Below are 141,775 nucleotides of genomic sequence, written 5' to 3'. Positions count from 1 at the left end.
AGGTTCAAATTGACGAGAATGTGTGAATTTGATTTGATTGTATTTATTATATATAGGCGAATGTTACAAGGACAAACCATATCATGTGGACAATGGGCGATGATTTCCAGTATCAATATGCAGAGTCTTGGTTCAAGCAAATGGATAAATTAATTCACTATGTTAATAAGGTAGAGCTTTATTTTATATTTATACTTCATATGCTGCTAATTTTTTTTAAACACGAGTTGATTTGTATCTTGCTGAGTTTTAATACATGTTTCCTTGTGTTTAATGTTCAGGATGGAAGAGTGAATGCCTTGTATTCTACTCCATCTATTTATACCAATGCCAAAAACGCGGCAAATCAATTGTGGCCACTGAAAACCGATGACTACTTCCCGTGAGGATCTTCCGTTGTTTTGCTTGCAATGAAGCTTGCGATTTGTTAACTATTTATGTTATGCACACATTTCTGATGATTTCTTATAGGTATGCTGATGGACCATATGCATATTGGACAGGCTATTTCACTAGCCGCCCGGGCTTAAAGCGATATGTTAGATTCCTAAGTGGATATTATTTGGTACGATTTTGAGTGAAATTTTTTTGTTTGCACTCAAGCATTCTTAATAAGTCCATGACATTTGAAATCTCCAACATTTGATGCAGGCCATGCGTCAACTTGAACTTTTCGCTGGAAAACGATCGACTGTATACAATACTTTGGACCTTGCAGATGCTCTAGGAATCGCACAGCACCATGATGCCGTCTCTGGAACAGCCAAACAACATACAACTGATGACTATGCAAAACGGTTGGCTATTGGAGCCTCTAAGGTCAGGAACTTGAACTTCTCTGGAGTTAAATTTTTTGACCTTATGTTATGTGTTTGGCATTTGTTTATTAATTTTTTAAAAGTGCTTGTTATGCCTTGCAGGCTGAAGCAGCTGTTAGCTCTTCTTTGGCATATCTTGTTAGTAAGCAATCTGGCGATCAAAGTTCAGCAGTTGCATCGGCATTCTCCCAGGTAGTTTTTCAAAATAATTAAAGGAGAAAGAAAAAAACATGAAAAATGTTGAAGTAGATCCTATCATTGTTCTTAAATTTTCCAACTTTACTGGATTTTGGCAGTGTCAATTACTCAATATCAGTTACTGCCCTCCAACTGAAGACAATATTCCAGAAACTAAAGATTTGGTAATATTTTTATAATAGTTTGTTGAGCATAAATTTACGGTGGTTCGATTTCATGTGACATGTTAATGATTTGTACCCAGGTAGTGGTGCTGTATAACCCTCTTGGATGGAATCGTACTGATATCGTCAGGATACCAGTAAGAATATATACTTTTCTCATGACATCATCAAATACAACATTTCCAATATCATGCTGAAGGCGAGATCATTTGCATCAGGTTAATGAAGCTAATCTTGTGGTTAAAGATTCATCTGGAAACAACCTTGAAGTACAATACGTGGATGTGGACAGCGTTACAACAGATTTAAGAAGCTTTTATGTGAAGGCCTATTTGGGATTGTCTCCGAAAAAAGCCCCAAAATATTGGCTTCTATTTCAAGTGTCAGTACCTCCACTTGGTTGGAGCACATACTTCATTTCTAAGGCAACTGGAAAAAGTAAGTTCCAAATGTTCTATGTGAGAGTCACTGATTTTTATCAGCGTATTTTGATCTTTATTTGATAATTTTCAGTACTTAATATGATTTATTGATGTTTCCACTTGATAGGTACTAGGAGAAAGGGAGAACTCTCACGCCTCAACAATAAGAAGGGTGAGAACATTGAGATTGGACCTGGAAAGTTAAAGATGTCCTTTTCTTCAACCTCTGGACTACTCGAAAGGATATATAATTCCAAAACTGGAGTAAGAAACTTTTCATGTTCTTACACCTCAAAAAAAATTTCACAATGTTGTTATGAACTTATGATTTTTGTGTCTGGCTGAGTATACATAACGTTTACTTCATATGCAAGGAATCATTTTAGTTCTATAGACTCCAATGCAAATCAAGTTGTTCAAGACATAGTTTTGTCACTTAGGTTTAAATTTTTGTTTAACATGAAGACACATTTCTAAGTGAGTAGGAGAGAAAATGACATGATTTTTAAATTTCTCAGGTAAATATACCAATTCAGCAAAACTACCTTTGGTATGCCTCTAGTGACGGTGATATTCTTGATTCTCAGGTGAGTAGTTTCCTTGTACGTATCATTCTAAGAACAAATTTAAATATTATAGTGTATGCTTCAATCGTGTGATTTCTTATGTAGGCATCTGGTGCATATATATTCCGCCCAAATGTATCCTCTCCAAATATTGTTTCAAGATCGGTAAGTTACTATCTTTAATCAGTTAACCTATGTCACTGGGTAGATATAATACGAAGTGAATATAGGTTCTCAAAAGACAATAAGAAATCGATAGAAAGCTCCAAATTACCTTAGGTTTTCTATTCTTCGCGTCCACTTTCATTCGGCTTTTACATTTATTATAGAATATTTTTATCTGTATAGACACATTTATGATTCATTTGATATGCAGGTGCCCCTCAAGGTAATCCGTGGACCACTAGTTGACGAGGTTCATCAGACATTTAGTTCTTGGATTTACCAGGTTAGTAACTTGTACGTTAAGCTACCAATTTAGACTACAAATTTGAGTGATTTAATATTGAAAATTTTCACATTAGTTACTAGTACTAATTAAATATACCTAAATAGCTTAAAATTTAATGGGACTGTTTACTTTTTATTAGGTTACTAGGCTGTACAAGGGCAAAGACCATGCGGAAATCGAATATACTGTAAGTCACCTTGTCTCGACGACCACTCTAATATCTTGATACTAGCCAAATAAAAACCTATTTGTAAAATAAAAAATAAAGTTCTGAAACAAATTTATGTATGAAGATTGGTCCGATTCCTAACGATGGAATTGGGAAAGAGGTAATCACAAGAATGACAACAGATATGGCCACAAACAAGGAGTTTTATACTGATTCTAATGGAAGAGATTTTCTGAAACGGGTAACACTCATACATTTGTCTTCTGTTTAATATGAAATCTTATGGGGATGAAGTATTTATATAACCTAAAAAAATGCCGATGCAGGTCCAAGATCATAGGGAAGATTGGCCACTTAATGTTACTCAGCCTGTAGCAGGAAACTACTATCCAGTAAAATTCTTTTACTGTAATAGTTTCGATTTTGTAGTCTTTGATTAAGTTAATATAATCATAGGGTGACATGAAAACTATATTATAAATTTATAATATTTGTCCCGCTCAATCTCAAAAATAACTAATTTTTTCTCACCAGCTCAATCTTGGGATTTATACCAAGGATAAGAAATCGGAATTCTCAGTCTTAGTTGATCGTGCCACCGGTGGATCCAGCATCAAAGATGGTGAGGTGGAATTGATGCTTCATAGGTATCTAACTAAGTTTTCATTCTCTATTTCATTCTTATTGTATCGCATACAATCTATTGACACTAAATACTACTCAAGGCGGCTTACCAATGACGATGGTAGAGGAGTAGGGGAGTCACTCAATGAAGTAGTTTGCACACAGGATATTAAAGTTAAATGTGAAGGACTAAGGGTATGGCAGTGTTACCAATTCGTTTATATTTCTATGCGTCCTCGTGTTTTCCTCTCTTCTGTCTCTGTATAGCTAATAGATTTCTTATCACCTTTTTTCCTGTCATATCTAATTTTACATAGGTAAGAGGAAATTACTATATCAGCATCGATAATGTTGGATCTGGTTCACACTGGCGTCGTACAACTGGTCAAGAAATTTACTCACCACTCTTATTGGCTTTCGCACACGAGGTTCGATAGACTTAATTTTTGGTACTTGATGGACTAATAATCACGGCTGTTTGACTAAGTGTTACATCTTATGAGATATTTAATTGAACAGAATGCAGAAAATTGGAAGTCTTCTCATTTGACCAAAGGAACTTTCATTGATCCAAATTACAGCTTGCCTCCTAATGTTGCGTTGATAACTCTCGAGGTAGATCAAATGGAGCTCATAAATGTTATAGCTCTTTTAACACTCTCTCACCCTCTCTCACTAACTTGAATGTTTTTCAGGAGTTGGATGGTGGAATCGTTCTTCTCCGGCTGGCACATCTATATGAGGTAAATATATGAAAATCATTATCATCCTCTTTGTATTTTCTCTTTTTCACGGCTCTATGTTGGTTGCAATATAATTCTCTTGTGTTTTCGATTTGGTTATTATAGCAAAGTGAAGATGCTCAATATTCAACTCTAGCCAAAGTTGAACTGAAAAAGTTGTTTGCCACAAAAACGGTACATATTCAACTTGTCTTTGTGATGCATATACTTTCTTAGACTAGTTTAATTTGGATTAAGTATTTTTTTTTCTTTAATGCAGATAAAGGAGTTGAAAGAGGTAAGTTTATCAGCTAACCAAGAGAAGTCAGAAATAAAGAAAATGACATGGAAGGTTGAAGGGGACAAAGGACAAGAACCTCAAGCAGTTAGGGGAGGTTCTGTGAGCACTTCAGATTTTATCGTCGAGCTTGGTCCTATGGAAATTCGTACTTTCTTGTTGAAGTTTTAAGAACTAGAGTCTCAAATCCACATTGATGTTTTTGATTTTAAGAAATAAACAAGTGTCTCTCTCTAATAAATTGGTGTGTTCTACATCTGATTGCAAAGAGCACAATAATATGTGAATTATACAAATAAAGTGTCCCATATTATCAAATAAAAGATTATTTGATTTTGTATTCATAAATTTGCTGGAATTCATGTGTTAAGCCATTCTTTCTTATGTTGATATTTTGTAAACTACCATACATTTATAATTGGCCGATATTTTTCACTTGCCTTCGCTACTAAAAAGTCTTATGTTTCTTGAAGTATACGTCCGTTCGGCAAAAATTGTTCGGAAGTACACTTTTAAACGACATAAAATTAGTGTTTTTTCTCGATGTAGACTATATAGGACAATCCTTTGTTAGCATCATCATATCCTATTCTCATTTTTGAGATGTCAAGTTTTCTCTCTTGTGAGTGAAAGAATGGTAGATTCCATCAGTTTAAAGTCAATTGGCTTTGTTAAATAAGCATCCATGCCCACTTCCAAACATTTGGCTTCATCACATGACATTGCATGAGCTGTAAGAGCAACAATTGGAATGTGGAATCCAGTTCCCACTTCTGATTTTCTTATTTCTTTTGTTGCTTCATATCCATCCATCTTTGGCATCTGCTTTGTTTCACAAACACAGTGTGAATCAGAAAATAAGCTGTATCTTATAAATAAGCACTATATGATTACTTTTTGTCTTGCAAGTGTTTTTGTTTAATTAAGTTGTAGTATATCCAAACATGGCCTAAATTTATTCAAAGGAAAGAATTTCATGTTTTACACACATACCTGACAATCCATTAGGATTAAGTCATATGAAGGGAAACTTAGAATCTCAGTTTCAGATGTTCTTGTGTTTCTACAATTTTCAACACCGATCGTGCCATTTAGGGCATCCACCGCCTGTTGCCCATCACCTACAGCAACAACAGTGGCTCCCATTTTTTCAAGCATTATCGTTGCAACCCTTTGAATTACTGCGGTATCTTCTGCAAGCAATATCCTCAGACCTTCAAGAGACTTATTTCCTTTTATAGCTTTACTTGAACCACTAACCTTATTTGTTTCGCTACCTTCAGAATCTTCACCTTTTGCTCTTGTTGAAATAAACGCTTCATTACCAAGACTACTATGTTCCATATATTCATCATGTAATCCTAATAAGCTGCTACTTTTTTGGTATATCGATGGTCGACTGAGTCTAACTACCTCTTTTATTTGCTTATCTCCATTGGCAGTACCAAGATTAGAACTACCAATTTCAGATATGTCAGAGCCATCTGAGCTTCCAACGTCACAATGAGCTGTATAATCAATCTCTAGACTCTCATGCAAATCACCTTCTTTCCCTGTGAGTCTCGAAGTAATCATATTTTGCTTTTGTGCCTCAACATTTCTTTCGTTTATGACAGCTTCCAAAATATGCACCATCTTTGCTTTGTAAAGAGGTTTGTTGACAGTTAGTATGCGCCCTTTCTTGCGAAGCTCCGTCTTTATGATTTTAGCCGAGTCATGGTTATGTAACCAAATGAATTTCGCTCTGCCGTAGTACTTGTGAAGGAAGTTAAGTTGTTCCTTCCATATATCTGTGCTCAAGTCAAGTAGATCAATATCAACAGCAATGACAAATGTCGGGTTTGTCAATTCCTGTATGCTCAGCAATTTGGATTTCAGAACCTCATGAGCTGGATAAGGTGCATCAAACTCGATATCATTATGATGAGCTGAAGTTCTTTCATGAAATAATTCTTTTAGAATTTGTGTTAATCCATTCCACTCAGATGCTTCCATAGTGACAACGCCGTTTGTCTGTAACCACTTAGACGTAATTAATCGACTCATGTTGCCATGTAGTGCAAGAAGTACCTGCATTGATTTGACACTTCTTATTTAAGGTTCTGCTTATTATCTTTGCAGTCAACTCAGTGAAGTGCCAGGGAGATTCTACTACTCACCACTAAGCCGTTGTTAGCAAAATCTACTTGACAGTGTTGCTCTGTGGTATCCACGGGTGCGTTGAGACGCAGGTATAATCGCATTAGTGTTCCTGGTCCCTCCTTTTTGACAATCTTGATTTCTCCACCCATCTTATTAACCTGTCACCAAAGAGTAATAAAGCGTGATTTTCATGCTCATGTTAACGTGCAACTGATATAAGCCTCGACTATTTACATGATGTAATTACGGTATGCGTATGCTCTTCACATATAAAATGGTCTTACTCACCAAGGATCTGACAATGCAAAGACCAAGACCAGTGCCTCCGTGCCTGAAACGAAAAAAAAGGTTTAAGGACTCCTTATATCTTAAATAAATGATTTTCAAAAGTCATTTTTAACTATTGGACAATGGTTTCAATTAATTTGAAAATTCAGTTACAATATCAGATAACAAGGTAGTGTTGATTTGGTAGCACCAAGGTAATTAATTACTCGCAGACGTACAGTCTAGTAGTTGATGGATCAGCTTGCTCAAAGCTTTCAAACACTGAATCCCATTTACTAGGGTCAATACCTACAAATGTCAAAAACTTGTGAAGAAAATCATTATGATTTAACCTTAAACTGTTTTTTCTTTTTCCACAAAAGGGACAGTTTTTTATGCTGTTTTTCTAGACTAGTATTTTCAGCTCATACCGCAACCCGTGTCATCGACTTCAAACCAAATTATCATTTTGTTATCACTATTAGAAGCCTTCTTTGCATGGTTTTCATGCTGCTTCGTCCTGGTCTTTGGGGAACACCCAAATTTCTTCGGCTCGAAATTTTCATTACCACCATAAAAATTCGAGTTTCCACACCATCCTCTCAGAATAATGTGTCCCGCTGTAAATCAACCAAAAGAGTTAGGATTAGTCTTCCATCAGAGTTTCAGTACTTCATTAATACCATTTGATAAATCTTTAATTTTTCAAGAAGTACACAAATGAATATTGACATGAACTTTACATAGAGTAAACTTGATTGAGTTGTTGATCAAATTTGCAAAAATTTGAACTACTCTAGCAGAATCTCCCCGAACTAGCTTTGGCATATCGTCTGTGGAAAATTAACCAGAAACTTTTAGAGGCTTACAATCACTAATCTTATGCAACAAAAAGTTAGATTCATACCAGAAAGGTCTAAAATAATTTCTACAGTGTGGTTAATACATTGCACCGAAAACATATCTACAAGCCCTTCAAGTTCCCTTCCCAAATCAAATTCGGCATCTTCTAAGACTAGTTTTCCCGATTCCACCTATGTGCTACAAGATATTAGAAGTCTTTTTTGGAATAAATCCAGATTTCCCACAACGGAAAAAAACCTTAGCTTATATCTCACCTTGCTTAGATCCAAGATGTTATTGAGTAAACGGAGTAACGTGGTTGAGCATTTTCTTATTTGAGTGACGGTTGCACATTGTTCATTTGTGAGATGATCATCAGACAAAAGAATGTCGAGTAATCCAATTACTGCTGCCATCGGTGTCCTCAGTTCATGACTGTAATGCATCCAAGAAAAATCTATGAAGAGTAAAAACCTTGTATTACTACATCTTAAGTAATGTTGTCTGTACAGACACTGAATCGAAAAAGCCAACCTCATATTTGCGAGAAATTGGCTTTTATAGTTGCTTGATGCCTCCGCCTTTCTTCTTGCTTCGAGATGACTGATTAATTCTGCTCTAAGGTTCATTTCCTTCGATACTCCATTTGTCAATATCAAAATGCAAAAACATCCAATGACGATAATACACAATGATGCAGATATTAGAATAACCAATGTTTTGAAGGCTCTTTCATCTGCCTGCCCCATGATATGCTTCCTCGGTAAGATTATCACGCCCACCTGCACAAAGGTTAGGCCAACCAAAATGTTTAAAAACATTATAAGAGCAAATATAAGGAACAAGTGAAGTGTCTTAAAATGTACCAGAGGAAGCCTGTTCAAGTTCAGGTAGAACGAATCAATATAATATTGCTGGCGACCTAGCATGGCATTCTCTACATGAACCTCGTGACTCGGAGGGAAATCGTTCCCGTAGGTTTTCTGTAGCCACTGAGCTCCTTCTCTTATTACTTCATTATCACAGTCAACAGCCATTTTTAGCTTAGGATTCTTTCTTGAATTTGTCAGTAGAGGATCATTCGTGGAAGTTGCGAGCAAATAGCCTTTTTGCGAGGTCAAATATATATGACCGCTGTGCTTATCAACTAGTTCCTTCATTAGCTGCCCTACACTATAAAGTGAAGTAGTGACTCCCACAACTGCAACAATGCTCTTATTAGAAGAATCCCAAACCGGCAATGCTGCTGAAAGTAAAGGTGAATCCGTAAACTTGTTCACAGAAACGTTCCACGAAGCTACACCGTCGGGTACTTGGGACAGGCCAGCTATACTTATAGAGTTTTCTGGTGCAATTTTTATTGCTTTTCCGATCTTCTCGCCGCTGCCAGGATCAAGCTGTTCTCGGTACCAAATCACAGACTTGTTGCTATGAACTTCTTCATCATTCGAAACTTCATCATCTGCTGCAAATGAATTGGTCTCATTATGTGCAAGATCAGTGTAAATGTAAAAAGTATTATTATCCTTCAAGTCTCTATGAAATGCCTGGACAAAACCGTTGTTGTATTTGACAGTAATCGAGTTGAGAGCTTTTCGACTAGCAAACAGCGCCCATGTTACAGCCCTCATGGACTCATACATCTGCCACAAATTGGAACAAAACAAATAAGTTTTAAAACAGCAATCTCGAATCAAAATAAAACAATTATAAAAACTCAACCTGAACTTGTTCTGCTTGATTGGCTAGGTTACTATGGCTTCTGATAACATACTCAGACAACTTAACTTGAGCAGCTGTGATTTCAGCAGTAGTGTTCAAAATGTTCCACATCCTCAAAATCGGACGTTGCAGAAGCTCGTAACGTAGGTCATAAGCAAGACTATTTAGAGACTTTGTTGTATAAATCTTTGTGAAATGCCATGTTAGGATAGTGAGTAGACCAATCAAGATAGCTAGCATAACCTATATAGACCAAAACAATGACTTATTATAGGTATTAGTCCAACAAAATTGATTCTTTATCTATCTTCACAATAAAGGGTCTATTCTAATTGTTATAATAAAAAATCCTGTACTAAAGTAAGAACATAAACATGCAAAAATTCAAAAATATAATCATCCAAGGAAAAATGAACTAACCATGATTGCTAGGCGAACGACAAAGACACTGTAATAGGATGAGAGACATTGAGTACTTGCAAACTGAAAGTCTTCTTCTTTCTCGACATCCCTATTGAATTTCCTTGTGCTGTTTGGTGTGATATTTTTATTCCAAGAAGTGGCAATACACAGAAAAAATCTATCAAAAACGTGCATGCACTTTGTAAACATGATAGGAGAATTTGAACATGCAGAAGTGGTTTGGTCTTTTCTCTTCTGACACTTGTAACTTACTGTTATGTTACTTGAAAGTTGTTATTATGAACTTATAAAGTACACAATCAACTTGTGTCTTTGAAAAATTTGTGTGATTTTATATAGATCCAGTGGAATTATTATTATATGGAGAATATGGTGGTAGAAAAAGTGATAGAGAATTGTGGTGTTTATTGAGGATGGCTTACATTTGCTACATTCCTTTTACTATGCTGGGGCCCTGGCTTGGGTTGGCCCAGTTGGAGGGTTGGCATGTTTTGAATCATACACTTGTGGCTAGTACTGTGGGATGGGAACAATGGAAAGAAAGCACAGCCAATAAAAGAAGCTTCCTATGTTATGGTTTGGATACTCTGAATTTTTGTGCTGTCTGTGGACCTAGACTGCTTTTCAATTATTATGATGCTGTTTCTGCCAATAAGCATTAGGATGTGCTTAAGATGCACCTGATTGGACAAGCTTTGGACTATGACATCCTTGAGTTGTGCATGAGATGAAGGGCAAGGAAGAGAGGATGTATAATTTTTTTTATAAGCAATTTGTGCATAGCAGGGTTCGATATTCGAACCTGAGACCTTAAAAGGAGCACACTCTCGAGACTCAAGTTTTCACCACTCAGCGACACATACGCTATCTTGCAATTTAAACATTATTTTCATATAAAACTTGTGAAAGCACATTACAACCAAAAATACCATTAAATCCTTCTATTCTACCTACAAACTTTTGACAGGTTATACAATTTAAATATTATGTAGAGAATTGCCACAACTTTTTTACATAAATGTATTTTATAATAATTCTCTTATTTTTAGTCATTTATATGTCTTTAAAAATTCCTTTCATATTAAATTTGAGCATTTCCAATAGCAAATGTTGTCACAGATTTATCAAAAATATAAATTAGTAAGTGGAATAATTTTTTAAACTAGACATAAAAAGTAAATAAATAAATTATTAGTAAAAAATATTTTTTTAAATATTTTTTAACATAAAAATAAAAACAATTATATTTTTTTTATATTACATTTGAACATTTTCATTAGTAAATATTGTCACAAATTCATCAAAATTATCAATTAGTATATGAAATAATTTTGTTTACACCGGAAAAAAATTATTAGTAAGAAAATATGACTTAATATATTTTTTAATCTTTTTTGAACATAATATAAAACAATTATAATTTACAAAATCATAATATTTTTCATACTTAACTTATTCACAATGTTTTTTTAAAATGAATCATTAATGAAGTGGTTGAAACATTTGATTCATACATAAAAATAAATTTCAATCATTAAAAAAAAAAAATATAGCACATTACGTATTTCTATTATATTAGACGATGTTTCGTGTCTGCTACCTCTTTCGATTAGAGAGAAATTTTTAGATCTCAACAAAATAACTGAGATGATGCGCTGAAGATGATGGTAGGCTATTTGGGAGTTGACCCAGAGAATGCCATAAAGGAGTTAAAAGCCACCCGAGAATGTCATGCTAGGTTTCGATTTCTATAGAGGATGTATACACAGCAACTCATGATGCAGAGTAGGATGCTAGTGATAACGAGCAGGTTGCGCAACATAAAGCATATGCTCTGAGAGCATACTTGTATTTGGTTGGCACGTCAATTTATTGTGGACAAGAGTGTCACTTATGTGGATGTCATCCACCTGCGATACTTCGATGACTTCAAGAAGATCTATGAGTACAATTGGAGGACCGCTTGTTTGGTTTATTTGCACTCAAAGTTATCTCAAGGTTGTTTGAGGAAGACCAAACAGGTGACGGGCATCATCACACTATTGACAATAATATTTATGCATCTTTTAGTGTTTGTGTGTCATTTGCATAACACTTTTGCAATGCCATTAGTAATGATTCATTTGTTCAATTTTTAGGCTTGGATCCTCCAACACTTCCCGCGCATATTCGACTGGTCATATATTCCGACATACACTACGGATATGCCACGTGCTTTTGCATTGTCCCGCTCAGAAGGAATCAGACGACAGATTCACACCAAGTGTATCTTGGCCGCTTAGTAGCAGAGGACATACATTTCCATTCTTATGTCACTCACCATGAGACGCTCCCCTTTGACGACATATCCTTATACTCTGAATAGTTGGCTTGTGATTCACGTCTGACGTATCCTCATCTGCCTGAGTGTATCCTTATCTTTGGTGTGAATACAGAGATGTATCTCCGGATCAATTTATTTTAAAAAAGGGTAATTTAATGAGAATGCATGGTGTGCACATTGAGTTGCTCCGGGGACACATCTCCGAAATAAAATTTTAAAAAAATCTTATATGTGACTAAATTTTTACGTTTTGAATGAAGCACATAATACATAGGAAGATGTATCTCCAAAATTTGAAAGACAATTTCAAATTTTCATAGGGTGGTTTTCAACCACTTATAATTTCCTAAATTAAAAATATTAAATATTAAAAACACTTTTAGTTATTGGCATATTTAGTGGTGGGCCAACCTATTTATAGATAAACTTACTTAGTGGGAAGTTTATTAGCCATAGATAAACTTATTTAGTGATAAATATATTTAGTGGTCTTTTTTAGACGTAGACTTATGAGTCTAGTAAAGACTTAGGAATAGATTAAAAATGTACATGTGTCTTATCTATAATGTACACATAATTAGTGCCCTATTAAACAATAGCTTAGTGGTATTTTTTAACTTGTGTTAAGTACTTAAGACGTTGCAATTTGTATAGCTCAATTTGTCACATCTTGAGATTATGTTTAGCTTTAGTTTATTTTAATGGATTATTTTGTTGTAAAAAAACCACCTAAAGTTCTTTTATATAAAAAATACCAGAAATTTCTTTAGTATTATCTAAGTTGCACAATTTTGAAAAGGTCATCTGCAAAATATCAAACAAATATTTTATATTCAATGTCACTTTAAGGTATTTACAGAAATTATTATAAATAAATGAGTGTAACTATTATTTACTCTTGATATATATTATAAATTCTTACCGTAAACTTGTGAGTGAGGTTTAGGGATGGGAATTTAGCTCATACACTATAGGTATCTGCAAAAATTGTTCATAATAGGTAGAGTAAAAATCTGCAAAATAAATATGGGTACGGGCACCACGAGTAATTACCCATTAAAATAAGCGAGTATGGGAGTGGGCACGGGTATCTTCCTATCCACCCCGCCCCATACCCACTATATATATATATATATATATATATATATATATATATATATATATATATATATATATATATATATATATATATATATATATATATATATATATATATATATATATATATATATATATATATATATATATATATATATATATAATATCATTTATATTATTATATAAAAATGCATATTTATCAAATTTTAAAAAATATATCGCTAATAAACTATTACACATTTTAATAAAAGTGTTTATTTATTTCTTAATTTAACAATAACATTCATAATTTTTTAAATATTGTTAAAAAAACATAAAATTATATGGTATTTTGTAATTAATCAATTTAATTTTACTACAAGCGCGGATAAACGGGTATGGATATTGAAGTATCCATAAGACACAGGTACGGATATGAACGTTGGTGTTCACGCAGGTATGGACTCGGGTACGGGGAGTTTTTTTAACCGCAGGTATGGACTCGGGTACGGGGAGTTTTTTTAACCGCAGATATGGGAACGGATATCATAGTATCCTGCCCATTGACATCTTTATGGATAATATATAGTATTAATTTGAAAGTCAAAATTGAAATAAAATAAAAACATAAAACAGTATTTATTTATTTTTTTTCATTAACCTGACACTCAATGCAAAAAGAGTGATTGTGTTAATAGATAGTAATCGGTATCATGATCTAATTCATAAAGTGAATTGAAAAATTGATCTAAAAATCTGTAAGAATTAGACAATAAAATTTTGAAATTATATTGGTTTAAGTAATTGTGAGTATCATAGAGGTGACAGTGCATGCAATATGTTAAACAAGAGATTTTTAGAGTTGTCATATGTAAAAAGTGATGATTTGATAACATGATGCAGTTAGCGACATTAATAGTCTCTAAATGAAGGAATCAACAAATGGACCATTTTTTATTACATTTAATAATTTTTGACGATATATTTGTAACTTCGCAAAAATTAAGACTATTATAATGGATGCTTGCACTTTCCATTTCCATGATCATTGATCAATTTGCCTACTCACTCCTAATTCATATCACAAATTTGAACAAGATATGTTAAGGTATCTGTATTAACTGATTATTGCACTGAATTAGAAATAAATAGTCCTCTAGAAAACATCTGTGTTCCAGCTCACTATTCCACATACAAACCTTTTGTGGTTTTCCTTTTCACGCCTGCATTAGAATATGAATTGAGAAACAGCCTCCACAGTCCACACTGTTTCATTTCCATTGCACGACTAAAAGAGGACTTGGTTAATTAAAAACTAAATCATCAAGATCATGCATAAATCTTGTTATTCAAACCAAAAACAAGTGGCACATTTATTTTATTTTTTGTGATCAAAACTCTACTAAAAGAGTACTCTTATTGTGCACATGTGTTTATAAAACTTGTGTGTCTCTCTCACTTTTACAAAAAAGAGAAAGCTAAGTTCGGGTAAATTAAGAATATCCAGATGTAGGATATGGACGCATAAAGGCATATTTTTCCCAACTTCACATAAGTAATACTAATTATTCCATAGTTGCAATTTGCAAATTACTGGGAATATATTATACAGATAGACACCAATTGTTTTAGATATAAGGACTAAACATTTTTCTTTCAGAGAATGGAAACAAAAACTAGAAGCGGATTTCATTAATTTCCAGCATTTGTCACAAAAACAGTGAGTGTAGTTCTTGCCGCGAAAGCAATAAATACAACTGCCGTAGATACACAAGTGTATGTATTGTGAAGAGAAACTATCAAACCATTGCATCAATGTTTCCACCTATAATTTTAATAATATATACAATACACTGTTTCTACCTGTCTAAGAGAAACCGTCGCCCATGGCAATGAATAACAGTGGCTCTGCGTCTTAATTGAAGAACTCATTCCTTAAATTACTTGGATTTTTTAGCCTTATAATCAGCAGCAACTTTAGCTGCAGATTTGGCCAAGGCGGTAGGTTTTAGCACACTTTTAGGATTGAAAGCCTGCCGAATCTTAAAAGCAGCCCATGCAGTCCCTACAGCATGACCAGCAGCATCTAGCCCTTCACTAGTTGCCTTGGCAGCTTCTTCTCCATATCTGTGGAATATATAAATAATGTCAAATTGACATATAGGGCTTTGATATTCCAATGTAAAGTTACATATAATATGATATGCCTTCATAATAGCATCACATTCAAATTCAGATATCTAATTTAATTTCATACTTCGTCCCATTGGCGTTACCTGTGATGAACAACCTCGGTTGTCACGGTGTTTGATGTTGACATAACATTTTTTCCTGCTACTTCAACAGCATCACACAGTTTGCCTATACATATAAAGAAAATATAATAAAAATGTAAAGTCGAAATTTAAAGTTTCTTATGACATTTTGAATAATAATAACGTAAAATCATCAGTAAAGTCATTAAATCAGCAGACTATATAGAGCTACTAAAGGATTGTGGCTTGTTGATCTTAAATAACAAATTGTTGTCCAAAACTACCTAAAGATGATACAGACCACCACCAACACTTGTTGATCCAAGTGACAAGAAGCTTCATTCCCCTTAACACAGAGAAGCTAAAAGAAAGAGACTTAACTTATTTCCTTTAAGTTTAATAAACAAGATCATCTTCGTTTCCGTATTTTCTTTCCATTGTTAAGATGGAAGATTTTTTTATTTCTTCATTTGCTAAGGATATTTGGCAAGAGATTTTCAAGTTTCTACCAACATTTAGCAATACATGCAAACCACGAGTCCTTAAATGACATGGAATAAGATAACTGACATACTGAATCCATCCAACGATGCAAGCACAACTTCGCCGGGTAGAAACTTGAAAAACTTCTGTCCTGCTTTTGAATTCGCCACTGAACTGGTGAAAAACCCAGAGACCTTCACAACTCCAGTGAGAACCCCAGTGGCAACACTCTCTGTCATTTTAGTCACTCTTTTAGCCCTACATGAAATTTAAGCCAAAGGACACCAATATCAGTTATATGTATCTGTTCATACTCACAGAAAAGTACAAATTATTGTAGTCACCTAAATAATACATAACATACTTTTAAATACATAATTTTGCTTCCAACTCTCTTTAACTAAATTAATTTTATTAAAGTAAAATTAAGTTGATCAACCAAACACGCACTTAAATTAAACTAGAAGAAATAAGTCCCCAAATCCTAGGCAGACGATGATTTTGCTAGGCTAGCCGCCAACACCAGGGTTCGAAACCTGATACTCATAATTGTGTGTGTGAGTTTCTAGTGATTATTACCAATAAAAAAGTAGAAGACATCATAATCAAGAGTCAGGAGTAACCTTTTGATTCGCCTTAATGTTTGGGGACTAATCTCGGCCTGTGAAGGAGGACCCATCCTCTTCTTCATGAACTCATTTCCCCATTTCAACCTATCAATGGTAACATCCCCACACCACAAAATCCCCTTAACCAATTGTCCAGAACCAGCTGCAATAAGCCTCGCAGCAGTTCCGTTGTAATCCTCCACATTAGGAGCCAATGTAGTCCAATAAGCAGCACATCTCTCCTCCATCAATTCCTTCTTCTCCTGCACTGTTTCCAATTCCGCTGGCGATATCTCCATCGCCACAGAAGCATCCAAAGCCTCCCCTTTCTTCTTCACCTTCTCCGACACTTCCTGAATAGAGAAACTGCTGCATTCCTTCAAAACCTCATCAAGCTCCTTCACCAAATCCTCCTGTCCTTTAGACGCAATCGTCAAACCGTAACTGAGCAAATCAAAATCGTCTCCTTTCCCTTTCCGGCTATCCTTCCTCCGGCTATGCTTTTTATTTTCCTCTTCATCCGAATCGCTCGAATCCGAATCCTCCTTTTCCTTCCGAACACGGAAACAAAAGAAATAATGTGAGTCGTCTACCTTCACAGCAGCCTCGTCCTTGGCAAGCGGCCATTGAATATCGTCTGCAACACGAGCGTAAACAGCGACGGTATTATCACCCTGCCGGAGACGAATAATGGTGAGATCACCGATTGCGAGCTCGACGCTGTATTGTTGGTCAATAAGATGGAGAATGGCGCCGGGAACTTTAATGAGGATATCCTCGCCGGCGATCGGTGGAGCGGAGGGACTTCTGTTATCTTGGAAAAGATCTTCGACGAGGTCGCCAACGTCGTGGTCGATTGTAGGGTAGAGAGAGGAAGAGGCTGTATTAGGGTTAGATGCTTCGGGGTTGGAAACTATGATTTCTGGGTATAGGGGAGTTTTGTGGTTAGGATTTTGGGAATCCATGGATGATTGTTCCTTTTCCATGAGGTTGTTGGTTTGTTAGTTACCAGAGAGAGAAAATGAAAAGAAGAAGGATGAAGGAAGAAACGGCATGTGGCGTTCAGGAAAAAGGAGAAGAAATGGCCATGGAAAATTCAAACGGGATTTAACTACCAACGATATTTCCCGCGTCAATATCGGTATCAATCACTCAAGGATCTTATTATTACTATTTGATTATATATATGGAATTTAACAATTTATTTATTTTAAAATGAACTTGTTAATTCACATATAAACTTTAATGTCGGTGATGAAATTTATATAAAAATAAATAAAATTGTAAGCAAAGAAATTTGATCATTTTCTCATTCACAAGGAATGATACTTTTTTCCATAAGAACTCCCACAGAGAGTGTAGTTCTAGTTGATAAAATTTATTCCAGGTTTTAATTGCAATTTGATAAAATTTGTTGTATGATGCAAGACCTAACTTAGAAGAGGAACACTAGATTAGGTGATCTATATGATAGGCTTTATATGTTCAACGGATCAACAAACATTCATTTGCTGCTCCTCAATAAAACATGTAGAAGCTTTGGAATTCAAGTTCGAGGCATCTTTGAACTTTAGATCTTCAACATTTATCTGGTTTTCTAAATTATAATTTCAATTTGAATAAGTTTGACTGTCGCAACATATGCCACTATTGAGAAAATAACAAGTAGTTATGGCAATGAATCAAACTAACTTGAAAATAGTTTGAAATTTGATTCAGAAATTAAATCGTTGAACTAGGTTCATGAAACAAATGAATTGAGTCTGAAGAACTGTTGGATGCACTTGCAGTTCAGATCATTTTGATGATAATTTTCGTGCGCCGGAAAGATTTTGGAAGGAGTGGGACCCCCTAACAGTAGTTGGCCAAGGTTGATGTGATCGGCATATAACAGCTGCCCCTAAACCCTTGATGATGTATAGGTAGACAGGGATTGATACTACAGCCTCAGATGTTGACCACCTCTTGATCACTTTAAGACATTTGAAGGAAAAATGTTTCGGTTTCTTTAGGAAATCGTTCATTTAATGCACCACGTTTCAACATCTTTTCAAAGGTATTATCATTACATTTCTTGAGAATCAAACCTCTTGAGTATTATGTTCGAGTGATTAAAGATGTTTGGTGAATCTTGTTTTCATGTTAGAATATAGTCTCCTTTAGAAGGATAGATGTCATTTTATTCTGAGTCATTCTTTTCAAGTCTAGCAGTCACCGTCTTCTTTAACGTTTCATTTTCCTACAACTGTAAAGTTAGTGCGATATGAGTAAGAAATTATAGAAAAGCGGTCACAAGTTCTTTAAGGATACTCCTTCTTCTTGAGTGGATCTTGTCTACTCTTCCACTGTATTTGCCTTTATATATCAGGTGGTCTTGACAATACTTTTATGGAAGTTGGTCTATCTTTCGATTGGGGAATCTTTAGTCCTTTTAAGGATGAAATAATATGTGACAAGAATGGCGCTTGACCGAATCTTGTTTATGAATGCACTTTTTCACCATAGGGCTTCGTCACTCCTTCATTGTCTTTGAAATAGAGGTTCTAAAACATTTGACCATCGCTCCTTTGCAATTCCATCTCACATGATGGCCATATATGAATGTTTATCAGTATTGGTGCAAGCAAAGAGCCTTTTGTGACCCTGTTCTTTCATCTATTCAGATTTAGCTGCAACCTATATGACGGTAGAGGATTAATCTACCTAAAACCAACCATTCATGGCCTTGGAACTCTTTTGGAGCTTCAGTCCTTTGAGGGCCTGTTTTTTCTAATAACATTTGTCAGCCTTAAAGCACATGCTATAATTTATTGCATATACGACGGGGATGGATGGCAGATGTTGTTCTCCAAGTAGTAGACCGAGGATCACTTTCTGCTGAAAAATCGTCTTTACGTATATAGGGAAAAAGATCTTCCTGATGAAGCTCGATACCAAAAGGGTCGGTTATTGAAGTTTATCAACAATTTGGCATACATCAGAGAAAGTGCTCTATTCTCTCTTTTTTTATGTACTGTTTCTATAGTACCTTGCAATGGAAAAGTATGTAAAAATATTTTTTTATTGAATGCGATGTTTTTGTTACTTGTTTAAGGTGTATTTGTATGATCTTGAGTGCATGGGTCCGAATCTTTGCAAACTTACGAGGTCTTCCCTCGAAATTAATTGGACGTCACTAGGATCATTTTCGACCAAAGGTCAGTTTCCCTACCAGATAAAAACCCAGTCAGAGGTAGACATGTGGACAACCCACCATGACATCTAGAGTAGCTGCCAGATGGAGTGGATCATGATTGCTTGTGTGATTTATAATATATCGGTGTATTTTCAAAACAAAACAAAAAAATAAATAAAAATTCATTGCCTAGGGTGAATCTGGAAGTGTATATTCATATTTCGCTACATATATGCATCTTCAAATTAATTTATGCCAAAATAATTATGCTTGAGTTAAGATGGATAGGTGCATATAGGTGAATACGAAAGTGCATCTCCAAACTAATTTCTGACAAAAAGAAAAATGAGACTTATTTACACATGTATTTTATGTGAAATGAGTGCGTCTGAAAATACCCTTCCAAACTGTATGGGCATTTTTATATTTCCATAGTGTTTTTCCACCACTAAGATGAGAAAAATAATTCCCAAGGCCTAATGCAAGATAAAATCCGTATGTTTACTAAATCTAAATCATATTCCACACAATATGTGCACGTCATGCACCCTAGCCAATGCACAATAAGTGAAAGTCGTGCACCCTAGCCAACGCCATGTTTTGGCCTTGATGTGGTGTTTTATTGTTTATGATTGTACCATTGGTGCGTGTATTAATTTCTATGCATAATCGAAGTAGATATCACGCTCTATATAATGGTATTAATATGTTTGTTGTTTTCAAAAACTTTTGTTGTCTAAATTGATGATGGAAAACTTTTGTATCATTACAATGTGTTACTTGATGATTTAAAAATAATTTTGTATGATCAAATTAAAAAATAAATAAATAAAAAACCTTGATATAGCAGTTGGAAATGTTCAATTTTTAAATTAACTGTAATAACATTGACCAACATTTCAATGGAATATTCTTTACCATAAAACAATGTATATGTATGTCCTTGCTTAATACCCTCGTGACAACGGGCTTTAATAACCTAATCAAGAGACATACATCTGTTCCAATAAGCTAGGGAGACTCATAACAGCAGTGCCAGTGAAGTAATGCCCCGACTAGAATCACCTTACCTAGTAGCAATATGACTGTCAAAGGAACAGATATAAAAAAACAAAATGCAAAATGACAGATTACTTCTTCTCCTCCTCATTTGGTCCCTCGTCATTCTTCTTCTGAGACTGATTGATAATACAAACATAATATCAGTACATGTACAATATGTACCAAAATCTAAATTGCCAGAAAATTGTAGCCCAGAATGTTAAGCACTGGGCAAAAATGTGATTGAATTGGAGATCAAAATTAATCCAGGTGAAGTAAAATTCAGTCGTGCCAACATTATGATTTTCTACGAAATTCTTTTCAAACCCAATAGTATTTTCCAATAAAAGACTTACCTCAGACTGATTTTGCATGGAAGCCAGCAAATCTTTGACAGATGGATCATTTGGGTCAACCCCAGGAAGCTGCGGAAACAAAGAATTATTACTTAGTGTGGTACACATAACATATCATAAATCATTCCACTAATCAGTATTGGCAGAAAAGGGGACATCTGCCATATAAACACATAACTTCGGCCTATGGCGGAGTCATGGCAGTTTTCAAAAAAAATCGCCACGCCATTCTGAGATGGCCGCCATTTAACAACACAGCCACTAATGCATTCAAAGAACAAACAAAGAGTTTGCTAGATTTATCAGACATACCGATGCAAGGATAGAAGAAACAAAGGACTGGTCCGCCAATAATCTACCCACTGTGTCGTTGGGGGGGTCTGATACTGACAATTGGAAAGCTACAGGCAATAACAGACAAGACATAAGTGAAAATAACTACCACTTCCCTGAAAAAACTTCAGAAATACAAACAGATTCTATCATGAGGACAACATCTCCCAGAAGAGGATGCAAAATTATTCATGATTAACAAATCCAAACCCTCAAAAAAGTATGAGTTGGCTGAGCATGATAAATTAAAGGATGCCATCTAGATCATGAAACAAATAAAACTGAGAAAAAAAACTAGATCATGAAACAAATAAAACTGAGAAAAAAAAAATTGTCTCCCTCTTGATTGAACCAAACTCAATATAACTTTTTCGTTATTTCAGACTGAGATCAATCTGATAAACTTATTATGGGTAGTTATTTTTCTTGATGAGGAGTTATGGGTAGTTATTTTTATTGATGTCAGTTGTGTGGATGCTATGGTTATGTGTGTTTCTGTTTTAGAATAAATAGAGAAAGGAAAAGAGAAACAAATTATGGTAGTTATTCGTTTTGGGTGGGAGAGACCAAGCTCTCTAATTCTTGGAGGGAGAGACCAAGACTCTCAAATTTCTTGGATTAGTTTATGTGTGTATTATGCATTCTCTAGTGTTTGTAATTATGTGTCTGTTGTAAACATATTCTACCATAAATAAAAGTCAGTTTCTACCATTAATGTGTATTTTGGTACCATTTTCTATCACAATGATCATGCAACATAATAAGAAAACACATCTCACATATTACAAGACTAAAATGACTTGAAAATATTCAGCCATTTCTAGATGATTAATGATTGAAAAACATTTTAAAAAATTCACCTCGAGCCAACTCAGGGTCATCTGTAGCTGCTTCAGACATATCTGCATCTCTTACATCATGGCTAACTGCAGGATCATCCATCGACATTGCAAGGGCCTGTTGTAGTAGAGCATTCTCATCGTCCTGTTTCCACATGAAAGCCGGTTCACACAGAACAAGTGTCAGACAGTTCACAAAAAGAGTACAACAGCATGATACAGTATGGAAATAATAAAACTGAATATTAAAACAAGATAACTGATTCAAAAGCAAAGCAGGTAGAATTAAAAAAAATGCAAGGTGTGTCTGTGTGTTATTTCAGCCCATGAAAAAGACACTATTCACTGCCTGCAATGTTGAGTCGCAATCAGAAAAGTAACATATTGCTAGAAAAAAGATTAATAAGTTCCCGTGTACCCATAGCAGTTACATTGTAACAATCAACCCCGCAAATAAGTATTTTATCTGTATATTTTAAACCATGTGAAGAAATACTGAGAATAATAAGTGCCCGAGTCATGATGGTGGTGAGTGTTAAGAATGAGTCTACCGTATACTTAAAAAATTGTTCTTAGACCCCGTATAGAGAGCAAAGGCCAAACAAACAAACAACAAAGATGGCTTAAATGACTAATTACACTAACCATCATGTCATTTGTCTTAGTCTCAACTTCAGAAGCTGCAGTACTGGTTTGCTCAGTCATAGTTGCATCCTGGGAAGTACCTTGCTGTTCGCCACCTTTCTCCTGTTTGGAAGCATCCTCTGCAGCCTTTTTCGCAGCTGCTTCCTGCCTAGCTCTCTCCTCTTCCATTGAAACTCTTAGAGCAAGAGCCAATTCAGGGTCCAAGTTTGGATCAACACCAAAATCATATCCAGATGCACCACCTGCAGATGCTGCTGCAGCAGCAGCTGCAAAACCACTTCCACCTTCTCCATCACCAGTAAAAATAGGTGTACTGCCACAACACAAGTTAAATAATTATTTTAGAAGCTTCTCATAGATAAAAAGATAATTCTATCAGAGATTACAGAGCAGGAAATATATTTTAGAAGGAGCATGAATAAGGTCTCTTCTAGAAAAAAAAATATGGAAGTGAGAAATCAAGGATAGAAAAGGGAAAAAAAACTAACACGACCAGGCTCCCAATGTATTTGCAAGTTAGAGAGAGACCCACGCTATTGAAGCATGTCTTAGTGCTAACCGGATTGATCAAATGAAAGATTTGACATTAAAAGGAATTTTGAAAACCCTAACGTGTTTATCAAGAAGGCATTTATGGCTATTTGGGAATCCAGTTAAGAACTGAGAAAAGAGTTTTTTTAAAAACACAGAAGTCCAAAGCCTCTCTGATAGGAGTAAAAAGAAGAAGGCAGAGCTGAGTAGAAACAGCTGATATATTGAATAAACAACTTCTCAAATACTCAAATTTCTACCAAACTGGAATCCCCCACTTAAATGGGAATGCTGAGTACAAAGGAAGAGAAAAGAAAATCAGACAAAACTGAACTTGCAAACCTTATAAGTACATCCGAAAGAGCATTTGGACCAGGTGGAACATGAACCATGTGGCTACTATCATTATTGTTTACCGCTGCAAGTAGTGCTTCAAGCTTCTCTGTCTTCCCCTCGTCATCTTCACCAAAGTTAACAACGTCAAGTGCTACACTATTCTTTTTCAACTTTCTTCCAATCATCTCCAACATTTTCCTCTCGTGCTTGACAGGACTAATAAAGCATTAAATAAGATAATGGGAAAGGAATCAGCAACAAATAAAATAAAATAAACTTCAAACAACGAATAAAACATAGTTGTTCATACCTTCCAGTAAAGACAATAATCCTTTGCTGCTGCTTCTTATTCTGCCTATGCTTAAGAGCCAACTGTGCCACCTGAATGCCAGCAGCTAGGTTCATCTCACCGCCTATATCTAGACCTAAGGAAGAAAAATGAATAAATTCTTTCATCAAAAGACGAATCCAATACAACATAAACTTGTCGCAGTTGCTCACTATTTACAAAAATGGATTACATGAAAGTTTAATCTTACTAATATCCCTGAAAGGGAGGAAAAAGCATACCATGCATACAAGCTAAGATTTTACCCAAATCACTGGTAGGAGTAGCCAAAACCCGAACGCCTTTCCCCGCCATAGTGAGAACTCCAACAGTATTTTCAGGATTAGACTGAAATTCATTAAACAAGAAAACAATTGAACACAGACGCAATTAATTACCTAAACCTCAAATTAAACCTAAAAACCAACTCTGAAATACAACAATTACACAGAATCGAAATCACATACAATACAAGTGTATTAATTAAGCAACGATTGGACTGACCTGAGTTTTAGCACCGCAAATGAGACTTACAGCGTCGGATTGGGCTTGAAATCGAGAAGGAGAGTAATCACCGTTACGCATCCATTCAGAGTTGTCGATACAGATCATCGTCGCCTATTGAAACCAAAGAATAACAATAAGATTAATTCAATGAAAAAGTGTAGCAGTAATAGCGAGAAACGGAAAACCTAATTGATCGAATGAGAAAGAGGAAAGTAGGGGGATTTTAGTGTGTCACGGTGAATCGTCGAAAATTGAAGGAAGAGGATTCGGAGCGGTTACCTCGAGCACCATTGTTGGAGATTTGGAGAAGTTCAGAAGCAAGATTTGGAAGCAGGATAGAAAACTTTTTTTCAGAGAGAGAGAGAGAGAGAGAAGAGGACTCAGGTACTTGCGAAGGAGGTTTTCTTCACTTGGGCTTTTTTATTGGAACGCCGAACACTATAATGCCAAAATAAAATCTTTTCTTTTTAATTATATTTTTTTTTTTGACAAGTTTAATTATATATATTTAAATCTTTAAAAAATTATTTTCAAAAATTTATAAAAATTGAAATTGGATTCAAATTATATTATCTATAATATCAGAAAATTGATGGTTGTGGAAAAGTCAAAAATATCCTTATTTGATTTTTTGCCAACACATTAAAATCGTGGTTTTTTTTGTCTTTGCACCATAAAGTTCTTAATTTTATTATTATAATAATACAACTCTTATACTTATCAAACTTATCAAATCTCCCTCCATTCTCTATTTTTTTTCTCTTTCATCACTTTCTCACTTCTTTCTTCTAAAAAATATCTATTATTGAAATATATTTTTATATACGAAAAATGATATTTATGATCGAAATACTTTTTAGTCAAAAATGATATACGAGAAAAATTTATTCAAAAAAATCTATTATTGATTTAAATATTTTTATATACGAAAATTTAATATTGATTCAAATATTTTTGTAAATTATACCTAAATAAAAATAATATTTGTATACGAAAAAAATCTATTATTTACGAAAAATGGTATTTATGATCCAAATATTTTTATTCAAAAATTATATACGGGAAAAAATCTACTATTGATCTAAATATTTTTATATACGAAATTTACTATTGATCCAAATATTTTTGTAAATGATACCTAAACAAAAATGAAGTTTATATACGGGAAAAAAATTATTATTGATATATATTTTTTATATACTAAAAATGGTATTTATGATCGGAATATTTCTTAGTCAAAAATGATATACGGAAAAAATTTATTCGAAAAATCTATTATTGATCTAAATATTTTTATATACGAGAATTTAATATTAATCCAAATATTTTTGTTAATGATACCTAAATAAAAATAATATTTGTATACGGAAAAAATATATTATTTATGAAAAATAGTATTTATGATCTAAATATTTTTTTTATTCAAAAATGATATACGGGAAAAAATCTACTATTGATCTAAATATTTTTACCTAGGAAATTTATTATTATTTATTATTGATCCAAATATTTTTGTAAATGATACGTAAACAAAAATGAAGTTTGTATACGGACAAAAAAAATCTATTATTGATCTATATATTTTTATATACGAAAATGTTAGTATTTATGATCCAAATATTTTTTATTCAAAAATGGGATAGGCCAAAAAATCTATTATTGATCTAAATATTTTTATATACGAAAATTTGGTATTGATCCAAATATTTTTGTAAATGACACATAAACAAAAATAATATTTGTATATGGAATAAAATCTATTATTTACAAAAAATGGTATTTATGATCCAAATATTTTTATTTCGAAATGGTATAGGGGAAAATAATATACTATTCATCTAAATATTTTTATATATGAAATTTACTATTGATCCAAATGTTTTTGTAAATGATACCTAAACAAAAATGAGATCTGTATACGAGAAAAAAATCTATTATTGATCTAAATATTTTTATATACAAGAAATGGTATTTATGATCAAATATTTTGATTCAAAAATGGTATACGAAAAAAAATCTATTATTGATCTAAATGTTTTTTTATACGAAAATTTAATATTGATCCAAATATTTTTGTAAATGATACCTAAATAAAAATAATATTTGTATTATTATTTACGAAAAATGTTATTTATGATCCAAATATTTTTTATTCAAAAATGGTTTACGGGAAAAAATATACTATTGATGTAAATATTTTTATATACGAAATTTACTATTGATCCAAATATTTTTGTAAACAGTACCTAAACAAAAATGAAGTGTGTATACGGAAAAAAATCTATTATTTACCTAAATATTTTTATATACGAGAAATGGTATTTATGATCAAATATTTTTTATCCAAAAATGGTATACGGGAAAAAATGTATTATTGATCTAAATATTTTAATATACGAAAATTTAATATTGATTCAAATATTTTTGTAAATGATACCTAAACAAAAATATTATTTTTATACGGAAAAAAATCTATTATTTATAAAAAATGGTATTTATGACCCAAAAAAATTTATTTAAAAATGATATACAGAAAAAAAAATTATTATTGATCTAAATAAATTTATATACAAAATTTACTATTGATCCAAATATTTTTGTAAATAATACCAAAACAAAAATGAAGTCTGTATACGGAAAAAAAATATATTATTGATCTAAATATTTTTATATACGTGAAATGTTATTTATAATTAAATATTTTTAATCCAAAAATGGTATACGGGAAAAAATTTATTATTGATCTAAATAATTTTATATACGAAATAATCAATTATTTATAATTTTTTTAAACATTTTTATTAAAGCTAATAAATGATGTATCTAAATTTGCGTAACCGAACGGAACCCGTGCGTATGCACGGGTTTGTTACTAGTTTATTTTTAAAATTACATAGAAAAATCGTGAAAATAGTAGCATTTAAATACCCAAAAAATAATAAATGAAATATAATAAGATGATATTGTTGATTTGATATTATTATGGTTAAATGTATCCTATAATCTTTTAAAATTAAATATTTTTGACAAAATAGGTTTTTAATGAAAAAATTGGCCTAGTTGACAAAATAGGTTTTTAAATATATCCTGTATCATTGTGCAATAAGATGTTCTTGCACGTATTTTGAACGAGTTGGTTTAATGTAGTAATATTAATTCAAATTTTATTATACCAACTTACTAATAACTTATTAAATCGTAATTAATTTTTCAACAAAAATAGTATTTTACTTTTCTGGTGGTTTGTTACGGTTTGTGTTTTCTTCTCTTTTGAGAAGTGAGTTCTTTTTCTGGTCTATTGGTCGAACAACATTGCTTTTACAAATAAGATTTTTCTTGGTAACTTGTTTTTCTGTCTCAAACCTATGATTTTAGAGGGGCTTTTGTACATGACGACGGCGACGATGAAGGGTTTTGCTATGATGTGGAGAACGACAGCGGAGACGTGAGGGAATTACCTTGGTGTTTCATAGGGAGGTTCTTATGTGATAGGTCGATCCATGTGAAATCAATGAAAGCTCGAATGGAGGTTCTTATGATTTAAAGGGGTCAAAATCAAGGAAGCAACGGATGGTCGATTCTTGTTTCAATTCACTCATCTCTAGGTTATTCAGAAAGTGCAAATCAAAAACATTCTGCTTTATCGTGTGGAATTCTGGGTGCAGATCCATAATCTCCCTGCTGGTCTTATGTTAGAGAAGGTTGGGAAAACGATGGCAAACTTTATTGGAAATTTTGTGGAATATGATAAGAATAACAATTCTGGATTTCGGTGACAGTACGTGCAACTGAGGGTCAAGATTGATGTTCGGCTACCTTTGAAAAAGCAAACCAGAGTTAAAAATAAGGGTGGAGAATGGTGCACAGTCAATTTTAAATGAGAAACTAAGCCTTTTTTGCTTTGTTTGCGGAATATTGGGGCATTCTAAACAGAGGTGCGAAATCCGCTTTGCTATGGATAAAGATCCCGGTGTCCGGGATGGTCGGCTTAGTTACGAGCAGAAAACAAGAGATTTAATGGTGGTCCTTCCTCAAGGTGGTTGAAATATGACAAATGGAGGGAGCATTATAAGAGAAAGTAATGTTATTTGAGCCCAGGCGAGTGAGACATTGTTTGCACAGATTTCTGGCAAACAATCTCTAGCCTCTTGTTTGAAGGTTACTTAGAGGATCGGCTACAAAATCCTATACTTCGTGTTAAGTTGGTAAAGGTTATGGTATTTGAGTTGTAGTGTTTGAATTGGTGAAACAAAGAAATGCAGGAAAACCAAAGTAGAATGAAATAACTAAACAAAATAAAATGAAAACTTATAAAAGATTAAACTGAAAAAATGTAAATTGCTTTAGACTTAAAGATGGATGCATGCATGCATGTCAGAAAATAGCTCATTTCTCTCTTGAATGCGGACACTTTGAATGTTTCTTTATAATGTAACAAATTGCAACCTTTGAAAATGAAAATTACATCTACTTATATAGACAAATAAAATATAATTGCTACTCTATTTCGACAAATCTTCGTCTGCCACGTCATTACCCATGCAGAAGTTCCTTTGGCCACTCTCCCACGTTCTCATAATTGCTCATCACGTCTTTCTCCAATAGTTAAGTCTTGAAAGAAAATTTACTAAGTATTTTGTTGTTCTCTCAGCCAACTTGGCTTTCCTTTGCAGACATTTTGGTTTGACTTAGTCCCTGACTATGACTCGTTTCCACCTCTTTGAATCTTCACTTGAACCTTGTCAGGCTTTTTAAGCCTTAGTCAAAAATTCCCAGCTAACAAATTGCCCCCCCCAAAGGGTCAGTTTTTGATTTCAACTTCGTTTAACTGAGAAACCGGAGTCTTTTGAATTTTCGATCAATCATCTATTCATAATCCCTTTTGTCATCATTACTACTTTTTGCGCTCCAATTTTTTAGGTTTTGCTATTCACGTCTCATGATTACCCTTACTCCCTAGGTCGTGGGTTTCCATTTCCCTACTATCAACTCTCCCACTTCCTAGTAATGGAACCGTTTTTTCTCTCCATGTAGCCATAATTGGTCTGACTCATCAGCACTTACTTCCTCTATAAATATCACGCTTCACTCTCTTATTAAAACTTCTTCTTCCTTGCTTACATTCTCTGTGTAATACGGTGGGAGAACTGACTTTTTTGAAATGTTGCGGATAGCAAGAGTCGCCACCGACTTTTATTTTATCCAATTTATAGAAAGGCTAAAAGAACAGAAAAAAAACCTTTTTAAAAGACTTTGAGTTCGGGGGGTAAGTTATACAAAGGGAAGGTGTAAGCACCCTTTGTATCCATGGTTATCCATGGGCTCTTAATTGCTTAGCTCACTTTGTTTTCAAAAATGTTTGAAGTGTAGTGTGTGAATAGGAAAAGACTTTGTTTAAGGACTTTAGCTTGTAAATAAGCGTAGCCTTGTTTTTGAAAGTATTTGAAAGGATAGTGTGAAAGAAAGATTTTTTGAATTTAAAAAGAGTAAGCAATCAGGAGCACCTACTCTAAGTTAGAAAAATTGTTCTTTTAGCTTTTCGGTTTGAAAAGGCTATCCATACCATGAGAGGGCAGGTATTCTTTTCATTGGATGTAAAGGGTCATCGAGGAAGTATCGTTCGCCATGAAACTGTCCCTATCATAAAGAGGTAGGTAGTCTTTAAGGAAGGATAAAATAGTCATTTAAGCAACAGGCGAGGATACCTTAGCAATGGGACAATCATCATTTACCGAGGCAACTTTGAGGTACAAGATCATTTACTGTTAAGGCAACTTCGAAGGGACTATGATCTTATGATGATGAACTGAGAGTAACATTTGTTTTGCTTAGGTATCCTCGGAATTGAGGGACTTGACTATTTTAGAATCGTAATTAAAAGGCAACGGGCGGCATAAGAAGGGTTACTCTAAAGGTGTGTGTGGGGCACAATCATGTGGTTAAGTTCAGATATTTATCTTATAGATAAGTGATTCTAATGTAATTCAAGGCTTGCACTCCCTAGGATTACTAACCACAACAATTAATATCATACAGAAGTTAAAGGCAGAGAATATAAATTCCTACGCTATTACAATAAACACCTGTGAGCAGAAAAATAAAGGCAAAAAAATAAAATCCTAAATCTATTACAATAAACACTTGCAGAGAAATAGAGGCAAAATAATAGAAACCCTAAGCTATTACAAGGCTTTGGGGCAGATACAATATAGAGGAAGAATTGGGCGCGAAAATAAAAATTAAAATATTACAAGCCACAAGGGCAAACAAAATTAAAAGGAAAAAAAGGTTTTGAAAATATTCAGGGTAAACCCTGATTTTTAAGAAAAGATTTAAATGAAATAAGGTAAGTAAATTAAAAATAAAAAGAAAAGGTTTTTGAAAATGTCAGGGTAAACCCTGATTTTTTAGGGAATGGGTTTTTATGAAAAACGACACTAAGTTAATGGACGACACCTACCTAAGACTCCTAGGTTTTAAATTAATCGGGGCTAGACAAACCCTAAAATTAATTATTGGTTATAAATCTAATTAATTACTAAACAATTAAATTAATTTACCTAATTTAAATTATTAACTAAATTGAATTAAAATAGGAAACCAAGTTTATTGATTAAAATAAATTTTAAAAATATTTCTTTTTTTAACGAAGAAAACATTAGAAACCAATTAATAAAATTAATTAAAAAAATATTAAAGGAACCTAGCGAAGAATCTGGTACTACTGGTTGGTGAGGATCCATTGTGTGTGTTCAGTCCTGTGTGTGTTGGATCGTACGCTAGAGGAGATCAGATGGTGGCGAGCGAAGGTCCAGCGTAGACTTGCGTGCGCTTAGGGGTACCGGATCTGGGCCCCTGTGTCACGCGCATGACCAATCAAACTGGAGAGAGGGAGTGCATATTTTGACTGTCGAATCATGCTTCATCTAATCGCCACGCAAGCGTTTGACTGAGCCAGGAAACTTCAAACCACCGCCCACGGCGGTTGTAGCCTTCTTCACCGACGAGAGGGTTTCACCCACCTGCAAGAATAAGCCAAACAAATGAAACAAAACCATCCTACCCCCCTAAATCGAGGGCTGCGAATTCGTTGGTGGTGTCAGTTTTTTCTAAAAGTGCCTGCAAGATCGAATACGAAGAGGGACATGAAACCATGACCAACAATGGTGAGGACTGGTTCTCACGTGGAATCTCCCATGTAATAGCCCAGACCTGTTCCAAATCATCTCACAAACTCATTGGCATGGTTAGTGCAGATAAAAATACACATAATAATGTAATACGAAATCAAAAATAAAACATGCATATGGGAATCATGATATGCAGTGTTCATGCATTCCTGGGCACCCTGCCGAATTCATTCTCACTCTTTACATGTTCAGGAGGTGATTTGGACGCTTTAATCTCGAAGGAGGTATCTACAAACCAAAGTTTCACGATGCCCTAGTTTTGAAAGATTTTGTGAACTTTAGGGTTACTTCCTGAAGTTGTCCTCTCCTCTCCTCGTTGGCTGCATGGTGATCTATATATATATATATATATATATATATATATATATATATATATATATATATATATATATATATATATATATGGTGATTTAGGGTTAATAAACTTGGAGAGCAAGCAAGGTAATTAGTGAGAAGAATATTGAGAAAATATTTGATTTTATTTGTATAAAATCTTGCTAATTTTGATTCAACCACATTCCAATCTTCTTTCCCACGTTCTCTTGAGCTTCGTGAATCAATTAGGATCTCAAAAAATCAATCCCATAATTTTGAATGATTTTATTTGATTTAATCATGAATTTATGTGAATAAATTCAAAAACAAAGGAAATAAAAACCATAGCATGTCATGAGATTATTTTATGGACCCCCTAGGTGATATTAGATTGAAACAAATATTGAAAAATTAATCTCTCAATCTTTTATCATTTATTCCTAATTTCATTTGATTTTATTTGAATTTAATTGATTTAATTCAAATAAAAATGAAATAAAATCAAGAAATAAAGGATAATTGGTTAATGGGCCAATTGTAAGCTTATAACCACGTGAGAAACCCAAAACCATAGGCCCAATACTCAAAACATGAATTTTGTCAATTATAGTTTCAAGCATTTCTCAAATTTCGCCCAACATGTGCAAGTCATAACTCATTCAATATTTGTCGTATGGAGATGATATAGGACTTTTTGGAAATCCCAAGATGTCCTCTACAAGCCACTTTGGAACATATTTTTCATTTGAGGATTCTATCATGAAGATATTGGTCTTGACAGAAAAACAGCTTTTTGCGAGCTTCTAGAAGGACCTGTAATGTTTTGCCTCATATCTCTCAAATGGTGCATTTTTTACCTTGGCTTTAGAGAGGCAAAGTTGTAGAGAATTGAATTTCCTTGAGAATGAGCTTTGGTTGGAGAATTTATGATAAAGTATGAGAGAGATATGATCGGTCAAAGTTCAGTTGACTTTTGGTTCAAAACCCTAATTTAGAAACTTGGACTTTTGAAGATTTCTGAGCTTTCCTTGATGAATCATGATCAAACCTTGATCAAATGATGAATGTGACTTCAAAATATTGATGTTGACCAAAATCCATATCTTTTGACTCGGGTGTCTGTTTGACACGGCGTTTATACCGTTGGGAAGCTAAAAATGATCTCTTTAAAATGATTATTATTTTGGGTTTTTAAATTCACATTTTTCTGCTAATACTTTATATTTCGCGTGTCAGTACTGTGTCTAATGCGATGTTGTGGTGATGATTGATGATGGAGTTGTTGGGATGATTATCCTATAATTTGCAGACTATATTGCGATGATGTGGTTGTTATTGGTCTGAAATAACAAGAATTATTGTTGAGAGCTTATCTTTGGAATTATATAAATTCGTGGTTGCATATTTGATGTCGCATGCATTCATTGTTAAAGGCTTATGCCTTGTTGTTGGTTGAGGGCTTATGCCCTGTTGTTGAAGGCTTATGCCTTGTTATTGCCCATTATCTGGCATTTTGAAGAGGGATTATGCCCTGTTGGTACCACATGCATGAACTTGAGTCAGTCCCATAACATGAAAGTATATGTTACACGAAGCCTTGATTCTAATGGTGTGTGTTGTTGTATGTGTGAATTGACGAAGATGATATGAACTGTTGGAGCATGATTTATAATAACTTATATGAGATATCTAATGTATAGTTACTATTATATAATTTATTATATTGTCATGATATATCACCCCTTCTATTTGAATGTTACCTCTACGTGGGTAACGCGCAGGTGACAAGGATCAGAGTAGCCGGGTATAGAGCGACGCCTAGTATTGCGTAGATTGAGTCGAGTTCTGCTCTGATACGTAACACCGAGGGGATGAAATCCTTTTGAAATCCTTTTTATTTATGATTTGTTTTTGGGAGTTTTAAGAGGTTATGAACTCTCTTTGATTATGTTGCAGTTGTTGGCACTTTCAGTTATTTTGAAGATGATACTTATTATGCATCGATTATTTCCCTTGCGTTAATAAAATGAAGTTTGAATAATAATTTGATTGTGATGTCGGTTCATCCAAACTAACGTGTTAGGTATCTTTGTTTAAATATATGAGCAAATTGTGATGAGTTGATGATGTAGCATCCCATTTAGTGTTGATTGAATTTATAATTACTCTGAGTTATTATTTAAATTACGAAGGGGGAATGAGGTGTTACACTTTGCAGATAGCCAAAGTTTTTATCCTTTTGGCAATCCAAATTCATGAGGGTTGACAAGTTTCTTTAGGAAAACTCTTGTTGGCCTCCCTATACCATAACTTAGGTTGTGCTACTTTAAAAATCAAACTCCTTCCGACTGCCAACAGATCACTAGCTTTGTCGGGACCCTTTTGGCTCTTGCAACATTTGTTGAATGCACCTTTAAGCACAAGTTTGGTTACCCTATGCCAGAAGTTATCACGCATTTGTCTGAACAAAGGCTCGTAAAAGGAGTGAGGCTCACATTGACCACTCTTCCAGAGAATCCCAATACGTATATTCTTATGAAGTACGTTAACATGTTTCTTGAAACCACAAACTTTATTTTAGCTATAGCTTTTTTTATGGATCAAAGTGTTGGTCCATCTTGGTTTAAAAACCCCTTTCTCGTAGTTCTCCAAAAGTTGTTGCACAATTGAATGTTGTATGGAGAGCATTTTTTACTCCTACCATTTTATCTTACAGAATCGACGTTGGTGTAAAAGGGTATGGTTTCATGAGTTATCAACCTAATCTGGTGGCTCGATAATTTGGTCTTAGCCAAATGCTACCCAAGTCTTTGTTCTCTCACCACCTTTACATTGTTTGGGTTGGTCGACAGCTGAAAGCTGACAACCATGTCGCCTGTCTAAAACTCCACGAAACCACCCAACTCTTAGAACTCCCATTGTTCCTATTTGAACAGTCTTTCTTTGTCACACAAGACTTCGACCATTGATAGTCTACCTATAAAAAACAATATCTTTATGCTCTAATTTTCCTCCAATGATTGATTGATGCTTTCAATGTTTTGGAAGCTAAACTTTCATCTAATGAACCAGTAGTAAATAATCCAGACGGAAATATCCCCACCCCAACTAATGAGGCTATCGAAGATGTCCAACCTATGAAGGTAACTTCTTTCTCCTGACTTTCACTTGTGTATCTTAAGTAAGCTTTTTCTAACTCCGACTCTCATCTTGCAGGGACAAAAACCCCCTCCGACTGACCAACAAAATCCCAAAGAAGAAAAAGGTTTCTAAACCCTCTCAACCACAGGTAACATGTATATATCCTTAATCACGCTTCCTCTTATGCTTTGTTTTCTCCATATTTCTACTGAAGTGTCGCCCCCAACCGATGAAAAATAAAATTCTGATGACAGTGCCAGTATTAAAATCTTTTCTTCTTCCACCGTTTCGCCAGTATTATTCCTTTGACCTCTGCAAGATCTAACGCAAATAATTTTACATCGACTACCAAAATTAACGACCCCAAAGATCCTCATATCCAACACACAATCCCAATGCCTTCGTCTCCACCAGAAACAAACTCTCCAAATCCTACTACTAAGGTACTATACATTTTTATCCTAAAAATTGCAAAAATTAGAGTATATGCCCACGAGCGCAAAATTCTGCGAAAATATGGGGAAAGCATATTAGAGGGTATAAGCCTAAAACCTCTGCTCGCCCTGCCAAGAAATATGGGAAAAACGGGCATGCTCGGCGAGTCGGGCTTTATTAGCCACCATTCCTCCATGGAACTCGTCATATCCATGAACATCACGACCGTCACATGTATCTGTTTGATTAGACACCTTTGGCTCAACATAATCGACACAACAACATCTGCCTCCTCATTATGATCTCTAGAGCGACCAACTATATATTTACTATGGCGCAGAGTACATGGTCCATGAGACTCTTCGATCATCCTACGATGAGAACCGGTGGGAGCTAGTCTACCCGTTCGAGTGGCCAAATAATTGTATATATCATCTCCGCCTGAACTCTCTACAACAACCCTAATAGGCTTGTCGATTAAATTGCAATAATTTTACCATCTCTTTTCTCTTGTTCTCAGTAAAAAAACAAAAAACAAAAATGACCTATTAAAATTTTAAAAAATTGGTGGCGCCCCTAAAAAATACCCCATTTTTAAAATAAAAAAAAAACAAGTACAAATATATCATTTATACTAGAAATTTGTAAAAATTTATCAAAAACCCAAATATTTGATATTGGGCTTTTTTTTTTTTACAAGAATTTTTTTTGTATTATACATCAAATGTTTGTATTATACAAAACATTGTGAAAATTTTGGTTAAAAAACCATATATTTCAACCTTGCTTTTTAAATTTTTTATTAAAATGCATCAAATAAATGCATTTATATCAGACATTACAAAAAATTCGGTAAAAATCCATATATTTGATTTTGGCCTTTTTAAATATCTAATATCAAATTCGGAAAAATTATAGGGCCCATTTGTTTTGACTTTTTTTAAAAATGATTTTTATAGTGTTACCAAATTTTGTGAAAATTTTTTTTACAAAGAAACTTTTTATAAAAGCTTCAAATTAAAAATCTGTTTGAATAGTTATTCTTAAAATGTGATTTTAGGTATTTCATCTATTTATGGGGAAAAAATTTGGATATCGAAATTTCAAAAAATCAGTTAATTTTGAAGCTATTTCAAATAGATTTCATAAAAATCATTTTTGAAATACAACTTTTTGAAAAAATTATGATTTTGACTAAGTTTTGGTCTTCAATTATGTATGTTTATGTTATAGGATGTCAAATTAAGTGTTTCATTTTAGAAAAAACGAATATAAAAAAATTTGTAATATTTTGAAAAACAGTTTTAGAAAATCTATTTTCAAAAATACAAAGAAAAAATCCATTTTTTTAAAGCTGAAACAAACTGGCCCATAATCATAAATAGTTTTAGCTTTTGATTTTTTTTGGTATATTGCCATAGGGTGCCAAGGATAACTTGTAGGGTGCCATATATAAAACTCCACCCTTAGTGCTAAGTAAACTCATTCTTAGTAGTAACAAAAATTTAGGATATAAGTCCCAAATATAGTACCCATAATATTAAAATACTACTCCCTCTGGTCCCATTTATAAGAAAAGATTCTCTTTTAAGATACATTGAATAAATAATGTATTTGGACCACATACTGTCTAGATACATTATTTATTCAATGTATCTAAAAATAGAATCTTTTCTTATAAATGAGACCGGAGGTAGTAATTATGAAGAGTAATTGATTTTCTATGCTATCCAGACAATAGATCCTACATTTACATTAACAACTTATCAGTCATTTCTGAATGAAAGTGAACGGAAGAACTATATGTCTCATTTGTATATCTCTGAGATTCTTTTAAGGCTTTCTGATTAAATTGAGATGCACATTTAGTCGTAATTGGTTTCAGTATTTGCTCTAAATTAAAATGAGCCTTACTAGCCATATCTAAACTTAATGGATCCATACTAAGCCAATAAGCTTTGCAAGAACCCCCTAGAAAAGTCATCAGTACTGGCAATCTATAATATAAGAAAATTAATTGTTGCGAAAAAGTCCAAAATATCCTTATTTGAGTTTTTGCCACCACATTAAAATTGTGGTTTTTTTGTCTTTGTACCATAAAGTTCTTAAGTTTATTATTAAAATAATACAACTCTTATATTATATCAAACTTATCAAATCTCTCTCTATTCTCTAATTTTTTTCTCTTTCATCACTTTCTCACTTCCTTCTTCCAAAAAATCTATCAATCTATAATTTAAGAAAATTAATGGTTGCGGAAAAGTCCAAAATACCCTTATTTGAGTTTTTGCCACCACATTAAAATTGTGGTTTTTTTGTCTTTGTACCATAAAGTTCTTAAGTTTATTATTAAAATAATACAACTCTTATATTATATCAAACTTATCAAATCTCTCTCTATTCTCTAATTTTTTTTCTCTTTCATCACTTTCTCACTTCCTTCTTCCAAAAAATCTATCAATTTATAATATAAGAAGATTAATGGTTGTGGAAAAATCCAAAATACCCTTATAAATGTAAATGATACCTAAACAAAAAGGAAGTCTGATTACGGGAAAAATCTATTATTGACCTAAATATTTTTATATACGAGAAATCTATAATATAAGAAAATTAATGGTTGCGGAAAAGTCCAAAATACCCTTATTTGAGTTTTTGCCACCACATTAAAATTGTGGTTTTTTTGTCTTTGTACCATAAAGTTCTTAAGTTTATTATTAAAATAATACAACTCTTATATTATATCAAACTTATCAAATCTCTCTCTATTCTCTAATTTTTTTCTCTTTTATCACTTTCTCACTTCCTTCTTCCAAAAAATCTATCAATTTATAATATAAGAAGATTAATGGTTGTGGAAAAATCCAAAATACCCTTATAAATGTAAATGATACCTAAACAAAAAGGAAGTCTGATTACGGGAAAAATCTATTATTGACCTAAATATTTTTATATACGAGAAATTGTATTTATGATCAAATATTTTTTTATAAAAAAATGGTATACGGGAAAAAATATATTATTGATCTAAATATTTTAATATACAAAAATCTAATATTTATCCAAATATTTTTGTAAATGATACCTAAACAAAATTAATATTTGTATACGGAAAAAATCTATTATTTACGAAAAATGGTATTGATGATCCAAATATTTTTTATTTAAAAATGGTATACGGGAAAAAATTTATTATTGATCTAAATATTTTTATATACGAAATTTACTATTGATCCAAATATTTTTGTAAATGATACCTAAACAAAAATGAAATCTGTATATGGGGAAAAAAATCTATTATTGATTTAAATATTTTTATATACGAGAAATGGTATTTATGATTAAATATTTTTAATCCAAAAATGGTATACGGGAAAAAGTCTATTATTGATCTAAATATTTTTATATATGAAATAATCAATTATTTATCTAATTTTTTTTCTTTCCTTTTTTAACATTTTTTTATAAATAAATGATGTATCCAAATTCGCATAATCGAGCAGAACCCGTGCGTATGCACGAGTTTGTTACTAGTTACACGCTATACTTTTAGAAGAGCTAAATTTCATACACGCTTAAAGGAAGCTAATGCAGTTACCCAACTAGAAATTCTCCTTCATATTGAGCACAGTCCTTCTAGTTCCATCCATAGTATAATTTTATACTGCTGAGTAAATAAAAAGGTAGGACAAGAGTTTTTGCAGCAAAACATCATGGACGCAACTATATGATTTTATTCCAATGAAAAAACATAAGAAAACACAGTGCTTAATTTAAAAACAATTAAAAAAAAACTCTTCAGATATATGTCTACATTACTCTATCTTGTGTACTCAAAAGAGCAACATCATACACCTCTTAGTAAGAGCAGCATAAAGTAACAGATCATTTAGCAAAACATAGGAAATGTGAAGTTAAAAAACTTTGAGTTGAAGATTGATGAAGATTTAAGAGTTATGTGGAATCCGTTTCATTGATACAAAACAAAAGGTCTAATCGAGATGGATGTGACAGTTGCGAGTTCTCTCAGCAATATTACCAAGATGTTGAAACATCCTGAATCATCTAGTAATGTTTAAGTTATGTTCATGTTATTTTCATGTTAAGTTATGTTAAGCAATGCCCATGTTAAGTTATGTTCATCTTGAAATAATGTAATGCTAATTTTCATCTAATTCATTGTTAAGATAAAATATCAATAATCTAAAAATAATTCATTACAAACCTAAAATAATAGCAATAATAATAAATAATGAACGAACTAATAAAATCTATATTGATCCACCACGGGCAATGTGTGTTATATGAGATAACCCTGCAAATACCTCACCATTTGGTTTTACCATACCCATGAGGTTATATAAAAGAAGTACTACCCTCTGTAGACACTGACGGTCAGTCATACCAGATAGAGGCGGTGACATATCATCTAAAGGTTCAGCATCATCTGCAAGCTAAACACGTGGGATGATACGAAGGTGTGATACTCTAAGGTACGACTCTAACTAACCATTCAAACAATACCTAGTGAAAGACACCTCCACTATATTCTCTCTAAAAGCAATGAAATTGTTGACAATGATAGACCTCAACCATCTATCAATGGCCTAGATGGAACATTGGGGACTAGTATATGAGTACTCTAAACATACCCAAACTAACGCAAACACCTATTAAGTAAATATATATCTAGCCACAAAACTCTTCCATCATAGATAACCCGAAAAAAGGTCAGTGTCATTGAACTCCTAATGCACTTTATGGTCTGCATAGGGTATCCATGTGACATGGTCGACGATTATAGCATCGACCCTCCGCCTATACTCCAGAAGACCGCCTGAATGAAAATGCTTGGAGCTCCATCTAGTGGCTCGTAGGAAGCCATCAGTGATATGACCTTCACCACACCTATCACAAATGGATGGGAAATGCTTGTATATCCAACACTGCACAATAAACACAAATTAGATAAACAAATTGTCTTTGATAAATAAGAACTTAATTAATAAAACATAATAAACATTCATATCTTAAATAGATTTATATAACCGGCAAGTTGTCTCATCTCAAAGATAGTCGCCTCTTCTTCAAAGGTGTGTCAGTCAAAGCTCGATCAAGTACACCTTCACGAACAAAGGCGAAGACAATGCCTTGTATGTTGGGATCCACCAAATTTCCTAAAATATCCTTACAAGCCTACTTGGTCGAAGTTGATATTATCATCATTCTAAAGATACGTTGTAAAAAAAATTATGCAGGTACAATGAAGCATGAAAGCTCGGATGATCACTATCTTGAAAGCCCTAAAGAAAGGGGCAAGAGCAAAAAGGAAACGTGGACTTTGGGACTGAAGAAGAGAGTCGGTCTAACATGCAAAACCAATGTCGATGAACAAAATCTTCTGAGCCAGATTCAATGATAAAATAAACACTCTAAAGGAAGAACAATAAAGGAAACAAAACACTCTCTTCGCAAATCACTAATAAAAAAGGTAAAGTAGCACTTCAAAATCTCTTTATACTTTGTCAGGCTTTGAGTTTATTTATCATTCAAACTCCACTTTTCACTCTCTTACTGACTTGTGTTTGAGACTCAATCTTGTAGGTAAACTCTCTCCTCCACTGTATCGAAAGTCGCAAACCACCGCAACAACTCGTGAATCCACTCTTTTTGATCAACTATAATTTTAGTAGGGAACAAAACTAAAAGTCTATTTCAATAAAACCTACACCTGTCTTAATTCAATTTCATTTACTGTTAATAGAATATTATTTTAAAACCTTTAGAAATTGTAACACGTATAATTTAAGTAACTTGGTTTACCCAGATACTAGTAATATTTTGCATTTATTAAATAGTTACAATTGTAAACATAGTTTGCCTTGCATTCAGTATGATTACACTTAAGCATCTAAAACGCACAAATTAATGAACCCACTGAAATTAAAGTAGTAAATACTAAAGTGTGGTCCATTGAAAGATACAATAGGGAACAATCATATGTAATTGAGCAGTGAGTAAAACTCCTATTTAGTGACATGTATCTTGACAGGAAATTCCTTTTTAACCCAATCCAAATAACCTCCACCCATGTTGGAGACATCCTTAAACCCCTGCCAATTCATATTTGTTGAATTCAATAAAAGTTTAAATGCTAGTCATACAATGATTAGATGAAGAGTGTATTGAAGTTGACATGAATTGACTTACTTCAGCCAGAAGATCAACAGTTGCATATACAGATCTCACTCCACTTTGGCAACCCTGAAATATAGATTTCATACAAATAATATAGATAGACATACACACTAACGGTACAAATATAATATGTCAAATTACTTCACTTTCTTGGTGCATTGAAAGCAACTAAGCAAGTTTTAATAATTAATAAAATATTATATTATAGTATATGATTGATGAGATGGTATTAGAATATGAGATGGTATAGTATACTATATTATATAGTAGAATTAAAAATGCACATGTGAATGTGTAAGATTGAAATTAAACTAGAATTTGAATAACCATACCACTATGAGATGATCTTCTTTCTTGCAAAGAGACAAAACCTCCTTCAAAAAATCTGGGTTCTTCACCCTCCCTGTGTTCCCAAAATCATGTGAATTTTTAATTATAAAAGTACTATAACTTTACTAAATAAAACAGGTTTTACCCTCGGGTGTATTAAACATGTATGCAATGTTAATGATCTTGTCTGAATCCACATGTCCTTTCTGAAACTCCTCCGCCGTTCTATAAATACATAAATTAGCATAAGAAAAAAATAAGTTCTAATACTGACAAAATTCCCAATGGCAAAAATCCAAAAAAAAAAAAAAACAAAGTTTTGAAAAAAAGATTGTTACCTGACATCAAGATAAACATGGGTGGTCTGGATGAGAGACTTGGCTGCAAGCACATCAACGGTGACAATCTCAGGTTCTGAGCTGCAAGTTCAAAAAAATATTAAGAAAATGAAATAAATTAAAAATAGTTACGATATGAATGGTTTAGATGATTGTGAAGTCTGAATTTCTAAAACAGTTAAAAATAAATAAAAAGTAGTTAATGGTGAATGAATGAAACCTTTGAATTTCAATAGAACCCATGAGAAAGAGGAGTGGTAGAGTAGATGAGAAAAGAAGTGAGGTGAATACAGATATATATATAATAATAAAAGAAAGGAAAAAAAAATAGTAAAATGAGAAATGATGACGATGATGATAATATATAGTTGTGAACCTGGACTGTAATAGGTTTATGGTACAATAATTTTGAGGATAAGTTGTGAATTGCGTGATGACTGATGAGTCAGATTGTTTGCGGAGTGAATCGGATTCCAGTTACATGGGAAGAAGTACACCAATGAATAATATAAATTTTTTGTCTTAAGAGTATAAGTGAAGAAATATGAAATTTGACGTGTAGAAAGTTTAGGACACAGGTTTAAGACAAATATTTCTACATTTAATTATTTAACAAATGTTTTATGAGTATAAGCTAGAATTTGTTATTAAAAAATAAAGAAGATCGTTTAGGTGATTCGAGAGGGTTTTTGGATTTTTGTTTTTAAAGTGGTAGTTTGTGGAATTAGCAGTTGACGTTTGTCGGACTATCTATTAAGATCGGTGGTTAGAATGCTCGTTCATGGCTTTGTGTTGGTATTAAATATAATATATATATATATATATATATATATATATATATATATATATATATATATATATATATATATATATATATATATATATATATATATATATATAACCTATATTTTATGTTTTAAATTAAATAAAGAAATGAATTCAATGTTATTTTCTTTTCAAATTTAATTTTTATCAGTGTTTCGTTTCGGAACCAAAACAAATGGTAAATGAGTTTTAGAACTTTTTTTTTACCGGTGTTTTGTTATTGGTGTTCCCCCAAAAGGTAATGTCTAAGTTCTTTCTTTTCCTTTCGCACTTGCTTACTTTATTAGGGTTTTTGGTAGGGAGAGCTATATGTTTTAGTTTTCTTTGCTTCATGCTTCAATAAATTTTATTGTCATAGACGACTTTTGGTGGGGTGCGAAGTTTGTCTTCGCATTTTTCTTGCGCTTTTCTTATGATTAATTCTTTTATGCATAGACAAGCTTCTTCTCAAGCAAATCCTTTAGTTGTTTCTTCAACTCACTCAACTCTATAGCATACATCCAATATGGAGCCATCAAAACAGGACTAGTACTAGGTACTAAATCTATGACGAACTCAACTTCACGCTCAGGAAAAACCCAAACTCAGTTAAAGAGGATTTTCTCCTTCAACTTCGAGGCGGGTTCAGGTGGGTATTGTTGTTACCGCGAAAAATAACAAAGTCGCCACTGAACATATTTATCCCATTAGGGGAATGTAAATGCCATCAAACCTCAAATGAGCAAGAACAAGGTCTCGCTACAAAGAAATGGATAAGGATGTCAGTTACGCGAGGGGAAGGTATTAGCACCCCTCACGTCTGTGATACTCCACATGATCAAGAAAACATGCATTCAAGTATTAACCTAAACAAGCAGTAGGCAACATGTTATCAACACAAACATGTGAGACATCAAAGCAAGTCCTAAACAATCAATATGAATAACAAGTATCTATACATGCAATAAACACAAGGAGTGAACATGGATCACCAAGATTGAACAAGTATCAATCATACAACAGACAAGTACCAAAAAACATGAACAAGTAGCATCAATAAGGAACAAGTACCCAAGAAGAAATGAATATGTAACAAATAACTTGAACAAGTATCAAGGAAGGTGGACAAGTATCACATAGATCTACCGAGCAACCAAAAGAAAGGTGAACATGTATCACAAGTATCAAAATATTTAGCAATCAACAAGACTTGTGTACAAGCAACACATACATTAATAATCTACCAAAGGAAGTGAACAAGCATTACAAGGTTTGGACAAGTATCAAAAGTGAGCATACATTCATGTAATCATGTTAATGAACAAGTAATTAAGCATTCGATAACCTACCACATATCTATCATGTGAAGGAACTCAATCAAATGAAGCTACAAGCAAGCTTAAGACAACATATCTTTCGAGTTAAACAATACTCAAACATGCTACAAGACTAACAACATAAAGGTAACATGTAAAGCTTAGGGATAAGGCATCATGATATGCATCTCAAATATATTACAAACATTAAGGCTCAATTTCCTATGGGTCATGCAATTGAGGTTTTGAGGACTCTCACTAGCACATTCAACAAGCATGAACACTACTAGTTCCCAAACATGAATATTAAATTCAAAACTTGGCATACAAGTAACACACAAGTCAAACATGATAAGCATCCTCACAAGTCATTAGCAAACTCACAAAGAAATCACCTTAAACAAGGTTCAAACATAAGAAACTTTCACAAGAATAAAGGTCCTCAATAAAATTGGCAAACATCCACACTTATTGGGACTTTCGCTTTTTTTTTATATCTATACCCATAAACATATGTAGGGAAGACAATTGTATCTATCTCCAGTGGGTACGTAAAAAAATTACCCACAACGGGTAGGGTAAATAATCCGTAAAGTGGGTACAGACATGGACACGAGTAATTACCCACAAAAATAAGCGGGTATGAACGCGAGTACGGGTACCTTAGTATCCACCCCGCCCCATACCTGCACCATATATATATTTTTATTTTTATTATTATGTATTATGCTTATAAATTTTATTAAATACATCATTATTAAACTTGTACGAAGTTTAATAAAATTGTTTGGTTATTTCTAAACTCAACAATAACATTCTTGATTTTTTTTAAATGTTGTTAAAATCTTAAAATGACATGATAAATCACCATTGATCGATAATTTTTTATTATAAATGCGGGTAAACGGGTACATGTATGAGTGCTTAGATGCCCAAAAGATATGAGTATTACTATAAATGTTGTCGGCCACACGGATACAGACTCTGATATTGAGATTTTTTCAAACCACAGATAAAGGGACGAGTACTATAATACCCTACCCTACCGAGACTAGGGGTGGCAAAACAGGCGGTGGTCCACCAAAGCCCACCTCGTAAAAACCCTCCGTCCGCCTAAGCTCGCCCCGCCAAATCCCGTTGGCCGCTAAAACCCGTCTCACCTATTCGTTAAGCTCGTCTCACCTTAAATCCGTCATTTTTAGTCAATTCTAGTGTTTCAAATTCTTGATGGTTTTATTTTATACATTTATTTGTAAATATATGCAATATATTTTTATGTACAATTTGTTTAAAAAATGCTTTATAAAAAATTGTTCGAAAAAATAAGTGAAAAATTTAATTGAAAGATTAAAAAGACTATTAATCTATTAAAAAATAAGAAAAAAATAATTTAAAAAATAGACAGAAAAACCCGCCGCCCGCCAACCTGTCACCTTAGCGGGGCGGACATGATTTTTATGTCCATTTTACTTGACGGACTTGTCTGCACCACTCGCTTTTTGGCAGACTTAAAGCGGGACGGACGCGGGAGTTGACGGACGACCCGTTTTAACAGCCCTGACCGAGCACACTGATTTAACACTATTTAAAAATTCATTTCCAAATATTAAACTAATATTGGTTTTTGTTTGCCTCCGCTGTAAAAACGAAAGTTTTTGAATGCTGTCGTTCACTGCGTTTTATCTCCCTGAACGAAAAACAAAAACACGTCGCTGCAACCATGGAACACCCTCAAGCAACCATGGAACACGGCGCTGCAACGGCGTCACTACCAGACGCTTTTCTCCACTTCTTAGAATCCAACGGAATCGACCCATCCATTTACACTTCAATTGATTCCACTCCACGATACATTCGGTAAATTCCACTTTCCACTCCTTACTCCTTCATTTTCTTAAATCCGTTTTTTGTTTTATTTTTACTTATTTTTTTGTTTTTAATTTGGGTGTGAAAGGTTGAAACCTGGTTTTGAAGATTGTATTGAAGATGTTGAATCAGAAGTTAAATGTAAACCCGAAAAATTGGAATGGTTGCTAGGGTTTTACACTCTTCCACCTCATATTCAAATTGCTAGCACTAAGGCATACCAAATTTAGTAGTGCAAAATGTGGTGAAAATCTGGTGCAAAATATGGTGAAAATAAGTATTATAATATAAAAATTTCGTGCACATTAGACAGCGCTTTAAAAGAGAAGCGCTGCCTAAAAGGTCTTTAAAAATTTTGTTCAGAAGCCTAAATGGGGCCTTTAACAGTGCTTTTAAGAAAAAAGCGCTGGCTAAAGTGGGCCTTTAGCAGCGCTTCTGGAAACAGCGCTGCCTAAAGGTGGCCTTTAGCAGCGCTTTTAAGAGGCTTTTTCTTAAAAATTGTTTCAAAAAAGCGCTGTCTAAAGGGGGTCGTTAGCAGCGCTTTTAGTATAAAAGCGCTGTCTAAAGGGGGCCTTTAACAGCGCTTTATAGGTAAAAGTGCTGGCTAAAGGGTGCCTTTAGCAGCGCTTTCAAGGTGAAAAAAGCGCTGCCTTTACCTACGGCAGCGGGGGAATAGACAGCGCTTTAAAGCGCTGCCTAAAGCCAAAAAAAGCGCTGTCTTTTTCCTTGTTTGGCGTAGTGCTCTCATCATTGTAAGTTGCAAATCCTAATTTAGGGTGAGAGAGGTTATTTGTTATTCTTGTAAACTTGTAATCTTGTTTTAAGAGAAAGTAAAAGAATAGCAGTTATAACCAATTCTTGTGTTCTTTATTCTTCCCTTGCATTATACTTTGTTTTTGGTATTGAATTCACAACAAATTGGTGCGGTGAGCGTGGAGAAGATGCCTTCAACAAAGTATGAGATCGAAAAGTTCACCAGAGTGAATGATTTCGGTCTGTGGCGCTTGAAGATGAAAGCCCTACTGGTTCAGCAGGGTTGCTTGTAAGCGTTGAAGGGGGAGGCAGCCATGAATGCAGAATTGACGGCAGCGGAGAAGACGAATATGATCGAGAAAGCACACAACGCAATTTTGTTGAGCCTTGATGATAAGGTTCTCCGGCAGGTATCAAAGGAGACGACGACATCAGGGTTATGGGTGAAACTTGAAAGTTTGTATATGACCAAATCGCTGGTAAATCGACTCTACCTGAAGCAAGCTTTGTATTCATTCAATATGATTGAAGACAAAGTGTTGTCTGAGCAGTTGGATATGTTCAACAAGCTGATTCTTGATCTTGAAAATATTGATGTGAAGATCGATGATGAAGATCAAGCGTTGTTACTATTGTGTTCTTTGCCTCGATCACGTGCTCACTTCAAATAAACTCTCTTGTATGGAAGGGAGTCCCTGACGTTTGAAGAAGTTCAATCAGCCTTGTATTCTAAGGACTTGAATGAACGAAAGGAGCATAAACCTTTGACTGTTGGTGAAGGTTTGGCCGTTAAAGGAAAATTCTTGCGAAAGGATGGTATGTTCGACAAGAAGAAGGGCAAAAGCCAGTCAAAGTCTTATAGTGGCGAAGCATCTGGTATTCGATGCTATCACTGTAAGAAGGAGGGTCACACGAGAAAGGTGTGCCCTGAACGCCTGAAAGATCATGGAGGTAAGGATAATGGCAATGCAGCCATTGTTCAAGATGATTTTGAATCATCTGATGTTCTTGTGGTTTCAAGCAGTGACTCGAGAAGAGAGTGGATTATGGATTCAGGTTGCACTTGACAAATGACTCCAAACAAAGACTTGTTCGAGGAATTATGTGATCAAGATGGTGGATCAGTATTGCTGGGAAACAACAAGGCTTGCAAAATTGCAGGTGTTGTATTTGTGAGATTCAAGCTTCATGAAGGGGTCGAAAGTATATGACAGCGCTTTTGAAAAGCGCTTTCGTAACTAAGGCTATATCAGCGCTTTTTAGGATAAAAGCGCTCTTGTACCCCACCCCCTATAGCAGCGCTTTTGAAAGCGCTTTCATATCCCCCTATAAGAGCGTTTTTGGAAAGCGCTTTCGTACCTATGCCTTTACCAACGCTTTTTGAAAGCGCTTTCGTAACCCCCCTATAAGAGCGCTTTTTTTGCGTGTTTTTTAATTTTGTTTTTAGAAAAACCTATACCAGCGCTTTTTCCTAAAAGCGCCTTCGTAGGGGTGCTGCTAAAAGACAAATTTGGCATAGTGAATCCACTCGTTTTGATCATCTATAATTTCAATAGGGAACAAAACTAAAAGTCTATTTCAATAAAACCTACACCCTGGAAAATGGAGAAACTGGTTACCTATCTTAATTAGTATATGTTAATAGAATTTTATTTTAAAACCTTAAGAAATTGTAACTTGGATTTACCCACATACTAGTAATATTTTGCATTTATTAAATAGTTACAATTGTAAACATAGTTTGCCTTGCATTCAGTATGATTACACTTAAGCATTTAAAAAGCACAACTTAATGATCCCACTGAAATTAAAGTAGTAAATACTAAAGTGTGGTCCATTGAAAGATACAATAGGGAACAATCATATGTAATTGAGCAGTGAGTAAAAGTCCTATTTGGTGACATGTATCTTGACAGGAAATTCCTTTTTAACCCAGTCCAGATAACCTCCACCCATGTTGGTCACATCCTTAAACCCCTGCCAATTCAATAAAAGTTACTAAAGTGCTAGTCATACAATGATTAGATGAAGAGTGTATATTGAAGTTGACATGAATTGACTTACTTCAGCCAGAAGATCAACAGTTGCATATACAGATCTCACTCCACTTTGGCAACCCTGAAATACAGATTTCATAAAATATAAAATGCATACGTGATGTGCAAGGTTGAAATTAAACTAGATTTTGATTAATCATACCACTATGAGATGATCTTCTTTCTTGCAAAGAGTCAAAACCTCCTTCAGAAAATCTGGATTCTTCACCCTCCCTGTGTTCCCAAAATCATGTGAATTTTTAATTATAAAAGTACTATAACTTTACTAAATAAAACAGGTTTTACCCTCGGGTGTATTAAACATGTATGCAATGTTAATGATCTTGTCTGAATCCACATGCCCTTTCTGAAACTCCTCCACCGTTCTATGAATAAATTAGCATAAGAAAAAAATACTTCAATATTGACAAAGTTCCCAATGGCAAAAATAAAAAAAAAATAAAGTTTTGAAAAAAAAAATTGTTACCTGACATCAAGATAAACATGGGTGGTCTGGATGAGAGACTTGGCTGCAAGCACATCAACGGTGACAATCTCAGGTTCTGAGCTGCAAGTTCAAAAAAAAAAATTAAGAAAATGAAATAAATTAAAAATACTAAGATATTGAATGTTTTAGATGATTGTGAAGTCTGAACTTCTAAACTAATTTAAAATAAATAAAAAGTAGTTAATGATGACTGAATGAAACCTTTGAATTTCAATAGAACCCATGAGAAAGAGGAGTGGTAGAGTAGATGAGAAAAGAAGTGAGGTGAATACAGATATATATATAATAATAAAAGAAAGGAAAAAAAAATAGTAAAATGAGAAATGATGACGATGATGATAATATATAGTTGTGAACCTGGACTGTAATAGGTTTATGGTACAATAATTTTGAGGATAAGTTGTGAATTGCGTGATGACTGACGAGTCAGATTGTTTGCGGAGTGAATCGGATTCCAGTTACATGGGAGGAAGTACACCAATCAACCACCTCTTATGTTATTATTATACACTAAAATCCATTATAGTTAGAATAAATATAAATTTTTTGTCTTAGGAATATAAGTGAAGAAATATGAAATTTGACGTGTAGAAAGTTTAGGACACAGGTTTAGACAAATATTTCTACATTTAATTATTTAACAAATGTTTTATGAGTATAAGCTAGAATTTGTTATTAAAAAATAAAGAAGATCGTTTAGGTGATTCGAGAGGGTTTTTGGATTTTTGTTTTTAAAGTGGTAGTTTGTGGAATTAGCGGTTGACGTTTGTCGGACTATCTATTAAGAACGGTGGTTAGAATGCTCGTTCATGGCTTTGTGTTGGTATTAAATATAAAAAAAAAAAAAATATATATATATATATATATATATATATATATATATATATATATATATATATATATATATATATAAAACCTATATTTTATGTTTTAAATTAAATAAAGAAATGAATTCAATGTTATTTTCTTTTCAAATTTAATTTTTATCAGTGTTTCGTTTCGGAACCAAAACAAATGGTAAATGAGTTTTAGAACTTTTTTTTTTTACCGGTGTTTTGTTATTGGTGTTCCCCCAAAAGGTAATGTCTAAGTTCTTTCTTTTCCTTTCGCACTTGCTTACTTTATTAGGGTTTTTGGTAGGGAGAGCTATATGTTTTAGTTTTCTTTGCTTCATGCTTCAATAAATTTTATTGTCATAGACGACTTTTGATGGGGTGCGAAGTTTGTCTTCGCATTTTTCTTGCGCTTTTCTTATGATTAATTCTTTTATGCATAGACAAGCTTCTTCTCAAGCAAATCCTTTAGTTGTTTCTTCAACTCACTCAACTCTATAGCATACATCCAATATGGAGCCATCGAAACAGGACTAGTACTAGGTACTAAATCTATGACGAACTCAACTTCACGCTCAGGAAAAACCCAAACTCAGTTAAAGAGGATTTTCTCCTTCAACTTCGAGGCGGGTTCAGGTGGGTATTGTTGTTACCGCGAAAAATAACAAAGTCGCCACTGAACATATTTATCCCATTAGGGGAATGTAAATGCCATCAAACCTCAAATGAGCAAGAACAAGGTCTCGCTACAAAGAAATGGATAAGGATGTCAGTTACGCGAGGGGAAGGTATTAGCACCCCTCACGTCTGTGATACTCCACATGATCAAGAAAACATGCATTCAAGTATTAACCTAAACAAGCAGTAGGCAACATGTTATCAACACAAACATGTGAGACATCAAAGCAAGTCCTAAACAATCAATATGAATAACAAGTATCTATACATGCAATAGACACAAGGAGTGAACATGGATCACCAAGATTGAACAAGTATCAATCATACAACAGACAAGTACCAAAAAACATGAACAAGTAGCATCAATAAGGAACAAGTACCCAAGAAGAAATGAATATGTAACAAATAACTTGAACAAGTATCAAGGAAGGTGGACAAGTATCACATAGATCTACCGAGCAACCAAAAGAAAGGTGAACATGTATCACAAGTATCAAAATATTTAGCAATCAACAAGACTTGTGTACAAGCAACACATACATTAATAATCTACCAAAGGAAGTGAACAAGCATTACAAGGTTTGGACAAGTATCAAAAGTGAGCATACATTCATGTAATCATGTTAATGAACAAGTAATTAAGCATTCGATAACCTACCACATATCTATCATGTGAAGGAACTCAATCAAATGAAGCTACAAGCAAGCTTAAGACAACATATCTTTCGAGTTAAACAATACTCAAACATGCTACAAGACTAACAACATAAAGGTAACATGTAAAGCTTAGGGATAAGGCATCATGATATGCATCTCAAAGATATTACAAACATTAAGGCTCAATTTCCTATGGGTCATGCAATTGAGGTTTTGAGGACTCTTACTAGCACATTCAACAAGCATGAACACTACTAGTTCCCAAACATGAATATTAAATTCAAAACTTGGCATACAAGTAACACACAAGTCAAACATGATAAGCATCCTCACAAGTCATTAGCAAACTCACAAAGAAATCACCTTAAACAAGGTTCAAACATAATAAACTTTCACAAGAATAAAGGTCCTCAATAAAATTGGCAAACATCCACACTTATTGGGACTTTCGCTTTTTTTTTTGATATCTATACCCATAAACATATGTACGGATGACAATTGTATCCATCCCCAACGGGTACGTACAAAAATTACCCACAACGGGTAGGATAAATAATCCGTAAAGTGGGTACAGACATGGACACGAGCAATTACCCACAACAATAAGCGGGTATGAACACGGGTACGGGTACCTTAGTATCCACCCTGCCCCATACCGGCACCATATATATTTATATATTTTTATTTTTGTTATTATGTATTATGCTTATAAATTTTATTAAATACATATCATTATTAAACTTGTACGAAGTTTAATAAAAATGTTTGGTTATTTCTAAACTCAACAATAACATTCGCGAATTTTTTTAAATGTTGTTAAAATCTTAAAATGACATGGTAAATTACCATTGATCGATAATTTTTTATTATAAATACGAGTAAACGTGTACATGTATGAGTACTTAGATGCCCTTAAGATATGAGTATTACTATAAATGTTGTCGGCCACACAGATATAGACTCTGATATGGAGATTTTTTCAAACCACGGATAAATGGACGAGTACTATAATACCCTACCCTACCGAGACTAGGGGTGGCAAAACAGTCGGTGGTCCACCGGGCCGACCCGCGCACCCGCTAAAAAATGGCGAGTTGGGTTGGGATTTTGGGCCCTCCGCCCATCAAAGCCCACCTCGTCAAAACCCTCCGCCCGCCTAAGCTCGCCCCGCCAAAGCTCGTCGGCCGCTAAAGCCCACCTCACCTATTCGTTAAGCTCGTCTCGCCTTAAATCCACCATTTTTTAGTTAATTCTAGTGATTCAAATTCTTGATGATTTTATTTTATACATTTATTTGTAAATATATGCAATATATTTTTAGGTAAAATTTGTTTAAAAGATGCTTTATAAATAATTGTTCAAAAAAATAAGTGAAAAATTTAATTGAAAGGTAAAAAAGACTATTAATCTATTAAAAAATAAGAGAAAAATAATTTAAAAAATAGGCGGAAAAGCCCGCCGCCCGCCAACCTGTCACCTTAGCGGGGCGGACTTGATTTTTATGTCCATTTTACTTGGCGGACTTACCCGCCCCACTCGCTTTTTGGCAGGCTTAAGGCGGGACTGACGCGGGACTGAGCGGACGACCCGTTTTGCCACCCTTAACTGAGATGCATCCCTAAACATAATGATGATTTAACACTATTTAAAAATTCATTTCCAAATCATACATAATAATAAAGCAAAATGAGTTTTTGGACAATTTTGACAAGTGTCATGCTCACATTAATTCTCATGTTTTATAAACTTTTTAAAATAGGAAATCTTTTAATTAAAAAATAATTACCTTTTTATTAATTATTTACATTAAATTTTTTATTTTATTTATTAATTGAAGGACACTGAGGAATTTTTGATACAAGTAAAAAATAATTGCCTTTTTAAATATAAGGATATGTGGAAAACCAAAAAATTGATAATATTCCAAAAAACTGTCAGTTTTTTGTTACAAGTCATTTTTCATCTTTATCTATTTCAAAATTGCATTGAAAAACGTAAATGCAAACTTTAGAATATCTCGCTTTATTGAATCGTTCACAATTCCCCTAATTTCTCTTTAAGTCACTCTGCTTTCCAACGTAAACAAAAGAAAAAAAACCGATAAAGCTTCTTCTCTCTCTGCATTTACCGAAAGAACTCAAACAATTCTCTCATTCCTCTCTCTCTCTCTCTCTCGATCGCTTTCTCCTCATGACAACACAATAACAAAACATTCAAGCATATGTTTCTTTTGCGATTTGCCATGCTAATAAACAACGATATAACAATATACCCTCACCCCATACGAAAATCTTAAGCCCCATATTCACTTATCAATCAAGATGATTACAAATTTATTGTAGCCTGCTTCTGGTACACAGGTAGCTGTGAAATTGAATTTTGTATTTATTATTTACTTTGAATCCTCTGCATAGTTGTGACCTTCTATATCACAAAGGAAGGGGAATCCACTACATAGTTGTGACCTCTTTTTAACTTTTGGGTTTTTTTTGTTATCCATCGGAGATTCGTATAACAAATTCGAATTCAAATTTAAAATTGCTATGAATCAATTTGATTTTGGGTTATTTATATGAATTAATTTGATTTTGGGTTATTTATAAGAATTAATTTGATTTTGGGTTATTTTAATTCATCAATTTTATTTAAGGTTAATTTGATTTTGGATTAAAGAGAAGCGGTGGTGGTTCCGTAGATGGATGAAGGTGCGTGAGTGGCCAGAGATCGTTGCTGAACCAAGATGGAAAACGTTCATTCAACGATTCAATATCATTAAGAGCCGTACCGTGAATTTTAAACAAGGTTCGTTAACTATTTCAATTTTTCCTTTTTTTATCAGTAAGTTTCTCTCATCTCTGCAACTACTTCTGCTTCTATCTTTCTCGCTTGATATATTTTTACATATTATATTCACTATATTATTCAACAATTTGCCGTCTTATCAATTTGCTTAATTTGTGATCATATATATATTTTTGATTGTTTTGTAGTGAAAAATATCATCTTTAGGGTTTAATTTAAAATGGATTTTGCTTGCTCTATTAACAAATATAATTTATGGTGATTCTTCATTTCAATCGATTCCAATTCAACGATCCTAAACAATTGAATATTGATTAATATTTTTTTTGTAGGTATAAGGAAAGCAAATGGGTTCCAAAACAATTGATTGGATATGGTGGGGATGTCGTCTTCACATTCAGCTACTATTACTGTTGTTGCTACGACGGTTGGTTCTAGCTATCATTGTATGATTTTTTTTATTCTAACCATAAAATTTATAAACATTTTGATCTATATATTTTGTTTTCGATATATTTGATTTAATACCCATGGAGTTTGTTATTGATTAGCCGGTGATGTATGATGCTACTGGTGTAAGATTGCAAGCGAGACGACAAACAGAGGTTTGATTGCGGTTTATGAGATCTCTATTTGTTTTGATTGATTTTAAATTATGATTACCAAATTTGAATGACAGGGTTTTTATAGGTTCTTAACCAAATTGTAATTGAACTTTCTCCTGAACATCCTCTGGCTGATAGCAGACCTCTTCTAGAACTTCTTGGGCATACCCCGCCTCAGGTTTAATATTTTGGATTTGATTGCTTTCTAATTTTTGTGATTATGGAATCAAGTTTAGAATAGTTAATTTAATGGACACTTGATAGAATTCTTCGGCAACCTAAAGTAAGTATAGGGATTTTGATGTTTGTCGAGTGTTTACACTAAATATATTCAATGAGCATTGCTACTGATTGTGTATAGTAGGTGACGATTATGTTGTGCAAAATTTTCTTTTATGAATATTTAAATCTATGACAATATGTTTTATTTTCTTAGTATTATATATATATATATATATATATATATATATATATATATATATATATATATATATATATTCTTTTAGTACTATGAGGAGAGAGAATAGCAAACAATCAAGCAGGTCTCTATCATCACCAAACAGGTTATAATAAATAATAATAATAATAATGATTCTTTTTATTGTTGTCTGTAATTTCTCTACCAATTTAAGCCACTTAATGAGCCTTATCTGCTTGATATCAAGTTCATGTTTAACCGGTCTGAATTTTAAAATGCATTGCAGAAGCTTTGGAGGGGTATTATCTATGCTTAATTTTATTGGAGGAAATGTTATGCTTCATTATCTGTTCTTTTTTTACCTTTTAACAATGTATAACTGATCTGTTATCTATGCTTGATTTTAACTTTTGTCGATTTTCTTATTTTCTAAGTTCTTTAACATACTTTAACTCTTTCCATTAATCATGAAGTAATGTGCACATTCCATAAATAATTCAAGTTTGTATTAAACTGATTGTTTAATCTTTAAAAAATTGTAGCCCATTTGCATATCCTGAAAGCTAGGCAAATATGCTCGCCTCTCAAATAGAAGTGAAAAAACTCTAAGAGTGAGAGCAGCTGCTTTTTGCAAAAAAATGCAGTATTAAAGGTAATATTGTGATCATTGATCAATATATGGGTTGAGGAGGTGCTTTACAACTGAAATTGAATTTTTTCAGTTTACTTATTTATTTTTTTCCTTTTATTTTTGTTTGATTTGAAGCTTGCCATTAACTCCTATGTTTGGTTGAACTTGAAAGATGGTCTTCTATCCCTGCCTCAAATTTTGGAACTGTGAACTCTCATTCAACTTCTGGCTGGATCGAAGATCATTGAAGTAGACAACAATGTTCGAGAATTTTAGGCCCTTTTGTAAGTGTACAACTTCTTTCAAGTCCCCAACCCATGTCAGTAATTCCATTTGGTCTTACAATTGTGATTATGACACTATATCATTTTCTAAATCAAAACTCTGTAATCTGACTGCATTTGTGACAGAGATCCATGTTATTGGCCCGAACGAAGAACTTTCAGGTGAATTTTGCAAGTTTAGTTTACACTTTTAAGAATGTTGTAGAGCCACACCTTTCTTTTCTAATCCATAATTTAATATATGTTGATGTGAACTGTTTTAACTAAATATTGATGATTGTGTTATTTTGCCATAAAACTTATGGCCATCTCAAGAATGACCTGGTTGGACTTCAAGGAGAAACAATGGTGCCAAGAGATGCTAAGCTAGAGCAAGAAGGGATGCTTGAAGATGTATTTGGAATCACAAGAAACTCATTAAAGGACACAAATGTTTCTTCCATGAGATACTGATCCCTCACCCTCAATTAACATGCACATATTGCCTTTAATCAAGATGAATGCTCATGATGATGACAATTCTTCAGCATGTAAAACTGATGTTACGCCTTGAACTCCTGAAAAGGCTGTTGGGATTTCTTTTCTTCCCTATATAATATGTTGTGAATGTTATATTCGTTTATTTTTATAGGTTGTTGTTATGTTACAAATGAGTGAGTGGAATGAGTGAAAGAATGTTTTTGTTGCCTATTTTTAGTCGTGGATGGTTTTCTTTCAATTCACTGTCAATTGTTTCATAACGTGCTATCCCATTGTTGGCTTAATAACTTATTCATTATCCATAGTAAAAATATATTTCTCATACCTTGAAATGTGTAAGTACACTTAAATTTAAATAAGTTTTTATAATATCTTATAAATACAATTAATATTTTTAATTATGTGATATAAAACAATATTTTTAAGGCTTTGTTAATTTTTATTATTTTTTGTCTTGGATGGATGATTTATTAGTCATAACATGCTTAATCTCCCTTTTCATAAAAAAATAATTATATTGTTTTAATAAATATATAATATTTTATTTATTTTGTTATTCTATTTATCTATATATAAATATAACTTGTTATAAAGGAAATCTAATTTTACTATTTTTAACATGGGTCTATGGTTTGAGGTATATAAAGTGTACAATTGATTAAAATATTGATTATTAACGGGACAAAGTTATTGATCAAAATAATTTTTTATTAATTATACATTTAATTATTATTTCTTCACGGGTAACCAAATATATTTTTAAAAAAATATATATCTGAAACAAATGCGCGTCCCGTACAAGAACCCGTGCGGACGCACAGATATCTCAGCATGTGCAGCATTGTTAATAATAATTATAGTTGTCGCAACGTAACTTATCAAAACATTATTTCTCAGCTTCTCTGGATTGTCAACCCGTGCGACTACGACCACATGCAAAGGAAAATAAAACTCCAAATCTTCAGTAACCGTAAGTTTTCAACATCACGATTGCTATAAGAAGATGTTTTGGAATAGAAAACCTTACAATAACAACAACGCATCGACTGATATACGACTACGACTGAAGAAGATCGTACCTTGATTTGTTTGTCTTCACCGTAGCTGGAGATCGGTTGGATGTCATTTCTTTCAATGAGCCACTTGCGATTTTACTGTTTGCACAGGGACTGATGGAGTTATACTGATTATTATCTTTGTTTGCTCTTAAAAAAAACGTTTTCCAACTAATGAACGGTAAGTTTCCCAAGTCCTTCTCATAACTATCTTTTATTTCCAAATCATTTATTTAATTATAACCGCTTCTTATTTTTTTAACCACTTACTTAATAATTTTACTAATATGTTATTATTAATTTTTTTTTTGGGTAACCCTCACATTGTTATCACAAGTTATATTTTTTTTAAATACTTCAAAATATATATATATATATATATATATATATATATATATATATATATATATATATATATATATATATATATATATATATATATATATATATATATATATATATATATATATATATATATATATAACTTCCCCATAATATCTGGTATGCAAGTATCATCTTTGGGACAGTGATTTTTTTTACTCGATATTTACTTTTAAAAAATATCCAGCTTAACTGTTTTTTTACTTATACTATCAATTTTTTTGTTTTACTAATTTTTATATAATAAATATATTATAATATCAAGTGGGGACTTAAAATAAATGCGCGTCCCGTACCAGACCCCGTGCAAACGCACGGGTTAGTTACTAGTTTTTGTGATTATGGAATCAAGTTTAGAATAGTTAATTTAATGGACACTTGATAGAATTCTTCGGCAACCTAAAGTAAGTATAGGGATTTTGATGTTTGTCGAGTGTTTACACTAAATATATTCAATGAGCATTGCTACTGATTGTGTATAGTAGGTGACGATTATGTTGTGCAAAATTTTCTTTTATGAATATTTAAATCTATGACAATATGTTTTATTTTCTTAGTATTATATATATATATATATATATATATATATATATATATATATATATATATATATATATATATATATATATATATATATATATTATATATATATATATATATATATATATATATATATATATATATATATATATATATATATATATATTCTTTTAGTACTATGAGGAGAGAGAAGAGAGAGTGCATATTTTGATGAGCTTAATTTTGTCACAATATCTTGCTTTAGTGAAATAGAAAAGTAATATTTTGATGTAGATTGTTGAATACTCTTCTATTTATTGTCTGTTTTTATGTTGATTGTTGTATATTCTACTGTCCTTTTTGGATGTTGTTCTTATATCTAATTATCTTTCGGTGTTAAATGCCAAAATAATTAACCATTTCACAGACCTCACAGGATGGTGTTGTTCATAGATTTAATGTTGAAATAGATTATAGAATTTTTCTCGTGGCCCTGAGGGTTGGTGATTAACAACACATGTGAAGAGTAAATGTAGAAGATGAACTTAGACCATCTCCAATGGTGCAATCCATTTGAGAGTTCTTTATGGGTCCCACCAGCCATATCATCTTAAAATAATTTATTTAATATTTATTTTATTAGTGTAATTCAAATGGGTCCCACAACTTTACCTCATAAATTAATTTGATTGGGTACCACAATTTTTTACTAGTTGCATTGCAATGCAACTCTACTATGACATGGCATTTTGATTCAATATTTAATTATTATATTGATATCTAGTTGGAGAACTCATTGAAAAATACCACCATTGGAGATGCTCTTAGAAATCTGTTCAGGCCATCCTTCTACTATTCACGTTGTTTTTGACTTTTCCTGCGCTCTTATATCTATAGTGTGATACAAATGTTAGATTTTATATTCAATTTTCTTTTATTTTGATTCTATTTGTTGTGTAATTTGATTGATAAGTTAAATGAAATTTGATTATGGTTTATATCTGCATTCAATTGTACATTTCTATTAAAAGATATTTTTTAAATCTATTATTTCATATTCATATTTATGTGCATTTAAACTTCAATTAGTCTATTGAAATATTTTTCTAAGTTAATTATTTCATTAATTGATGTTTAAGGAATATTTTTTTTTGTAATAATTAAAAATATTGATTTTATTAGATCAAAAATATATTTAATTCTTAATTTTATTTTTTTACTAACTAAAATAAATGATGTTAATTGAAATTTATGATCATACGATTATTAAATAAGTAATTTTTAAATTAAATATTATTATTATTTTTATAATTAAAGGGTGAAGAAATAAGTTTCATAGTATTTTAGTAACTTATAGCTTATTTTCCTAACGCTATTTCAAATAGCGTTTTAGCTTATATCTTATAATTTATTATTTTTTCTTCCTTTTTTATTCTTATTATTTTAATTAAATCCATTTTTAACCCTTATAATTTATTTTAATTTAAAATAAAATAATTATATATTAAATATTTTTTATGTCATTTTACATTTAGAACATAATTGAACCGTTAATTTTACCAAACACTTCAATTAACTTATAAACTATCTGTCTCAACCATCCGCTATAAGCTATAAACCATCAATCATCAACTATCAGTCATAAGTTATAAGTTATCAACTAGCTTATCAGTCAACCGCTATTTTTATCAAACAGATCTTATGACATTTTAACTTAATTTGTATTTTTATACAATATACTAACTATTATTCAATATTATGTTTTATTTAAAATTTATTTTTCATTTCAAATATGCGTAACACAGCAGTACCCATGCGAATAGGGATGACAACGGGTCGGATGCGGGTTTCATATTACCCAAACCCGCACCCGAAATCGACACCCAAATCCTAACCCAAACCCAAATCCTGTTCGGGTGGCAAATTAACACCCACGCCCACACTCACACTCGTTGGGTTCGGGTTTTTTCACCCAAACCCGAACCCACGATAAAATACATAAAATACATTTTCCCTACATGATTCATTGGGTTTATATGAGAATGTGAGAATGAATCTCAACTATTGGATTTTAAAATAAATGGCGGAGATTATGTATAAATTTTTTTTCTCTTTCCTACATGATTCATTTTAATAATGGAGGAGAGAAAAAAAAATGTTCACACATAATCTCCACCATTTTTTTCTCTTTCACATTCTAATATAAAAAAGACATTCTCATATATATATATATATATATATATATATATATATATATATATATATATATATATATATATATATATGAGAATGTGATTTCGGGTTTCGGTTGCGGGTTTCACACTATCCAAACCCGCACTCAAAATATCGGGTGGCACCCGATTCCAAAACCAAACTCAATTAACTCGGATTTTCACCCGTTGACTCGGATTCAAGTGCGAGTGAATCCCAAAAAATTGAGTCTTCTTGCCATCCCTACATACGTAGATATTCCACTCCTATTAACAGAAACAAATTATAATATTATTTAGTTTTGTAAAATCATGTGCAATGGGTGTTTAGAGTAGTGTTGAGTGTGTGTTGGAGGAGAGAGATGTTGAGAAAACTCAACACAATGTACACTGACGCAGGGAACGAGGTGGCAGCTGCTGATTGGCCCAAAACAGGCACGTGTGAGCCACGCGCTGGCAGTGAGAGTGGGCTTTATCCCATGCGGAGAGAGAAAGAGAAAAGGGATAAGTGGAGCCACGTGGCTGGGCTTGATTGGCTGGCCAGATTTTTATCCATTTAATACTTAGAACTCAATTATTTCGTTGCAAATTAATTTTTTTTTTTTTACCAAAATTCATGATTTTTTTTCTCTATAAATAGAGACTTAATTCATTTGATTTGGACACAGAAAAAAAAACCAAGTTTTTCACTATCTTAATCTTATTATTATCTTTCTATTAGTGTTTATTTTGAAGTTAAGTGTCTTTTTTTTAGTGAAATGGATCCTGTCATACCCCAAAATTTGCCTGATCAAATCCACGTCTTTTAAATCATCAGGGCAAAATTAAGAGTCATGGGGTTTGACACTCCTATTGTCAAACTCACCCTCTTATAAAATACCCTGACTTAAAATGAGGTGAAATTAACAGGTATCTTGGGTCCAAACGTTTGGCCCATCTATCTTATTTTTTGGGTTTTTTAATCATCATAATTTATTTTTATATTTGCTCATTTTATTTAATTTTACCATTTAATTTTTATTATTTATTATTAGAATTATTATTTTTGTAATTTTTTTAACTATTATACTATTAGGAGTATTATTATTATATTAGTGTTAATTACTATTAGTTATTATTATTATTTTGTTAAAATAAAAATAAATAAATAAAAAGGGGCCAAAACAAGTTTGTTCACGTTCATGGAAAAGGATTGGATTTGCAAGAATAAAGATATCAAAAACAAATATGGCAAGAGAATCTCAATCACCATTTATGTGATTCAATCAAGAATTAGTGGCAAACCTAATTCTCAGCCATATATATATACAGCAAAGATGTGCAGCCGCGGGGGGATTGGCCGCAAAAAGTCTGGGCTGAAGAGCCGAAACCGAACGCAAAATTTCAAGGAAAAACTCCACTTCGAATTCAAGGTTTCACGCCAATTCAAAGGGTTTGAAAAATTCTAACACATTCCTGAGACTATTCTGAAACTATTGCAATCACCCTCATCAATCATAACGTCCAGAACTGCTCTCTGTAGCTCTCGGTTTGCACTCCCTTTCTATGAATCGAATTCTATAATTTATGCGCTCTAAACATGTTTTAATGGTATATTCGGGATCATAATCATGTTTGCAATCTTTCTGGATAGTTTAATTGGGTTTTGGATGCAGGTTTAGAAGCACACCATTGTTAGGTCACTGAAGCTCAAGAATTGGGGATTTAAGATTTAGGAGGAATTGGTCCGAATTAAAGACACCAGTGAACTCAGTGGGGAAAAACGAGTCGAACCATGCCCTCACCATTAATTTCTATTGTGTATTTCTTGAATTTGAAATTTGCAGGTCTTGTAGCTACATATATAAACCGTTGCTAAAGGTCTGTGCATTTGAGGAAAAAAACGCAGAAGAAGAAGGAGAAAAGCACGACGCTATGAGTTGTTTTTTTTTAAAACTTTCATGTCGTTTTTAAGGTTCATCTGGTATAAGCTTCAATGCAATATCAACAAGTGAAGCTTGGCGCGTTGGCAAAGGGAACAGCCTTAATACCTAGCACACCTGGGTTCGATACCTGGGTATTGCAATTTTTTAAATTCGTTTTGTTAAAATATGCTCACAGATCTAGCGTGCGCGCATTATAAGGGCTTACGGTGTGCCCTCATCCTGCTGCCACCGGATATCTCTAGAGCCATATCCAAGGGATCAGAATGCAGCTCCATGGTATACCTTCAATAGCTCACCACACAAGATGATTGCCAGGTTTTCTATGTTTTATTTTTATTCTATTATTTACCTATGTAGATTAATATTAATTAATTATATGTTAATTTGATTAATTTATTTTTATTAAGGTTTGTACATAAATTAGGATTAGAATAAATAAATTAGGATTAGGTTTATAATATTTTTCCCGATTATTCGAGTATCTCAATTAATTTATTTAATTGGTTTTAACCATTAAAAATCATAATAAAAACCCTATTAAAGTTACAATATTAGGGTTTGCCCCAATCCCATTTGGGCAAAAATTTCAATTGATTCTTGATTAATTTTAAATTTTCTCCTCGAACCGACTATACCTATTAGTCGCATTAGGCGAGAAATAATTTTAATCAATTCAATTTATTTATTAATAATAATTTAATTAATTCTTATTAATTCTCTCCTCGACCCGACTAAAGCTATTAGTCGCATTAGACGAGAGATAAAAATAATAAAACATTAACTTTTTTTAATTCTCTTCTCGACCCGACTAAATATATTAGTCGCATTAGACGAGAGATAAAATTACAAATTAAAACACATTCAATTTGCTGCCCGCGACGATCAATCTATCGATCTGAGTAACCAGCAATGCCCATTAATCTGTTAGCTATACTGATCAAATCTAATGATCACCGCATCTAACAGTGACACATCAAATCAGGGTTGTACGCCCAAATCTAAAAAAACATTCAAAACACTTCAAATCAAACTACGGATCTTCATCCTTATTCAAAACTACGACAGGCCATTCAAAAAGCCTTCAGACAACTTTCAACCATATCAAATTCAATTCTAAGGCGTACAACCTTGTGCCCGAACTACGTTGACTCTGATCCTCCATAAGGAGGTACGTAGGCACTTGGTAACAAGGCGAGTCTCCCCCCCTAAAATTTTAATTCATTCTTAAATCTTATTTTTACCCTTTTCAATTCATTAGCTATAAACCTTATGATTATTGCCATAAACCTTATCTTTACAATGTTAGCCTTTAGGAAAGGGTTGAGGGTGCCTAACACCTTCCCTCGACTTGATTATAATAACTTACCCCGAATCTCTTAACTGCGTAGGGTTTCCTATTCGCCCTTCAGAATAGGTGGTGACTCTAAAACCTTAATTTTTAGGGCAGGTTGCTACAGATCCCAATAATCATTTTAACACTCAAAATTCTGCTAATTTTCCATTTAACCAAAATCCCAACAATTTTCAAAATCCCAACAATTATCAAAATCCCAACTATTATCAAAATCCAAATCAATTTTCCAACCAACATCCTCAAAACATACCTAATTTTGGTTTTCCACCAAATTTCAACCAGTCATCCTCTGTTCCAAACTTTCAACCATATTATGGATCTATGCCGAGAAATCCATCTCAAACACCCCCGTTTAATGGTTATGTGACAATGGCGAATGCAAATTTTCCAAGTGGTGGTGTACCTGAATTTCCCGAATTTTCAACACAACTAACTATTGGTGGCATGATAGTTTCTAATGAAGTCGCTCCAAATTCAGAGGATTCAACTCCTAAGAGCAGGAAAACTCAGCAACCAGCATGGAACACTAAACAAAATTTGGTGCTAATTAGTGGGTGGATTAAATTTGGAACAAGCAGTGTTGTCGGGAGAAACCAGAAAGGTGAAACATATTGGGGTAAAATTGCTGAGTATTGTAATGAGCATTGCTCATTCGATCCTCCGCGTGATGGACCTGCATGCCGAAACCGTTTTAATTATATGAACAAAATGTTGGGTAAATGGATTGGCGCTTATGATGGCGCTAAGCGTATGCAAGGAAGTGGTTGGTCGGAGAATGATGTTTTGGCAAAAGCGCAGGAATTATATGCATGTGGGAAGAATGTTAGATTCACTTTAATGGAAGAATGGCACGCTCTCCGTGATCAACCATGTTATGGTAGTCAAGTAGGAGGAAATATTGGCTCAGGAAGTAGTGGATCTAAGAGATCTCGCGAGAGTGATGCATGTGGCTCAAACACTGTAGAATCAAGTGCTCGTCCTATAGGAAGGGAGGCAGCTAAAAAAAAGGGTAAAAAGAAAAGCAAGGAATATGCCTCGGAGGTGGTGGACAAAGAATGGGTTGAATACAAAGAATTCAAGACGAAAGAGCTTGAACGATTGGACAACATAGCCTTGATGCAACAGCAGGCTAACAATATAGCCTTGGAAAAGACTAAAACTAAGAAAATGAAGATGTATCTAAAGCTAACTTCCGAAGAGCATCTAGATGACCGGAAGAAACAGCTGTTGAAAAAGTTGGAGGCAGAACTGTTTGATAATTAATTTCAATGAAGTATTTGTCAGTGTAGTGTTTGCTTTAATTATTGTTGTTTCAATATACCAGTGTAGTGTTTGCTTTAATTATTGTTGTTTCAATATGCCAGTGTAGTGTTTGCTTTAATTATTATTGTTTCAATATGCCAGTGTAGTGTTTGCTTTAATTATTGTTGTTTCAATATGCTAGTGTAGTGTTTGCTTTAATTATTGTTATTTCGAATCCGTCAGTGGTCCACCACCCAATTCGAATCTAATCCTTATCTGATAATTAACTCTATACAATAAATTATTTCGAATCCGTCAGTGGTCCACCACCCAATTCGAATCTAATCATTATCTGATAATTAACTCTATATAATAAATTATTTCGAATCCGTCAGTGGTCCACCACCCATTTCGAATCTAATCCTTATCTGATAATTAACTCTATACAATAAATTATTTCGAATCCGTCAGTGGTCCACCACCCACATCCATTTATATATAGGGACTCATACATCCATTTATGTACCAATATCCCAAATCCCATCCAATCTACTTCCAATATCACAAAAAAATGTATCCATCACAATATCATTTTGATATCGCAGCCTACAATCAAAATCGTGAAATTGAAGAAAATTATATAGTCAATCGATTTAGAGAGCGTAGAAACAAAATATCGGAAGATAATGCACCTCGTAGTAGAAAATATCTCAATAGAGATCATGCAGCGGAAAACCAAAGACTAATTGACGACTACTTTGCCAATGAGCCTACATATGACGATGCAATGTTTCGTCGTCGGTACCGGATGAAAAAAAATGTTTTCCTTCGAATCGTTGGGGACCTTTCAAGTAGTGATAACTACTTCACCCAACGAGTTGATGCAGCCAATAAAGAAGGTATATCACCCTTAGCAAAATGTACCACAGCAATGCGAATGTTAGCATATGGTGTGGCAGCAGATGCGGTCGATGAGTACATCAAAATAGGAGGTACTACAGCATTGAAGTGCTTACGTAGATTCTGTAAAGGAATCATACGCTTGTACGAGCAAGTGTATCTGAGAGCACCAACCCAAGATGACCTGCAAAGAATACTGCATGTTAGTGAAATGCGGGGGTTCCCAGGGATGATTGGGAGTATTGACTGCATGCACTGGGAGTGGAAAAATTGTCCTAAAGCATGGGAAGGACAATTTACTAGAGGGGATAAGGGAACCACCACAGTTATTCTTGAAGCAGTTGCATCTCATGACCTATGGATCTGGCATGCCTTTTTTGGATGTCTGGGAACGTTGAACGATATAAACGTTCTAGACCGGTCACTAGTGTTTGATGACGTGGAACAGGGAAAGGCTCCAAGTGTGAATTTCTTTGTGAATCAACGTCCATATAATATGGCATACTATCTAGCTGATGGTATCTACCCTTCTTATCCAACTTTCGTCAAATCGATTAGACTTCCTCAAAGTGAACCCGATAAATTATTTGCAAAATTTCAGGAGGGATGTCGGAAGGACATCGAACGTGCATTTGGAGTGCTCCAAGCTCGATTTAAAATCATCCGTGAACCAGCTCGCTTGTGGGACATAGCTGATTTGGGTATCATCATGAGGTCATGCATCATATTACATAATATGATTGTTGAGGATGAACGAGATTCATATTCTCAACGTTGGACCGATTTTGAGCAATCTGGGGAAAGTGGATCTAGTGCACCACAACCATACTCGACCGAGGTGTTACCCGCTTTTGCAAATCATGTGCGTGCTAGATCAGAGTTCCGTGATCCAAATGTTCATCAAGAATTGCAAGCCGATCTAGTGAAGCACATATGGACAAAGTTTGGAATGTTCCGTGATTGAATTATTTGTGTGTTGTATTGCATTTTAAATTATTTGTATCGTACTAATTACGTTACTTGTGTGTTGTATTGCATTTTAAATTATTTGTAACGTACTAATTACGTTAATTGTGTGTTGTAGTTTAAATTAATTTAAGATGATTTGGATCGTATCCAATTATTTAAATAAATTTTGTTTTTATTACAAAAAATTAAAAAATAAATTATTAAATATTTATTATTTTAATTTAATTTTAATCGATAATTGTAATTTTATGTAATCATAAAAATAAAAATAAAATTTAAATAAGAATATGAAAATAAAAAGTGGTGGGGTAGGGTGTTGAGTGAAAAACCATTGGAGAGGGTAAAAGTTGAATGGGTGTTGAGTTATTAGGTGGAAGAAAGAGAAAATGATGTGGAGTGTTGGGAGTTAAAAAAATGAGTGTTGAGTGTTGAAACCATTGTACATGGTCTAATAACACTTTGTCCCGTGCCTTTCACAGGTATAAAGACTAGTATTAAAGTAATATTGGTTATTGTTTGCCTCCGCTGTAAAAACGAAAGTTTTTGAATGCTGTCGTTCACTGCGTTTTATCTCCCTGAACGAAAAAACAAAAACACGTCGCTGCAACCATGGAACACCCTCAAGCAACCATGGAACACGGCGCTGCAACGGCGTCACTACCAGACGCTTTTCTCCACTTCTTAGAATCCAACGGAATCGACCCATCCATTTACACTTCAATTGATTCCACTCCACGATACATTCGGTAAATTCCACTTTCACTCCTCACTCCTTCATCTTCTTAATATTATTTTTATTTTATTTTTATTTATTTTATGAATTGGGTGTGAAAGGTTGAAACCCGGTTTTGAAGATTGTATTGAAGATGTTGAATCAGAAGTTAAATGTAAACCCGAAAAATTGGAATGGTTGCTAGGGTTTTACACTCTTCCACCTCATATTCAAATTGCTAGCACTAAGGCATACCAAGAAGGAAAGGTGAGTGAGTTTCTTTGCATTGGAATTTGAATTCTTTTGTATTTCCGTTTTTTTGATGCTTTTTGTTACTATTGATTATGGTTGATTGTGTTGTATCAGATATATGGTATTGATGCATCTTCTGGAGCTGCTGTTATGGCTTTAGGTATAGAACCTGGGGATCATGTGTTGGACCTATGTGCTGCTCCTGGTACATATTTCTTTGCCCAATCATGTTTATGTTCATATCATCTGTCCTCTAAGAACTTTCACATGGCTGCGTGTTCAAAATCCAATTGGATGCGATTCCAAACATACTTATAGTTACCCCACCTATATAAACATTATTCTGTCTACTATGATTGTGACACAAAGAAAGTAAAATTTTGTGTTTGTAGTTAATATGATGTAACCAAGATATACATGTTGCTGATATGTATCATATCTAGACAACATGTGTCTATAGTTGGGAGGAAGTATCGAGGTTGTATCTGAGAAGTATTGGTGGAAATTTTGTAAAAGTGAATTAATAAAATTATTGGATACTTTTTGGGTACGTGTCGGGAAGTATTAGAAGCATCAGTTTCAGAGACATGTTGGACACAAATACTTTGACATATTTAAATTGTTTTTAGGAAAATTGTTTTTAAGATTAAGATTTGATTTATTTCAGGGAGAATGTGTATAAGTCTTTTAATTCTAAATAAGAACATTTTTTGTAATGCTTCATGCTTTTAGTTCAAAGAGCAACTTCCTATTTAATTATTTCAATTTTCTAAACAAAGCACATGGTTATAATGGTTTTCTTTCAATTGTGATGTTAAGGTGCTAAACTTTGTATGATACTAGACCTTCTTGGTGATTCGGGCTCCGTAACTGGAGTTGATGCTGCAAGGCATCGATTGGCAGCATGTAGAACAATGCTGCAGAAGTATAAACTGGGTGATAGATGCCGGCTTTTTGTTGCTGATGGAACAACATTTTCAGTTATTCCCGGGGGGTTTCGTTCTGATTCTGAATCATGTTAGTGATGTTTAAGACTTTAAGCTGTGGCATTGATATTTTATGGTCAATCTTGGGATGTGATATTGAAATTTTAATATCATGCTCATTCATTAATCATTATTTCCCAATTTTGAAATGTTTTCATTCTATCAAGTATTAAACAGGTGAGTCTAGATTGGAAGAAAGAATGGACGAATTCAAGGAGTGGACATCTAGAAGACCATGGAAAGAAAGGAAAAAAGCAAAGAAGTGTGGCACTCCACAAGTGGTGTCTAAGTCTCACCCTCCTGAACTCATATATTATGGACGACATTCTGGAGTTATTGGTCTTACTAAAGGAGAATTATATAAGACTGTATCTGAAAATGAGACTGCAGGCTATGGCTATGACAAAGTAACTACTTCTTTACTTTGAATTCATTTTGCACAGTTCTTCACTGTCATTTACCCTTAAAAAATTATTATTTGTTGGGATTTGATTCAGGTCCTTGTGGATGCAGAATGTACTCATGATGGTTCAGTTAAACATATTCAGAAGTTTGAACATTGGGGCTGGGTAACTCTTCAACGTCGTGTGCTGGATGCTGAGAGGACGGATAGTTTACATGCTCTTCAGGCAAAGACTTGTTATTCTCTTGATCTATAATTTACATGCATATCTATCATTTTCTTTTTAACCCACACATATACTTTTTGTATCACACTACAGCTGAATCTTCTCACCAACGGCTTCAGACTACTAAAAGTTGGAGGATCACTCGTCTATAGCACTTGCAGGTGCCTTTTATTCTGGAACTTCTTGCTCTTTTACAAGCAATCAAAATCCATGCATACAAAGACACCACTATTTATGTCACACAATTTTATTCTAACAAATGCTTTGTTGTTCATTAGTTTAACTGTTGCACAAAATGAAGACGTGGTAGAACAGTTCTTGAAGGAAAATATAACCGCCGGTAGGATTTCATGCTTCATTTTATTTCCTATTGAAATATGTCTGCTTCATTTTATTTCCTATTGAAATATGTCTGAAGCTTCACCTATTTATTTCCAATAATCTGTGTTTACTATATATATTTTTTTGTTTAAGTTATATATGTTTGTAGTCTCTCTGCAATTATGATCTTTCAACTGTAGTTTATACATTTTTTTTTTTCATTTTTGGTCCCTATGTGTATCAAAACTGTGCTTTTAGTCCTCTATGGGAATCAAACACATACAGTTTTGTATTTTTTAGAGACTAAAAATTGACAAGTTTTACCGGGATTAAAATTGAACAGCCTTGATTTTTATAGACTAAAAGTTTATTTAATTATCTTTTTTATTAATATCATTAATATGGTTAGCAGGGTCAGTTTGCTTGTTTGTTGTCCAATGGTATTATGTTTTTTCTTGTAGAAAATCTCCATTCTTGGATTCCTAATGCTTCTATACTCGAATCCTGTATTTGACTCAACCCTCTTCTTTTTGGAGGGGAAATGTTGGATAGTGACGGGCTAATATTGTTTTTCTTGTATAATCAGTTTAATGCCCTATATTTAGGACATTCATATTGAATTCTATGATTATGTCTCAAGTTTTTGCATAGTTTAATGCCTCCATCCTCTAATGTTTTTGCATCACTTATTTCGATCTACAGAGTTGACAGAGATAGATGCTGCCAGAAAATGGCCTTGCAAGGGTGGCCGCATACAAAAAACATGGCGATTTGACCCATTAACATCACAAACTAGTGGACTCTTTGTGGCAAAATTTAGAAAAGTAGTCATTTGAACATCACAAACTAGAATATATTTTTTCATAGCCTACCACAGTTATATTAGAAGTTTTTTTTTTTTTTTTGGTGGGAAGTTATATTAGAAGATTTGATACAATAGATATTTTGTTATTATTACTACTATTATTATTATTTTGATGAAATATAAATCATTGAAAAAATACCGGTTTAAAAATCATTGTTTTTTTTTGGTGTTAAGTGTTGTGATAGGAATCATTACTTTGCATATATATAACTTTTCCACTAATTAGAATCTGTGACCTTATTGTTCATCATTCATATAATTTCAAGTGCAGTCAGGGGTCAAAATTTTCTACTCGAACCACATATATCAGCATGAGTAAGTTGTGTAATCTCTGTGATGCTCTAAATGACAGTCAATATTTTCTAATCTAGTCAATATTTTTTTAAGATTTAGTTTTAAAATGCTGTATATCTCTAATTGTATGCTATGTTCTGATATTTGGAATGATAGAATGAAGTAGAATGAAACATAATTGAATGAATTCAAATGGAGCAGAATAAAAAGAGATTTCAATCTATTGTATGTTTATTTTTTTTTTTTATAATTCTATTTTGTTCTATCAATTATTTGCAAATTCAAAAAATGAAATGTGGTTATATATAGGGGTGATCGCGGTGCGGTTTGGGCGGTTTTGACGAAAAAAATTATCCGAACCGCAAGAGAAAAATTGTGCGGTTTGGTTTGGTTTGGTTCGGTTTGGTTCGGTTGGCTTTTAAAAAAAATTCGAACCAAACCAAACCAAACTAATGCGGTTTGATTCGGTTCGGTTTTTTACAAATATTTTATTGAACAATACATACATATAGATGACAACATAACTTTGTATTTAGACATTCATACACTATCAAATAACAACAAAATTCGTCATATTTTGACAACAACTTTCTATTTAATATGTAAAAATTAAATTAGATAAAAGTTAAATAATAAACATAAAATAATAGTATAAAACAATATAAAAGTTATTAGAAATGAAACAAAAAAATAGAAGAGAGGAGATATTAGTGAAGGTGAAAAAGAAAAAAACAAAAGAGTTGAGAGATTAGAGAAGAAGATGTGCGATAAAAATGAAACTGAAATAGGGAACATTTGCATCAAAATAAGAAGGTAAAAAAGAAAGAATATAAGAGAGTAGAGATTATAGAAAAAGATGGAAGATGTATGTGGCAAAGAAGACGCGATAATACTATTAGAGATTTGAAAAGATCAGGACTAAAATCATATGTGTAAGGACGATAAAATTGTTCTTAATCATAAGGCTAAGGTATAATACATTTAAGTTTGGGTTGGATGTGAGTTAAGTAAAAGTTAGGTTGTAACATAATGCGGTTTGATTCGGTTTGGTTCGGTTTACAAAATACAAACCGCAAACCAAACCGAACCGTGCGGTTTTATTAAAAGATGACCCAAACTAATCCGAACTAAATGCGGTTTTTTGCGGTTTCGGTTTGGTTTGATTTGGTTTGCGGTTTTATATTGGGTTGGTTTGGTTTTGAGCACCCCTAGTTATATACCATTTCATCACATATCACAAATTAGAATCTCTGAAATCATGAGGCATTTTGATTTCCTCGTGATATTCATGAGTCTATGAATCTCTCTTATCATAGACAAGTGTTCCACTGTGTTTATCTTTCCTTCCTCCATCGCTTTCACCACCACCTTAGAATCCACATTAAGCTCTACTCTCCTTAGACCTCGGAATCCACTGAGCCACTGTATTTAAGATTTCTTCTTGCAGAATCATTATTTTTGAAATTTTTTTTATCCACCTCCTTACGGGGGTCGCCTGCAGCGAAAACCCCAACTTACCCCTGTTTCGGAGATGCATCTCCGAAGTATTTTTTTTTTTAAAAAATTTCTCAGACTTCGGAAGTGCACTTCCGAAAATACCAAATGGGGGGTGTTTTCGGAGATGCACTTCCGAAAACACATTTTTTCACATTTTGGGGGTTTCGGAAATGCACTTCCGAATTATGCAGAAATTGTGTTTTTTTTTTTATGTTTTTCTTTACAGTCCCGTATTTAATTAAACGAAAATGCCGAACAAACTAAACGACATATCAACATAAAATACTAATATGATAAATAAAATTCGAATAATATATATATACAAAATGAGTAATAGTGTGCGAAATACAATTCGAATACAAGAAAAATAAACCTGAACCCCTACTGGGTATGCCTAACCCTCTCTCCCTGGGACCTCATCTGCCTCCTGTATGCCGCCGCACGACCCGCATCACCGACGATCCTCTCCACCACGGCGACTGCCTCTGGACCGCCCTGATCAATGATACCTCGATCCAACGCGTCCCGCCCAAACAGCTCTATCCGCTGGCAGATCGGCAGGAGATCAATGGCATGGTCATCCTCGGCCTGCTGGTTCTCCAGGATCTCCTCGTATGCTGGCCTAGGAGCGCCGGATATCATCAGAGGATGTGACACCTAATAGAACCATGTGACATACCCCTCCACAATGTGCCAGTCCTGGGTGACCTGCATGCGACGATACTCCTCTGGGACCACATGACGCTCCCAATCTGCAAATATGTCAGTGAGCTGCACTAGGGTAACTGTGTCGGGAGCAGCCTCAAAAGGTGATCTGGGTATCATCTGCACAAATCCAAACTGCCGCATGCACCGCTCAGGGAGATACCTCACCATGGTGTTGGTCCCGCATGCCAACCAGCCAGAATATAACGAGATGCTGTCAAAGGCGACAACAACAGTGTAGCCGCTGAATGGCCTTCAACTGATGTCATCGTGCATCGTGCGGTCGAGGTACCTACGGTATGGTCCCACTGCATTGTTCCCCCTCTAGAGAACGTATCGGGCGGTTCTGGGCATGACGTTCTCGTACGCAGAATCAACGTGGAAGACGTGGATGCGGGGGAAGTAGGAGATGATCCAGCTCTGAAACATAAACACGATAATGTATTAAAAATAAATACGAACAATAAATAAATGTGAAACAATTAAAATGAAACGTACCGTTAGGAGTGTGCAGGATCCGGTCAACTGCCCGGTCCTCTAGTTGGAGGCCTCATTCAGCTTCTGGTATAGGTATACCAGAATAGCTGACCCACAGTTCCACTGGTGAACGGTAGTCAAGTCCATGAAGTAGCGGAGGTAGGTCACGTCGATGTATCTTGCACTCTTGTCCACAAAGAGTGCAGCGCCTACCACAAACATGAACCAGCATCGGAGAGCGCAGACACGGTGATACTCCATAAATAAGGCATTCTCAACAGCCTCGGATTCGGCCGCCGCCACCAGGTGGTGCTCGGAATAATCGCTCAATGTGGAGAACCAGATATGAGGCCCATTTGTCGTCTGACACTCAAAGTCAGCCATATCTGGCTCCAAACCCAGATAGACCTCCATCCACTCGATGGCTTCGACCCTCTGAATCCGGGAATGGTCCAGCAGCATCCCCCTAATCGGCAAGTGGAGAAGACACTGCACATCGTGCAAGGTGATCGTCATCTCCCCAACTGGTAAGTAGAAAGAAGACGTCTCTCTATGCCACCGCTCCACAAAGTCCCCCTACATGCCGTGGCTGATGGTGGTATACCCCGTCATGCACAGCCCACCTAGCCCTGAACCTCTCACCGCGTCGTTAAACCATTGCGCCTCTGGTTTAAAGAGACCGAAAATCTTCCGGGCGTGGTTCACCTGTTTTAAAGTTTGTCTCTCCTGTTACAACAAAAAAAAAACATTGTTAATTAGACCGTTATGAAAATGTGGAATAAAAAGCTAAATAAAAAACAGTTAAATAATAAAGTTGGACAAATTATAAGAAATACCTCTCCCACCCAAATACGTCGAGCGACGTGCTCGTGGTAGGAAATCAGCACGGACGTGTCACTGGGCCCTCCCGGGTAGCCCTCCTCCTCCTCCGCGTGCGAAAGGTCAACATCCGGTACCTCCTCCGCCTCCTGGTATCTAACTGCCTCCTCCTCCTCCTCCTCCTCCTCTCGTACCTCCTACTGGCGGGAAGAAGAGACCCGAGCCAGACGACTCCTCGATCCAGATGAGGAAGTACCCTCGTCCATCTACACGGGTACTCGCACACGACCCCGTCCCTGCGTCCACGCCAGCTGCGCCGCCCGCTCGCGTCTAGCCGATGCTGTCTGGGTCTCTCTCCCCTGTCTGATGCGTGCTGGGTTGTCTGCCATATTCCTGAAAACAATTGAAATCAATAAGAATGCAAAACATTTGAAAAAACAAAAAAAATCAATTCTGGACCACTTCGGAAGTTCATTTCTGAAACTAGGAATGAAGGTGTTTTCGGAAATGAACTTTCGAAACACCCCTGCGAAGCCAAATCCTGCAACTTCTAACATGTTATAATGCTTCTAAACAACCTAAATACTACTACCAACCTACCCCTATATCATTTTTGCAATTTCTAACCACCCTAAAATGCATTTGAATAATAGATCTAAAGATTTAGAAACTTACCAATTAAAAAAATTGAGTAGCTTTTGAATGTGATTGAGTAGCTTTTGAGTAGTTTTGATGTAGACTTGAAATTTGGTTTTGCAAAAAAACTTAAGAGAGGAAATTTGATGGTGATTTAGGGCAAAAATGAATAGGGGGAGGGGCTATTTTGTTTAATCTGCAAAACGCGCAGTATTTCGGAAATGCACTTCCGAAATGTTGTTTTCGGAAATGCATTTCCGAAATAAGACAAATTTTGAAAAAATAGGCGTTTTCGGAGATGCATCTCCGAAAACAGCATTTTTTTGCATTTCAGAAATGCATTTTCGAAGTTAAGAATATTTTGGATTTTTCGCTAGAGGTGACCAAGAAGACATGTGAGTGGATAAAGAAATTTTTTTATTTTTTCAGCACTTCCTTTAAATATTCGAAACACAAAAACGAACATGAGTTATTTAAATGATGATTGATTTAGATCAATTAATCTAACAACTAAAAATTTACTAGAATAAAACTTGAGTGTTAGATTGATTTTTCAAATTTATTTATCGAAAATGAAGTTTGACCGTCAAATAATATTAAAATTTCAACAATAATTTTATAATATAAAAAAGTTTAATTGTTAGAGAAGAAAGGAGTAATTTATTTTGAAAGAAGGAAGGGTAGTTACCCTCTGACATCTTAGTTTGTAGTAGGTGACATTGCTTTTATAACTTGAATCCTATGTGTTTGGCAGCATTAATTGAGACTATGAAGTGTTACCTGCAAAATATTACTACATGTTAGAATACAGTCAGTCGCACTCACTCACTGCACTTTTTCTGGAAACCTCGTTTATTTATAAGCTTAGTGTAGTATACTAGTATAGTAGCATATATGAGAAACAGAAACAATACATTAACTGAAACATGGAAGAGACTAAGGAGAGGTTACCACCTAACAGAGAGGAAAAAACAATGAGTTTCTATGTTTGCTATCCATGCTATTGTCTTAAAGAAGCACTCATGACTTTCTTGAAGTGTTTAGGTTTTGAGTCCACACAAAACAAAGAAGAGGAAAACTCATCAACATCACTACTCAAACATCATGCATGTACTTCTGATTCTATTGTAGCCTCAGAAGATCAATATAAGTCTTCAAGTAGCAGTCAGCAGAAACACTCAAAAGAAGATGTTGCAGATTCATCAACCCCATCAACTCAAACCCTTGTATGTATATATATTTAATATTTCTTTTATATATTAAATAGTGACCAAATTAAACCTATGAATTGAACTGTGTGAGTATGTGTTATATATAATATATTCTACTATACAAACAATTAATAAGAGATGGACCAATCTGACTAATATGCCCTTTGCTAAAAAGTTCATTACACATAAAAAAGGGCAATTCTGTAACTAACAAAATCATATTCCACTTTTTCAACTTTTTTATAACCAAGCGCCAATTGTTGGTCTCTCATTGGTCCAACTTTTTAACCTTTCAATAACCAACTTTTTCTCCCCAACACACTTTTTCTCTCTCTTACTTAAATTTCAAATTTCTTTCACATTTCATTTTCCCACGCTTTCTTACTTTCTTTTAATTATTTTTCATTTAATCACAAAAATTATTAATAATCTATTTTTTTATTTTAATAAAATTAAATATTTATTTATCTCACGGGTCACTATCAATACAATATTTAATTTATTTTAATCAATCATTACACACTTTCTCTATCTTAATTAAAGTTTCAAATTTCTCTCAAGTTTTCTTCCCACACTTTCTTAATTTCACTTTAATTTTTTTTTTCTCTATTTATGTATCAACTCTAAAAAATAATGTATTTTTTAATTTTAATAAAATTAAAAATATTGTAATCTCACGGGTCACTATCAACACAATACTTATTTTATTTTAATCAATAGTTGTTTTTATTAGAGAGATAATATCCTTATTTTTTAATTTTTTTTCTTTCTTCATTTCACGATTCTTTTTTTAATGATTATTTAATACAATTAAATTCATATGATTATTGTTCATTTTACATTTGTATTTAAATATATTTCGTATTGTATCAAATAAATTTTTTATTTCACGGGTCAATATCAACCAAATATCTATTTTATTTTAATCAACAATTACTATAAATTGAGAGATAATTTTTATATAATTATTTAATACAATTAAATTTATATGATATTTTTTATTTATAATTAAATCATTTATTTTAAATTTATACGTATCTAATTAAATTTCATACAATATTAAATAAATTTACCCGTGCGGAAGCACGGGTATCTTACTAGTACCGCACGGGTATCTTACTAGTAATATAATTATAATGTTTTGTATATACTGTGCAGAATTTAAGTTCAATGGGAAGAGGTGGTCCTCGAAAAACTCCACTTACCAAAGATCCACCACCTCAACATCATTAATATATATCATCTTCTCAGATGTAATTAGGTCTCGAAGGTGTTCTCCATGGCCAGGAACTCAGAATAAATGCGTATATGCAGATTTTTCCTATGAAATAATAGTTCTAAAGTAGTCTTCTAGCTAAACATAGATTTGTTTTCTTCAACCTTTTCTAATTAGTTTTTTTTTTCATTGCCATTTATTTTCTAGAATCCTATAGATATGGGAATTAACTGGTCAAAGTATATATAGGAATCCTGGCTGCTGTAAATCCATGTATAAATATAGCAAGCTTATGCTTCTTCTAATTTTCTTTTTTTTGAAAAATTTGGTTTATTTTATTTTAAGTATTATTTTTTTTAAACAATACTTTAATGGTAATAAATGGAAAATAATAATTGTTCCCATTAGATACCATAAGGTAGATTTTGTACATGCTTACTTTAACTTTTGTAATAAGATGTGCATATTTGAAATATTTAGACCGATTAGAAAAATCGAAATTAGAAGAAATCATGATGGACAATGAATTTGGATTGATCCTGGAGATCTTGTCTACTTGCAACTCGGCCAGGGCCTACTTCAAGTTGCCTACTTACAACTCGATCAGTGCCGCCTACTTGCAACTCGGCCAGGACCTACCACGAGTTGCCTACTTGCAACTCGGCTAGGGCTTATCTCCAACTTGGCCACGACGGTTATGCACATGTCAAAGATTGCTACCGTTACGGAGGTTATGATTCTCCATTGATGAAGTAAATTACAGACGTTATAAACATTTATGGGCGGTTACAACAGTTACGAGGGATAAGCAAGACATTCATACTCTTAAGCTTGTATCAGCTATACTGCTCAAATCCCTAAAACTATCACTTACAAACTCCTGCGTGACTTCACCGAAATCTTCTTCCGGGAAGTAATCAAAAGTGTTTCACAAGAACATAAGGAGGGTAAATTGATTTTGAAATGACTTTGAGGTGTTTGATTTTTCTAAAATAAAATTGATTATATTTAAAGTTAGAATTATGATTAATTTTACATTGAAATTTGTTGTTCAATTTACTTTTACATAAATATATCAAAACATAAATCATTTTACATCCAAAACATAAATCATTTTACATCCAATTGACTTTTAACTAGAATCAATTCTACAAAATTAATTCACTCAGAATCAATTCTCATCGAGTTTTAGATTAGTTAAGATAACAAGAGACGGAATGCATTTCTCGTCGACCGTTAGTAATCGCAAAGTTGTAGCTTATATTTATAATAAGAAATTATTTTCTAGTAGAAAAAGGATTAAATTGAAAGTATCGTCCGCTTCGCGTGACCGGTACCACATTTTGACTTTGTAATTTAGCTGTCGGCTTTCGCGTGTCCAAGGTGTTATAATCCTTTTTGAAAATAATCTCTTTTATTTACTTAAAAAGTTGCTTTTAGTAGAAAAATTAATTTAATGGTGTCGTCCGCTTTCGCATAACAGATACCGAATTTAAACGTATAAATGTCCGCTTTCGCGTGTCCGCTTATAATCTTAAAATCACCTTTTTGAAAACTAGAATTTTCCAAATAAATAAAAAAGTGCTTTCGCACTTAGAATTAATTCCTGAATTTTTTTACTGTCGGATACACGTCTCGCTCTTTCGAGTTTAAACCGATATCGCTATGTTTGTGCTTTCACAACAAGCTTTAATTATAAAATCAGAATTTTTCAGACATTAAAAAACAATTCTCATTATAAACGTTAATTTACGACTCACTAGAATACCATCGGTACAACGATCCTCACATTTCAGACTTAGCAAATTTAAGCTAACATATTTATGTTATTCATGTTCATGCTCATATCAAATAATATTAAATAAAGCATACACGTACAATAAAGTAAAAGAAATATAAACGGGCCTGAATAATAAAACTTGAATATAATACTAATATGCACCAAAGGGGGGACTTTAACTCCGGTACATAAATGTTGGAAATAAATTGTAAAAAAAACTATGTCGGTAGGATCAAAGCAACATCAACACAATAACAAACAGATGAGCTCCAAACTTAAAATCTAAAATTGTGATATTTCCCGATGCGAAAAAATAATCGATTTTGCAAAAAGTAATTTCTAGCTAATTCAGTAAGCTTCAATGCCTCATTTTTTATCCTAAAGGTCCTATATATAAGTTAACAATCGTGCTGGAAGTTACTTAAATAATGCTAAGGTAGTGGAGAAAACCGCTTCTAGAAGTGGCGATTTTTCTGGTTTGCACAAGCATGACCGTCTTCATAATCAGGGTCCGGTCCTTTAAATTTGGATGTCTTGGGCGAGTCAAAAGAGTGGTGCTCTTATAATTTTTTTAAATAATAAATACATAAAGATAAAAGAAATAATTGAATAAAAAACACATTTTCATTTGACATTATACAAAAAGAATATAAGTATGGATCAATGAATCAATGTTTATACTACATCAAAACATAAACCACTATAAAGAGAGTTATTCTTCTTCTTCTTCTTTTCTCTTCTTCTTAATTCAATCTTTTTTCCTACACAAAAATTGATCAAACCTTTAAAATTATTTAAATATCATCCTCTTAGCCTTTTTTGTTACAAAATCATTAATAATTTGGTCATAATCAAAGTTCTTCAAAAAAATATTTTCAATTGAAATCAACGCAAGACTATTTAATCAATCTTGTGACATAGTAGATCTCAAATAAGATTTTAATAATTTTAATTTAGAAAAACTTCTTTCGGCAGATGCAACTCTGATAGGAATAGTCAATATTATTCTATAAGCTATGCATGTATTTGAAAAACAATTAAAACTCTTTAAAGAACGCAATATCATATAGCTTGATTTTGATTCAACTGTTAAAACTTCTCTAATAAATTTCAATTCTTCAAACAAAATTTTACCATCAAGATCAACAACTTGATCCAAATTTGACACGGTCAGAAGATTTCTAACCTATCAAATAACATTATCAATAATATAAAATATTCTTTATATCATTATTTTAATTTTAGTGCTTCAATTAAATTGTTTAGTTCCTAAAATTATGAATATATTAATTAATATTATTTTAGGGGAATTAATTGATTTTATTCTTCTCTATATTTTAGTATGGGAAATTACATTCTTTTATTAATTTTGACTTTGTAGTGCCCCTATAATTTTGTTAGTCAGTATTTTCAAAAAAAAATCTAACAAATTGTTTTATAATAGAAAAATTTCTTTTAATATAAATATATAAGGGGTAAAAATAATTTTGGTGCCCCTAAAATTATGGGGCCCAGGGCTCCCGCCCCGCGAGCCCATGCTCAGGGCCACCCCTGGACTCATGACCATGTCAAGTCGTCCATCATGTTGGTGTCAGTCGTCTTCTTCATGACGGGTCGTCTGTCATCCAACTCAGGCATGATTTCTTCATTTTGTCGACTTTGGTGACTGGTTGATCATCTGGAACTAGTGAGGGTCGTGATGACACTTGAGGTATTCGTCATGACAAAAGAAAACATGATTTTTCTTCCTGTTTGCTCTACTTTTTTTTGCGTTTCGTTGCACGGAAGCTTCCAACCACTAAGTACGTGAAACAACACACGCTACCAACATAATACTACAAAACACATAAAATGACATAAAATGCATGAGAATCGAGTCAAAAATATGATCCGGTCTTTTATTTTCGTAAAAACGTCCGATAAATCGATTTCGTAAAATTCGTATTAACCCTAAATAATGTTTGCGTTGACGATTTCAGTTTTTTAATAAAGCACACTTTATTGATGAAAGACTAAAGAAAGGTTACAAGAGGTGGTAAACGAAATTGATACATTGTAAAAATAAATTACAAAGTAGATTAAACTTGCGACGAGGTCGAGCCACAACTAGGACATCTTTTTTTATTGTGCCCCACCTGACGACAAATGCTGCATTTTCTTTCCATTTTGCCGTGGACGTTCATTTCGGTTCTAATCCGCGTGCTATTGGGGCGACCCTTTTTCTTTTACCGCATTAATGCGTCAATATACCAAACTACCTCCCCATCATACTCAGGCCAGTAACCCTCTTTGGCTACCACTGGAAACGCAACACTGTAAACTCGGAGCAATGTCCGAGCCTTGTAAATTGGAGACAATAGTGATATTGCGTCGCGGTGCGCAAATGCACATGCCGCTATGACATGTGAGCAAGGCATACGGAAAGCTTGAAACTTTCCACAGTCGCACCAATGGTTGTCTAGCAGAACCTGATATTGTTGTCTTGGCAAACCCTCATTGTGGTCAATTGTTTCGCGAATACTGAAGGTGCGGTTGAATCGATCGAAAGTAGTTACTTGATGAATGTTTGCTTTTGCCGATTGCTCTTGCATAAATTTCATGCAACTATCACTAAACATTTGACCCATTTGTCTAACATCACTCCACTTCTTGCATGCAACCCTATACTGTCACCTACTTCTGCTCTGCATGCATATCACCATGTCCTGTCACCGAAAGCTATGTTGCATGCATGCCAACCAATTCTGCACAAGCAACACCTAACACAATTGAATGTGTTCACATGTCCAACATGCAACATGTTACCGTTTCAGCCTTCTCATTATATATACTAGCTTGGCCTCTGCAGATTTCTCATCACCATCACTCATTTACTCTCACCAAAATCGTTTTGTTTTCAAACTCCAGATTTCCAGTCTTCAAGCATGTCTCTCTTAACCATGGGTGATGCCCACCGAGGAACCATGGAAAACATCGCAGCATTTGTAAGTATTTTACTTATAGTTACAAGCCTATTATGTTATAACTGCATATTAATACCTACATAATTATTTTCAAGACGCTTCCTGATTTCGCACATGTAGTCACTCTATCGTCGCTCCGGACGAACGCATAAAACCATATTTACAATTTGCTAGTTTCGAGCCCATTAGCAGCATCACAGAGTCTTCCATAGATCACAAATTTGTTCTGGCCTTGTTAGAACGTTGGAGGCCGGAGACCCACACATTCCATCTTCCAACAGGGGAGTGCACCATAACCCTGGAGGATGTACACATGTTGCTAGGCCTTACAGTAGATGATAAGACCATTAATGGTTGTGTAATGCAAGCCAATTCCCTTTGCCAGCAGGCATTGGGTATAGATCTGATAGAGGGAGAAACAGGTGCTAGGGGACAGGGTGTAAACCTTAAGAGGTTAAAGCAATATTATTCAACATTTCATTTGAACGATGATTCTTCCCAAGAAACGATACTCCAGAAAACCAGGTGTTACCTGATCTTGTTCTTTGGAAACGTTTTGTTTCCAGATAGTACCGGTAACACCGTAAATTTTATGTATTTACGTTTGTTAATGGATTTTAATAGAGTGGGTCAATATAGTTGGGGGTCTGCTGTCCTGACTACGTTGTACCAATCCCTTTGCAAGAATGCAAAAAATGATTCTTGTACATTCTATGGACGCGCTCTGTTGGTGCAAGTTTGGGGGTGGTGGAGAATGCCTATAATGACCCCGATTAACAAAACCAACTGGACCTTCCCATATGCAATGAGGTAACTTTTTAATTCATATTTTTAATGCAAAATAAATTGATTATGATTTACTTTAACTGATACATTTAATTTGCGTTTTATATTTTGCGTGAAAAAGATGGACTTCACGAAAAATCTGCGGTCAAATATCACGATGTACCACCAGCTGATTGATCACTTACGACCCGAGGATATATTATCTCTAATCTTTTTCTCTTTTATAAGTGTCTTTTTTATAAATATTTGACCGAAATAATGTATCTCTTATGCATGCAGTTTATCAGGAGACCGTATCTAGAATGCGACCATGAGCCAAGAGGTGCAGATGCAACTATTTGGACTGCAAAAACTTGCCTAATTAGGTACAACATCATCGAGATGCATCATAGTGACCGGGTCAAACTCCAATTCGGAATGCATCAAGGTATACCTGATCCTCCAGTTAACTTGGGAGTATGGCACATTAAACGAGTAAACCATTAGTGGAATCATCAAAATTGGAAGGATTTCGCACCCGAATGGCGCCAGATGTGGAAAGATCGTCGCCAATATGTCCTCAACTTCCCCGTGAGTGATCGTGAGATGAAACCGTCCGCACAATACATGAGTTGGTGCCGTACCGTTACCACCCCTAATTTATTTGTTGCATATCCGTTCTACTTGATAGACCCCCGTGTTCACAACTATATCCTACCACAACAACAACTTGAACAGGAACAACAACAATAACAACAACAACAACGACAACAACAACAACAACGAGAATAAGAACAAAAAGAACAATATCAGTACACCCAACAACAACAAAATTTGTTCCAAACTCCGTCCCGTTCCAACCGCAACAACCGCCAACAGAATCTCTTCCACACACAGTCCCAACCAAACAATCATGATGAGAGCCAACACCAGCACACAAGCCAATACCAGACCCATTCACAACCACTTGGCTTTTCAGGGTACACCAGCAGAAGGTTGTTCGGCTAGAACATTGAGGCTGGTTCGTCAAGCCTCCATCTAAGTCCTGACAATGGTCTACATGCTGAATCATCTCACCATGGTACACCCTTTGGGTTTGCAACACCGTCCACTCAATTTGGGATTTATCAAGGTAGTACAAGTGTTGCTGGGTGTTACGTTCCGGAAGTCGTATCCCAACCTACTGCCCCACCACCATTTAGCACTTTAAAGGGCTTGGGTAACCGACTTTTCGACAGTCGGTTTCTGGGAAATTATGATGGCATTGACGAATTCATTGACAGTGACCATCGGAACAGCACACTTGCAGGCCTAGCTACACAATCACAACAAGAACCACGAAGGGGTAGGGGTGGTAGGGTTGGTCCTAGGGTTCACGACAACGTCAACGATCGCACTCGACGTGTGATAACAAGACCTCCGTGCGGAACAAATGGTTATCTTGGCGGTGGAAGACATTAGGCATTTTGTTAGGTTATCATAATCAGTTGTTTTCGTTGTACCCAAACCCTAACATTAATAAAATTTGTTATTTATATTTTTTTTTATATAAACCCGTTGTTTCGATTTCTATTACCGGCAGTCAAAAAATGTGTTTCTAAATGTTAATATAAAAATTAAAAAAAAATAAAAAATACCCTAAACCTAATGCGCCATTTGGAATGGCTTAAACAAAAAAACCTAGCCTAATGCGCCATTTCATTTGGCGCAAATGCTTGTCCAATTAGGACAAGCCAAATGAAATGGCACATACACTTAATATTAACACTATTACGCCATTTCATTTGGCGCATTCACCTATCCGGTATCCCAAACCTACATACTTTGATAAATAATCTGAAAACTTGATTTTATTTTTTATTTTTTTTTTTAAACATAGTTATTTAGATTTTTTTTTTTTTAAAAAAGGAAAGTAAGATTTATATTTGACCAAGTGAACAAAATCAAAACTAAACAAAGCAGACATGGAAAACAGAACGAACGAGAAAGCTTCATCTTTAAGATGGAAAATCCTTCGTCAAGCTCTTCTCTCCAACCCCTCTCCTCCAAATCCAGGTAATTCCATTTTCACATTCATCAAATTTCGCTCCCAAAATGCTTCTATAACTTCTATTAATTCTTCTTACCGTTTTCATTTTCCGCCCCCAATTATTTGCAGACGAGCAATCTCATTTGAGTATCAAACGCATTTCAAGAAGAACCAGTCACGGATTCAACTTGATACCCTCTCATGTAGTCAATGATGAACATAGTTCAAACAAATGCAATGGTTCTTCTACCAAAGATGCTCGAGTTTGTTACACTTTGCCAATCCCTGACGCTCCTCAACTGTTTTTGAGGTGAGTTTTGTATGTTTTTGGTGTTCACTCTTTTGTTTACAGTGAAATTGCATTACAAATCATACATAGGATAAACTATTGATTGGTGATTTTCTCTCTGAATTGTTGATATTATTTAGAATAGTCAAATCTAAACTGAAAATAGGAAATGGAAAATTATTAGATATCATACTTTTGGTGAAATATATGTTTGTTATTTTCATTTCATAAAGGAACTGGTCAACAACATGAATGTGCTTGACTTCTAGGCTTTTGATGAGGAACTTTTCTCTAAGGAAAATGATGTCTAGCCTCATGTTCATGGATACATGATTATGTGATATGCAAGAAAATGCCGAGGTTGTCACTTGTCACAATACTCAGTAAGAAGGCACTGAATCCTAAGTACTTCAATTGCCGTGTTGGCCAGACTTCTATACTCTGCTTTAGTGCTAGATCTAGCTATAAGAGTTTTCTTTTTAAACCACAGGAAATCTCATTTGGTCCCAATCTGCATTCAAAAAAACCCAGAGATAGTTAGGGGTTGAGTGAGGAGCATAACCTAGGGCCGTCTCTGCATCCCTTCCCGCCCAACACTATTTGGCTTGATCTATGGATAATTAGGTTAGGTGGATAGCCCTAATGGATAGGCTCTTGTATCTCCTTGTTAGCAGTTTAAAATGAGCAGAAGTTATAGAAAATGAAAAGTGAAAGTATTTTGTGCTTTCACTTTCAGAAGTTATAGATCCAATTTTTTTCATCGCAATTTTCTTTTACAGTTTTCTAAAACAAATCTAATATTTTTCAGAATTTTGAAAATGCCAAAATATTGTTTTCAAATTTCAATGTTTCTGAAAACCGTTCTTATTTGCCTTCCATCTTCTATCTATCACAATTACTCACTACACGAGTCTTCCATCTTTAGAGAGTAAATAAGACCTAATTATGCAATCATAAACAGATATTCTGTAAATTAATTGTCTTTCCTACTACCACATCTTTCATTTAGTATCTGTAGAAGTAATTGACAATCTCATTTCATGAAAGTTTCTGGGTTGAACATTATCTATTTGTATATTTTATTTATGCAGGCAAAGGGTTGACAACCATGCTGACCTCAGTGATTTTCAGACATGTAACAAATATAACATTGACAACACTGGGCTTGTCTGTATGTTTCCTTGCCATCCTCAGAACTCATAACTGCATCTTAGCTTTTTTCTTTTCTCTTCTGAGCTTACAGAGACTGATAGTATTTTCACAAAATATTCTCATCATTTTTTACTCAAACAGTGGTGTAAGTTCATGCTATTCTATTGTCAGTGTAGAGTAGAGTAGTTGCACAGTTCACAATAAAGTGACACATAGGCTATAAGGTTGTTGTCTAAGTTTTTATTCTATATTGAAGGGGAGTCTTTCTTTAGGACTTGGAACAATTAGATTTGTTGTGCAGTACATGCTACGATTTTCTGTATTAGGTTGGAGTGTAACCCCCCGAGTTTTTAAGGACTTTCTGTCTTAATTTCTGTTTTGGCATAATATTAGGCAATTGGCTTCTTTGTTGCGTAAATCACATGGTTTTTTTAAGGGTTTCCCTTGTAAATATCCAGTGAGATTTGGATGCCTTTGCTCCGTTGATTTTTCTGTTGTTATTTTTTATTTCTTCATTTTTTTTTGGGTTATGGAGGCTCCTTTTAATTACTTGTCACTTGCTGATTGAAGCTCAATGGGCCTGGAGTTTTGGTACCAATTGATAAAAGCCATAAAATATTAGAGAACACAAATAAAACACTTTTTATTAGACAAAACAAGGCTTATATCAAAAGTAATATAAAACTTTGGTCCGTCTAGGAAATACAAAAATGCAAAAATAAATACAAAGGAAGAAGATAACAGAAACTTTAGGCAGTTTGAGAGAGTCTAATCTCTTCCAAAAGTCCCACCATATTCCCTCCTAACCTACCATCTCTTTATATATTTTTCTTAAGACCCCTTTCATGCTGCATGCATCTTATTCTTGCCCTACTACTCTCATCTTCTAGCTCAGTAGTTAGTTATCCTAGGAAATAGAAATCTCCTTTTATTTCTCTCGGTTGTGATTCCCTAAGCAACAAATATGCAACTGTGCACCATTTAGACTCTAATAATTAAGGTAAAATCTTTTGAGTTTAACTTAAATACCTACAAAGACTAGAAGAATACCCTTTATAGGGTTAAGAGTAACCTTGAAGGGCACATTTGAGAGACTGGATAGATAATTTATCTAAACTAGGGGCAGGTTTATGGACAAAACAAGTATACACAGGCGCAGGTGTAAAGGAGCAAAGCCTGATGAGGAATAAAACATAATAGGTGTACTTGGTTATCAAGAATAAATGATGTTTATTGCATTTAGTAGCCCCATTTTGTCGAGGGGTGTGAAATGGACACATGATGTTTGGTGAAGAAGGGCATGAGATGCCGCAGCATAAAGCTTTAACATTACCAACATAAAGTATTATTATCAATGCATATGGTATGCATGACAACACCTAACTTTGGTTTCTATCTCATGGTAAAATTGCTGGAAAATGGAAAATAACCCAGACCTATTTTCATAAATAATAACTATGTACAATTTGATTCATCATCATTTAATGTAAAAATGTATCTGAACTCCATATGACTAGGAACCCATACATCAATAGGGAGAAAGGAGACAGAGTTCCACTATGGACTTGATTAGGAAACAAACTATGCGTGTTTCTTGAATTAACACAGCTCACAAGATGGAGTAGGAATCTTGGTCAAGGTTCGCACTAATTGTTGTAACTTTGTCAGGATAGGATTTTGCCCAATTCAGCATGTATTAGAAGAAGGGGGTATCTATGGCATTGCCAATGCCAAGGGAGTGGTGAGTTGGTCGAGGTCGTTAAACTCACATCTAATGCCAATCATCTAACCTGAACTTTGATCACTTGAGAAAATAAATCTCTAGTACAAGATATGAAACAATCAAGAGAGCAGTTTAAGATAAATTATTTGGAAAACTTGGAACAAATCATACATAATTAACCGACTGAGAAAGGAGAGGATGGGTGGTACCAACTCGCTTGGATTTTTTTTTGGGAATCATTAGCTAAGTAGCCATGTGAAATTATCTCAGGGATTTATTTCTACAGATGTGATCAACGGCACTAGAACCAGAACCCAAGTACCAAGAGATGATGATTAGAAATACAAGCAAACAAATTACCGTTGCGTACAATAGAGGCACTGGAGCCTAAACAGATACTCTACAAAGTACAGACCATTTCAAAATATCATCATAGCCACTAGTTGTTGTAGGATTAGTTTATGTAATGGGAGGTTTTCGAAAGTCATTGCCCATGGTCGCAATGGGCAATGCAAAATGCACTGAAGCATACATCAAACAGCTGGAATAAGTAGGCGTAGCTTGGACGTTGTCTCACAATGCAGTACACTAAGTAAGCCAAAGGGAGATGATCCATGTAGAGGAGTTCAGGTCAACCAATGTTCAGCTAGTGGCTGCCTGAACAGAGCAGACAAACATGGCTGAAAGTGGCTGTGCAAAAGTTAAAACTGCAATACTGTTTGTCACATGTAGGTGCATCTAACGGGGATGTTGCTGGCCAGAAAAGTCGATGGACAGTATCAGATGGTGGCCAGAGAACAGTCTAATAGTGGTTAGAGCGGTTTTTTGGGTTGCTGGAATGAGGATACTTAGTGTACACTGCGATTCATGGATCAAAGTTGGCTCTTATTGGGCTCTAGATATCATGTTTAGTAAGAAAGACACATGATGAAATATGTGTTTTTACACAAAAAAGCTTGTCCCACGTGCTAGAAAGATTAACATCATCCTATTTACTATATTTATATGATTATATGATATTGTGTAACCATAATAACTCTATTTGCATTATTTTAACTGTGAATTATTTCTAACTGACCCAAATTTCTGTAGTAATTATGTAGATAAGGTTATTCGTTAAGAACATGTTTTAGAGCTTATTTTATGGCTAATCGAATAAGATTTATCTGCTATTGAGGTTTTTTTTAATTCACTAGAAGGAGCATTAAGTTTTTTGCCCAAATATTCTGATATAAAATAATAAATAAATAATTTTTTAAGTTGTTTAAATTTAAGCTGTATTTAGAAGAAAATGAATTAGATGCCAGTTGGTTATACATTTTGGATGAATAAACATAGGTGATTCTATCACTTGCAGTTTTCAAAGTTTGTGCTTTTAAATTCATGATGTCCTCTACAGGTAATTGGCCATCAGAAGATGTTCTTGCTCATTATTGCTTGTCACATAGAGATAAATTCAGGTTTGAGAATCTATATTTTTTCTTTCATGAAGATTTATTCAGCTTTTAATAACTATTGTTATATTGTTATATTTTACCTCATTTGTTCTGTGTATTGCTAGCATCATTTTGACTGTTATTTTTCTGTGACCTCAGACTGGTATGATTTCTTTTAGGTCTAAAAAGGTTATTGAGCTTGGTTCTGGCTATGGTTTGGCTGGATTTGTTATTGCCGCTGTTACTGAGGCATCAGAGGTTGTAATCTCAGATGGAAATCCACTAGTAGTTGATTGTATCCTTTTGCTATAGTTATTGATGACAATATTTCTTAATTTCTAATGTGTAAAATGATTTTACTAAAAACCTATTCACCTCTTTGACCGGAAAAAAAAACCTTATCACCTCTTTATCCGGAAAAAAAAACCTAATAACCTATTTAACCAGTATTTACAGCGCATGTTAGTAAGCCTTATATGTGTAACATCTAATTATATGATACCTAGTGATGCCATCATTAGCTAACATGTTTGTCCCTAAGCCTTATTTGAACTCATTTGTGAGTGTTTATTCATTGCTGGGTGATGTCATGCTGTCAACAGGATAGATATACTGATTAGTTGTAGATGAACACTGAGACTTTTGAACATTCTATCAGAGCATGGTAGTTTATCTATCAGATGAGTTTGATGGCATTTTTGTGATATCTTGTGTCCTTTATAGACATGTATGTCCTACTTTTGAGAATAGAGAAGTAATTGTCCAAGTGTTGGCATTTACTCTTCCTCTCAACTTCAGTTGTTTTAGTTTTACTTATGGAAAGGAAAATACCACTCAAAAACTAAAATTAGTTATTACAAAAGAAAATTGTTGTCGTTTGATCTTGTCTCATGCATGTATGTGTGCGCGTGCCCTGATTGACAGATTGGTTTTGTGTAATTCTAGCCTTGACTGTCCATACATAATTGTATAATTAGGATCATGTCAACTCATGAGAGTGTGTTCTCAGTTTATACATCCTACCTATATAGTAACATTTAAAAGAAACCAGGTATGGTTGCAAGTAGTGAAAACTCTTAAGCAAAAGTATCAGCAACTGTCGCTTGTTTTACATTGCTTCTGCATTGAATACTGTTGTATATATCTGGCATTTCTCATTTTGTAGTATAATTTAGCGGGGGAGATTTCTCTTCCCAATATAATAAACACAATTTCTAGGTTTTTTATTTTAAAGTTATGCATGAATGTTATCCCTTTTGAGAATATGCTTCATTAAATATTTTCTTGTCAAATGGTCTGCTCTTCCATGACAAACAGATACTCAGCGTAATATTGAAGCTAATTCTGGAGCATTTGGGAATACAATTGTGAAGTCAATGATGCTTCATTGGAATCAGGAAGATATTTCTAGTGTTGCAGACAATTTTGATATCATTGTTGCAAGTGATTGGTAAGACCTTAAGATCTTTACTTAAATTTCCAATTTTCAACTGTTGTATATGTTTGCATACTTGGCCTTAGTTGAAGATCTTATTTACAACTCTAGTGACATAGCTGTATGTATGCCTGTAACTTCTTAATGGAAAATGTTATTTCATGCCAATAACATTTTCTATTCATTATTTTGATAAATTTAAGAGTCAAATGGTTAAGCATGTGGTGATAATCACTGAGCATTAAATATGTGGAATTTTTTTTTCTATGAACAAAATTTGCATTCATGTTATGGTTGGGCGATTAAGCATCAATACGAAAATATGGATGAGGATGTTGTGTTGGATGTGTGGTAAGACTAGAAGAGATAAGATTAGAAATAACAACGTTAGAGAAAGTGCTGCGATAACACTTATAATAGAAAAGATGTTGGAAAATAGACTTAGCCGGTTTGAGCATGTAGAGAAAAGACCTGTAGATTCTGTTATATGGAGAGTAGATCAGATGACCTAGAAAAACTATAAGAGAAACTATTAAGAAAGATCTTGAGAATAACAAATTAGATAGAAACATGATTTTGAATCAAACATTATGGCGTAATTTTATCATGTAGCCAATCCCACTTTGTGGAATACGGCTTGGTTGTTGTAGTTATTGTTGTGGGCATCTTCACATAACAAAATTTATTTGCAAGTGGTGATAAGGTAAACTTATATTATGTAGCAGATTATCAAGCATGTAGCTTGACTTGCCTTTTGTTTTGGTCTTTATGCTATTCTCATTTTTATATTAAGACATTGAATGGCTATTTTGACAGCACTTTCTTTAAGGACTTCCACAGAGATCTTGCTCGAATTGTCAAGCACTTGTTATCAAAAACAAAATCTTCTGAGGCTATATTTTTAAGTCCAAAAAGAGGCAACTCATTGGACCTGTTCTTGGAGGTGGCTAAAGAAAATGGCCTGCATATCAGTGTAACAGAGAACTACGACAAAGAAGTTTGGAAACGTCATGAGAGGTTCATGAATGGTGCAGATAAGGATTCTTGGCCTAGTTATGAGACAGGTCACTGCTATCCACTCTTAATCAGAATCACCCTTTGAACTTTCTTCTATACATTCTGCCTGGGGTTTCCTTTCATTGTTGGTTGACTGTTCAAGAAAAGTAAAAATCTATTCCTCCATCGAGGAAATGTCTAGTGCAGACACTTACCTATTGCACGCGTATGTAATTTTTTGTTGGGGTCACATCTTCAATAGACAGTATTATTTTCATTCACAAAGACTCAAATGAACATGAAGCGGATGTGACGATTCACGTCAAAAGTGAAGATTATAATATCTGTCCCAAAAGTACATGAGATTATTCAAAACCTTTTTTTTAGCCCACTAGGTCTTTATAACCCAAAAGAAAGAAGGAAAAAAAGAAAAAGCAATCAATAGTTCTTCATGTGCTATAAAATATTATTGACAGTGATTAAAATGCTTGCACAAGTGTGTCTTGATTATGATTAAAAAATGCCAGATTAGATGAATTCATGTATTGATTGGTTGTGGTTTTATTATTGTGACGGTTTCATGCGCTGGCTAATTGTTTCTGCTCTGCAACTTTTGACAGAAAAAAGTTTCCCTTATCTTCGTTTAAGCATCATAGTTACAAGTATAAAGCTTTGAGATAAGCAGTCCATTGAGTAAACAAAGCAACTCCACCATTGGGATGACGCTGTACTCTGTCAAAAGATAGCATTTGGTTCTATTAAACTACCAAGTTGAACATTGATGCTTTTTTTCTTGTATCTAATAGTAACAGTAATGAGATGTGCTTTGTCTTTGGCTCTTTGCAATGATATTATGTACGGACATGACTTAGGATTCTTAGCTGTTAAGGAAACAACTATTAGTATTAATTTCCATATAATGTTTTGTTGACTGGATTTGTCTGAAATTTGTACTTCTGTCAAATTTATTTCTTTTTTATGAAAAAGATGGTCTAGTAGTGTCTCATAGAAAAGGGCGAGGGTCCAGAGATAAGCCTTCGATAGTTATGTTTGGTTATAATAGGATGAGAGTTGCTCATGCAATTCTGTAAATGCACATTCGTCAAGTTCGAAAGTTATCCTTTAAATGCATTCTAAAGTTTTTTTTTTTCATCTGAAAGTTGTCTTTCAAATGCACCCTAAAGATTTTTGCAATAAATTCTATTGATTTTGCTAATATTTAACATTTTCTATGGACATACTTGTGGTATTTTTTGCGGGTAACAGTATAATTAGTTTAAAATATGAAACAAAGTGTGTTCGGAAGTTAACTTATATAGACATCAAGATTTTTAGGGAATTTCCAACTGATTTTACTTTGCAATTTCCTACGAGATGTTACTTTGCAGCAAATTTTACAAAAACGTGTAAAGTTTACCATTTCATGTGGATATACATCCGGTTTTTCCCCAGGCAATAGTATCTAAGTGTTAATTTCCAAACAAATCCTTTTAATAATTCTTTTAAGTGAAACTATGTGAGCAAAATGGTAAAGGTGTGTCTAGCAGTCGGATAAGGGCATTTTTGAATATTTAGAGTTTAGGAAAAATACTTAGGGTATGTTTGGATTGACGACATATAATGGAATGAAGTAGAATAAAATGAAATAAGTATATTTCATCGTTTGAATTGATTAAAAATGTATAGAATGAAGGAGTATCGGACGAAATGCATTTCATCCTATTCCATTATTTTTTTAATCATTTTTTGTATCCTCTAATTTAGACGGAATAACAAAATTTTTCTATTCCATCATGAAGTATCCAAACAATAGAATAACATATTAATTCCATTTTACTCAATTCTATTCCGCTCCAATCTATTTTGCTCCATTCTGCCTCGTTCTTTTTATTGTATCCAAACATAACCTTAAGGTGTAACGAACAACCACCTAATAGTATATCCTTGGTGCCAAATAAAAACTTTTCAAATTAATGAAAGAGTTTTTTTGTTAAAGCTGTCAATTTATGAGACTTTTATAAATTGGGGCTTGATTTTAGAGACTCCAAAATTTAGGGGAATATTCTTGAAGTGTTATTCCACATAATTATGAAAAATCCACAATGCATTTTCGGACACAAATATTTTAGCCATTTTTCAGATTAAATTGAAGAGACACTCATTTTCCGTTAAAATTTAATTTCGAGATGTATTTACGAATGTGTAAAAAGTGTGTTCGAAAATGCATCTTCATAAAAATCATTTGAGCTATGCGACAATGTTACCTCTTCCTCCGTACTTTATTTGGGGATTTTCGAAGATGCATCTCCGAAAGAAATCACCCTTGCACTTAACACGCTTCCAACGCTTTTTAAAGGACTTTAAAGAACATTTCGGAGATGTATTTTCGAATACACCCAAGTAAAGTACGAAGATGCATCTTCGGACCATATTTTGTTTAAAATAGGATGGATCTCAGAATAACACAGTTTGGTGTGATTTTGGTGCGTCCGGAAATGTATCTCCGAAGACTTTAAGAATAATTTTAACTTTTCAAGAGTGTGATTTGCACATATAAGAGTGGAACGAAAAATCTCCAAAATTTATAACTTAGAATTTGGAGATTGTTCAATACAATCCATATATTACCGACTCACCCTAGGAAAAATTCGAACATACTCTTAGAATCTGGATTTTAGAGTGTGTTTGGATGAGGTAATTGAAAATTTTAAAGGAATTTAAAATTTAAAGCAATTCAAATGATTCAATTAAAATCTATTTATTTTTAAATTATTTTGTTTGGATGGAGTATTAAGATAATCCATTCTTAGATTTTTAGGGTCATGTTTTTGTAAAATTAAAAATTTTTGGACCAAATAAAAAAATTGAAAAGTAGGGATCAATTTGCAATTTTTAAAAATTTGAAGGACCAAATTGTAAATTTTAAAAAATTTTAAAGACGAATTTACAATTTTTTGGGATCAATTTTATAATTTTGGAAAATATGAGGACCAATTTACAAAATTTGAAGAAATAATAGTAACAAATACATTTTATGAAATATGAGAGGAATTTCAAATTCTTTAGTTTTTGGAGTCATTTCAAAATGATTAAATTTAATTTAGATAAAATACTCCATAAATTTCCATCATTTTAACAATTCTTTATTTTTGTATCCAAACAACAAATTTTGTACAAATCATTTTAAATTCTCTCAAAATATTACATTACCTCATTAAAATGTTTCGTCAAAACACACTCTTAGAATGCGGACGCACCAAAACACAATAGTTTTAATCTTAGAATCACACTGATCGTACCTGATTAGAAGAATAGTCAAGGCAGCGGAATCTGGCTTGGAGAGCAAGATGGGGGGGGTACCTGCAAGGTTCTCCGATGCTTAAGTTAGTAGCTATCAGAGAATGAGGGTTGAGAGTGAAGAATGGAATACCTGACCCTCTAGTGAAAGAGGGTATTTATAGCCCCCAGCACTGGGCCAAGGTTCCCTAATTGGGCCAAATCCAATTGGAGGCCCACGTGCTAGGGAATTGCCAGAACGTCTCGTGCTAGGGCTGAGTCAGCGGGAGACTCACGTTCTGGATGAGCATGGCGTAGGGTTCGGAGATGGTTGACCGAATCCTTCGCTGAAGCGTGACGCGTGGTCTTCGCGCGTGGATAACTCTTGACGGTTACCCAGTAAATGGGCCCAAATGATTTGGGCCTGCTCGGCTGGTGAGAAGAGCTGGGCCTGCTCGGCCCAGTCCAGAACAGGAGCCCTCCAAGTCCTTAGTCTTGTAAGGGTGATGACTCCAGCCAGGAGGTTAGCCGAGTGAGAGCACGAGCAATGGGTTTCAATGGTGGACTCCTCGCATGCTTAGGTCGACGGGGAGAGGAGTTGCTGCCGGTCATAAGACCGAATGGTGGTCGGCCGGTGCCCATGGGAACCGGGGAGGCGGGTGTCCCTTGGTTTCCACTTGACACGTTTCGGTTACCGTTTGTCAGCGTGATTGACAGGTGGCAGCTGTGGAGATTGCCATTATTGCTGCGCCGTTTTTAGGCATGAAAGCTGACTGTGCCCTTTGGGTATCCCAAGCTGTTTCAGGACACGTGGCCTCTTTTCGTGGATGGAGCCGCCTTGGGGTGTAGGCAATGATGGCGCCTCCTAGGCTGCCTAGGACATCATGACACCCTTTGGCCCTCTTTTCCTATATAAGGAGTGAGGAGCTCACTCATTTGTCACTTAACATTTTTCAAACCTTCAAGATCGTTCACTGCTCTCCTCTTCGTCTCGTACATCTCTTCTCCGCTCCTTCAAGTAAGTTTCTCGTCTTCTTCTTGCTTTTCTTTAAGTTTTATTTTTTTAGCCTTGAGCGGCGGGCAGGATTGATGAATGTATCGAGCAAGGTTTACGAGTTCGTCGAGTAGTTCTAGGGGATCGTTACTATTCCCATGCGTTTGCCGAGTGAGACTTGAGTGAGCGGGGTATGAATAGTTGAATGAGACGTCTAGGCTTTAGGATCAATCAAGAATAGTTTGAATGCGACGAGCAAAGGAGGTTGCATGCCTCAGTTAGGGTATGAGTTTGTCGGAGAGCTAGATGCACTCACCGTCCATCGCTGCACCTAGTGACTTTATTCTGTGGGTGCTTCTAATTTAGTTCGTCGGTATTCGATGAGAGGCGGAATTCTTTCCTCGTCTCTTTTCCTCGCCCTTTCACTTGACTTGCGGTGGAAGGGTGGATTTGACCAGTCGAATTCACTGTTTCCTCTGCTTTTCAGGTAAATGGCCGACGAGAACAAAGACGATGTCGTCTTCGACATATCAGACGGGGATGAAGCTGTTGGTTGCTCGCAGGACGATGGCATTCCCGTCATCGAGACTTCCCCGAGGAAACTTGAGGAATGGGTGGCCGTTGCTCCGAGGACTATTGCGTCACGTTTCTCGACGCGTCCTAAGGAAGCCTTTAATGTCATCGAGGACCTTGACCAGGACGAGGAGCCTTCTTGGGGCGCCTTTGTGCCTAAATCTCATCAGAGGATCTGCTCGCAATTCCCTGGTCCTCGTTTCGCAATGTATGAGTTCGTCTTCAAGGAGGCTGGTCTCCGGCTTCCCTTCACTCATTTGCAACGGAGTATCTTCAGTTGGTTGCGCTTGTGCCCGTCTCAGCTTCATCCCAACGCTTTCGCGTTCCTAAGAGCCTTCGAAGTTGTATGTGGGTTCTTGGAGGTCGAAGCGACTCTGCCTCTTTTCTTCAGAGTGTTTCATTTGCAAAGGTTGCGCGATCCGGACGGCAAGTGGATTTGGGTGTCCTTTAAGCAGCCGAAGAAGCTGTTCGCCATTTATCAGGACTCTATCAAGCATTTCAAGAGTCGGTATTTTATGATCAAGCCGCTCACTCCTGAGGCCGAGAACCATTTGTTCGAGGAACGCGAGTATATTGAGGACGGGGTGAAGAGAGTGGGCCCATCTGCTCGGTTCCCGTTGGAGTGGCAGCCTGACCACTTCGAGCGTGGGACCGACTATTACATCTTCCGGGATGAGGATCTCAATGAGCGCGATACGGGGGGGGGGGGGTATCAGCGGCTCGCTTCTTTCGTGGACGGGTTTAGACCGGCAGTATGTACATATCCCAACGGGGATCCCTTATTCGAGGAAGATGGAGGTCCTATGCTGGAGCCTCGGTATATCAACACAAAAGCTGTCCTCGAGTGTGGGAGTTACGGGGATGCGATAATTTTGTTAGGTGAGATAGCTATTTCTTGTTCGAACAATATCCCTTTGGTTCTAACTCTTTAATTTGCAGGAAAAGTGGCCGACCTGCATGACAAGGTTGTGAAGATGAGGGCAAAGAACAAGGCGGCCGTCAAGCTGACCGTGAAGCGAACGCGGGTCGAGGAGGTCAAGGCGGCTGCTGCGGGCGCGCCTGATGGTGGCTCCCCTTCGTCGATTGGGACGACTTCGGGAGGTTCTCCGGCCGGGAAAAAACAAAAGAACGAGGGGACCCCCGAACTTCGCCCCCTTATCAACGACAACCCTTCTGAGGATGACATAATGCTGCCCTCATGTACTCTGCACAGGGGGATCTTCTCGAAGAGAAATGTGCTGCTGGAGCGCGAGGAGGTGAGGCATATAGTCAGGCGGGATCGGGTGGCCCGGGATAAGGACTTGTCCGAGGATCTTGAAGGGATGATGAGGGTGGCCGCCCTGGCCTTGGCCCTCAATGCCCAAAGGGTCTGTCCTCAGAAGGACTATGATGCTCTGCAGACCAAATATGATGAGCTGGAGCACGAGTTTGAACATTACAAGGATAAGTATGAGGTTCAGAGCGGCATTGTTGAAGACCTCTGTAAAGAGCAGGACAAGGTCAGGACTTTGGAGGCCGAGGGAAAAAGGCTCCGTGAGCGAATTGCTGAGTTAGAGAGGTCTCATCTCCCTACTGCCGAGGAAGATGAAGACGAGAAAACCTTGGTGACCCGCTCCCAGCTTCTGGGCAAGGTGAGGGAGCTGGAGGTCGACTGTGTTGCTACCCTGGGGGTTGGATTTAAAGCCGCGGTGGATCAGCTGAAAGTCCTCAATCCGCGCTTGCTGACGAAGGGCATCGGTCCGTACAATAAGGTTGTGGACGGGAAGATTGAGTCAAATCCGGAGTTCGAAGACTGGGAAGATGAGCAGGAGCCCCAGGGTGAGGACAACGGTGCCGAGGAGGAGGATGGCGACGTCTGACCAGTTTCTTTTTGATAGTGGCCTGCGTGCCAATGTTTTGTGGCCGGCGTGCCAATGTTTTGTGGCCTGCGTGCCAAAGTAAAGTTAGTTGGGCGATGCCCGGATAATTTTTTGTAATATTTGGATATCTCCGGCCAGTTTGGTCGGTTTTTAATACTATTCTACGTTTTATGCTCCAATGTTTATTTGTGCTTATCTGATGTTTATTGTCAAATATTTATGTTTGTGCTCGGCCGAGGTTTATAGCCCGGGCGTGTAGGGAACGGTCCGGGTGCGCAGAGTAGGTGTGCGCTATAAGCGAGCTCGAGGCCGGAGTCGGGGCCACGTGCTCGCGGCGTGAACGATCCCATCGCGAGCTGGGGTTCTGCCGTGCAGGTACTTCCGCGGAGGGTCTGTGTGTAAGGCCCGCCACGTAGTCGGCTTCGCCTCCTGATAGGGGGTATCCGACCGATGCTGTCGTGGAGCATACGCGCTTGTACCATGGCGCGAGTCCTTGCCCAGCCTTTCCTCGTGTTCGCGACGAGCGGCCGGGTAGCGTTAGGTTGTTTCTAACTGTAATAGCGTCTGAGTTTTTCAGCGTTCCAAGGTCGAGCAAGTTTTTCGCCGAGAAGGTTCTCGAGGTAATACGCACCGTTTTCGGTTTTATCGTAAACTCGGTACGGGCCTTCCCAGTTCGGGGCTAGTTTGCCCTCGCGCGAATCTTTCATGTTTCTGCGGAGAACTAAGTCTCCGATTTCGAATCCGCGTTTGATAACTTTAGTGCTATGGCGTAAGGCTATCTGTTGTTTCAATTTCGCTTCTCGGAGGGAAGATCCTGTTCGGATTTCCTCGACCATGTCGAGCTTTTCCCTCATAGCTTCGTCATTGAGTTCCTCCTCGAGAGGTGACTCGGTCCGACGAGAGGGTTCTCGGATCTCCACGGGGATCACGGCTTCGGTGCCATAGGTTAACTTGAACGGTGTTTCGCCTGTGCTCGAATGTGGGGTCGTCCTGTATGCCCAAAGGACGCTGTGTAGCTCTTCGACCCAAGCCTTTTTCGCCTCGCCTAACCTTCTCCTTAGTCCACGGAGAATGACCCGGTTGGCGGCTTCAGCTTGTCCGTTCGTTTGAGGGTGCTCGACCGAAGTGAAGTGCTGTTTCGTCCCGAGTTTGATTACAAACTCCTGGAATTTTCTGTCCGTGAACTGGGTGCCGTTATCGGTTATGATCGCCTGTGGCACCCCGAACCGAGCGAGTATGTTCCGCTTATAAAAGCGGAGTACGTTTTGGGACGTGATTTTAGCGAGCGCTTCAACTTCTATCCATTTCGTGAAGTAATCCACAGCGACCACTAGGTATTTATTCTGGTAAGACCCGACCGGGAAAGGTCCGAGGAGGTCCATTCCCCAGGTGGAGAAAGGCCAAGGCGAGGAGAGAGATTTGAGCTCGCTCGGGGGAGCCTGATGCATGTCGGCATGACGCTGATATTTGTCGCATTTTTGGACGTATTCTTTGGCGTCTTGCTGCATGGTCGGCCAATAGTAGCCGGCTCTGAGGGCTTTCCTCGCTAGTGATCGTCCGCCGAGGTGTTGGCCGTTGATTCCTTCGTGAAGCTCTTGGAGTACCTCAAGTGCTTGCGAGGCGTCGATGCATTTAAGGAGAGGGATGGAGAAGCCTCGTCGGTATAGTTTGTTTTCGATGATAGTGTACGAACAGGCTCGTCTTTTAATCGTTGAAGCTTCCTTCGCGTCAGCGGGAAGTTCGTCTTTCGTGAGGAAGTTATATACTGGGGTCATCCAGCAATGGTCGTCCCCGATAGCGAATATTTGTAGAGCTCGCGCGTTTTATCCTATGCTTGGTTTGGGTAGGATTTCCTGGATAACCGACTTGTTTCCCCCTTTCTTTCTTGTGCTCGCAAGTTTGGATAATATGTCGGCACGCGAGTTGTGTTCTCGGGGGATATGCTCGACTTCTGCTTTGACGAATTTTTTCATCTTATCCTTGACGAGCGTGAGGTACTCGGCGAGTACGTCGTTTTTGGCTTGGTAATCGCCGCTGATGTGGGACGCGACGAGTTAGGAGTCTGTGTAGATCTTGACCTCCCGTGCGCCCACATCCTCGGCAAGTCTCAGGCCTGCAAGGAGGGCTTCGTACTCGGCCTGGTTGTTCGACGTGTTGAAAGATAGGACTAAAGATACTTCGATGATGAGTCCTTCGTCGTTTTCTAAGATAATGCCTGCCCCGCTTCCCGAACTGCTTGAGGCGCCATCTACGTAGATGGTCCATTTGTTCTTGGTCGGGTCTGGGGAGTCGGTGATCGAGGTCATCTTGTTACAAAGTCTGCTAACGCCTGAGCTTTCAATGCCCTCCTGATTTCGTATTGTACGTCGAACTCCGAAAGCTCGAGGGACCATCTCAGCATTCTGCTGGCCATGTCTGGTCGGCTGAGGAGTTGCTTGATGGGTTGATCTGTTCGAACGAAGATGGTGTGGGCGAGGAAATAGTATCGCAGCCTTCTGGCCGCTATCACTAGGGCCATGGCGACTTTCTCGATCTGTTGGTATCGCACCTCGGGTCCTTGTAGGGCTTTGCTGGTGAAATATACGGGTTTTTGCCCGTCTTCGGTTTCTCGGATTAAAGCCGCGCTGACTGCTTCGTTTGAAACGGCTAAGTAAAGGTACAGAGGCTCGTTGTCATCGGGTCGAGAAAGGACGGGCGGTTTGGAGAGCACTTGCTTGATATGTGAAAGTGCTTGCTCGCATTCCTCGGACCATTCAAAGGCCGCTTCTTTGCGTAGCAGTTTAAAGAAAGGGAGGGCGTGTTGGGCGGATTTCGCGACGAAACGTGATAGTGCGGTCAGCATCCCGTTTAGGACTTGGATGGATTTTTTATTGTTAGGAGTGGGGAGTTCAGAGAATGCTCGGCATTTATCCGGGTTGGCCTCTATTCCCCGTTCGGTCAAATAGAAACCGAGGAATTTGCCTGCTCGGACGCCGAAGGTGCATTTCTCCGGGTAGAAGCGCATCTTGCAGGACCTGGCCCGCTCAAATACCCGCTCGAGATGGGAGGTGTGGTCGGTGTCTTCTCGAGATTTGACGATCATATCGTCCATGTACACCTCGAGAGTATCGCCAATCTCTCCTCGGAACACTTTATTCATCATCCGTTGATACGTGGACCCAACGTTTTTGAGGCCGAAGGGCATTACGTTGTAGTAATAGTTGCCCGACTCGGTCATAAACGACGTGCACTGTTTGTCGCTCCTCGCCATGGGGATCTGGTTGTAACCTGAATAAGCATCCATAAAAGACAATAGTTTATATCCGGCCGAGTTGTCGACCAGTCTATCAATGTTAGGTAAAGGATAGGCGTCTTTTGGACATGCCCAGTTAACATCAGTGTAATCAACACACATTCTCCATTTTCCATTAGATTTCTTAACAAGTACAACGTTTGAGAGCCAAGTTGAATACTTGGCCTAGGAAATAAAATTTGCCTTTAGGAGGTCTTTTACAGCTTTCTCGGCAGCCTCCGATTTCTCGGGAGACTGCCGAAGCCTACGTTGAACTATGGCCTTCGCGGCTGGATCGATGGAGAGGTGGTGGCAGGCGACCTCGGGGTCGAGTCCGGGCATTTCTGCGGCGCTCCAGACGAATAAGTCGGCATTGGCTCGAAGGCAGGCCACGAGCTGCTTCCTCGGTAGGTCTGGGATGCCCTTACCGATCTTTACCACTTTGTCGGGGTTGTCGCCCAAGGGGACAAGCTCGAAATCTCCGTCTGGGACAGGTCGGACGGGATGAGGTGCCTTTGATCGCGTCTCTTCCCCGATCTTCAGTTCTTCTTCTGTGAACCGTGCATCAAGATCGACTGAGCTGACGTTGGTTGCCTGATGCTGGTCTTCTCGAGGATGCTTGTCTTCGGCTCTTGGTTTTTTGTTGGAGCTGGGTGGAGGGGCGATCAGTTGTAGTCCCTTGACGGAGGCGCCGAAGATTCTCATGACAGCTTCAATATCGGCGTTGATGGTGGCCACTCGTCCTGTTCTCGTGTAGAACTTCATCTTCAGGTGGACAGTGGAGGGTACGGCGGTTAGCTCGGCCAGAGTGGGGCGCCCGATGATGCAATTGTACAGGGTTTTGCAGTCGATCACCAAGAATCTGGTTTTGACTTGCCTGGAGGCCTCCCCTTCTCCGAAGGTGACAATCAGCTCGACGTAACCCCAGGGTTGTTAGAACAAGATTTGTTCTGATCAATTATCTTAGTTTTGATGATAACAATAATATGAATTTTGCTTAAGATAATATGGTACTCTAATCCAATGCAATTTCCTTTTCAGGAAATATATAAAGAGTATGCATAATTCAGCGCTCAGAAGCTTTGTCTCAAGGGTTCAGCATGCAACATCAGAACATGGTCTGGCAAGACATCAGAAGATGGTCGAAGCAGAATCAGAACATGGGTCTATGGAAGCATCAGAAGAACATGAGATCAGAAGCACTGAATTTCTGATGGTATCACGCTCAGAAGCACTTCAAGGTCAGAAGATCAGAAGATGCTTTGCACCAAGCTGTTTGACTCTGATGATTTTCAAACGTTGTATTCACAAACATCAGATCAGAAGGAAGTACAAGTGGCAAGCTACGCTGACTGACAAAAGGAACGTTAAAAGCTATTATAGGCAACGTCAGTAGACACAGCGTGAACAAGGCTCGAGGTAGTTGACAAAAGCGTATAACATTAAATGCGATGCTGTACGGAACACGCAAAGCATTAAATGCACTCAACGGTCATCTTCTCCAACGCCTATAAATATGAATTTCTGATGAGAAGCAAGGTTAACGATCCTGAACAAAACAACTCATATTAACTTGCTGAAACTCTGTTCTACTCAAAGCTCAGAATCTTCATCTTCATCAAAGCTCACTACATTGCTGTTGTAATATATTAGTGAGATTAAGCTTAAACGTTAAGAGAAATATCACAGTTTGTGATTATAGCTTTTAAGAAGCAATTGTAATACTCTTAGAATTGATTACATTAAGTTGTAAGGAACTAGAGTGATCGTGTGGATCAGAATACTCTAGGAAGTCTTAGAGGTTATCTAAGCAGGTTGTAACTAGAGTGATCGTGTGGATCAGAATACTCTAGAAAAGTCTTAGAGGGTATCTAAGCAGTTGTTCCTGGAGTGATCAGTGTGTGATCAGAAGACTCTGGAAGACTTAGTTGCTGACTAAGTGGAGAACCATTGTAATCCGTGCGATTAGTGGATTAAATCCTCAGTTGAGGTAAATCATCTCTGCGGGGGTGGACTGGAGTAGTTTAGTTAACAACGAACCAGGATAAAAATAACTGTGCAATTTATTTTTATCTGTCAAGTTTTTAAAGCTACACTTATTCAAACCCCCCCTTTCTAAGTGTTTTTCTATCCTTCAATTGGCATCAGAGCGCCGGTTCTAAGGTGCAAGCACTTAACCGTGCTTAGAAAAGATTCAGGAAGAGAAAAACGCTTCAGTAAAAGATGGCTGATGAAACTGCAAAGTCTACACCTGCATCTACATCTGGCTCTGCTGAGCAACATAACGGTAACAATGGTTATACTAGACCGCCGGTATTTGATGGTGAAAACTTTGAATACTGGAAAGATAAACTGGAAAGTTACTTTCTTGGTCTAGATGGTGATCTATGGGATCTTCTGATGGATGGTTACAAACATCCAGTAAATGCCAGTGGCGTAAAGCTGACAAGGCAAGAAATGAATGATGATCAGAAGAAGCTTTTCAGGAATCATCATAAATGCAGAACTGTTTTGCTGAATGCTATCTCTCATGCTGAGTATGAGAAGATATCTAACAGGGAAACGGCCTATGACATATATGAGTCCTTGAAAATGACTCATGAAGGAAATGCTCAAGTCAAGGAGACTAAAGCTCTCGCTTTAATCCAGAAGTATGAAGCCTTCAAGATGGAGGATGATGAAGACATTGAAAAGATGTTTTCAAGATTTCAAACTCTTACTGCTGGATTGAGAGTTCTTGACAAGGGATACACCAAGGCTGATCACGTAAAGAAGATCATTACCCAGAAGATGGGGTCCTATGGTGACTGCATTCAAGATTGCAAAGAATCTGAATGAAGTTTCTCTGGAAGAGCTTATCAGTGCCTTGAGGAGTCATGAAATAGAGCTGGACGCAAATGAGCCTCAAAAGAAAGGTAAGTCTATTGCATTAAAATCCAATATCAAGAAATGCACTAACGCTTTTCAGGCTAGAGAAGAAGATCCTGAAGAATCAGAATCTGAAGAAGAAGATGAACTGTCCTTGATCTCCAGAAGGCTAAATCAACTCTGGAAGAACAAGCAAAGGAAGTTCAGAGGCGTCAGAAGTTCAAAGAAATTTGAACGTGGAGAATCTTCTGATGACAGAAGATTTGACAAGAAGAAGGTCATGTGCTATGAATGCAATGAGCCTGGACACTTCAAGAATGAATGTCCAAAACTTCAGAAGGAAAATCCCAAGAAGAAGTTTCATAAGAAGAAAGGTCTTATGGCAACCTGGGATGAGTCAGAAGATGATTCAGACTCTGAAGAGGAGCAGGCTAACTGTGCGCTGATGGCGACAGAAGATGACGGATCAGAATCTACATCAGAATCAGATTCTGAAGAGGTATTTTCTGAACTTACTAGAGATGAGTTAGTTTCCGGTCTAACTGAACTTCTGGAATTCAAGTCTCAGATTAGTCTCAAATACAAAAAGCTGAAAAAGCTATTTGAATTTGAAACAAAGAAGCTTGAGTTGGAGAATTCTGAATTAAAAGAAAAACTTTTAAAATTATCCAATAATGTTGGATCTCCTTCTGATTCAGAAAAATCCACTCCTAGTCTAAACCATATTCTGAAAGAATATGATTTAAGTTTCAGGAAGTTCTTATCTAGAAGTATTGGCAGAAGTCAGCTAGCTTCTATGATATATGCTGTGTCTGGAAACAAAAGAGTCGGCATTGGTTTTGAGGGTGAAACCCCATACAAACTTGAACCTGTTGATGAAATGAAATTCACATACAAGCCATTGTATGATCAGTTCAAGTATGGCCACTCCCATGATATTAGGCACACTTCACATGCTCAAAGTTTTCACATAACACACACCAAAAAGCATGTGACACAACCTAGGAAATATCATGAAACTCACATTAAAAATTATCATGCTGTTCCTCCTATTGCTTACAATGTTAAACCCAAGTTCAATCAGAACTTGAGAAAATCTAACAAGAAAGGACCCAAGAAGATGTGGGTACCAAAGAAAAAGACTATTTCTTTTGCAGATTCTCTTGGCGACAAAGAAGATAAAAGTCAACATGTCATGTCACCTGGACTCAAATTGGTCTCAACACTTGAAGGGAAGAAGGACTGTCTTCCAAGTTCTGGTACTTAAATCTGTTGAAGAAACTATGTTCGTAGGAGATCAGAAAAGAAAGTTTATTAGTCTTGGAACCATCTGTTGTGTTTGTTTCTAAAGCATTGATGTTTCGTTCTTGAGTATTCTAAATGCTCTAAATGCTGCAGAATATACAATATTGAAACAGTGATTGTGGACGAATCAATAAATATCTGGTTTGATGATAAACTTGTCTCTGATGAAACAAAGCAGCTTAAGAATTTCTGCAGATACAGTTTTGTCTTATCAGAAGCTGCAGAACAAAAAAAGTGAATCTCCAGAAGCTGTGTATATCAGAAGTAATGGATCAGAAGATCATCCAGAAGAGAAACCTGATCAATTCAGAAGCAGTGATCGGAATTAGAAGGCGTAAAGCCTATTGAATATTTCACACCTGTCATCCATTATCTGATGATGAACACGTGTCTCTACGGTCAGTACGAAGCGTGCAGTTGAAAAGACGCCGACCTAGGTAACTGTTTTAAATCATTTCTTTTACCACGATCTCTCTCCTCACGTCACTCGTCATTTAATGAAAATGATTTCTTTTGATTCTGAAACTATTCATTCTGTTTATTTATTCTTTTTCATTTTCTATTTTATATTCGTCTCCTTATATTCTTTTCAAATCATATCATACATCTTTTTCGCTCCCTTGTCTCTCTTTCTTCTTGCATTCTCTCGTTTGAAAAGTTCTTAGCCGTTTTCTAAAACCCTAATCAAAAACCCAGTTCTCTTCTCCTGTTCGTTTTTGTTCATTCTGTATCCATGGCTGCCTTCTCATCCCAAAATGTTGGTACATCTGTTCCTCACCATCTCCAAGAAGAAATTTTGCAACTTACTCCTGTTGTTGCATGCTCTATTCCCAAGGATAAATTAGAAGTTATATGTGAACTCATTGTTGATTTTGACAACCTTGAAGAACATGGATTTCATCTTAAAGAAGACATCATCTTTCAAGGATGGACCTCGTTGTTCGCTGAGTTCGTTGGCCCAGTTTATCCGGATCTTGTCAAGGAATTCTGGGCACATGCTGTGGTTGCTCCAAAATCAATACTTTCTTTCGTCCATGGAAAGTTTGTTGTTATTACTGAAAACATCCTAAGAGTGATGTTTGATCTGAAAAACCCTGAAGGGGCTTTTGAGATTGATAAAAGGGTAGTTTGGGAAGATGTTCTATCCACTCTCTATCCAAATGTCAAGAAAACAAAACACGTCAAGGATTTAAGAGATATCTACAAAATCTGGACAAAGATCATTCTTGGGTGTTTCTACCATAGGAAAGCAACACATGCTTCGGATTTCATCAGTAATGAGCAAAAGTATATTCTTTATTGCATTGCCACTGGGAAGAAGGTTGATGCGATCTACATCATCTTCAACCACTTGTGGAAAGCAGTAAAGGATTCCAGAAACGCTTTCAGAGAAAAAGGTGGAACAATCATTCCTTTTGGAAGGATTATTTCAAATCTTTTGGTGCATTCAAAGATTGTTGAAAGCTTGGAATCTGAAGGTATTGTGAAAGACCTTGCTGTCACATCTGGGGCTTGTCTGAATGCATTCACTTTGAAGAAGATGAAAGTAATTAAGACTATCAGTAAGACTCCTCAACCTCTTACTGATACAAGAATCAGAAGAGCACCTGTTCTTGCTGAGTTTGAAACCTTCTTCAACTGTGAGGTACCTGTAGTCAAAACTAGGTATCTGTTATCACAAGAAGAAAATAAATATCTCAAAAATCAAGAAAAAGGTGCTCCAATGAAAATAAATAAGAAGAAGGAAGAAAGGACTAAAAGAAAGCATGATTATCCTTTTGCTGTCTCTAAGAAACAAGATGTTTCTAAAGAGGTCATTGCAAAGGTTGCTAAGTCTGTCTCTGATGAGTTTGAGAAGAAAGGGAAAGAAGCTGTTGAGAAGAAGAAAACAAGAAAAAGGAAGATGATTCTTCAAGAGTCTGATGAAGAAAATGTCTCTCAAGAGGCTGAGAATCAACCAGAAGTTCTGGCATATGTCAGAAGGAAAGAAATCGCTAGCGGCAAAGCAAAGATTATTGAAGAGCCGAAGAGTAAGAAGCAGAAGAAGACTGAGGATGTGGCCAAAGCTTTTCTGAGAGGTTCCAAAGGTATATGCATTTCTGAACCTGATTCTGTTCCTGCTGTTCGTTCAGAAGTTGCACCAATAGAGGTTGTCCCTACACCTGAACCAGAAAAAGCCACATCAGAATCACCTGTCTTTGTCCATGTTCTTACACCTCCATCTTCTCCTATAACCATTCCTTCCTCTCCACCTACAATAAATCCTGTTCTGGATATACCACCCCTTCAAACTCTCTTTCCATCTCAACCTTCTCTCAATGCCACCCTTGAACATACTCCCTCCACCTCTCAAAACAATCTTTGTGATTCTCCTCTTCCAACCTCTGCATCACATGAGCAGCTGCTCCGTGATTGCAACTACACTCCCAAGCCTCGTCCTGAAGCTGAAGTGGTAGTGTTAGATTCTGATACTGAAGCAGAATCTTCTTATAGGTTGGATAGAGAACCTCATCCGTACTTCACTTCCAACCCTGCCTTTTCAAAAACCCAAATAAAATTCCGTCCTGTATATCCTATTGGTGTAGTTTTTGAAAACATAAAGAGGAATCTCAGAAGTATCTTTGATACTCTCAGAATTGCTGAAAGTTCTGGATTGAATGATGTTGCTATGCGGAACTTCTGGAGGATCTTTCGCAGAGAATCAGATGCTCTGTTTTTAGAACTTCAGGAAGCCTGTGTAGCTGCTGCCCCACGGCCTCGTGGAATTCTGAGGAATTATGAAGACTTCTGGTTTGCTAGTCTCAAAGGAAGACATCTGTTGGAAGAGAAGGCCTTCTTGGATGAGATGGAACAATTAAGACTGGCTGCTGAAATGGAAGCAAATCCATGCAGGGATATCGTTATCTTTATTCCTGATTATCCTGTTCTGCTCGGAGACTTCAAGACTCTCTTTGACTATCTGAGGGAAAACCCTTCGGAGAAAGACCCAAGCTTGGTCATTCCAGAAGTTGTTGACCCACCAGAAGTTGAAGGTCCTTCTGCTCCCAGGAATCTAGCTGCCATTCTTCAGGCACTTGAGAATGGAGACTCGGAAATTCCTGCTGCAGAATATGGAGATGCTTCTATGCAAGAAGCAGATGCTGAAGATCATGTTGCTGAATCAGATCCTGTTGAGGACATCCCTGCAAATGATCTATCCATGGAAGCTATAGATCAAGTTGCTATTCATGTGGTTGAAAGCGTTGAAGCTTCTTCTGATGAATCTTCTCGTCTTGCGAGGACTCTAGAAGAAATTCAGAAGAGACAGGATGAGCAAAGCTCACTCAATGCTGAGTATAGAGCTTTCATGGTGAGGCAAGATGGACACAACAATGAGGTTCAAGAGATGCTGGTCAAGATCTTGTCAAGGCTAGGGCCATCTTAGATTGAGTCTGTGTTGTTTCTTTCTTTTCGTTGCATCTGTCTTTGTGCATCTGATCTTACTTATCTTCATGTACTTCTGTACCTGCTGTTTGAACTTCAATGAAATCATCTTCTTCCTCCGTGTGTTTCGTCTTGTTTGTCTCTGAATCTTTTTTGTTTTTTGATGATATGACAAAAAGGGGGAGAAATATGTGATAAATGATTTGATTTAATCAGTTGCTTTTACTAACAAGAACTGCAAGTTCTATATGGTTTAAGTGTTTTGCAGGTATAAAGAAGTGAAGAGAATCTTCAAAGCAAACACAAGAAGCAAAACCATAAGAAGTAGAAGCACTGATAATAGAATTTGATCCATATTTGTCTATTTGCTCTGACAAAATTCTATTTTGCTCTGATACATTATTTTAGCCTATATGGCTCTGATACATATCATGTGTTCAAATATACATTTTATGTTCTGACTCGTTCATGCTGACTTTTGTCGTTTAGTTTTTGTTCTGTAACATTTCAGGATGTAGAGATGCTCTGATGATGCTCTGGTACATTCAACAATGTTCTGATACAAATCTAGCATGAAGTGATGTGGGTAGAAATTCAAAGCTCTGAAGCTATCCGAGGGAAGCAGAAATCAGAAGCTGTGAATGTTCTAAAGATCCAGAAAACTCAAGTTCTGAAGCTGTCCTAAATGGAAGCAGAAATCAGAAGCTGTGAATGTTCTGAAGATCAAAGAAATTCAAGTTCTGAAGCTGTCCTAAATGGAAGCAGAAATCAGAAGCTGTGAATGTTCTGAAGATCAAAGAAATTCAAGTTCTGAAGCTGTCCTAGATGGAAGCAGGAATCAGAAGCTGTGAGTGTTCTAAGGATCTAAAGAAATTCTAGTTCTGAAGCTGTCCAAATGGAAGCAGAAGTCAGAAGCTATGAATTCTCTAAAGACAGAAGCTTATGTGATCGTCTCTACCGAAATAATCAGGGAAGTCTTTTATTAAAGTTCTTCGAGTATTTATTTCAGGGGGAGATTATTTATCTCAGGGGGAGATTGTTAATCTCAGGGGGAGACATATTCATATGCTTATGCTATAGCTGTGTAATTTGTCTTTTGCCGTCTGCTCTTTCTGATCGCAAATTCATATCATTTATATATGTTTTTGTCATCATCAAAAAGGGGGAGATTGTTAGAACAAGATTTGTTCTGATCAATTATCTTAGTTTTGATGATAACAATAATATGAATTTTGCTTAAGATAATATGGTACTCTAATCCAATGCAATTTCCTTTTCAGGAAATATATAAAGAGTATGCATAATTCAGCGCTCAGAAGCTTTGTCTCAAGGGTTCAGCATGCAACATCAGAACATGGTCTGGCAAGACATCAGAAGATGGTCGAAGCAGAATCAGAACATGGGTCTATGGAAGCATCAGAAGAACATGAGATCAGAAGCACTGAATTTCTGATGGTATCACGCTCAGAAGCACTTCAAGGTCAGAAGATCAGAAGATGCTTTGCACCAAGCTGTTTGACTCTGATGATTTTCAAACGTTGTATTCACAAACATCAGATCAGAAGGAAGTACAAGTGGCAAGCTACGCTGACTGACAAAAGGAACGTTAAAAGCTATTATAGGCAACGTCAGTAGACACAGCGTGAACAAGGCTCGAGGTAGTTGACAAAAGCGTATAACATTAAATGCGATGCTGTACGGAACACGCAAAGCATTAAATGCACTCAACGGTCATCTTCTCCAACGCCTATAAATATGAAGTTCTGATGAGAAGCAAGGTTAACGATCCTGAACAAAACAACTCATATTAACTTGCTGAAACTCTGTTCTACTCAAAGCTCAGAATCTTCATCTTCATCAAAGCTCACTACATTGCTGTTGTAATATATTAGTGAGATTAAGCTTAAACGTTAAGAGAAATATCACAGTTTGTGATTATAGCTTTTAAGAAGCAATTGTAATACTCTTAGAATTGATTACATTAAGTTGTAAGGAACTAGAGTGATCGTGTGGATCAGAATACTCTAGGAAGTCTTAGAGGTTATCTAAGCAGGTTGTAACTAGAGTGATCGTGTGGATCAGAATACTCTAGAAAAGTCTTAGAGGGTATCTAAGCAGTTGTTCCTGGAGTGATCAGTGTGTGATCAGAAGACTCTGGAAGACTTAGTTGCTGACTAAGTGGAGAACCATTGTAATCCGTGCGATTAGTGGATTAAATCCTCAGTTGAGGTAAATCATCTCTGCGGGGGTGGACTGGAGTAGTTTAGTTAACAACGAACCAGGATAAAAATAACTGTGCAATTTATTTTTATCTGTCAAGTTTTTAAAGCTACACTTATTCAAACCCCCCCCTTTCTAAGTGTTTTTCTATCCTTCAAGGGTTTGGTGGTAGCTCCGTTGAAACCTTGGAGGTCCGAACCCACATAGGGAGTGAGGTGTGAGTCGTCCAGCTGGAGTGTTTGGAAGAGGTGGGAATACATGATGTCGACCGAGCTGCCTTCATCGACCAGGACCCGTCGGACGTCGAAATTTGCAATTCTAGCTCGGACGAGCAGGGGAATTGTGGCGTTCGGAGCTCCGCCGGGCAGTTCTTCTAGGTAGAAGGTGATTGGCTCTGACTTTCCCCGGAATTTTCGCAGTGTAGGGCCGAGGTCCGCGTTGGCGCTGAGCAATTCATCGAACTTTCTCTTCACTGAACTGATGGTGAGGGAGCCTGGATCCCCCCCGTTGGAGACGACCATGGCGAATGGGAATGTTTCCCATTTGCTGAATGTGGCAGACATCCCGACTGATGGTATGAAATCTTCTGGTCGGGTGACGGATAGGGCTACTTGCAGGGGCCTGTTATCCGGCGAGTTCCCCTCGTCAGAGTTTCTTTGGTCGTCCCTTTGGGAAGGTTCCCCTTTCTTTGTGTACCTTGAAAGGCGATCCTCCTTGATCAGTGTTTCAATGGCATCCTTGAGATGAATGCATTCCTCGGTCAGATGTCCGTGACTCTTATGGTACTTGCAGTACTTTGATCTGTCGGTTCCTGGCCTCGCGGGGTTTGACTTCGGGGGCCTGATGTTCGACTTCTTGAAGTCGGTGTTTTGGCATTCGGCCAGGATCCTCTCCCGTGAGGCGTTCAGAGGGGTGTAGTCGTTGAAGCGACCAGAAGGTCCTCGGCGCTCTTTGATGTCGAGAGACCTGTCGTCTTTCCTTTTTTCATGCCCTCGCCTCGAGCCTGAGTGCTCATAGTTTGAACTGCGAGCGGCGTCATTACCTCGCGAGGCTTTGATGGCAGCAGCCTCTCCTTCCTCGAATGCGATGAAAGCTTGAGCTTTGCAAAGGAGGGCGTTCATGGAGTGGACCTTCTCAATCTTGATGGCCTTCTTAAAGTCACTTCCGGGGAGGAGCCCCTCTTCCAGGAGGTACCTCTTCATGTAGTCTGTCGTTTGCACTTGGACGGCTTCTTTGTTGAACCTGTCGAGGTAATCTCTTAGAGGTTCGTTGGTGCCTTGGATTACCGCTTCAAGGTTCGCCTCCGACTTTGGTTGCCGACGAGACGCCGTGAAGTGGCTTAGGAAAAGTTCTTTCAGTTCAGTCCAGGAGTGGATGGAGTCAGGAGGCAGATTCCTGTACCATGTCATCGCTCCTTTCCTTAAGGTGGTCGGAAAGATGCGGCACTTGATGGATCCCCGGACAACATGGTAGTCCATGACAGCTTCGATGCTCCTTATGTGGTCGTCAGGGTCGGTGGTTCCGTCGTACTGATCCAAGACGGGTGGTTTTTCCATACCCCGCGGAAGACGAACTCGCCGGATGTGCTCGGACAAAGGACTGCGGAAATCTTCTTCGTCGCTAGGTCCCGGGGAGTTTGAATGTCTGCCCCGCTTGGGTTTTGTGTGTGTTTTTCCCGAGATTCTGCGGTCGTCTTTTGGAGGAGAATGCTCGCGGGGTTTCAACACAGCTTTGGAGGGGCCTCGGCGTTCCTGCTCGGGTGAGAGGCTCCTGGCTTCAGTGGTTTCAGGCTTCTGATTTTTCTGACTCTTTCGAGGTGGAGAGCGGGAGTAAGACCTCTGGCGACGGTTCCTCTTAGGCGGGGAACGAGACGAGGACGGGGAGCGCTTGCGATATCTCCTTGGAGGCGAGCGCGAAGAGGAATAGGAACGTGACCGATGGCGTCTCCGCGGAGGGGAACGATATCGTCGCTTCCTTTCCAGCTCGTGGATGCGGTCGCCCTGTTGGCGGATGAGACGGTTAGTTCTCTGCAGCTCTTTGAGTATGAGGATGGCTGTAGGGTCAGCGCCCTCGGGGATGTTGATTTGCTCTTCCTCGTCTTGGCTATGAACTCTTTGCCTCTCAGAGGTGTGGGTGAATGAGGAGGCAGCATGTCCATCTCTGGCGTCGGTCTCGTTCTCGTTCTAGGGTCGATCAGGTTCAGTCTGGGGTCGAGTCTGCTCGTCTTCCCCGTTCTGAACGTGTCCCTCGGGAGGAACTTGTTCGACGTTCTGAACTTGCTGAAAACTGTGCACATGTTGGATGTTCTGAATCTGTTGCCTCCGGGGTTGCGAGGTCTCATGTCTCGGCCTTCTCTGTCCGGCAAGACCATGTTGTGGTCCTTCCTGCCGACGACGATTCGTCACCTCGCGGGTGGAATCTTCGATCAGCTGTTCCAGGAGGAAGGGATCAGGGTTTGGGATGTTGTTGTTGTTAGCCATGACGATCGTGAAAGGTAATGCTTTGATCTTTGTTAAAGAAGGGGGAGCAAGATTCCCACAGACGGCGCCACTGATCGTACCTGATCAGAAGAATCGTCAAGGCAACGGAATCTGGCTTGGAGAGCAAGATGGGGGGGGGGGGGGTACCTGCAAGGTTCTCCGATGCTTAAGTTAGTAGCTATCAGAGAATGAGGGTTGAGAGTGAAGAATGGAATACCTGAGCCTCTAGTGAAAGAGGGTATTTATAGCCCCCAGCGCTGGGCCAAGGTTCTCTAATTGGGCCAAATCCAATTGGAGGCCCACGTGCTAGGGAACTGCCAGAACGTCCCGTGCTAGGGCTGAGTCAGCGGGAGACTCACGTTCTGGATGAGCATGGCGTAGAGTTCGGAGATGGTTGACCGAATCCTTCGCTGAAGCGTGACGCGTGGTCTTCGCGCGTGGATAACTCTTGACGGTTACCCAGTAAATGGGCCCAAATGATTTGGGCCTGCTCGGCTGGTGAGAAGAGCTGGGCCTGCTCGGCCCAGTCCAGAACACACACTAAATACAAATAAAAATATGGGTGGATTACAAAAACTAAATATACCACGTTGATATTGAAATCTGGAAACACCTCATATTACAATAGAGTTAAAAAGCTCAATTAAAATATACTATATACATAAATAATTTTTTTTATATTTTGAAATTCGAATCTATTAGTTTTTTTTTTTTTTTAAATTTGTGAGTTTCTTCATCAAATTGGTCTCATAAAAAATTTATCTCATAAAAATAATACAACCAAATTATATTATGTGATAAATGAGTTACAAAATAAGTAGTCCTCCATCTAAACACTCTCAAAATTAAAATTCACCTCAAGACCTCAATTTTTTCACTCAAATTGTTTTAATTCTTTCTTTTTTTATTTTTAAATTTATAAAGTTTTTTTAATTTTTATAAAAACAATTTGTTTCTTTTTTTAATAAATATTCATAAAAACTTTCTAGGAAAAAGTTATTTTTAAAATTTACTTTTAAAAAGAATATTTTTTAATAAGATTTTTTCATTAAAAAGTATTTTCAATTGTGTTTTAAAAAACTATATTTTTTAATTTTTGAAAAAACTAAAATATTGTGTTCCAAATATTTTAAATTTTTTTCAAGCCCCCCAAAAATAATAACATTATAGTCAGGAGTAAGAAAATACTCATTATAATAAGACCTAAAATAGAGATCTAATTAATTAATGAAATTTTGTCATATAAGACTTTTTTTTTTTTTTTTTACATTCTCTTGCCTCAAACCCCCCAAAGGACCCTTATATCAATATTAGACAATAGAATTACATATAATTGTTTTTAGTAGATTATTCTATCCAAGAAACATGTCAACCACCAAATATTTTTTGTCTATATAAAACTGAAAGTAACTGATATCAAGAAACTGTAAACGACCAACTACCTATCACTTTTGAACTTTAGCATTGTTAGGTTTTCATGATAATTGCAATAAATTTTTTTTACATATAAACCAGAAAGTATTGACTATTACCTGCCTTATTTTTTGGATTGCAATGTTTTCGTGATTATTAATCTGAAAATATTGTGCATCCATCCATATACGTATTTATTTATTTAATTTTTTTATGTAAACTGAATATTCTTTTCAAGTTGATCAAAAAAGTTTAAGTGTGACCAAGTTTCAAATCAATAATAAATCTCATAAGAAAAGGATCAAAGTTATAGAAATATCATGTGTGCCACAGGTAACAAATGCCCTAATGGCTTACATAAACAAAGCACATGACACCTCCTCCATTACTCCCCAGTCCCTCACCATGACAAGACTCTGTCTTTTATATTGCCTCAATTGAATCATACATTGTTTAGTACTTTAGCATGTGAGTATCACATAATTTAGCAGTACTCAACCCTGCTTTAACTTTGCTAATTGTCCTATTGACCAAGTTAGTGCCATGTCCAATCAAAAGTTGATCCTGATGACGAGGCATGATCTCTATGTTTTTCTACATTGAATCAACAAAAGATTCATCATGTCTTCAAAAGAGTAGCATATCGTTATGACTTGGAACAATGAAGAAATTCCATAGAAAAATCTAGCGTTCAATCACTATAATTTATGAGAGTTTTTCGGTAGATAATCTCAAGTCTATTATGTATGGCTGTCAAGATTTCGATCTAGATCTTAAAATCTTAAGATTTTACGATCCCACTCACCCCCAACGATTTGGATCTTAAGTAGAATCGCGTGTTGTAGCCAAATTGTGAAAAAACCCCGTAAAATCATAGATTTTGTGCGATCTTTGCCAGCTTAAGCAATGATTGACCGTTTTCTGACCACCATCATTAAAAGGTGAGAAGGTGAGAAGGATCACAAAATGCGAAGGCACAACAAGTAAGGTTCGACTGGGATGAATTTGCGCCTTTTGAAATGAAGTTTCAGATTTAGGGTTAAGAGAATAAACTTCTCACTTGTAGGGTTTGTTCTAAATGATTGTTTTCTCTGACAACTTTTTTAAAAGAAAGTCCTTATTAGAGTTAATTTGTTTACGCATATTGTGCTTCTGAATCATGAGAATTTTTCTTACCCGCTTTGTAGAGAGTTGCCAACTGTGATGGAGTCAAAAATATTGATTAGTATCGACAATTTATATAAATATAATTTTCCTTTAAGATTAAACGTCACATTTAAGTTTTGCATGATATTTTTAAAAAAAATTGTACTCAATAATAAATTTATTATTATATATCAATTTTTTTATTAATTAGACTAAATTACAGTTTTGGTCCCCCTGTTTTGGTGTTTTCACGATTTTGGTCCCCCTATTTTCTTTTTAAACAGTTTTGGTCCCCCATCCCAATTTTGAACCAACTGTTCATGTACTGTTCATGTACGGTCATGTACTGTTCATGTACGGTCATGTACTGTTCATGTACGGATCATGCACTGTTCATGAACAAAATTGAGATGAGGACTAAAACTGTTTAAAAAGAAAATAGGGGGACCAAAATCGTGAAAATACCAAAACAGGGGGACTAAAAATGTAATTTAGCCTATTAATTATAAATAACATATGTAAAATGAAATTTAATAAGTAAAAATATATTAATAAAAATAGAATAAATTAAAATGATAATTATTTTAAGATTAAAAAGTGAAAATATGACATTTGAGACAACAATTCCACGTTAATTTGTGATATTTATATTTGAAAAAAATTCTCAACAAATAAAATTTTAGTAACTTTAAATATAACTTCCATACAATATGAAAATTTTAAATTTGGTTGTTACAAACTTTATAGAAAGATTGGCCACTTCTTTTGATTCTAAACTTTTAAGTTTTTATCATTAGGGCTGATCCTGTGCAGAGTAGCAAATTATATGCAAATAGAACCCTAAATTATTAGATGTTCAAACTCTTTCCATTAATAAATTTTAAAAAATGTTATAAAAAATACTATAATAAAAATTCAATATATGAAAAAAAAAAGATTGACAAAAATTAAAAAAGTATAATTATATCCAATTTTAATTATTATATAATTATATTTTTGATACATCATTTTTAGTTATTATATTTACATTTATTTTAATTTATTAGGCCAGCTTTTAAAATTAAAACTGGTCTTCAAATTAATTGAGCCGACTCTATTTATCATAATATAATAGTATTATATTACCACCACATAACTAAAGAGAAACTACAAACAATACTAAAAAAGATGTTGAGGACTATTGACACTGAGTGGGTTACAAAATAATCTTTTTCTAGATCAATTAAATTTGTTTTCAATATAAAAGAAAGAGTATTTGGATAACATGGTAAAAGATTTCTTCTAACTTAATCAGAAGTCTTGAGTTGAAATCTAACTTATTAAATTCTCTTGAAGAAGAGTTTTGTTATTCATTGTATTTCTTTAATCTTTAAATTATGTTCTTTATTTTTTTAATCATAGGAGTATGATGATGTAACAACGTTGGTCCCTTAAATTTAAGGAATGAAGTTTGTTGAAACAATTAAAAAATGGTGAACTTAACATTAAATATTATTCTTTTGAATTAATTCAATTGAAAAGTGGTTATCAAAATATAGTACAAATAAAATAATATAAATTAATGTTGTCAAATATAGGTTGTTTATTTACAATTACCATTTGATCAATAGTAGTTAAATTATTTAGAGATTGCTTAAATGCAATAAGGTATTTAGACCCACAAAATATGACACAACAACAACCGAGTCTTGTTCCACTAAGTGAGGTCAGCTACACGGATCAATTGTCGCTACAATGTTCTATTGAAAACCATTATATTATTTTCATTTCTAATCATATCCATTCTAGACTTACAACACATTCAAAGCCACATCCTCATCTCTGCTACACTTACTTTATTCTTGTGTTGATTCTTAAATGCCCAATATTCTGTCTCGTACAATATCATAAGTCTTACCACAATCCGATAAAAAATTTCCTTCAACTTGAGCGGTACCTATGCGTCACATTGAATCTCTTAAGCCCTCCTCCATTTTAGCCACATAGCTTGAATTCGATGATTTACATCACCTTCTATTTCTCCATCATTTTATATTACAGACCCAAGATATTCAAACTGTCTGACTTGATGAATGATATGGTCTCCAACTTTCACCTCTAGCTTAGATACACTTATTCTTTTATTGAACTTGCACTCCATATACTCCGTCTTACTTCTACTTTAACGAAAATCATGTGTTTCTAAAGTTCGTCTTCAACCTCTCATTGTCCTCCTTTAACTCTGTAAGTAGGACTCTATCATCTACAAAAAACATGTATCTTAGTGATACCTCTTGGATGTGTTTCGCGAGTACATCCAAATTTAAGGTAAAAAGACAGGGGCTTAGGGTTGAACTTTGATGCAAACCTATTGTAATGGGGAAATCATGTGCCTCTCCACCTTATATCCGCACGTTAGTTGGTACACCTTCTCGCATATCTCAGATAGTTCGAATATATGCAATACTAACCCCTTTCTTCTCTAGGGCTTTCCACAAAATCTTTCTAGACACTCTATCATACGACTTCTCCAAGTCAATAAAAATTAAGTGCAATTCTTCTTGGTCCATCCGATACTGCTCCATCACACATCGTAGTAGATAGATCACTTTCTTGTATACCTTTCAAGCATCAAACCAAATTGATTCTTAGTGACTTGAGTCTCTTTTCTTAGTCTCCGTTCAATAACCCTTTCTCATAACTTCATGGTATGACTCATGAGTTTAATCCATCTATAGTTTGCACAATTTTGTATGTAGCATTGTTCTTATAGATTGAAACAAAAGAGCTTCTTCTCCATTCATCTAACATTTTCTTTGACCTTATAATTTCATTAAAGAGTCTCTCTCTCCAAGAATCTTCCATACTTCAATCGGTATCTGCCCAACTGCCTTATTGTTACTCATCATTTTCAATGATTCCTTAACCTTTTATTTTTGAATTTGACGTTAGTAATTATAGTTTTAGTCATCTTCTCTAATGCCAAGTCTGCTAGAGTCTGTTGAGATATCACATGCTTCATTAAATAAATTGTAGAAATACGTCTTCCACCTATCCTTTATATCTTTTTCTTGAACCAAAATCTCACTTTCTCCATCTTTAACACACTTCATTTGATTCAAATCTCTTGTCTTTTTTTCTCTTCCCTTAACAAAAATTTATTATATAGATTTTTCTTCCTTCTTAGTCCCTAAAAGTTAATATTATCTTTTATTTATCTATTTTTTATAAAAATTATTTAATTACATTAATACATAAATATAAATAAACATCAACTCAACTCTAAATATTTATTTGTTTTTTAGTAATGCATTTCATCTTCAACTTTTTAATTCAAATTTTTTTCTTGTAATTATTTATTTTCAATTTAATTTCTATTAATACTTTCTTTATTTTCATGCATTTTCATTACTTTTCGTACTTAATTTTTATAACAATAAATCCTACTGTTTTCAGCACTTTGGATCCTCTCCTTCATTTTTCTCTCCTTCCCTCTCCATCCTCTCTATCTCTCTCTTAATTTCATTCTCTCTCTTGATTAAATTTTATTTTTTTATTGATGAGTGAGAGTGAGATTAAGAGAGAGATAGAGAGGATGGAGACGGAAGGAGAGAAAAATGAAGGAGAGGATCCAAGTCCCTGTTTTCAGTTGTATTGCTCCATATTCATGTTTGTGGAGAATGATGGTACCCTCGAGAATTGATGTTTGTTATGACTGAAGCATGAGAGCAAAATCAAGTGGAGCAATATAGCTAAACAATTATAATAAATGACGGTTCTGAAGAACTTTTTAAGAGTTTTATTTTTCAAATTTAATCTATATTATTATAAAGTTTTTAAAATTAAATTTACTATTAATAAACATTTATGTATTGTTTTAAAAAAAATTAAAAATGAGTTTTTTTTCCTATTTTTCTTATACTTCTCTCATTTCCTCTCTCCTATCATATTAGTAGTGATGCATTTGTTAATAATTCATTCTTTGTCCCTTATTCAATACTACCTATTAAGACTCCACATCATCAAAGTGATAAAAAAAAAAGTTTAAGTGTGATCAAATTTCAAATCAATAATAAATCTTATAACAGTTAAAAGGATCAAAATTATAGAATATGTGCCACGGGGACAAATGCCCCAACTAGAATGGTTTACATAAACAAAGATAGAATGATAGGACACCTCCTCCATTACTCTCCAACTCCTCACCTTGACATGACTTTGTCTTTTTTATTGTCTCAATTAAATCATACATTGCTTAGCGCTTTAGCATATGAGTAACACCCAATTTATCAGTCCTTCAACCTTGCTTTAACTTTGCTCATTGTCCTATTGCCCTAATTAGTGCCATGTCCTATCAGAAGTTGATCTCTATTTTAACTTTCAATTAGAGTGGTTCACAGCGTGTATAGGAAATATAAAAACTTTTTTTTAATATAAACAAGATTATATAAAAAGAAAAGATAAACGAACTATATTTTATATTTTTTAAGATAAAACCAATTCTTTTAAAAATTACATTCATTGTGTTAAGAAACACACTATTGTTATGCATGAATCTTCACACTCTCTGTAAAAGGCCAATTGTTTTTAGTGTTAGAAATCAAAAGTGTCAAAGACAAATGGTATGAAAATTTATTGATTGTCGGAACACGTTTTTTTATGCTTGACCACATTAATTGAAGTGGCTTCGACAGTTGTCTTCCCCACAGCAAAAGCTTTAGTCCTCGGTTCTACTAGTGGAGAAACTTCAATCAAGTCCATACATGCATGCTTTCATCCAACTCGTCCGTACACCCGAATATCTGTTGACTTAATTGTCGATCTCCCCTCCCGTGGATAGTCAAGAAATTCACAGACGCCTCTTTCTTCACAAATACCTCGACACACCTAAATATATCAAATAAGACGTCTCTAGCAAAGTGTTATCCGTATTTGAATCTTAAAAACTCCTTACAATGAATGACGTGTTCTCTAAAAACATCCAAACATGTCTTGCGACAAATAAGACAAACCTCATCAACAGAAAATATTAATATTTAAAATGTGTCGAGTGTTTTAGTGTTACAGGAGTTGAATTTTGGATCAACACTTCGCAATCTAAATCAATTAATAAATATCAATTAAGTTACTTCACTCACCCATTTTCACAAACTAAGGAAAAACATTTTTACTAAATACATTTTAATGCAATAAAACATTTGAGTTTAGATTGAAATGTTGAAAATAAAAAGAAAAAACAAAGGTATACAAAGTATTATTGGTTCCTTTGCCACATATACAGAGGATCTACTTTTGAGCTGTCTTTTGTTATTGTTGCAAATTTGTTTGGATGTGTAAGGCTTTAGTGGTTGCATTTACACTTACAGTATATTTGTCACTTGAATTTGTTCACATTGCCTTTGGGGGTGCTGAAACATTGAGGAAAAGTTGATGCTGAAAAGTGACCAAAAACTAGTAAGGATTTGGACTTTATTTTGTTATCTTATCTTGGGACCAAAAGTGAGTTGATTATGATATCTTTTTGTGGGTAGTGTAGTGTAGTACGATACTTTATTGCTCTTCATGTTCTTTCTCAAACTCCCACATTAGTGAAAGAACCTGTTGCACTCCCAATTTTTGGGTTACTCTCTGCATCTTTATTTCCTTCTAGTTCTAGGATAATAGATTCAGTGATGTCTTATATTTTCTAACAGAGAATATAAAAACTCAAACTATAGTATTTCTTAGCTATATATATTTCATCTGATTTTATGTATACTATTCACATATAGAAATGAGAGATATGTTTTAGAATATTTAGCGACACATTATAATGGTTGTGTATATGTAAAACTTATTTTAATACTGATTGTTATTTTACTTTGTTAATGAGTGAAGCCGCAATTTAATTATTGAGATAGTCAATTAAATTTTGTTAGATTTTGAATTGCGCATAGGGGTGGAATAGGTTGGGTTTAGCTAGATTTTGTCAAGTCTGAGTTTGATTTGTCAAAAATTTTAAAGTCTAAGTTTGACCTATAATCTATCTTAGACTTACTTTTTTTTTTTGTCTGAGTTTGACATTTTTGAAGGTCTGATTGACCTATTAGCCTACTTAAAAACATACTTCATTTGAACATTTGTAAATAGGTCATTCTGCTCAACTTTATATAGACTAACCAATTAAAAGATTAGTGAGATTAAATATTTGTTTGCATTGACTTATTTGAGTTTACCTGTAGCATAAATTTTGTAATATTATTTGTTTGAAAGAAGTTGTAAAAACAACTTATGACATTTTTCATAAGATTTTTTTCATCTTATTTTCATTATTTCTTTAAGATAACTAAGATTTATTTTTATATTTTAATTTAAAGTATAAAATATAATATAATAATAATAAAACTATTCATATTTATTTAAGTAGGCCGATCTCATAAGCTTAAAAGACATTTTATATGACATGTGACTTAGCCTCTTTAGCTAGATAGGCTTATAAAAAAGCCTAGGCCTTTTCTATTTATATAAAAAGTCTGACCTGACCTAAGCCTATGTAGGTTGGACCGTAGGCCCCTGTTAGTCGACCTGACTTAGGGATGGCAATTTGGCCCATCCCCAGTGGGTACCCACAAAAAACCCCATATTGGGTAGGGTAAATACCCATAAAAATGGGTATGGGCACGGGCACGGGTAATTACCCATTAAAACATGTGGGTATGGATGCGGGCACGGGTACCTTACTACCCAACCCGCCCCATACCCACACTACATATTTCTATAATGTCATTTATATTGTTATATAAAAATGCATGATTCTAATTTTTTTAAAAAATATATCGCTATTAAATTATTACACATTTTAATAAAAGTGTTTATTTGTTTCTTAACTCAACAATAACATACATAATTTTTTTTAGGGTTAAATATGTTTTTGGTCCCTATAAATAACCTAAAATCTTGTTTTAGTCCCTATAACATTTTCTTTCAAAGAATGATCCTCATAAAGTTTTCTGTCTCCAATTTTGGTCCCTGCCGTCAACTTTCGTTAACGGAAGCTGACGTGGCACGCCACGTGAAAGACAGTTTGGCAAAAAAATTTAAAACGCATTAGATTGAGGGGGTTTTAAACCTCCTGCAAATAAACCCAAAAAATTTTAGGAACAAAGTTCTCACAGACATTTCATCAAACACCTTAGATGCACCATTTAAAATTGCAAATTCATTAACAAATTCCATTAAAACCTTCACAAATTCAAACCCGTAAACAATACAAACCAAACCAATTCAATCAGCCACAAATTTCAAACCGGTAAATAATACAAACCGAACCAATTCCATAGGAACCAATTCCATAGGAACCAATTCAGTCACAAAGTTATATATTTGATTCCACAAAGTTATATATTTCAATCAGCCACAAAGTTATATATTTGGATGACCATTGTATTATATTAAAATATATATTACACTAAGGCTATGTTTGGGAGTTTGGAGAGGAGGGGAGGGGAAGACTTTCAAAAACAAAATTTTAAAAAAATATAAGAAAATATTTGACATTTTTTGAAAAAATGAATTTGTTTAGAATGATAAAAGAGATATTATCATTACTAAATTTTTAATTTTCAAAATAGTATAACAACCTAAACGATATTTGGAAAATTTATGTAAGCCCTTCAAAACCCTCCAAAACCCTCCTTCAATACAATTTTTGAGTTCCCCCATTTTATGGGGTTTTTGGTGTTATGAATAAACTCAAACCCTCCAAAACCCTCCTACCCAAAATCTTTTTATCCTTTTCACCAAATTCCTTCTATTTTCCAAAGCCCTCCCCTCCCTTTCCCTCCAAACTCCCAAACATAGCCTAATATAATATATGGATTGAAAATGAAGGGGAATTATCTTCTATGTTATACAAGTCCACGTTTGATTCCACATGACTAGATGAAATTGAAGGGGAATTATCTTTAGTAGCAGTGTACGGCATTGAAAATGAACTTTCCAAATTTTCAGTTTAATGGTCGATAACATAAAGAAACTAGTGAGAATGTTCTTTGGTCATAATTTCTTGATCATCATGCGCATAAAGAATCTTGTTTGATGCAGGTAACTGAGTGATTTCTTCCGAAACATTGGTTATTGCATCAGCATAATTAGGAATGTGGCTGCCAAAAGTAGCAATCATCTTTTGTCATGCCAAGAAAAAAGCAATTGCGGCATCATTTAGTTAATTCGGAACAATTAAAACACACGTATGTATACCTGGTTAGTTTCCGTTTCCTCTTATGCTGTTGAGCATGTTTAGCAATGGAATCCTGTTGTTGGGCAGGTTTTTCTTGTTGAGCAACGGAATCCTGCTGTTGGGCAGGTTTTTCTTGTTGAGCAATGGAATTCTTCAAATTGTCCAAGAATTTAATGAGAATGTCTGGATCAACATGATGCGCCTGACAAATCTTCTTGGATGCCTATGGAATTGGTTCGGTTTGTATTGTTTAAAGGTTTGAATTTGTGAAGGCTTTAATGGAATTTGTTAATGAATTTGCAATTTTAAATTTTAATGAATTTGCAATTTTAAATGGTGCATCTAAGGTGTTTGATGAAATGTCTGTGAAAACTTTGTTCCTAAAATTTTCTGATTTATTTAGAGGAGGTTTAAAACCCCCTCAATCTAATGCGTTTTAAAATTTTTGCCAAGCTGTCTTCCACGTGGCGTGCCACGTCAACTTCCGTTAATGAAAGTTGACGGCAGGGACCAAAATTGGAGACGGAAAACTTTATGAGGATCATTCTTTGAACGAAAATGTTATAGGGACTAAAACAAGATTTTGGGTTATTTATAGGGACCAAAAACATATTTAACCCTTTTTTTTTAATATTGTTAAAAAGACTTAAAGTATATGATATTTGTAATTAAACGATTTAATTTTACTATAAATGCGGATAAACGGGTAGGAATATGGGCATTGAGGTACCCACATGGTACGGGTACGGGCATGAATATTGATACCCACGCGAGTTTGGGCTCGAGTACGGGGATTTTTTTAAACTGCGGGTATGGGGACAGGTGCTATAGTACCATGCCCAAATCCTGCCCATTGCCATCCCCCTGACTTATTCCCACCTCTACTAGCGCGTTGCGCAGCTAAATTTAAATTTATTTAAAAAATTATTCTGATTTATAATTATAATTAAAAAGATAATGATTTCAATTAAGGTAAATAAAAATGATTATATTTAGTAAAATAGGAATGTTTAAATAAATATATTTAAACTACAATATTAGATTTTAATAAAAATTAACTACTAATAATAAATTATGCATTATTGAAAATATTAAGAAGAATTCAAAAGATATAGTAATTATATGATATTTTAATAACGAATACAATAAAATATTATAGATTATTTTAAATAGAAAATTGCTTGAAAATATAAAGACTAATGTAAATTATCTTTTGTTGCTTTTTATTTTTTTTTATTTTTGGAGTTTATTTCTGATTTCTTTTTCTTTTAATTTTTTTCCATTTTTTCCTTTTCAAAAGGTGTGAAGAAGGTTATGATCTTAAATTTTTTTTACTTGTAACTGTTAGATTTTTTTTGAAACGGCTAATTAACTAAAATTTTAAAAATATTTTACAATAAATAAATTGATTGGAATAGACAAATAGTGCTTAATAAATTTGGGATAGTTTGTAACGACTAATTAATTAGTTAAACCAAACCAAAAGGTAAAGTTTAAGAGTTTTTTTTTTGACAGAAAATAAATGATATTCATTCATTCAAATCAATAGAGTACATCGTTGCAATACAAATTCAAAATCGCCAAAAACAAAAAGGATGAATCTGCGAACAAATCCACAGCATCCATGTTAATAGCATAAAACGGCAAATTGCATATGCCTACAAATATTAATGTATTGACTGTATTGAGATGTCCGAAATATTCATGCTTCTGGATCTGTAGCGTTGACGGCACCAAAGTCATTGATTGAATCTGCACTAGATCGAAATTAATCTTTCAACCTGAAACAAATGAACACCGCACAAAAACGGAAAAACAAAATACCCGCACAAAGACGAGAAATCAAAATACACCACAGAAATAAGGGAAATCAAAACAAACGATGACTCACGAAATCACAAAAAAAGACAAAGAGAAAAGGTGTGAAAATCACTTATTTAAGTAATAGATAAACAAAAACGATTTGGAGGGGTGATTTTGGATCAAAATTGATCCTAAATCACCCCCTCTTTGAGAGAGAGGAAGGAAAAAGAAGAAAAGTGACGGCTAGGGTAAAAATATAAAAGTATATTTTAATTGGATACATGGTGGTGATTGGTTGACAGTGTAAAAATATTTTACACTGTCAATACATGACCCCTTTTCTCAAGATTTAATAATAGATAATTGATATGTCAAAAATGCTAGTTTTGGAAATGATGCACTTTTTCTACTTCTTTTAAGATATATTCTATTTATACTTTCCTCAAACAATAATAAGAAAATTAATTTAAAAGACAAATTAATACTAATTTATAGATCATATATTAAATGTGTTTTAAAATATGATAATATGATTATATTTAATATTAATAGTTTAGAAAAAAAATTAATTAGAATCACATAACAAATATCAATATTTAAATTTAAAAAAATTAATTTTAAAAAGTTATAAATCAAAATATACGTAAAAATAGGTGAATTAAACTCATGTTCTTGAAAAGGTTTTTTAACTTATGCATTAACTTTAGTCAACTGTTATTCTATTGATTATTTTGTAAATTTTATATTATGCATTAATTTTAATTAATTGTTATTCAAATCATACAGATCACAAGTTACACATGTTTATACATAGGCACCTCACTTATATACAAATCTTCTCACCTCACATGAGCATGTCCTCTAAACCAGCACAAAACACCACCTTATAGGGCTTCTCGCCATTGTGGGTAAGCCCTAACCACCATATAGTGTAATATACCTACTAAGACCTTTGAGTACTCTTGTCCTTGTAGGAGTACCATGCACACTTGAACTTTTTTACAAGTACAATGACACTCATTGTGGGGCTTCGATAAAACTAACTTGGCACACACCTATTTCATTATAACTCCTTACATCTTCCCTCCAAATATAGGCGATAAAACTCTACGTTCTTACACATACACCATTGTCGGAGGTTTCGCTGGTTGAGATAGCTTTAGCTCCTCCCGAAGGAAATACGTAAGGCAGGTGCTTGCAGAAAATGTAATACCTCCTGGTTTCTCCAAAGGTGCGCAAGGGAAAATAAGGGTTAACACCACCTTTTCCAAGGAGGACGCCCTTAGAGTCAATCCTCACGATAATGACCTCATGGTCATCATTGTGCAACATGACAACTTGAATATCAATTGAGTCTTGATAGATCCTGGTAGCTCCGCCGACGTCCTGTTCTGGGACGCCTTCCAAAAATTGTAGCTAAACTCTAACGATGTTAAAATGTTCAGCGGCTCGTTAACAGTGAAATTATGGCGTTTAGATTAAAGATGTACTAAAGGATGCCGATACACCATTTTCCAAACACATATAATGACAAGGTATAAAAGTGTAGTGTTGAAACTTTAAAGAACACAAGTAATTATTCACCCATTTCGGTATCAACAATACCTATTATGTGGGCTACCAAGCTAGGATAAGTCCACGATGATAGTATCAATTCAAATTACTATGTAAACAACCTCCGGTTTACTAACTTCTCACTTAATCACTACTCGTGCTAACTTCTACCTAAGACTCGACTATGTATGAGGCCCTCCTCAAATACCCCTCGAAACAATTACAAATATTAGAAGACACACTTCTAAAACACAGTCATCCAATACTTAAAAGCTTATGAATGAACACAGAACTTACAACTCGATGGAAACACCAAACTCTTCTATCAATGTGATATTAGAGCAGCTTACAATGGATAAGACTGCACAAACCCAAACACAAATTACAATGTAAGTTCACACAAAATAATAGGTATGATGCTTCCTATTTATATCAATCTTCTAGACTGGACTTGGGCTTCAAATTGCTGGAGGGGACTACAGAAAATCTTCTACAATATTCTCCATAAAGATAGGGCTCCAGATATTAGACTCCTAAATATTCTCCATATTTAGTAACTAATAAAATATCTTGAAAACAGAGACAATCTCTTATCCCTTAAATCAAATTCCACATAGGATTGCAAAATATTCCAAAATATTCTGCATCTGTACATCAACCAACTTCAATAGATCCAGCTGTACCATAACAAACGCGATGTCGAATGAAACCTGCTTAGGACATCTTTCTTGACATCTTCTTCAGTTAAAGTGAATGGAACATATTATCCAACATGTTTCATAAGTTGGTTTTACCAAACATAAAGCCAATCAAAATACAGAGAATTAACAAACAGGATTGTCATGAGAACAAATACAAGTAATAGGCTATGTGACCCTGGAGACCACTTGTGGCGAGGGCACAAATTCCAATGCGATTGATTTTAGCTACCTTATTATGGATGCCTTATCGTCATATAACGTCATCCTTGGGCGACCTGACATCAACGCGATATGGGCGGTCATTTCCACCATGTACCTAGTCCTGAAGTATCCACTGCTTGGAGGGCGAGTCGGTAGAGTTCGAGGATACCAACAAATTGCTCAAGAATATTACCAAAGTAGCTTGGAGACACAGAGGGAAGAGCTCGTCCTTATTGGTGCCCCCTTTTCTGAAGTTCCAAATACTTACCTCGAGTGCTAAGACCCCAGATTGGGCGCGGAGGCGGAAAGGCTCACATTCACAGAGGGCTTGAAGGAAGTTCAAATAGGCCTTTTCGCCTATTAGGTCACAAAAATATTGTTGAAATTTGTCCTACAACCTTTGTTGATGAAAAAAAGAAAACATATTCGAAGATTGCATAAACTGGAAAATTGTAAATTCCATAAAGTATTTCAGAAAGTCAGAGAGTCTGAAATAGGGGTGAAAAAATAGAGAAGGTGGTGTGGGAGATGCTATCACGGAGGTGGTCGTTGGGATTTAGTGAGCGGTGTTCAGAAGGAGGTTCCAAAATCTGTACGGGTGGCGGATGTTTAATGGTCGACATTTTCCCAATGGTGTGCGACAGTGAAGGGCATGCGAGTTGGCGAAGGCTGGTCGGAGTACAGCAGGGACATGTGGCAATCACTAGTGGATGTCTTATGGGTGGCAGCTGCCGGTGCAAAGGCGTTTGTACTGCTGGAGGTGGCATCGTCCATTCAGCGGCTCATAATGGGTCAATACGATTTTCATGATTTTCTATCCTTCATCTAATTTTCTTGATTCACGTGTTTTAAGAATTTTCAGTTTGGTTCATGGATCCATTTTCTAATGGGTTGTGTTTTGGGTTTTTTTGTTGGGTTTTAGAAATTATAAATATGTATCTCTTCTGCTATTATAGTGTGACGATTTTAGAGTTTTAGAGGAAAATGGAGAAGTAAGGGTTTAGAAAATTCCAAGAGAAAACTTAGAAAGAAAAGGGCTTTTGAGAAACCTTTGGAGTTATCTAAGGAGATTGAGAAATACTTTTAAAAACCTTGAGTTTGTGTGATTCTTATATTGAGAGTTGGAGAGAGTGAGAAACACTTGGATAGAAAATAGGGTTTGTTCTTAGGAACTTGGAAGGCTATTTTTTTGTAACTCATTTGTAATATTTTGTAACAACTTTTGGAGTATAATGAATTAGAAAGTTACTCTCTCTCCTAGACGTAGATCATTTGATCAAACTGGGTAAACAAACTTTTGGTGTTTCTTGCCTTATTTTATCTTCGTCACTTAAATTTATCGTTTATTGGTTATTATTGCTGAAGGCTATTTATTTTGGATGCTACTGTTCTTTGTCCCACACATCAAATTTCTTTATGTGAATTGAACCTTATCATTTTCACAACAAGTGGCGCCTATCGTGGGGAAAATGAATATTGTTTACAAGGGAGCAAATCTATAGTGGAGCAGATGACAAAATTTCACAAGATTATTGATGATCTTAAAATACTGAGGGTAAAATTGATGATGAGAACAATGATCTACTCTGAGCTCATTATCTAGATCCTGTGAACACTTCAAAGATGTTCTTCTTTATGGTAAGAAAGATACTATTATTTTGGATGAAGTCTAGACTATGGTGAAATCCAAAAAATATTTAAAGGTAAAATATTTGAAAATTGATGATAGTGGTGAATGTTTGAGTGTCTCAATATGAGGAAATGAGCATAGAGGAACGTCCATATCAAAGAGGTTTGAAAAAATTGTTCTGAGAGAAAGGTCAATTCAAGAAGAGTTGTCCTGAGAGAAAGGTCAATTCAAGAAAAATTGTCATGAGAGAAAGGTCAATGATGATTTTATTTAAGTTGTGGTTACCTTAGATGAGGTTGGTTATGAGAATATTGATGCACTAGTGGTATAGAGTTTGGAGACTGAAGGTAGTTGGGTCATAGACTCATGTTGTTCTTATCACATGTGTCCAATAATAGAATACTTTGAGACTTTGATGTTGGAGCAAGGTGGAGTAGTTTGACTTGATGATATTAAAGCTTGCAAGATTCATGGTATTGGTATGGTCAGACTTAAAATGTTCGATGATCCTGTGTTTCTCCTTAATAATGTGAGGTATGTTCCAGAACTCAAATATAATTTGTTGTCCATAAGCATGTTTAATGATCTAGGCTATTGTACTAGTTGAACGCGAGGTGTTGTAGATTTCACATGATGAAGTGATCATAGTTAAAGAGTCTAAAATATGTGGTTTATATATTTTAGAAGGTTCAAATGTTATTGATCATTCATCACCAACTAGTGAAGACTCTCATAACAAGAAAAGGTTATGGGTTTTGAGGTAAAGGCATGATGATTGCCCTAAAGTTGTTTCTGAACAATTTAATGAATTTTGCAGAAGACAAGGGGTAAAAACACATGACACCGTTGAGTTGTCATTGAATTTCTAGAGTAAGGATGGTGTGAAAGTAGCTTACTTGGTTGGTAGAGAGTTCTTGTAGAGCACGGTTGATGAATTTTAAAGCATCAAGTTCCATGTCCAAAATGTTCTGCAACTCAGAATGACGTTAATGGCGGAAATGCAGTCCCTCCAAACATACAAAATAATGCATTGATTATTAAAACTACTTATCAAACACATTTCTCATGTAAATAACTTATATAAACTACCAATTACATAACCTAATCCTCAATTTCTACATATGTATATGGAAAATCAAAATAGTTTAGAAAAACCAAAAACTTACAAAATAAGAGTTTAGTTCAGTGTTGAGTGAGTTCTTTGATTGACTTGATGTTGATGGAAGAAGTCTTGAGGTTCATTGAATGATTTTGAGAGAATGTGAGTTAAGAGAGTTTGGAAAACTCGAAAGGTTTATAATTTGAGAGAGTGTATTTTCAGAAGAGATGAAGGAGAAGAGTCTAGTCCCCTTTTTTATTAAACACCAGAGATACATCTTCGAAATGTACATGAAGTGCATTTCCATCAATTTTTTTACATAGCCTTAGAATTTGATTTAAGGACGAATGTGTTTGCAGTGCGTCTAAAGATGTCTGAATTCTAAAAGTATTAATAAATTTTGTCGAGGGTGTTATAATAAACTTATTAATATTTTATTCTCTTCGCAATAAACTAATATGAAGATTTATCATAGGCTTATATATTGTTAAAGTTCTTGATTTTCACTATAGAACATCTATAATAGGCACATTGCAAAAGGACCTTACTATCACACTCCTTACCCATCAAGAAAGCTAGTTATCAGTTACTATCCTTCATTTATTTGTTTGTATTTTAGTGATACTATTCATCTTCAACTTTTCAATTCAAGTTCTTCATTTATTTGTGGAGAATGACGGTACCCTCAAGAATTGACGGTAGTCATGGCTGAACTACGGTAGCAAAATCAAATGCTTTAAACAACAAATGAGTCTAATCTTAAAGGAGGAATCATACTAGGCAAAGCAATAGGGACAATTTATGAGTGGAACATGGCATGAAGGTGATGCTACATAAGAAAAACAATTTTACTAAATATTTTTTAAGGGAATAAAACATTTGAGTTTATATTGTTCAAATGTTGAAAATAGAAAGAAAAAACAAAGGTATATATGCAAAGAATGATTGGCTCCTTTGCCATATATAGAGAATCTACTTTTGAGCTGTCTTTTGTTATTGTTGCAAATTTGTTTGGAAATGTTAGGCTTTAGTGGTTGCATTTGTCACTTGAATTTGTTCACATTGCCTTTGGGGGTGCTGAAACATTGAGGAAAAGTTAATGCTGAAAAGTGATAAATAATTTAGTAAGGATTTGGATTTTATTTTGTTATCTTATCTTGGGACCAAAAGTGGGTTGATTATGAGTTCTTTTGTGTGTAGTGTACTATACTTTATTCCTCTTCATGTTCTTTCTCTCTATCTCAAACTCCTATATTAGTGAAAGAACCAGTTGCACTCCCAATTTTTGGGTTATCCTCTGCATTTTTACAATATTCTAGGTATAGGATATTGATTCAGTGATGTCTGAAATGTCCCAACAGAGCACATAAAAAAACTCAAACTATATATTTCATCTCATTTATGTACGCTATTCACATATAGAACACGAGAGATGATGTGTTTTAGAATGTTTAGTGACACTGATACATTTATAATGGTTTTGTATATAGACTTGTTTTAGTATTGATAGTTATTGTAGTACTATTTTTTAATGAGTGAAGACGCAATTTAATATTGAGAAAGTCAATTAAAATCAATATATATATATATATATATATATATATATATATATATATATATATATATATATATATATATATATATATATATATATATATATATAGGGCGTATCATATGAGAATGACATATTTATATGAGAATGTGAGAATGAATCTGAATCATTGGATTTAAAAATTAATGGTGGAGATTATGGGTGAATCTTTTTTTTCTCTCTCCTACATTTTGAAATAAATGAGGTAGGAGAGAGAAAAAAATTCACCCATAATCTCCACCATTTATTTTAAAATCCAATGGTTCAGATTCATTCTCACATTCTCATATAAATATGACATTCTCATATGATACGCCCTCATATATATGGCATATCATATGAGAATGTCATCTTTATATGAGAATGTGAGAATGAATCCGAACCATTGGATTTTAAAATAAATGGTGGAGAGAGAAAAAAAAGATTCACCCATAATCTCCACCATTTATTTTAAAATCCAATGGTTCAGATATATATATATATATATATATATATATATATATATATATATATATATATATATATATATATATATATATATATATATATAATTAAAGAAATACAAAATTAAAACGGAAATAAGGTAATAATTTTGAATTTAATATGAGAGAAAATAGAAGAACCTATTCACTGTCACTATTTTATGATTTAATTAGATTTTGCTTAGGAGTTTGGAATCAAGGGAAGAGAGGACTTTGAAAAAAAGGATTGATAGGGTTGAAAAAAATGAAAAAAATTTGGTTGAGAAGATATTGAAGAGTTTGTTTTTATTCATAATACCAAATCTCTCTAATTTGCAGAAATCAAATTTTATATTGGATGAGGGTTTTGGAAGACTCTTCAAATATATTTTATGTCGTTATAATATTCTTACAATTAAAAATGTAATAATGATAAATATTCATTTATTATTATATGCAAAATTACAATTTTAAAAATGTTAAAGACTTTTTCTCTCTCTACAAATTCCTTCCTTCCAAATTCTCAAACAACCCCTCAAATATGTTTGGATGATGTAATTGAGAATTTCTAAGGAATTCAAAATGTTAAGAAATTCAAATTATTCAATTGAAATTCATTCATTTTAAAATAAATTGTTTGAATCAAGTATTAAAATATTTCATTGTTAAATTTTCTTTATCATTTTATCAAATTTTAAAACTTTTGAGGCAAATTTAAAATATGAAAAACATAGACCAATTTGAAAATTTTGAAAACTTAAAGGTACCAATTACTAAAATTTGAAAATTATTAGGAACTTATATGCATTTTTTTGAAAATTTCAGGGGTGAATTTGAAATTTTAAAAAAAATATGAGAACCATTTTGCAAAATTTCAAAAATTAATAATAAACAATTTAACATCATGATCAATTTTAAATTCTTCACTTTTTTATGTCATTTGAAATTCTTTAAATTTAAATTAAATAAAATACTTTATAAATTTTTATTATTTTAACAATTTTCCATATTTTTTATCTAAAAAATAAATTTTAGTCAAGTCATTTTAAATTCTTTAAAAAAAAAAATTTCCTAAAAAAGTTTCATCCTAACATACTCTTAAATTTCTTGTTGTGGTGACCTAGGAACAGCCTCTTCATTTAGCATTTTCAAGATGCTAAATGATCTTCATAAAGTCTTATAATCTAACTCATATGGTTAGATTGACATAGAAAAAGAGAGAGAGACAATAACACCAACCCGTATGACTCAATTGATATTTTCTAATTAGTTGTTGATGACGTTGTGTTAATTATTTTTTCACAAAACTTACTCCAATGATGAAGAAACAATAACTAATATAAAATATTCCACCCATCAATATGACATAAGTTAGAATAAAGAACGACGCATAAATTGATTTCATATGACATAAGATGAAACAAAGAACGACTGTTATTTTGATAGATTGTGACGGTTATTTTGGTAGATTAGGACGATTAAAACCGCCGCAGTTTACTATTTACGACAGTTGTAGTACCGTCGCAGAATACTGTGTCCCCAACTTGTTTCGCAACGGTTGCCAAAACCGTCACACCAACCGTCGCACAAGTTCACGACGAGTTGGAACTGACTTAAATTAGAAATGGACGGTTAAAAACCATCGTGAATATATCTTTGATTTTGGTTTTTGTTGTTATTCGCGGCGGTTTAAAAGTGGCGTGAATGTGATATCCTGACGGTTGGAATTGTCGTTAATATGCTTTTGATTTTTGTTTTTGTAATTGTTTGTGACGGTTTATAACTGTCGTGAACGTGATATCCTGACTGTTTAAACCGTCGTAATTTAATTTATAATTTTTATATATAAATTATTTGGTAACGGTTTAAAGAGCTACTAATTATTTAATTTTTACATTTAACAACAATTTAAACCATTATTAATTTTTATCTATTGTATTATTTTTTATTTAAATTATTATCTACTAAAATATTTTAAAATATAGTATTATCCTTTTTAATATTATTTTTTCTTTAAATTATTTCTACTATAATAATTTTATTTATAGTATTATTATTATTTTTTATTTCTATCACTTTTTAAAAAATCGAAAAAATATTTAATATCAAATAAGAATCATGATATAAAAAAAAGTGTGTTCCATAATCATGTAATACAAAAAACCGAAAACATGTCTCGTTGGTACACACAGGAGAAGACATGTTTAAGATAAATAAAATAAAATACTAATTTTTAAGACCATATTAAATTAAAATTTTAAAAAATGTGAGAGCTTTTAAAAAATGTTACACAATAATTTTCAAGATTATAAAGATTTTATTTTATTTTAATTTATTAAAAATATTTGAAAAAATTACTTTAAACAAAAACATAAGATAATAATAAAAGGAAGAAAACTACAGTTGAGATGGCGACGATTGATGGATTTTAGGGGCGCGGCGGTTGGTTCACTGTCGTGGATATGATGAGTTGATGTGATAAAATGTAAAGGGCGACTATTGATGTACTATCGTGATAGATGTTTTAGGGCGGTTACTTGATTGTCGTAACTTCAATTTAGGACGGTTTATTGATAACTGTCGTGATAAATGTTTTAAGGCGATTACTTGATCGTCGTAGACTTCAATTTAGGGCGGTTTATTGATAGCCGTTGCAATTTTTTATTAATTTTTTTAAAAAGTAAGGGCAGTTGGTGTTAACCATCGTAACAACTGTCTATATGCGAATTACAATAGTTTTCAAGCAATTGTCACAATTTTTGTGTCGGAAAATCTTAATTTCCTTGTAGTATTTATCGGAATAATAACTCAGATTTTACTAAAACTGTTCCCAAATACAAAAAGAACAATGGAAAGTAATTATAAATTTTGGTTGTTTATAGTATCTCATTTAAGAGTAGTTATCATCGATCTAAATAGTTTATTTTCCTTGTCTTTGTTAATTATTTTTTGTCTGAATTTAGTCTAAGTTCCCCTTTTTATATTATGTTGCTTTTAAAAAAAAATTTTTTTTTTGATAATTTAAAGTTGTTTTATTTTAATTGAGTTGAGAGATCAAAAAAAATTTAGGAGCTAAAAAGAATGTTTTTATTCAAAAAGAAAAAAAAACTCTTTCAATTTAAAAAGAAAATATAAAAATTTATTACAAAATTAAAAGGACAATAATAACCCCCATTTAATAATAGTTACTTAATTATTTAGTTTGTGATTGTGATTGGTATTTATTATCTTATTGTTATCTATTAGCAATATTTTTAAGATTTTTACTTATACTTTAAACATGTAAAATATTTTAATTTTTCGTACGTATTAAAAAAATAATGTTGTAATTTATTAAATTGATGATTTTAATTGGCTGTTACAAAATATTTATTTTATACTTTTTATGTACCTAATTTTTACTCAATAAGACTCATGTCATTTTATAAATTCCCATATTTCTTTTTTTTATAATTTTTTATTTTCTCTTATATCAAATTACTAAATTATCACTTTGTTTCTAATTTTTTTTAGATATTTTATACTTTTTTTTATCTCTTTCTTACATCAACTAAATAAAATATAACAATTTTTTTCAATTTTTTTTCATGAACCAAAGTGCATCTTCACTCTATTTTAATCTATTTTACTCATATCTATAATTATTAGTGGAAAGTTTCCCTAAAACATATACTATGAAAGTATTCAAACAAGTGATAGATTTGCTATCGTGGTTCATTCTTTATCCTTTGTTATGAAGTGGAAAACTTAAGTTAAAGTTAAGAATTAATTTCTCCTAAAATATAGAAAGCAGAAACAATACATTACTGTATTTATCAATTCAACCAATGAAAAATACAAAAGCAACCACCATTGTCATCTTAATCATCATCTTTTGGTCGCACTAAAAACAATGTAGATTACTTCCTAATGACATTTCACAAAAGGGTTTGAAAATAGCACATTGTCTGTGATTATCATATAGACAACGAGGATTATCTTTTTCTAGACGATGTATTATTAATCAAACCCCACATTCATTGCAAACTATGAAAGCGTGATTTATCTCAAATAATAAAAGGTTTACAGCATAATTCCAACCAAACTGGAAATATCTAATTAATAGTGATATCATTAAAGTTGTCAAACAAGCTTTAATTTAATGGAGTAAACGGGTAATCTAACTCAAATAAACAAAACTCAAATCAAGCTCACTATTATGGTGGGAGGATTTTAATCATCTTTGTAAACTTGATTAATTATTTTTTCCAACATATTGTTATAAAGTTCAACAATTTAAGTGTTGTAACCGGTTAACACGGGAGTGTAACCAGTTACAGCTAAAGAATAAGCATTTATGGAGATCTAAAAAAGCTGTTTTAAGTTGGGGTCATCGGTTACGCAAACGCGTTAATCGATTACAGCTGTTTTGTATTTGTTTTTGTTGTTTCAGTGGTAACCAGTTAGCAGGATGTGTTAACCGGTTACACGCACAAATTTTAGCTTTTTCTTGTGTTTTAAAAATTTGATTTAGATCTCAATTGTTGCACATTGCTTGTATAAATGTCCTAGGCATCTCATCTCAATTTAATGAAAATGCATGATTCTTACCCTCTCTCTCTCTCTCTCTCTCTCTCTCTCTCTCTCTCTCTCTCTCTCTCTCTCCATCTATCTATCTATCTAATTCTCTTCTCTTACTACCTTATTCTCCACATACCCCAATCCCTCTATTGTTCACCAATTGGGTGATTCTATGTTCAAACATTTGGCATCAAGAGTCTGGTTCTGATCCATAATTTTTTGTGCAAACATGAATATTGTCTCCAATGATAGAGCTAGTCCCTACAAACCTACATCTCCTTGAAGCGAAGAATTACAAAAATTTGTGCAAGCAAATGAAGGTATTGTTTGGCTACCAAGATGTTCTTGAAGTGATCAAGAATGGTGTGATTCCTCTTGTCGAAGGTGCAACGGATGCACCAAAGGCTGCATTCAAGGAAGAAAAATAAAGATTACAAAGCGTTATTCTTGATTCATCAATGTGTTGATGGTGACAACTTTGAGAAAATTGGTGATTACGGGTCGGCAAAGGAAGCGTGAGAAATCTTGGAAAAGGCTTATGTAGGGGCTGATAAGGCAAATGTGGTGAGGTTACAAACTCACAAACGACAATTTGAATTGATTCAAATGGAGAAAAAGGAGACAATCAACGATTACCTGACACAAATTACGCAGTTGTTGAATCAAATCAAGTCTTGTGGAGAGATAGTTTCTGAGCAAAATGTTATGTCGAAGATCTTGCATTCTTTGACTATAAGATTTGACAATATTGTAGTGGCAATTGAAGAGTTGAAGGATCTTCTGGCGTTGAGCAAAAATGAGCTTCAGAACTCTCTGGAGGCTCGTGAGCAAATGATGGATGAGAGAAGTAGCAAAAATAGAAAGGCAGAGATCTCTCTGCAAGTACGGTTCAATGAGAAGAACAAGAAGTCGAAAGGAAAATAGTCCATGAAGAGTAAAGGATTTTTTTTTGAATTTTGGTGGAAAATAGTCCCAAAATTTGAAGAGTTCGAATTGTCAAAGGGATGAGAGTAGCTGCAGGAAAAATGGTGGTCAAGGCAACTTTAGAGGTGAAATCAAAAAGTCTGACAGGCGTAAGGCATAATATTTTAATTGTCAAAAGCTTGGTCGTTTCGCAAGATAATGCAATGCGAAACAGAAGGAATATCAAGGAGATAGAGCTAAGGTTTCTAGACAAGAGGTGGATAATGAGAATACGCTTTTGGTGATCACGAAAGGTGAATGCAGCAACAGTAGGCTGCAGGGCAACAAGAACAGCAACAATTCTGGGAACACTGCAAAAACATTTATGAAAGAAAACATTATGATGGTTGTGAGAGAAGAAGTCCAGTACAGCGAAGAATGGTACTTGGATTTTGGTTGTTATACGCGTATGACAGGTAGGAAGGATTGGTTTTTCAAAATCAATCAAGCCACGAAGAATAAAGTGAAATTCGCGGGTGACACTACTTTAGAGGCCAATGAGATCAGTCATGTTTTGATCATGAGAAGCGATGGTGGGAATTCCTTGATAAAATATGTATTTTATATTCTTTGAATCAAACGTAACCTTTTAATTATTCGCCAATTGCTTGAGAAGAGTTACAAGATTCGCATGGAAGACAAGACTTTGCACGTTATGAATGCAAACGAGGTTTTGGTCCTTAAAGCTCATATGGATGCCAATATGACTTTTTAGATTAAGTTGAAAGTGATGGAGTATAGGTGTCTTGCTACAACGGCAAGTCGAGATTATTGGTTGTCGTATTACCGTCTTGGGCATCTCAAATTTCGATATCTCAATGTGTTGCAAAGGAACATAATGGTAACCGGGTTTCCATCCATCAACATTCTAGCCGAGATTTGTGAATAGTGTGTGCAAGCGAAGCAATACAAGGGTAAATTCAGCAAGGATGCAGATTATAGAACCAAGCATCACCTTGAGGTAGTATATTTCGATGTGTGTGAACCGGTGCAAGTTGATTCGAGTTGTGGCAATAGGTACTTTGTCACTTTTATCGATGATTATAATATAAAGCTATGGACATACCTAATAAAGAGAAAGCATGAGGTATTCGAAGTGTTTAAGAAGTTCAAGTCCATGTTTGAGTGGCAAAGCGATCCTAAGCTCAAAATTCTCTAAA

At 34.9% G+C, this 141,775-nt stretch overlaps 10 protein-coding genes and 1 long non-coding RNA gene across 24 annotated transcripts; 6 read left to right on the top strand and 5 right to left on the bottom strand.

Annotated features, from left to right (window-relative positions):
• Nucleotides 1-31: 31 nt before the first annotated feature.
• Nucleotides 32-4,780, top strand: LOC131640866 (alpha-mannosidase). The gene is made up of 22 exons (XM_058911243.1): nt 32-170; nt 282-382; nt 472-565; nt 652-819; nt 921-1,010; nt 1,115-1,180; nt 1,261-1,317; nt 1,399-1,618; nt 1,730-1,866; nt 2,121-2,189; nt 2,274-2,333; nt 2,545-2,616; nt 2,759-2,806; nt 2,913-3,029; nt 3,115-3,180; nt 3,323-3,435; nt 3,514-3,607; nt 3,730-3,840; nt 3,932-4,027; nt 4,108-4,155; nt 4,261-4,329; nt 4,415-4,780. Exons 1-22 carry the CDS (start codon nt 84-86, stop codon nt 4,601-4,603), a joined length of 2,172 nt encoding a protein of 723 aa, XP_058767226.1. The 5' UTR covers nt 32-83; the 3' UTR covers nt 4,604-4,780.
• LOC131640852 (histidine kinase 1-like) lies at nt 4,665-10,225 on the bottom strand. Of its 2 annotated transcripts, none has more exons than XM_058911229.1 (13): nt 9,827-10,225; nt 9,407-9,649; nt 8,551-9,327; nt 8,219-8,466; nt 7,960-8,119; nt 7,749-7,875; nt 7,585-7,674; nt 7,273-7,461; nt 7,069-7,150; nt 6,863-6,905; nt 6,592-6,732; nt 5,426-6,502; nt 4,665-5,254 (listed from the first exon to the last, which is right to left on the bottom strand). In XM_058911229.1, exons 1-13 carry the CDS (start codon nt 10,016-10,018, stop codon nt 5,039-5,041), a joined length of 3,585 nt encoding a protein of 1,194 aa, XP_058767212.1. In that variant the 5' UTR covers nt 10,019-10,225; the 3' UTR covers nt 4,665-5,038. The 2 variants fall into 2 exon arrangements, with proteins under 2 accessions (XP_058767212.1, XP_058767219.1); XM_058911236.1 differs by having other exon boundaries at nt 7,081-7,150.
• A 4,668-nt stretch (nt 10,226-14,893) lies between these two features.
• LOC131608792 (protein EARLY-RESPONSIVE TO DEHYDRATION 7, chloroplastic-like) lies at nt 14,894-17,699 on the bottom strand. Its single transcript, XM_058880335.1, has 4 exons — nt 16,591-17,699; nt 16,059-16,225; nt 15,506-15,590; nt 14,894-15,356 (listed from the first exon to the last, which is right to left on the bottom strand). Exons 1-4 carry the CDS (start codon nt 17,559-17,561, stop codon nt 15,170-15,172), a joined length of 1,410 nt encoding a protein of 469 aa, XP_058736318.1. The 5' UTR covers nt 17,562-17,699; the 3' UTR covers nt 14,894-15,169.
• A 2,895-nt stretch (nt 17,700-20,594) lies between these two features.
• LOC131640843 (26S proteasome non-ATPase regulatory subunit 4 homolog) lies at nt 20,595-25,090 on the bottom strand. The gene is made up of 10 exons (XM_058911222.1): nt 24,946-25,090; nt 24,664-24,777; nt 24,402-24,507; nt 24,142-24,256; nt 23,838-24,047; nt 22,965-23,277; nt 22,341-22,464; nt 21,460-21,548; nt 21,148-21,216; nt 20,595-20,928 (listed from the first exon to the last, which is right to left on the bottom strand). The coding sequence occupies exons 1-10, from the start codon at nt 24,955-24,957 to the stop codon at nt 20,881-20,883; spliced, it is 1,200 nt and encodes a 399-aa protein (XP_058767205.1). The 5' UTR covers nt 24,958-25,090; the 3' UTR covers nt 20,595-20,880.
• A 16,485-nt stretch (nt 25,091-41,575) lies between these two features.
• LOC131608782 (rhodanese-like domain-containing protein 17) lies at nt 41,576-42,983 on the bottom strand. Its single transcript, XM_058880325.1, has 6 exons — nt 42,834-42,983; nt 42,614-42,694; nt 42,421-42,500; nt 42,278-42,348; nt 41,958-42,011; nt 41,576-41,860 (listed from the first exon to the last, which is right to left on the bottom strand). The coding sequence occupies exons 1-6, from the start codon at nt 42,854-42,856 to the stop codon at nt 41,774-41,776; spliced, it is 396 nt and encodes a 131-aa protein (XP_058736308.1). The 5' UTR covers nt 42,857-42,983; the 3' UTR covers nt 41,576-41,773.
• A 6,061-nt stretch (nt 42,984-49,044) lies between these two features.
• Nucleotides 49,045-50,245, bottom strand: LOC131608777 (rhodanese-like domain-containing protein 17). The gene is made up of 6 exons (XM_058880314.1): nt 50,098-50,245; nt 49,876-49,956; nt 49,695-49,774; nt 49,552-49,622; nt 49,417-49,470; nt 49,045-49,329 (listed from the first exon to the last, which is right to left on the bottom strand). The coding sequence occupies exons 1-6, from the start codon at nt 50,118-50,120 to the stop codon at nt 49,243-49,245; spliced, it is 396 nt and encodes a 131-aa protein (XP_058736297.1). The 5' UTR covers nt 50,121-50,245; the 3' UTR covers nt 49,045-49,242.
• A 3,825-nt stretch (nt 50,246-54,070) lies between these two features.
• On the top strand, nt 54,071-57,701 carry LOC131640804 (uncharacterized). 13 transcript variants are annotated; one of them, XR_009295359.1, is made up of 8 exons: nt 54,073-54,424; nt 54,715-54,866; nt 55,199-55,312; nt 55,418-55,471; nt 55,546-56,541; nt 56,656-56,804; nt 56,931-56,966; nt 57,120-57,700. It is a non-coding gene; the product is annotated as an uncharacterized LOC131640804 (long non-coding RNA). The 13 variants fall into 13 exon arrangements; XR_009295350.1 differs by having other exon boundaries at nt 54,074-54,424; nt 55,557-56,541; XR_009295355.1 differs by having other exon boundaries at nt 54,076-54,424; nt 55,199-55,471; nt 55,546-55,649; nt 56,432-56,541; nt 57,120-57,695.
• A 4,951-nt stretch (nt 57,702-62,652) lies between these two features.
• LOC131640783 (uncharacterized) lies at nt 62,653-71,757 on the top strand. The gene is made up of 10 exons (XM_058911167.1): nt 62,653-63,689; nt 68,319-68,585; nt 68,674-68,818; nt 68,918-69,008; nt 69,623-69,820; nt 69,967-70,196; nt 70,287-70,418; nt 70,512-70,579; nt 70,697-70,758; nt 71,442-71,757. The coding sequence occupies exons 2-10, from the start codon at nt 68,449-68,451 to the stop codon at nt 71,573-71,575; spliced, it is 1,197 nt and encodes a 398-aa protein (XP_058767150.1). The 5' UTR covers nt 62,653-63,689; nt 68,319-68,448; the 3' UTR covers nt 71,576-71,757.
• LOC131640796 (uncharacterized) lies at nt 64,813-68,035 on the top strand (the record flags this gene model as incomplete). The annotated part of the gene is made up of 2 exons (XM_058911177.1): nt 64,813-65,969; nt 66,574-68,035. Coding segments are annotated over 2 exons (2,418 nt in total), but the record flags the coding sequence as incomplete, so codon positions are not given.
• A 5,034-nt stretch (nt 71,758-76,791) lies between the features above and the next one.
• LOC131608770 (uncharacterized) lies at nt 76,792-78,768 on the top strand. Its single transcript, XM_058880307.1, has 2 exons — nt 76,792-77,258; nt 78,402-78,768. The coding sequence occupies exons 1-2, from the start codon at nt 76,959-76,961 to the stop codon at nt 78,474-78,476; spliced, it is 375 nt and encodes a 124-aa protein (XP_058736290.1). The 5' UTR covers nt 76,792-76,958; the 3' UTR covers nt 78,477-78,768.
• Nucleotides 78,769-85,885: 7,117 nt separating this feature from the next.
• LOC131640773 (calmodulin-lysine N-methyltransferase) lies at nt 85,886-93,958 on the top strand. The gene is made up of 7 exons (XM_058911158.1): nt 85,886-86,022; nt 86,126-86,306; nt 87,377-87,456; nt 90,560-90,620; nt 90,776-90,891; nt 91,914-92,046; nt 92,848-93,958. Exons 1-7 carry the CDS (start codon nt 85,932-85,934, stop codon nt 93,131-93,133), a joined length of 948 nt encoding a protein of 315 aa, XP_058767141.1. The 5' UTR covers nt 85,886-85,931; the 3' UTR covers nt 93,134-93,958.
• The last annotated feature ends 47,817 nt before the right edge of the window (nt 93,959-141,775 follow it).

This window comes from Vicia villosa, linkage group LG1 (genome assembly GCF_029867415.1).
Source record: "Vicia villosa cultivar HV-30 ecotype Madison, WI linkage group LG1, Vvil1.0, whole genome shotgun sequence".
Lineage (NCBI taxonomy): Eukaryota > Viridiplantae > Streptophyta > Magnoliopsida > Fabales > Fabaceae > Vicia > Vicia villosa.
This window is presented reverse-complemented; position numbering and strand designations above follow the sequence as displayed.

What these genes read in the sequence shown, in the direction of transcription:
- LOC131640866 (XM_058911243.1), top strand. Translation starts at nt 84, where the DNA reads ATGTGGACAATGGGCGATGATTTCCAGTATCAATATGCAGAGTCTTGG. An exon ending in TAATTCACTATGTTAATAAG is followed by an intron (nt 171 to 281) that starts GTAGAGCTTTAT and finishes TTTAATGTTCAG; the next exon opens with GATGGAAGAGTGAATGCCTT. An exon ending in TGGCTATTGGAGCCTCTAAG is followed by an intron (nt 820 to 920) that starts GTCAGGAACTTG and finishes TATGCCTTGCAG; the next exon opens with GCTGAAGCAGCTGTTAGCTC.
- LOC131640852 (XM_058911229.1), bottom strand. Translation starts at nt 10,018, where the DNA reads ATGTTTACAAAGTGCATGCACGTTTTTGATAGATTTTTTCTGTGTATT. An exon ending in AATTATTTTAGACCTTTCTG is followed by an intron (nt 7,675 to 7,748) that starts GTATGAATCTAA and finishes AATTTTCCACAG; the next exon opens with ACGATATGCCAAAGCTAGTT. An exon ending in TTTGCATTGTCAGATCCTTG is followed by an intron (nt 6,733 to 6,862) that starts GTGAGTAAGACC and finishes CTTTGGTGACAG; the next exon opens with GTTAATAAGATGGGTGGAGA.
- LOC131608792 (XM_058880335.1), bottom strand. Translation starts at nt 17,561, where the DNA reads ATGGAAAAGGAACAATCATCCATGGATTCCCAAAATCCTAACCACAAA. An exon ending in ACATTAAGGCGAATCAAAAG is followed by an intron (nt 16,226 to 16,590) that starts GTTACTCCTGAC and finishes AATTTCATGTAG; the next exon opens with GGCTAAAAGAGTGACTAAAA. An exon ending in ACCGAGGTTGTTCATCACAG is followed by an intron (nt 15,357 to 15,505) that starts GTAACGCCAATG and finishes TATATTCCACAG; the next exon opens with ATATGGAGAAGAAGCTGCCA.
- LOC131640843 (XM_058911222.1), bottom strand. An exon ending in CTAAGACAAATGACATGATG is followed by an intron (nt 22,465 to 22,964) that starts GTTAGTGTAATT and finishes ATGTGGAAACAG; the next exon opens with GACGATGAGAATGCTCTACT. An exon ending in CCATGCAAAATCAGTCTGAG is followed by an intron (nt 20,929 to 21,147) that starts GTAAGTCTTTTA and finishes ATTATCAATCAG; the next exon opens with TCTCAGAAGAAGAATGACGA.
- LOC131608782 (XM_058880325.1), bottom strand. Translation starts at nt 42,856, where the DNA reads ATGGGTTCTATTGAAATTCAAAG. An exon ending in GGTTCTATTGAAATTCAAAG is followed by an intron (nt 42,695 to 42,833) that starts GTTTCATTCATT and finishes TTGAACTTGCAG; the next exon opens with CTCAGAACCTGAGATTGTCA. An exon ending in CATGTTTAATACACCCGAGG is followed by an intron (nt 42,349 to 42,420) that starts GTAAAACCTGTT and finishes TTGGGAACACAG; the next exon opens with GGAGGGTGAAGAACCCAGAT.
- LOC131608777 (XM_058880314.1), bottom strand. Translation starts at nt 50,120, where the DNA reads ATGGGTTCTATTGAAATTCAAAG. An exon ending in GGTTCTATTGAAATTCAAAG is followed by an intron (nt 49,957 to 50,097) that starts GTTTCATTCAGT and finishes TTGAACTTGCAG; the next exon opens with CTCAGAACCTGAGATTGTCA. An exon ending in CATGTTTAATACACCCGAGG is followed by an intron (nt 49,623 to 49,694) that starts GTAAAACCTGTT and finishes TTGGGAACACAG; the next exon opens with GGAGGGTGAAGAATCCAGAT.
- LOC131640783 (XM_058911167.1), top strand. Translation starts at nt 68,449, where the DNA reads ATGGAACACCCTCAAGCAACCATGGAACACGGCGCTGCAACGGCGTCA. An exon ending in TCCACTCCACGATACATTCG is followed by an intron (nt 68,586 to 68,673) that starts GTAAATTCCACT and finishes TGGGTGTGAAAG; the next exon opens with GTTGAAACCCGGTTTTGAAG. An exon ending in GGACCTATGTGCTGCTCCTG is followed by an intron (nt 69,009 to 69,622) that starts GTACATATTTCT and finishes TGTGATGTTAAG; the next exon opens with GTGCTAAACTTTGTATGATA.
- LOC131608770 (XM_058880307.1), top strand. Translation starts at nt 76,959, where the DNA reads ATGGAAGAGACTAAGGAGAGGTTACCACCTAACAGAGAGGAAAAAACA. An exon ending in CCCCATCAACTCAAACCCTT is followed by an intron (nt 77,259 to 78,401) that starts GTATGTATATAT and finishes TATACTGTGCAG; the next exon opens with AATTTAAGTTCAATGGGAAG.
- LOC131640773 (XM_058911158.1), top strand. Translation starts at nt 85,932, where the DNA reads ATGGAAAACAGAACGAACGAGAAAGCTTCATCTTTAAGATGGAAAATC. An exon ending in GCTCCTCAACTGTTTTTGAG is followed by an intron (nt 86,307 to 87,376) that starts GTGAGTTTTGTA and finishes TTATTTATGCAG; the next exon opens with GCAAAGGGTTGACAACCATG. An exon ending in TCACATAGAGATAAATTCAG is followed by an intron (nt 90,621 to 90,775) that starts GTTTGAGAATCT and finishes GATTTCTTTTAG; the next exon opens with GTCTAAAAAGGTTATTGAGC.